General features: G+C 35.7%; 3 protein-coding genes across 4 annotated transcripts; 1 reads left to right on the top strand and 2 right to left on the bottom strand.

The window, feature by feature from the left end:
- Window positions 1-29,652: 29,652 nt before the first annotated feature.
- LOC116176168 (protein tincar-like) lies at window positions 29,653-122,441 on the bottom strand. The gene is made up of 5 exons (XM_031494646.1): window positions 122,311-122,441; window positions 48,582-48,817; window positions 43,418-43,539; window positions 43,147-43,366; window positions 29,653-29,906 (listed from the first exon to the last, which is right to left on the bottom strand). The coding sequence occupies exons 2-5, from the start codon at window positions 48,769-48,771 to the stop codon at window positions 29,653-29,655; spliced, it is 786 nt and encodes a 261-aa protein (XP_031350506.1). The 5' UTR covers window positions 48,772-48,817; window positions 122,311-122,441.
- Window positions 76,074-77,504, top strand: LOC116176167. The gene is made up of 4 exons (XM_031494645.1): window positions 76,074-76,211; window positions 76,343-76,459; window positions 76,555-76,668; window positions 76,882-77,504. Exons 2-4 carry the CDS (start codon window positions 76,348-76,350, stop codon window positions 77,502-77,504), a joined length of 849 nt encoding a protein of 282 aa, XP_031350505.1. The 5' UTR covers window positions 76,074-76,211; window positions 76,343-76,347.
- On the bottom strand, window positions 77,655-78,694 carry LOC116176872 (protein ANTAGONIST OF LIKE HETEROCHROMATIN PROTEIN 1-like). 2 transcript variants are annotated; one of them, XM_031495682.1, is made up of 4 exons: window positions 78,576-78,694; window positions 78,349-78,524; window positions 78,175-78,299; window positions 77,655-78,123 (listed from the first exon to the last, which is right to left on the bottom strand). In XM_031495682.1, exons 1-4 carry the CDS (start codon window positions 78,685-78,687, stop codon window positions 77,814-77,816), a joined length of 723 nt encoding a protein of 240 aa, XP_031351542.1. In that variant the 5' UTR covers window positions 78,688-78,694; the 3' UTR covers window positions 77,655-77,813. The 2 variants fall into 2 exon arrangements, with proteins under 2 accessions (XP_031351542.1, XP_031351541.1); XM_031495681.1 differs by having other exon boundaries at window positions 78,349-78,691.
- Window positions 122,442-126,285: the final 3,844 nt, after the last annotated feature.

Here is a 126,285-nt window from a genome sequence, read left to right as displayed (position 1 = left end):
TGTTTGGTCGGTTAGGAGAAGTTAGTCCAGTTTCCCATTTTTTTTTGTTAAGTTGAATAATAAAGAACGGAACTCTTCCAACTGAGCCGCGTATGTGCATTACAAATTTTCAATTGTTGTGTAAAGAGGAAATCGATATTCCGTTTCCGTGTTCGAATTTTGTCATTTAAATTAGCCGTCGGTTAACAGTGATTTGAAAATGACACATTACTGGCGAGGAAATATTGAAGTACGAGGCTCCTTTGGGGCCGATTTTCGAGTAAAGTTTTTTTTTATTAAATTTTGCCCGAAATTGTATTTTAATATAAAATTTCAATTTTTGTGTAGAGCAATTTCAGAAGTTCCGCACGCTTCGCCAAACAAATAATCAAATGAGCAAATGCTTTAAACTCTAAATATACATTAAAATCATGTCCGTTTTTCATTTCAAAATTAGTTTAGCCCCAGTAGTACATTCTTTCGTTAGGTCAGAACATTCAATAAAAGTGTTTCTTGGAATTATTAATGATATCCTCAATGCATTCTTCTGGGAAAGTAGAATTCTTGTTACGATTACAATCAAATGTTGAATATATTAAAGGATTAATCCTCAGGGTCTCTTTAGTCCTGGGCAGCCTAGGCACACTTGGTAATCACCTGGTAATCCACTCATGTCCGTCTGGTGGCCGTCTCACGTACAAAATTATGAATACTTGTGGCCCCTCGTGTGACCCTCACTGTTACCTCAAACATATACCGCCACGTGTCATGAAGTTAGGACTTACGAGTCTGCGTAGGAGCACAGTCAGTAAATATTTTCCTTGTGTTTTTGTATTCTGTATCTCACGCACTTTACAAAAGCTTTTTTTAACAAACCAACCGGAGAGTACATAAACCAATTCGATGAGCACCTGGAGACCAATTGCGGTATCAAACGTTTGCATCGACCAGTTTCGCAAATCATCCTGGAACGTAATTGAATAAGTACGTACATGTCACTGGATGTACAGAGAAATTTTAATATCTGCACAATGATCTGATGAAAAAGTGATTGTGTAACTTCAAACTTTCGGCATTGCACATCTCTACAATTATTAAAAAAGTTATAAGCGATAAAAGCAAAGTTTCATGAAATACCTTCCACTTTAAAACTTCATGAACGAATTTAAAGGTGAAGTAAATTAACTTTAAATTATTCATACGCAAATATGAGAGATTAAACTTATACTCCGGCCTTTTCGAAGCGTCCCCGAGTCTTTCTATTGATTTGTGTAAAAGATGACTGTTTCGTATACGTAGGGCATTAATTTTAGATCAACTTTCGTTTTGATTTATTCCGAGGGGGTGCATTTTCAAATAACCAACAGTAGCGTACATATTTTGATGTCTGCGTTTTTTGACATCTAAATTTAGAACCGACTGATTGGGAAATGACTTATGAATTTTATTTTGTTGTGTGACTTTGGAAAAGTTTTATTTATGAATGCCGCGGTGTAGGAACAAAGTCGAAGACTCGTTTTTACCAAAATCCTCTTTCCTTTAATATTTATAAATCTAAAAACTTAAACATTGTTTTATAGAACGCTTCGGTGACTACGCGGTTGCAGTGTTCTTTATTGAAATCCACGGGTCCGTAATAATTAATTCGATTTTCTATAAATTCCGAGAAATAATGCCATTCCATTTCATTAAACCGTGCAAGTTTGTTATCTTGGTTCGAAGTTGCTAGCGACGAGAATTTTAGCAATTCAAATAATGTTAAAGGTGTGCCCTTTATAATACATAATTTGAATTTCATTTTTGATGGAAACAAGTACGTATAATTTTAATGGACGTTTTATTCTCCATTTACAAGAAACAAGCGTACTCACTGCGGCCCATTTTCTAAAAGTTAGAGATAAAATGCAAATATCCTCTCGTTTCTCCCCTTTCGGCGAACATCTGGCGAAGACCGTAGCAGTTGCACCGTCGAGACGTGGATTAAAGTCGGCAAGTCTAATTATCCGAGATTTGTGGGGAAAATGAAAACTACTCGACCACGCTTTAAAAATACCCATTTGAAGAACATTGACCCCCCTCTCTGTCTCAGAGGAAATGCAGACGTCTTCCAATAAATACTGCATCGGTAATATTGCACTTTGAATGCAAATATGAATATCTTCCAGACTTTCAAATCCATACACGCTGAACATTTACAGCTGTGATAGAGAAACGGCACGAAAACAAATTTCAAACTTATCCTTTTTGTTACTGAAACTAAACTCAAATTTCGCAGACGTATGAACCTGCTACATACAACAGTTGTTGCCTCATTTTAAAACTTGCTCATTATGCTAGAAATGTCTACGGACTACCTACACTTCATGCAGTCATTTAAAAGGATCAATATCAGTTTTTATTAAGTCAATTTGTAGCCTTCTTGCCTATATAGTACTTCACAGGCTATGATGCTAAAAACAAGGTTTGGGAAGGGCTGAAAGCTTAGCACCTCTAATCGTCTCATTGCCGATCCGCGTTAGTTGGTGGGGTCCAAATAACGAGCAAACAGCTGCAGTTTACTTTTCCTCCCCAAATTTAAAATGGATGTAGAAATATCTACATTTAAGTAAAACAAAATATACTTTTTCTGTAACTTAGGACCTAAAACAGTAATTTGAACAAGCAAAATGCTGTCGAACAACATTAATAGTTGACTACGACGTAGATGAATGATTCCATTAGTTTTTCTTCTGGAAGTCACTTTTTTAAGTAATAAAAACTTTTAATGCTTTTATATAAAAAAGACCCTTAAAGGTAAACAATTTTCAATTTTGGCTGAACTACCCCAGAAATCTTTTTTCTCTTTTCCGGCATTTTAAATCGCACTGTAGCTAACAGATGGCGCCATTACTAATAAATAAAAATAAATGTTTGTATCAATGTATGTATGTATGTCTCTTATGCCAAACCGTTCATCTGATTACCATGAAACTTTAGAGAAGGTTTCTGACAGTAAAATACTTCCTTAAATGCCAACGGGAACGGGAAAAAATGGATTTATCGGGAACGGGGTACGTGAAGTTCGCCGGGACTGCTAGTTTTTTTATTTCTCATATCTTAGTATAGTAGTTTTCCACTAAAAATGTTAAGTATTTCGACTCACCGATTGTGTGAAACTAAAATGAGTTACATTAACGAAAAATGCACCCCGAAACTCTTTATTACTTTCTGAGATACTTATACAATAACCGCGTGCCATACTTATTTGAGCGCCCGGTACAAAGTTCATCCAGCAGAAAGCTATCTGAGCGTTCAATTACGTAGTTTTAAAGTGACCATTTGCCACGTTCGTCTTATTTTGGAGGTAGTCATTGGTCTTACACGGAACGTTTCCTGAACATCCAACAAAAGTTATACGTCTCTATTTTGTAATTCGGTAATCCTCCCCTAGAATACTTCTATTTAAACCCAGGTTGTATACAGTTCATGGAAATACAGGAAGTTAACTGTTGACTTTGATGTAGTACAGGCATTAACAGCACTAACGTCCGTCCATTTTCCATTATTAGTGCCTCTCAATTCGTAATTGTAGCAGCAAGACTAGCCCTTTCCGAGACCTTCCTCTTGAATCGCTTTGTAATTTGTGTAAGAACTAATTGACCCCACCGTCTGCAGTGCCGTATTAACATGATTTACATAGAGCACTAATTACCCAAACAATGCCCCTACTTAGAACTTTGTTAGTGCTTCTAGTGTTTTATAATCCATATCAGTTTCCAAGAATACGTACAATACTTTAGTGCTTCTTCAAAATTTACTAGTAGCAGGAAGACATAGGCAGAGTTTAACGCTACGTATATCTCTGAGGGGGAGGGATTCGTGTCTACCGTATGTTTGGAGAAATTCGCACGAAAATGTCCCATTTCATCGTTTTATCGTTTTCAATGGTAATTCACTACCGATTTGAGATCAATGGTAATAGATCGACCGTTTTATCATCTAAAACATACTTTTCAACACCCATGGATCTCTGTATGCTTTGTACACATTCAATACTGTTCATCTACTAAACAACCTTAATACCGTAATAGCAAGCATGTACCATTTCTAAGTACCCTTGGAACTAGAACCGGTTGACGGATTTTATTTGGTTCGAATTTTTTTGAATTATGTGAGGCAAAACATCGAGAGTAGTATCATTATAGGGACGTTTCTGCAAAGTATTATATTTTTGGGCGAATGGATTCTGAGTACACGAGTAAAATGCCTGTGAAAACTTAATGCGCCGGAAAGTCGTAGGACGGAACGAAATTAACCAGAATTACCTGAGAAGAGGTTAGCTGATTGGCGCACTTTCTATTGATCGATTGGTGTAGATTAAAAAAAATAATGTAGTGGGGTCGGGTGGCACAATTCAGAATAAGCCGCGAGACAGCTCACGTGGTAATCCATGAGCCAAATATAGGTCGCAAAATCAGAAAGGTTAGGTCACTGTGATATGGTTTTTAATTCTCTGCAAAATTCGCGTTGTTCTTGTTGTTATTCTTGCTGTTTTATTTTATTGTTCAAATTAGGAGCGTTTGCCTTAAAGATGTTGAAAAGTTATAAGTGTAGAGTATCGATCAGTTAGCGCTTATGCGAAACCTTTCTTTAAGGTCTTTAAGCATCAATTAAACGCAATGTTTCCACTATCAAAGAGCCAATATTACATATGAAATTACAACAAACACAATGTCGTCTAAATCGGAGTTTAGGTATTGGTTTTTCTGTTTATTAGGTGTAGATTAATTAAGATTTCTTTAATTCGATGGGTCGTTGCGTGGTATTTGTACTGACTGCAGTAAAAAAAACAAAAAAAATTCGTTCCAAAAATTTGAACGCCTTTATACGTTTTCAATCCCTTGTTGAAGCTTTTTGCCGAATCTCTCATAGAATACAACATAAACAAACAAGAGAAGTAGCGCGGCACAAAATATTGCGAAATAGCAATTCTAACGCCTGACACTCGGCAATAGTATACTAAAACGGTAATTAATACTCACTAATCAATAAATCAAATGACTTTACAATAGCAAAAGCAAAATTTTGATCGACCATGGGTTATCCTTACAACATCATCTAGAAAAGCAACATTTCTATTCATCTAATCAATTCAAAATGTAAATAAAATAGCATTAACAAATTCTTTGGAGTTAAACAAATAACGTAAGTAAAAATTTATTGTAGATCGGTAACTTAGAAACTGAATTTAAAAAGCAACGGTAGCTACACTCAAATAACACAGCTAATATGAAGGATAGAATGTAATCAAACTAACAAAAATGAATTCTCGGAGCAACAAAATCCGTCAACAAAATCGGGTGTCGATATCGATAAAGTCAAACCTTCGGTAACCATAAAAACAGAGTACGTAGCATCAGGAACGATTTACAAGACGATAATCTCCAAAGGGGTTTCGTTAATACTTCTACTTACAACAGAAACAAATCGAATACATGTCCAAGTACAAACTTGAAGTCGGTAGTAGAAACTGTTGGTAGGATGAAGTAGATTCGCATGGTTAATTCAGGCAGAATTACATGCCGGAAATGTAGAAACTTATCTATCGCCTCGTTCGCCACTGGCAATCTTCCTAAAATGGCGGATCCAGGTAAAAATGTATTGTCATTCACGTACTGCGTAAGTAATATAGGTAATATCATACCGTAAAAGAATTCAGAAACCTTGAGGGAAGGTAAACTTGAGAGTCGAGTAAAGATAAAGCCCTAAAAAAACATACGTATGCTGCATAATTATTTAACATAACCTCGTATTGTTCATATGCAAATACAAATCCGTAAAAACGTTTTAATGGAGCGAAATAAATCCTTTAAAGGTAGACAAAAGCTAACAAAAGTACTGGCGTACCGAAGAAAAATTTTCATGTAAGCAATGCGAAAACAGAAACTTCACTGAGTGGAAAATACAACTCGTAGGCAATACAGAATTAAGGTAAGAGATCGCAACGACCTCCGTCGGCGAAACAAAGAACTAAGTTTTAAAAAACCTTTAACGCGAAAATAAACCACTATCGTAGTAAGGAATCTATCACTTCGAACAAATGTACTACAGGAACAACCTATATCTAAAGTAGTAAAATAACGTTACGTCCCTATACTAACAGAATAGTGCATAACAGTGGTTATTAAAACATTTATGCAGTTTCCTAGACTGAAAACAAAATTTCAGCGCATTACCTTAAAGGATTCGGAAACAATTTATTTAATTGTAAGCAACTGGAAGGAGTTCGTACAAAGTGTGCACAAAATCGGTGCAGGCATAACGAATTGATAGTTCCGGAGGAATAGACAGTACTCTAAAGCTCTCGCTCTTAATCATACCCTTGAGTAAAGGGTACTATTGGAGGGTAACACAATTGTGGGCGAATTAGCACGACATTCCTGAAAATTTCAAACCGCTTTCGTGAATTATTATTCATTGGTTCGATACACTGCAATTTAATTTTAATTTCCTGATCTGTTCAATAAATAAACCAATGGTCGCATACAAAGTGTTGTTCGCATTAATTCAAGTTTGTAAGTCATAAATCAGTTTTCCTATTACCATACCTGGTGCTTTTAAATGGCATATGCACTTCTTGGTCGTAAAAATTATTCATTGTTGCTCACGTTTATAGCCAATCTCGGTGCAATATTTTACAAGCGGATTCGCCCTAGAGAGTATTATACTGCTGGTGAAATATTCAGTCAGAATGCTCTATTTATACGCCAGTTTTGTTTTTATGTGGAAAACACTCTACTTCTTCCACTTACAATCACACATCAATTATATGTAACAATTAGACCGTACTTGACCCAACGATACGATGATAATTTATAATAATTAGTCTCAAAATCAAAACATTAGGTATTACATGGAGATCTTTAACAAAAAATCGTATACCTTTCATTCAAGAACTCTGCGTGAAAGGGATATATATTATTTCGTGGCAGCCGCAAGCAAAACGCACACGAATTTTTTGCTTTCTCATTAGAAAACCAGACACGCGCGTGCTTTTTGCTTTCTACACATTAGAACAGATTCGGGCCTTATCTCAAAGCAACCCCAAAAAGTTCGAAAATAAATTCAAACACTGTTAAAGGTAAATGTTCGTGAACCGCTATTTAAATCAAAGTTATCCGGATTAACGTCTGAATCAAAAATGTACCTAATTTTTTATTGCATTGGTGCTCCAATAGTTTTTGTAGTTCAAACACACCATGTGCACGCGCGATCCAATGAATCGGATTTTCTGGAAAAAGAATGGCTTTTGCTTAAATAAATCTGCCTCCCAAATTTTGACAGGTTGTCTTTGGATCCCATTACCCTAATGATCGTCTATTCTCTGAGACGCCCCAGAGACCGCTTACCAACTGCACTGTCAAGATGTGAGAGAGTGACGTAATTTAAGCTCGTTTCATATTTACTGCGCGAGTAAAAAGGGCAATCTAATTTCATTTTATTTATATTACAATGGGTTACTATACATATAGACTTTGCTTTGTTTTCTGCCAGTGCTTCGTTCAAAAACATCAAATATTACTTTATAACACATCCCGCCGAGTTTAAATATAACCGTATAAAAAAAAATAAAAGGCCTTTTTACATCAAAGATGAGCATTATAAATAAAGTAGGTCTGTAAGACATTCATTTATGTTACCATGAACATTCAGATACTGAATTACTTCTTTTCTCCATACGTATATTATTAAACACGAAAACAGCAAAAAGATTCAATATCAATATTCTGCGGTGGAGGGTAGCAGAATTGAAATTAAATCACCGCTTGCAGTTGAGATTAAGTAGTAGTCAATGTAAACGATTACAAATTTCCAGCCTTTCTAATTGGTAAATGAAAAAACCAGGATATCCTGCAACCGCCCCGAATTCCTGAATACCTCAGGTTGAAATTGATTTTTATGTTTGCGGAGGAGTCCCATTCTGTCTACGTTCATTTCGTCGTAGGGTAAATATGGCAAATTTTATTTTCAGTTTCTAATTAAAGAGGCTTGTCAATATCTAGATTAAATTATTGCGCTGTTTTCGTTATTTGCGTTGGGTAAACACGATTTTCCTTTCGATTTTTCCGAGCGTTGAGGATAAGACAAGTTCTTTCTCGTGTATATTTTTTCAGTTTATTTGCGCAAGTAATTCCGGTGTTCGTGACAGAAGTGTATCAATTTCCGTGTAGTAATTTCCTGTTTTCGTTTTTAATCCACAATAGCCTCCATTTTAATAAATAAACATCCATTACTTGTAAAAGCGATTAGTGCATTTCTCGTTGATGGAAAGCTCAAGTCATTCTGATGATGATGACTCTTTTCTTTTCCATTAGGTTTTCTTTGTTCATCTGCTGAGCTTCTGTCTTTTCGTTTCTGTTTTCCTAATTTATTAGCTTTCTTATTATTAATTTTTGTCATATTCAAGATCGAACAAGTTCCTCCACAAATATCTCATAAAAGTTAAAGAGCACAAATTTCGCCACGTTGAGCGCCAAATAAATAATGTTGTGGTCCCACGTTAGACGCCAAAAAATTTAATGCTGCGTGAAATTTATTTCTTTATTATTTATTTATTTATTACCTCTCTCTTGTTCTGGGCTCTCAACAGGCTTGTCCCCAATTACAGAGTGACCCGTGTAATGCTTTTTGGAGGTGCCTCTGCAGAAGGTCTTAAGTTGTTCTATACTACTCCGGTATTTACCTTACGAATTAGGAAAACTGCATTAAATCCTAATTCGGAGTAGCCGGCAGAATGCTCGAAACTGGTCCAAGGTAATTTCCATTTCTGTCACAGATGAAAAATTCAATCGTAATGGTATGCGATGACTATACTACTCAACAGACACCTAACTAGCTCAAATTACACATTTTAGTTATTTTTTTTTAATATGCTTAGGGCACGAATGGGTCCCAAGCTCAACATAAAACTCATGCACTTGAAAGAGTAGATGGCCTGAATCAATCTCTGCAAATTCAAATTTTAAATTGAAATTAACACTCAGATTACAAGAAATTTAAGGGATCTCAAAAGGTACTCACAGCCCTGTTAATAATAATCTAAATAAACTGACCAGGATAAAAATATGCGATGTACGGGAAAACACTCACTTTCCACGAATCTCACAGATTCTTCTCAAACTTCACTCTTAAAACGTCAAAACTGGGACGAAGACAAAAAACACTTAAATTTATGACTGCTCGGTTCTTGTATTACACCAATTACTTATTCATTATTGATAGGGAATTTTTAAACTCGAAATTCAGTGACTTGTTGCCACATTACTTTATTAACATGAAGACAACTACGTTTTTGTTAGCTAGACTACCGTACAAATTAGCCTCACAGATTTTACGCTCTCTTTCCAAATCACTATATTTAAGAGAAAAAACTACTTCCACTAATAAATTTAGCATTTTTATTCCCGACGATACTCGAAATTCCATCAACGTCACCCGAACTGATAACCGCTTGCGGTGCTTATCTCGCACGTGGCATTGTTTATCGTAAGACTAACTACTTTTGTCATATAATAACTTTTCGCCAGCACTTGACCAACTATTAAATATTCCCTTATTTGTGCACTTTATATTTTCATACAAACTATATACAGGATGTTCCAACTGGTTTTTCCAATATTTCGACCGAAATTAGGTTAACAACACGTATTTTTGCTCTACTATGGGGCTCGCTCTCATCTTCGGCATGTAGTTTACACAACAGTATGCGTTGATAATCCGAGGATCTGGAATGTTTCGTCGGGGAGGTACCCTCACAGAAATCAGAGAAACCCTGAAGTTTGTATTTCTTTTTAAGGGACGCTATAAATTGATACATCTACTAGAAATACAAGGTTAAGCTACAGGTATCTGATTACTGTTTTAGCCCTGAAGTTTTGAAAATTTAAAAAAAATGCCTACAAGACGCCACAAAAATTATCTTCTCAACCTATTTGGAGTGTTAGATCATGAAAGAACGAAACCAAATCTAAGTTTTAAAATTTAAAATATATTCCAAGCTGAATCCTTTATAGTGCAGCGGAGAGAGCCACGAAATCGTTCAAAAAATTTTTTCGGAGTAGAAAGAATTGGGACCCACACCATTTTGTTCAGAAATGTTTGAACCTTCAGAATCTCGCTTTGCGACATTTTCCCGTGGTCCTGACAAAAGTTATAGGCCGCTAAAGTTGAAATTTACTCATTTTCGCGCGCGCGACTAGACCACCGAAAGTATTTATTTTCTCAGCAACTAAGCGATATACATCAATAATTCCTTTTGTAAAATGAAAGTACATTTATAGCAGAATCTAAAGCATTCAATTTACCTACCTTGTTATGCACAGTTTTTAGAAAAATGACCGTCAACTTCCAAAATTCGTGTAGCAGATGAAAAGTGCGCACTTTGAACTCTCATAACTTTTTATTTCACGATATCGATTTCCAATATTTATAGCTCATTCGATGCTCCAAAGCATTGTGATTATTTTATTTTCTATAACATTACCGTGAATTTTTCATAATAAAAAAGTTACGGTCATTTAAGTAAAAACCTACCGACCTCGCCGAGTCGGAGTCGCGAGTGAGACGGAGAGGGAAGGATAGTCAGCAGCGTTCGCTAAACAAGGAGCGATGCGTAAGAGGATTTCTACTTTACTAAGAAATTTCTCTCCGAATACCAAAACTAGCTATTTAGGCCGTTTAGTTTACAAATGCATTCCGCCGAGTTGCATTGTAAAATCTCAAACAATTCATTAACTCCATGTATCTCAGTTCTTTGGTGAAATATATAGGTACAAATAGGTACCTTTCCCTGTAAATTTTGGGGGTTACTCCACATTAGGTATCTCTTGTGCTGTGCTGTATATTGCAAGATCAGCAGTAACAACGGTATGATTTTGTCCCAAAGATTCAGGCTTGTTTTTTGATTTCACTAGACGATGGTTAGGATGGTATTGTAGCTCGCTGGTGGAGAATTCAAAAACGGCATAGGTATATTATATTGAATGGTAGATACCGGAACTTACTTAGGAGGATTATCAGTAGGTACTTAGGCTGTTAAAGTCAGTTATCTGGTCGTTATCTAGTGATAGGTAAACGAGGAATTTGGATTTCTTCTGCCGATGTTGCCGCTTTTGAAAAAGGACTGTGCGTTGAATTTTTTTCGTCTGTTTCCACAGAATATGGCCTACTTATTCTTATTCTGTGACTGTTTCCTCATTGATGTCGAAGTTGCTCGCTGTGATAAAATTATCATTTTTTATTTGACAAATTTTTGTGAAATGTAGGTAGACACCCTTAGCAGAACATGTAATATTGACGTTTACTGTACTTGTTATGCCACTGTCGGAGAACATTTTCTGACCCGAAAGACCAATTTGCAAATGAGTGTAACTTTTGTTTGAAAAATGACCTTAAGGCTCCTCTGTAGTCAATTTGTATTTCAATGTTATTGCAATGGGTTAGACCACCAACAATACACATCTTTAGACGATGTACCTACTCCTTGAGTGAGACCAGCGATGTTTCTCTATCCTTTCCAGTTTTACATATTCTCTTCATTTATTGTTAAACACAATAGACCCTGTATAATGGTCAAGGACTAATATTATGTAAACAAGTTTAGCGAAAAGCTGTACAATATTTGAACGGAGATGCACAAATGCCTATTTCTTTTACTATTGAGTAAATTACTTATTCAGTGCATTTACTGCATTTTTCTATAATGACACCTTCTGTACATTACCTGGTTCTTAGGTCATTAGTGGACTAGATTAGCATTGTTTGTTAACATTTTTAATTACCCCTTTATTTCCTGTGAGTTTTTCTAATCAATTTTACTGATTTATAGATTTTTATAGTTATTAGATAGACATGTGCATGGATGAATTCACTTAGGACTTAGGTATGGTAGAACCTAATAAACCGGCACTTCGAACACCTAAAATAAATCTCTTTATTTTCTTATACAATAAGGGTGAACAACCTGGTGAACAACAACAAAAAATGTATTTTTTTTTATAAAAATGGTAGCTAACATTTAAAATTCTGTTACAATGATAAAAAGTATAACATATACCGATTTTTAAATAAATTCTTATCTTTTCAAAAAATAATAATTGTACATTTAGCGTTATACTTATATATATTTATGCACAACCCATGTAGAATTTTTCCGAACATCTTATGTGCAGCAAAATGACTTCGCTTTTTTGTCCTAAATTGAGAATTCAGTTGTAAAATTTGTTGATTCCGCGGTTGATCCTCTATTATGTGAGAGGCAAAATCCGAGATGATATCAGTTTATATTCGCTAAGTTGATGTGAAGTTTGCGGGATTCCATCATATTCTCAAACGGAAAAAATAAATAGTTGAAATTTTTTAAAAGTGGGAGAATTTTTTTACCCACCACTAATTACCGGGAAAACCCAAAATGTCACCCATGTTTTGATACAAATATTCATTTTCGTGATGTCTCACTACCTTGACTTGACATGAGCAAAACAATGACACTTTTTTTAAATAAATTTGTCAGTGTCGCCTATTAGTTATCGTATCCCGCTTAGAAATTTAGCTAAAAAGGGGAATTGGAACATTTTTTGTAACAGTTAAAATGAACAAGTGCAATCGAATTTCTTTGAAATGGCAGGCTCAGAATGTGAAAACTATTGGGCGCGTTCCTTTATTTTTTCGATAAACGGATATTCCTGATCTGATCTGATCATATTGAAAAAATAAGTAGCACTCTCTAAGTCTCGACTCAGTAGTAGTGTTTGCGAATTGTGATACTGTACTACCCGCTTGTGTGGTGGTCATGCGTTAGTCCAAAAGATCAAAACGGTGCCACATTTCTACACAAGAACAAATTTGCGGCAAAAATGCTTCTAATTACTGGTACAGTCGTATTCCGCCTAGGGGTTTAGCTAAAAATTGGGCAGGATAATGCCAGGTAGTTTCTTTTGTTTTCCCTTTCAAGTAATGAGTTGTCGCCTCAGGAGTTATAGTGCAATTTGAGTTGCCTATCCTTACGTTAGCGTTTTGATTTTTTCTAAAGATCGCGATACATATTTTTTAAAATATATGCATTATCATTTAAGGTGGAAATAATATCTTTAAGTACCGCCGTAGGAAATACTGTCGGATTTCCAAATTGGTGCTGTAGATTTTTCTACTCCCATTACAACGGCTGTTATTTACGAAAAACGATTTTTCTATTCATCGATCTTCCTAAAAAACTAAGACCGCTATTTCAACTTTTTTTAAGTACCGCCGTTCTTTTCATCATTGCAAAGAATATCCACTATCGAGAATTTGTTAGACTTCAACTACAAAAGCAGCATTTCATAAGAAAGTTTAGCTATTTTTCCAATATGGCGGATTGACTACAGAGGAGCCTTAAGAAAAACTGTTCAATAATTTTGTTCCGTAAGTATGTACCTAGACAACAAACTTCATGGAATTTTGTCAATTTTCGTTGTCCGGCCAAGAATTGCAGTGGAATTATTTTTTTCGAATTTTCAAAAACTAATTTCAGATTCAAAAACCACCAGATACCAAATTTCGTCGAAATCAACATTTTTTCGCACCCCTATTGAGGGGTGTGTCCTTTTGCGGTAGGAATTTTGAAAAATTATTTGCAAAACCGGAAAGGGCATACAGCAAAACCTATTCAAAGACTTATCACCAGTCTCTGTAACTGTTGCTGAGAAAAAAAGAAACTTTACCACTTTTTTGAGGGTGGCTCCTAAACGAATACATGGATTTTTTTTTTGGGGTTTGGATCCATCGTTCCTCGAAATGGGGGTTGAAATATATTGTGTGATCAAAACTCTCTAAACCTTCCCCATATAGTTTTTATTCGTTGAAGTTTTTAAAAATAAAAGCGACTATAGCTTCGGCGTACTGCCATCATCAGGCGATGTGAAATTTAACAGGAAAACGGTAAGTTACAAACGTTGAAGACGAATAAGACGAACATGTTGTTTTTTAATTATTACTGGCCGAAGCCAAGTGAAAAAACCTGAAGGGTGGTTAAACCGGAAAGGTTGTCCTAAGTTTCAAAACGAATTATTATCAAGCCTTGTTAAGACAACCAACCGGAGGGTTGAATTATTACATTAAAAGTTGAAAGTTGAATTTAACACATTTCAAAAGAACCGGGGGGAAAAAATAAACTTATAAAAGTTTTGAAACTATTGAGATGACTACATATTTAAATTATTTAAGTTAAGTTTAAATTCGAGATCATGCAGACGGCATGTCTAGAAATGATTGACCACCAGGTTTACCTATCACTAGATAACGACCAGATAACTGACTTTAACAGCCTAAGTACCTGCTGATAATCCTCCTAAGTAAGTTCCGGTATCTACCATTCAATATAATATACCTATGCCGTTTTTGAATTCTCCACCAGCGAGCTACAATACCATCCTAACCATCGTCTAGTGAAATCAAAAAACAAGCCTGAATCTTTGAGACAAAATCATACCGTTGTTACTGCTGATCTTGCAATATACAGCACAGCACAAGAGATACCTAATGTGGAGTAACCCCCAAAATTTACAGGGAAAGGTACCTATTTGTACCTATATATTTCACCAAAGAACTGAGATACATGGAGTTAATGAATTGTTTGAGATTTTACAATGCAACTCGGCGGAATGCATTTGTAAACTAAACGGCCTAAATAGCTAGTTTTGGTATTCGGAGAGAAATTTCTTAGTAAAGTAAAATCTCTTACGCATCGCTCCTTGTTTACCGAACGCTGCTGACTATCCTTCCCTCTCCGTCTCACTCGCGATTACCGACTCGGCGAGGTCGGTAGGTTTTTACTTAAATGACCGTAACTTTTTTATTATGAAAAATTCACGGTAATGTTATAGAAAATAAAATAATCACAATGCTTTGGAGCATCGAATGAGCTATAAATATTGGAAATCGATATCGTGAAATAAAAAGTTATGAGAGTTCAAAGTGCGCACTTTTCATCTGCTACACGAATTTTGGAAGTTGACGGTCATTTTTCTAAAAACTGTGCATAACAAGGTAGGTAAATTGAATGCTTTAGATTCTGCTATAAATGTACTTTCATTTTACAAAAGGAATTATTGATGTATATCGCTTAGTTGCTGAGAAAATAAATACTTTCGGTGGTCTAGTCGCGCGCGCGAAAATGAGTAAATTTCAACTTTAGCGGCCTATAACTTTTGTCAGGACCACGGGAAAATGTCGTAAAGCGAGATTCTGAAGGTTCAAACATTTCTGAACAAAATGGTGTGGGTCTCAATTCTTTCTACTCCGAAAAAAAAAACTACCTCAAATAAGCGAGTTAGCGCCGGCTCTCCGCTGCACTATTATTCAAACGTAGGTGCTTATTAATCCATTCATTATGTTACTTTTATTGTATGAAAATAGGGCAAAAATGGCGAGGGGACAAGCTATTGTGGAATTGTGGTGTAAACCTCTTGGAATTCATGGAACTCTCTTAAACTTCGATCGACCATTTTGCAAATGTGGTTAAAAAGGCACTGTTAGTTTCAAATGTTTCTTACAGGATTCTTTGTATTTTATTTTCTTTTTATGATGTGTTTTAGAATACATTCTTGTGCGAGAAGTACGACGATTTGAATTTTTCAGGGCGAGAAAATTGCTGAAAAAATTTCGTGCTACTGAGCTATCCGACAGCAATATTTTTTGCAAGAAAGTATCAATATTTTAAAATCAAAATTATTACGAGCGGGAAATTTATTCCTGATATTGTAACTTCGCTTGTACATGGTACCCCGTACGCAGACGGTCAATAATTAAAAATATGAAAATCTTAAAATTACTTACAGTTCTTTCTCTCTCTTTTCAAAATTGGGATAAACTGGCGCACTTAAGTTACCACAAACGCAGACCCCTACCGAACGTCACTTTTCTTCAACACAAAGCTGGATGATAAGTGAACTTGTTTGTTGAAGACGATGACAAAAATTATGGATGGCTGTGTGGACGGTTTAAACTTTTAAACTTGATAAAAAGAGAACCTCGGTGACCTCACGGTTCACTGAATTGATTGTCTTTTTAACTTGAACTTGACTAACTTTTTCTGTGAAACGAAATACACTTTAAACTTCCCACAGTAATATATATGGAAGTCACGAAGTGAATCTTCAATCAGTCAAATCGAGCGAGCAGTCCGAATAACTAACGTAAAGAGACACTCGTACACTTTTTCCCAACCATCGCGAACCAGCCCCGTTCTTTCGCTATCTACATTATTTAACGAAATACCATCTCCACCAAACAAACAACTCCTTCTTCCAGTAGAAATAATGCGCCAATTACAAGTCTTCATAACATCAGCTTCTAGGAACAACCAAATATAAACCTTTTATGATTCACGCAAACTTGACCAGATGTTCTCATATTTTAACACGCAAATCACGTTTTATAATAAAATAAACAGACCCAAATAAACTTTTTCTATTTCGATGTGGAAACAATACCGAAACCTTACTTGATTGGCCCAGTTTGCGTGCGTTTCTAGACAGAAATGATGCCGAAAGAAATAGAAACGCATTATTTTTTTTATTTTGTTGGATTGGTACCCCTCGCTTTTTTGCTGTCAACGGTATCCGTCAAATCAAAACTAAACATAACCTGTAAAGTGTAAATAAAGTACGAGGAACTTGAACGATTGTATTAATTCCGATTAATTTTGAATATATACTCCAAAGGGTAGAACTTTTTTTATTTTTACTTAGCGTAGTAAAATATGCCAGCAGTACATTCTTGCTTACTTTTTGAACTCCCCTTCTCGGCCAGCCAGTTTTCAAAAATTTTGTACTCCTCGTACTTTGCTTTCGATTTTACAGGCAGTAAATTTAACGTCGCTTCATTGGCAATCTCTTGGATCTCTGGTGGGGTACAAGAGACGTGTTTGTCATCCGTATTTATCATAACTGCCTCAAAATGGAATTATGACCAAATAATTAAAAGTTTGAAGTTTGAAAATACAGGAATCAGGTTAGCCAACGTGAAAATCAATGAATTGTGTCTATTACCAACATACACTGAATGATAGTTTAAAATTACCTAACAACGCCTAAAGGCAATATTTATAATTTGTATAATTTATTATTTAAAATAAAAGTCGAAATAGAAAAAATAGTATAAAGCACACGTGTCATTTGTCTTATGCTTATGCGGCAAACTACCTCGTGCGACAATCTTCGTCAAATGACACTTGTACTTTAATATACTATTACGTAGTTCCAAAATTCTAAAACGAAAAGTATAACTACAAAATACAAACTCAAATGAAATAAACCAATTCTGTGCTTATTCGTAAATAATCACCCCGATTTACTTTAATAGATTGAAATGTTTCTCATATACACAGTGTCCCGTCATTATTTTCAGTGTTTAGACCGTCGACACACCAACACAAACGTGTTAACTTAAGGGGTTTAAAAACATACAGTATAAAACATGCATAAAGTATTGAACAGGACATGGCGTAACGCCTGAATGGATAAAACCGTACTCTTGATCCTTTAAGAATGTGAAATATCATTTGCATTGACAAATATAAAATGATGTTGACTACAGAAATTTAATACAGTCTCATACGCCGAAAAATTGAATTTTTGCGGATAACAAACATTTCCTCCCTCTCGTGAAAATATCACATAATCTAATATGCGAACTGCGTGCGTCTGCAGGTAAATGGATTCCCCGTAACATTTTTAACGTAAATGTAACATAATAATATACTACCGCGGTAAGCCGTAAATGGTGACACCGACCGCCCACCTTATCGATTTTGAAAAGTGGAAAAGTAATTTACACATATATTAAACATTTTACAGTGTTGCATGTATTGGATTTCAGCCGAGACGCTTTTTGATCCAGTAGAATACCACAATAATAATAATAAAACATACGACGAGACTGTGTGTTTTAAGACACTGTAAACACAGACGGGTACAAAAAGATACACGTAACGCGATACATTTGAAAGAAACATATTGTGTCGTCGAGAATACAATTTCTGCTGTATACGGTATATGTTTTCTATAGAATAGATAAGCGCAAAAGTGATGCTCGAAGAGTGGAAAAAGCATCCGGATATTTTGAATACAGAATAAAAGCATTGAGTGAGCTCTTACGTTTCTCCGCGATGCTTTTCGTATCCCAAGATCATTCGCGATAACGTGACTTGCAACTTAATGTAATGGTAAACGAGCCGAGTGTGACAAGAAAATCGTTCGAACTCGAATTAACACATTTGACTCATTTTCATAAAACTGAGCTTGGATTTCGAATAAGGACACCGTACGCAAACCAATTGGTGGGGCTGGGAACCACAATCTTTGATTTGATGATACATGCATTTTTTAAGTGCTTTTGGGGTTGAAAGTTGGATGTAATTTCAGATTAGACACAAGATTTGATTATATTTGTTGAATTCGAAGGCATTGTTAGTTTTGTATCAGCATTATTTAATATTGGCAATTTTGTTTCAATGTTCGGCTTTGTTTATTTTGTTTTGGTAATTATAAATTCGGTTTGGGTGCTTGTTATAAGACAAGATTTATTCAGTTAGCGGTTATTTGCGTAGTATTTGTAACAGTTTCTCACATGTTTTTCTCCGGTCGTGGATAAGAAGTTTTCGTATCGCTGCATAGCTAATTAGTTTCAAGACGTGCTTTAATGGATTTGCTGTTTAATTAATTTCATTGCCTTGTATCGGATCGTAATATATACAATAAGGATAAAATTGTGGACTTTCCCGGGCCTTTTCCAATAGGTTTTCGCCTGTAGTATCCAAAAAAAGTCAAGCACAACAAAAATTATGGACAATAAACGATTCTAAAGGCAAAGGTTAAAAAATAAATGTAGGAAGATGGTGAGTGAAATGCGATTGGTGAAAGGTACCTATCCTTACTGTACCACTATTAATAATTACCTCAAGTTATGGGAACAATACAGGTAGCAAGTAGGATAAAACTTTTGAATTTTATTTGTGGAAACCCGGTGAAATTATAGGATTCCAGCTCCATTAATATTCCCTATCTATTCAGTCACGTAAAACTTCTTCTGCTTGTAAATAAATTATAACTATAAAAGACACACAAACCAATTACTTCCATCGATAGAAATTTATTAACAATAATTCATTATAACTTCAGGAGCATACTGTTTTAAATGCGCTATTTGTTACTACAATAAATAACGTTTGAGTAACTCCGGTCGCCATTTTTCACCCCGAAACGCTATGTATCGTAAACTGAGAATACTTTAAATCCAGGGGTTATTTTAGTGAGCACGTTGATAAATGATATTAGGGTGTATAAACGTAATTTATGTCCACGGGTGTCCCTTTTTTAATTTACTTACCTCGTCGTAAGATTGAAATCGATTTCAGTCCAGTTTTCGGTTTCACGTCAAATTAGTTTTGGGAACGCTTTCTTTCTCAATTAAACTTCGCTATTATTATACTAATCTTATCACGACGGCGACGGTCGGCGTCGCCCACATTACAGCAGGTATACCCTACACGCCATGAAACGGCTTTTTCACATTTCGTTCCCTTTTTCAACGCGTGGGCTTATATGGAAATTTATTCTTTTGTTGACGTGGCTCTGATGTCAACGTATCTGAGAGTAAGCGCAGCATTCAGTTATTTGAGTAGCTCTACTGATGCAAAATGGGCAGGGAGTCAGTTACGCGGATACAAACTAACGCAATGCATCTTAATCGTTTACTTCAATGTTAATACAGAACCGCAAACTTACAGAAGCGGTTCTCCTTTAGTTTCTAATTTAGGAAATTTCTGTCTATAGAAGGTTCACATAAAAAAAATAAATACAGCGCGTGGGAAGTAGTAAAGATTGTAAAGTGCGTCGAAGATACAAGGTTGCGCATCGCAAAAAATTAATCAAACGAATTGCTGGAAATAGTGCATCAAAATTTACAATTGAGTTTCACCATAAACGGAAATTTTCCATTCATTAATGGTCACCAAAGGAATGCAAGATATTGTTTTGAATGAGGCTTTGGGTCATTTGAACGAATATTCGATGGTTTGTTTATTTTTGGAGGATTGTACATCCCATATTCCATGGCCACTACGCGCCGCAGTTGGTTTTAGAAGAGATCAGAAGTACGAACCACATCTACCCTATAATATAATAATTTAGAATTACTCGTTACATTGTTTACTAATAGCTATTTATTTCATAAGGATATTACCATGGCCATAATTAACGAGGATGTTGCGTAGCAACATCCGAGTTTATTATGGCGGGTAATATCCAAATGAAATACATAGCTTTATCGAAACATACTAGATAAATTGTATCCCTCGTTACAACAAAACAAATTCCGCTATTACTTTCTCCTTGGTTACGACCATAGAACAACAAACTTAGAATGGAAACTGTAATGTAATGTCATAGATATATAAATACCTAGATACAGCCATCCTTAACAAACGTACCTCGGTTTTTAAAAAACATATCAAAGAAATTTGTACATCTCTCCATTACTTTCTAACCAAGAAGAAACATGTTCTATCTCTTTTTATTGCATTAACTTCTATGTCGTACGCGAATCGGACGCTTAAAACAAACTTAGCGCGTCCCATAAGTCATGTGACAGTTGACACATTTCACGATCGCGCGAAATCAAATCTAACTAAATGGCCGGTTTATTCACTAAATATTATGTAATTATTGCGTTATCAATGGAATACGAATAACATTAGTGCTTGCCATAATGATAGACGCGTCCATAATTGTTATTCCTGAAATAGTTTTATTAGATAGAGCTACGCCATTCAAATTTGGGACTATGTTTACCTTGTTTGGCATGATGTGCTGCAGTGAATTCATTGCTGGCTTACAGAATACCAAAAAAACCGTAAGTAAAGTTTATGTTCAACATTTTAATTTTAATTGCATGGTTTTAGGCGTATTGGTAACGGAGATTAAGTTGCGACAGGAAGTGAATTCGTTTCCAATTATCATTTTGGCCTATATGATGTTGATGCAGTGCGTTTGTATCATGATCACAAAGAAGGATCCGTGCAATATTCTTAGGAAAACGAGATTTATAGACTGTGTGTGCGTGCAATATCAAATTTTGGTCGCTACGCGTCTTGCCTCCCTTTCGGCATATGTTGTACAATCGGTGGGGTTTCTTTTTGAAATTATAGTGCTAATTGTAGTAAGTAAGCTACACGCCGTGTACATTTATTTAAAATAAATACAACATCTTAACAATGATATCCAATTGGTGATAATAATCATTTAGTCAACATTCATTACGTTTGTAAAAGTTCACAATCCGAATCATCATCAGATGAAATTGACAAATCCGAATCATCACTGTCAACTTCAGAAACATCAACCAATATAACTTCTCTTTTAAATTAATCACTTTCCACATGTTCACACACTTTCTTCCAGTTGTCAGCTGTAATTTTTTCAAATTCTTCATTTGCCAGCTTTCTAAATAACATCTTCCATTTTAAATGTAACATTTCTTTGCTGCTATGCAATTTAAATAAATAAAAAGGCGGTTTATTTATGTTGTAAAGTCTCAAATTTGATAATTTTCTGTGTGATTTGTGCTAACAATTTGATTGACAGTTATAATAAATAATGCGAATCTTGCCTTCCATGCTCAGGGTACCTCTATAAAGGATAGCGCTATACGTAATTAATGTGCCGAAAGTGATGGTAATAGATGGTACGTCCTTTTGAACTATGTTGGGGTATGGCTGTATCTATGTATTTATATATCTATGTGTAATGTAAAAATGACGCGCCATCTCGTGTATGTTCTCAGCAGCTTTTGCGTGAATGGCGCCAAATTTAAATATTAAAATGTAAGCTACGTCCGCATGATACTGAATTTCTCCGGATCTGTAACAATATTGGATTTGACTAGCTGAAACCTAAAAGGTAAATGAATCCAGCCAGTGAAATCCAATTTTGTTTGTTAGAGATCCAAATAAATTCAGTTTAATGCGGATGCACCTCACCAGCCAGGGCCTTCAAAGAGTACAGAGCACTTGTTTTATAAGTAACAACTCCAATTAATCCAATCAAGGAGTTATATTTAATTTAATATGATTATACAAGATACAAGATCAACTTCATGGAACTCTACTGTATGATGCCCTCGAGATCGTTCTAAAAACAAAATATGTAGCAATTTATTACAATTCAATTAGTGCTACCTGCTAAATATAATGTGCGAACTGCCACACGCTTTAAATCTCTTCGTGTTCCAGGTTCTAAAGCGCAGCCAGAAAAAGGACGTTCACAAACCAAAAAGTTTTGTGTAAATTTCTTCCACATTATATTCTAAACCAATTCTTAAAAACTTCGGGCTCCATTTTTGGGAAACGTCTTCACAATTTGTCACACAACATTTACGTTCTCGACTTGTATATGCATAATTCATTGTAATAATGAATAGTAATTATACTTAAAGCACAATAAGCCGTCAATCATAATTCAAAATTCAACTGTCATAATGGCGACCACGCACAAAAGTCACTAGATTTAGTAACTTTAACACGCCCGCTAACTATGCGCCATCTATTGAATGTTCTCCAAACTAACTATATTTGCACTCAGTTGTTCCCGTTTACGTTTCCCTTCTAAGTTTTTTGTTCTGGGTTACGACAAAACAAATCTTAAATTTTTCTCATGATGGATAACGTCGAAATCGTTCCCCAAGATATTTTATTAGAAGCGGAAGAGGTTTCTTTAAATCTATTGCCAATTCAATACCGAGAATTATACGAAAAAGAGTACCGTGAGTTCTGTACCTGGCGTGAGGCGCGTGGAGCAAAAGGAGCTTCAGAACCTATTTTGCTTGCGTACTTTAAGACCAAGGTGAGTACTTAATTTGGAAAATTGGAACTTTCCTTCATAACGCAGTTAACTTTAATTTTAGCAACTGTGAGGTAACCATAAATGTAAATAAAGTAACAAATTAAGAATACAGTATTAATTGGTTTTCACTTACTGTTCAGCGTTTCAAATACAGATAGAAGTGTCCAGTGGCCAATCTGTAGATATAAATGGTCATGCTAATAAATAAAAACGCGCTTTTAACTCTCAATATACAAGTTGATAAGTACCTGAACCCAATAGCTTAGCCGCTTTCTTCCATACAGGTTACGTTAATATTAGAACTCTTGTATTATGGTAACTATGATATTATGAAGGGTAACTATGCTATTATGAGAATTTGTTATTTTGGGGTACTTTTCACGCAAGTTCACTAATAAATTAAGTACGCAATAAATGTCATGTTTCGATAAAATAGGTTTAATTATCGAGACAGCAGGGATATTATTTTTGAGTTTAATTAGGAGTTAGCAGGTTTGTCTTTTTAGAAGATTTTAAGAATATGTTTTGATTTCAGAAATCAACCAACCCATTATAGAGTGTTGCAGGGAGTAGAAACAATTCTTGGAGGATACCGGTAGTCTAATTAGCGACTGGAGGATCAGTTAGTTATATAAGACCAGAAAAAGAAGAAATCCAAGGAGATGAAGAAATAACAAGTGAAAATCGAAGAAGTCATGGAGACTACCTACAAAAGGAGAAAGTACCTACCAACCAATGGTATTAGAAAAAGTGGAGGGGGTTACTCGGCAATTTTTAGTACATACGTAGAGGAAGAAATATACAATAAAGTAGAAGAAAGCAGAAGAAAGAAGAGGAGCACAGAGTACACAGAGGAAATTTAAGCTTCCTGTACAATTTGAATCAAATAGAAAAAGGGGGCGGCTTATAAAAAGTCAACTTAAACGTTGCAAGAAGGGAAAAAAGTAAATTATTTTAAATTACTTAAAATGGAGGCGCTGTGAAGTCTGATTGGGGAAATTCAAATATTAGATGATAGGGTTAGAGAGAGGCTATGAGCAGTGTTAGAGATAAATTTTATGTTAGTGGATAATTAAGTATCAACCAGAAAAAGAATGAAAGATGTTAATGAAGAAGAAGAATTGGAGAAATTTGGAAAAATGTTAAGAAAGAACAAATTAAAAAATAAATTGGAAAGAAAGGAAGAAAAAAGATACATACTATCAGAACCACTCAATTAATATAGTTATATGAAACTCATCCGCTACTGACGTAGAAAGCTGAAATTTGCCCAGGATGTTCCTTGGGGACTGTAAGGGAGCACTAAAAGAGGGGGAAGTTTCTTTTACGGTCAAAATTGCGGCAGACAGAGACTTGGCATTTAGATCGTAGCTTTCTTTGAAAAACTGGAGTAAGACAGAGGGCAATGTCTCTGTCGTACCTAATCAAATATAATACCTTTAGGTTTTTTTTTTGGAATTTGTAATGGTTAATTGTACAACTAGTTTTGAAAGTGATACTTTTTTTCATGAATTTGCAGTTTGATTAATGAGGGCGAAGCTCGAGTTAATGAAGCAAATTCATGGAAAAAAGACACTTTCAACACGTGCTGTACACGAAATTTTTTGCATAATGATCCATAACAACCCACAATTGAATAATTTTATTGATATTCGCGATTTACTGTCACTCAAAAATGGATGCTATTGTTAATAGACAGGAAACGCATAGTAAAAAACGTGAAAAAAAAGTACCACTTTCCATACGATTTTTCGTAAAAAAAAGTCCGATAATTTCATCACTATGTAAACAATTTTATTTTCAGTAGTTTTTGTAAACAATTTTGAAAATGTTAATTTTTTGTAATGTATTTTATAAACACTAGGTATACTGTTTTCGACCCATACTCATCAGATGGCTCAAAACCAGGAGGGGGTACTGTAACGGGCTGCTTTTTAAATATAAAATTACCTTGCCCTAATTTATAAGAAATTTGTGTATATATAAAAAGTTGTTATTTTATCTTTACCGTGCAAAGTTATTTTTATCATAAGAGTACGTTGTGTCAAAGTACGCAAAGTTTGCGGAGGTGTTAAGGCGGTCAGAGCAATTGCTGCGCCGAAAACTTTATGCTGGATCTACTAGATGGCGCAGTCTTGAATTTACAAAGAAATTACATTACGCCAATTTTCCAATCCCCAGAGCTTAAAATAGGTTGTAAACTGCCTTACTTCTTGTATGTCTTTATTCGTACAATTAGGGGATGTTTCCCTGTCACAAGAAGATACGCACAGTGACAGTGAAGGATTTTGTAATAAACAGAAACAAAATTGTGCGTGAGAAGTAGTCCTCCTTATTCTATAAATTCAAATAAAAGAATTGTAAAGTGCGTAGAAGAAACAAGGTCGCGTATCGGAATAATAAACTGAACGAATTGCTGGACAAAGTGCGTCAATATAAACAATTGAATTTGGTATTCGTTAATGGTCACTAAAAGAATGCAGTGTATTGTTAAAATTTGCAGCTTGTTGTTTATACAAAAAACTTGAGGTTTGTTATTGGGTCATTTGGACGAAAATTCAATTATTGGGCAATACATCCCATATTCCGTGACGTCGGTTTTGTGCGAATTATGGGTGATTAAACTTCTGAACGTTTTGTTAGATAATTTCGAATAACTCTTTACATTATTTACTAAAATAGGTTTAATTATCGGGACAGCATGTACATTTATAATTAGGAACTCCTTTTTATCTTAGCTTAGGAAGTAGATCCAAACGTACTAAACACGAAGAGAGAGACGACGAAGTTTACAGGAAGAATTTATTACATCGAACTACACCACGAACCGGAGAAAAAAAGTAGGGCAACCATTATAATCGGTGCAATTGCCAGTGTAGGAATCGTTTGATAACAGTTTAAGATCAATGCAATACGTTACAATTAAAGAACAGTTTACCACAGGTAGAGAGCCCTACGATTAAAACAATGCAATCTAAGACGTCCTATAAAATTGCATAAGCGTATAATATCACATGTTATATATCATTTGACACGACTCAACCACAAAAAGCAATTTATGTGTAATATAACGAAATGAGATTCTCTACAATGTTTACCAAATTAGCTTTACCATGTTTTATATTTAAAAATTTAAACATGTACAAGCAAACGTCTTTGCTAATTTAATGCTACTCGAGAGCTTAAGACATTTATTTTTATACCCCATCAGTGATGTGAATGTAGGACAAAGAACTTGGATGCAGTGAATGTTTGCCATTCCCCGCACCGTCAGTCTAAATAGCACGGAGATGTAACCCTGCGAAGCGTAATTGATCCGCTATCTGCAGACAATGAAGTGCTACCTTAGTCTACGATTAACCCAATTAATTAATACGAGACTAATTACAGCAGCGCAATAGACGAACGAGGCTTTGTTCTAATTTCCATGGAACATAATGAGGACATTGTTCCATTTTAGAACAATCGCCTGAAAAATAGTAATCAAAATCCCGGCAGTGACCCACATTTTGCATACTTACTTATTTTGAGAAGTGCATTTATGACCATTTTATAAGAAAGGATTTCCATTGTACTGCAGCAACGCATAAAAAAGGAAGTTTGCAGACATTATTGCGATTCTGTGCGCGACATGTATCTCGCGAGGAATGCTTTTAATGTTCGATTTCTTTAAATAGGCTTCATGCCTGTTGCTTTAGTCAACATGAAGGGGATAATATGTATTTATAGTCCAGTGCGAGTAGAATAAGTGTACACGGTGATACAGGGCAACATCGGCCATTAATCTCTGACAGCTTTATGAAACCCTTGCGAGGGTGGTATGATGGACGGTCAAACTGGTGTCACATAAATCACAAAATTTTATTGATTAGTGTCGTCCTTTACAAGTGGAAGATATCACCTTTGGGATTTTTGAACGAAAATATGGCAACACTGATTCTTCTTACTTCAAATGCAGCAAAATGGTGGTTTCTAAGCACAACAAAAATCGCGATGCGCATAAAGAACTGACTACAACCTTATGGCATGGTATACAATAATTGTATTGAATTAATAAAGACTGTACAAATAATTCAAATCGCTAAGGTTTATGAAACAAAAAGTTTCAGAAGTGGTGTCGTGGAATAGGAACGGAAAATTACACTGAAAACGTGTTCTTGTGTTCTTTTTTAAAAAATCCAATATGAGTAACACTCCTACCAAAAGAAATTTAGAGTAAACATCCAAAATTACTGTCGCCTCTAAAAAAATGAATGTTATTAACCCAAGAAATCGAAAATTTGTACAGTATATTGTATTGTATGCTTTTGCAAGATCCCACCAATAGGTCTGATTTTAAAACTTTCTCTTATATTTGGAGCTTGCAAAAGAATCAAATTGTTCAATTTACTTACAATCGGTGTACAAACTTCGCTATTACTTACTATTAGAAACACGATAAGCTGTAATGCTGTACAAGACGTTCTATAACGAGAGCATTTAGGTTAGGATTTGAATTTTTGAATTTTCTAGCAAAAATAAGTAAAGTAGCTGTCAAAAATGTTAAAGATCTGAAGTGTCCTCGCACACAAACTTTGGTCGGGTTGGTGTACCTAAAGAATTTCTCTGGATAATTGCGTTCAACGAAATATGTGTCATTACTACCTACTCATTTTCAATAGATTTTTTGTTCCTTAATTACTTGGGAAGATGGTGGGAGTGTAGCTAGAATTACATCATTTTTCGTAGAGCGATATGATTACAATTCTTAGTAAGCGTGAGATAGTTCACTAGGGAAAAAAATTGCAGGATCAGCAGATTTGACAAACGTGGAGGACAATGGAGAATGTGGCCTGTAGAATCCATAATTTCAAACACAGTTCCAAGATCGGACTACTAGATCAAAAGCTACAGCCCTTTGAATTTTTTGTCGAAATTGGTTTTTTGCCCATAACTTTTGATTGAAACGTCTAATCCAAAAAGTACGAATCGTTTTGGATTCTACGCACCCAAATTAATAAGAATAATAAGAAAAAGTTTTTTTCCGAGAAATTTTGGTACAGTCGATTTTTGGTAGAAAAGAAAGGTTATATACTGCCTTCTTTTTGCCCCGAAAAAAAATTGTCTCAGATGGACCGGAAAAAACATATGTTATTATAGAATGTGACCTGAGAATCCATAATTTCAAACAGTTCCAAGCTCGGACTACTAGATCAAAAGTTACAGCCCTTTGAATTTTTTGTCGAAATTGGTTTTTTGCCCATAACTTTTGATTGAGACGTCTAATCGAAAAAGTACGAATCGTTTTGGATTCTACGCACCCAAATTAATAAGAAAAAGTTTTTTTCCGAGAAATTTTGGTGCAGTCGATTTTTGGTAAAAAAGGAAGGTTTAACTGCCTTTTTTTTCGAAAAAAAAATTGTCTCAGATCGACCGGAAAAAAATATTTTCTTATAGAATGTGGGCTGTAGAATCCATAATTTCAAACAGTTCTAAGATCGGACTACTAGATCAGAAGTTACAGTCCTTAGAATTTTTTGTCGAAATTGGTTTTTTGCCCATAACTTTTGATTGAGACGTCTAATCGAAAAAGTACGAATCGTTTTGGATTCTACGCACCCAAATTAATAAGAAAAAGTGTTTTCCCGAAAATTTTGGTGCAGTCGAACTTTGGTAAAAAAGGAAGGTAATACACTGCCTTTTTTTTGCCCCGAAAAATAAATTGTCTCAGATCGACCGGAAAAAACAGATTTTCTTATAGAATGCGGCCTGAGAATCCATAATTTCAAACAGTTCCAAGCTCGGACTACTAGATCAAAAGTTACAGCCCTTTGAATTTTTGTCGAAATTGGTTTTTTGCCCATAACTTTTGTATACAACCTTAATTCACAGACGTGTTGAACAAATACGCGGGAAGTGGTCACCTTACAGTAACAACGTCACCCTTGACGAAGTCCAGACTTTCCTTTCAATACATGATATTCAAATTGAAAAGTAAGGTAATGTCGTAAAGTGACAAAAATGAAAGGTCTAAGTATAATACATTCATTAACCCCCATGATATGCTACAGAATATTTTGAGCTTCTTATCATTAAATTCTCCACACGCTTCTCCCGTAGTTTTTTAATTACGGAGAAAGTAAGGGTTGGGTTCGTTCCTTTAGCGTCCTTCTGAATCTTTTACATAATCGTTAAACTTTTATTAACGCAAATTTACATTTATGTAAATTAAAGTGAATTACTTTTTTTTACATTTACCCGATTTAAAATGCAAAATGTACAAATATTTTTAAACAGCGCTCGGAAAATCATTATCCTCTTCGCAAATTATGATAATTAACTTGTAGGGAGAATTAAATATCTTTTTGGATATACTCGCGCATTAATCAAGTACCAGAAGTTCGCGTTTTTTTTTCATAGAAACGCTAATAGGATTAAATCGAAAATTTAATTTATTCGGCGTGACGGCACAGAAATGTTAAAACGCGAGACTTCCGTTCGCTGCTTCTTGATTCGGTTTATAAATCAAATTTCTTACCGGAAGTAATCAGGAAACTGTACTATATTTATTCGTGTCGTTACATTTAAATGGGCAGAATGTGATATTATTATTTCAGTAAAATTCTCACGTTTCGAGCGCTCGTGCATCTTTTTTTGACCTAAACGTCGTTATCTTTTAGACGCCGCGGATGATATCAACGTAATTTAATGAGATGTGCGGTCGGTTCAATAAAATTCGCACCCTTTTCCTTCTTTTTACGAACAAAAGGGCTTGATTTTAAGGAACTACTCCTAGAATAGCCGCCGTAAATTGAAATGGAAATGCGACTCCTGTTATTTCTACCCCATTAACTTTTGTGGCATTTCGTTCTTTGCTCCAACTGCACGTATGCGATTGTGCCGTAATGCAATATTGAATTTGTGCCGGTTTTATTTCGAGGCTTACGTTTTCCACGGTTATTGGTACATATTTCCACATCGCCGGGCCGGTGTAATTATTTCGCTTGAAGTTGAAGAACTCAATCTTACTACCTACAATAAACAATTGATATTGTGGACCGCAACCTGAAAGTCACGCTACACGTGGTCGATTAGATAAGTAGTTTCAAGACTCCTTAATTCGTTTTACGTGTACCCCAAAGCCGTTAAAGCCACGTTTGTTGTGCGGCTTCCCTTCGGAGCGATCTTTCACGCTGTAAAGGGTTTAATAGAAGTTACTTAAATTATAATTTTCTACGAAACACCACGCTACACCTACAATAATTAGTGGAAACTAGCAATCTGCTTATGTGTGCGTAAATAACCTTCGGGTGAAAGTCCCGCATATAGACCCTTTTCGGTAAGTTTCTGTTTGTCCAATTTTGGTTAGTTTATTACACGCCTCCGTTACTTTGGTCAACATACGGGTCGAATGACTCCCATCGCCACTAATTAGGTTTGCTAATTATTATTTTGAAGGGCAGCGTATTTGAGTTTTTGGGAAACACGAACCCATTTCCGTAACGTAGGGATGTCGACTATTATACACAGTAATAATATCCACTTTAGGGTTCCTTAATTTGTTCGTTTTCAAAATTCCTTTATACGGATTCTAGTTGGTATATTTAATTGCTGGAATGCATCACTCAAAAAGTGTCATCAAGTTATAGGCCCAATGTGCCAATTTAATGTTAACGGACTGGATTTCTTAAGGCACCCCAAAGTATCACAATAAAAAAATCATAAAACCAAAATCTTTCAAAGATAAGTATTATAGTTGAGGAAGATAAGATCAGAGCGTCGTAACGGATTAACTTTTATCAATACCCGATGTTTGGTTGGGCAGACACTTGGAGGGCACTTTAAAAGAAATTAGTTACGCCACTGGTAATAGATTACTCATAAAAACAATAAAACTCAATGACCCTATAGTTAGCTTAACATTTTACGACTTATATTCCTCCCTTTGGATTTGAAAATCTATTCCACTTTCCTTTGGGGTCATAGTCCTCCTGAAATATTGTATTGTGTATTAATTTCGGCGTAAGAGGGGACACCGCAAACGCTCCCTATTGGCGTTATTTTTAAAATTGAGAGAGACAGATTATGATGATTTAGTGTAAGTGGTGTTTGGATAAATAGGAAAAATAAGGAAGTAACTGGGCTGCTCAAGAGACAACGTGTTAAAGAGCTTCTGTAACTTTATAAAGAGATTGGTATTTCTGTTTGCTTGGAAACATAGTTTCGTGCAGATGCAATTAAGGTAAGTCTTGTGAGAAGTTAATGCGGTCTGTCCGTTAAAGGAAGAAGTTGCGTCGGTTTGAAAAAGCAATTTATAGTGCACAATCAGGCCTTGTGAGAAGGTAGCTTGCTCAATAAAAGTCAAAACGTTACCCGTTTTGAATAGCCACCGGTTTGAAAATTAGTAGTTGCGTTAATTAAGCCTGTTTCAATGGAGTAGAAATGTGGTGAAGTTTTTTGAAACCGCCAGCGAGTGTTTTGTATCAGTGCTAAGTGAGTCGGAACATCGCACGACCGTTTGTTACGACCAGATTAGTGTTTGAAAAACTGTAAGTAACTTTAACATTTTCTTTGTTTATTTGTGTCGACCACCTGCGCGTGGGGTGAATGTAATGGGCTTGTTTTTCTTGATCATTTATTCCGTTTGAGTTTCGAAATAAATTCTTTTTTGTCATTGTCAAACAATTAATTGGGTCTTTGTTGATGAAGGACTCCATTGTGTTTGAGTAAATGTTTAATAGAAAAAAGAAGTAAAATTGAGTCGCAATTTTACTTCTTTTTTCAATTAATTGGGTGTTTATTTGAATCCAATTTACAATCCAAATTCTCATGTTAAAATTATATTATACCCAAGATTTATCTCAGGTGTACAATTTGTCTAATTTCCTTGGAATTTAAGGAACCTGGTTAAGGCTACTGAGTCTGCTAAATTATTGCATGTGAGTCATTATTAGGGCTTTGTTTTGTAGCAAATGCCGGAGGTACGAGGAGAGAGCGTTTCAATTTAATTACAAGCAATGCTTACAGATAAATTCCCGAGTACATCAAACTATGATTGCACATTGCACACTGCCTTAAATAATAAAAAAATAAGCTCCTAAAGGTAACCAAATTAACCCCATCTAAATAAATAGCGCAAGAGAAGGAATGAAATAGAAAGCAATTGAAAGGGAGGAAGAGGGACTAATATTGGGAGAAGATTTAAATTCCAAAGCAGAATATAAAGGAAAATTGATAGAGATGGGAAGAGGAACACAAGATAGAAAGTCAAGATATAAAGAAAGCAACAAAGGGGGGCAATTAACAGGATGTAGAATATTAATCGGAAATATGGAGGGAGATAGAGAGGGAAAATGCACATACATGAGAGGAAGAAGGAGGTCATAATTAATTACATACTTTAAGTAAACTAAAAAATACTAGTAGAAATAAAAGGATAGGAGTTCACTAGCCGATGGAATTAGGTCTAAAAGGCAAAACAAAAGATCGCGAAATGGAAAATCAGTTCCTAAAGAACTAAAAAAAAATAACTTTATTTTATAGCATATGTTAAAATGACATTTTAATAGGTTTGAATCAATAGTCTAAGTCGTTCTTAAACCGTGAGGATAGATAAAGTGATCACTCTAACCGCTAGGGTAAATAAAGTGAAACGAATGATTGTGCATGCTAATGACATATGTCATTCTCATTTGAAATGTCACGCGGAGCCAGATACAAACGTGAGATTCAGAACATATAACAATGTTGTTTCGCAACCGCAGAACCGAAGCTTGCTATTTTTGACGTCTAAATTAAATTCAGAATTGTCAGAAGCTTTACAATGTTTTCTATGTATGGCTTCCGCTATAAAATAAAGTTTTGTATTATACGCGACGATAATTGCAAACTAACCATCTCGTCAAAGTCTTCCACTCAATGCTTAAAATATCCCTTTATCGTCTTATATAATAAATAACTATTTTTGGCTCGATTTTTGGTAAATACATTGCTGTGTAAACAACGCCTTTAGATGTCATTTCGGTTCAAACACCAAAAATAATGACAATTTTATTAGGTAAATCTGTGGGGTTATTTACGAATAAACACAAAGTTGGTTTATTTGACTGAATTTGTATTTCCGTATTTGTTTTTCCTTTTAGACACTTTATCGCTTTTAAATAGTTCAATTTAGATAAGATGCTTTAACTAAGACGCATCTGATCAAGTTTTCTCACTTTGTAAAAGCCTTTTATTTATTCATTTGGCATAAGTGTTCATCAAGCAAAAGTTAATTAGTTTGTATCTTTTGTTTAGGAATGGGGACGCGTTTAATGCGTTCGTTTGTCAAAACTATCGGTGATTGGTGAGGTTTCTGAAATTTTAAAGCGAGAGTGCTGGTTTCACAACGGTTGTAGAGCGTGTATTTTTGTTCTCGGGCGTTCAGTCCTATTTGTTTAATTGAAAACACAGTTCGTCATTTTTATAACAAATTTGTGCAGATTCAAGTCAACCAAAGTTACCAGCGCCAGTCTGACGGACGGTCATACGATATTAATGGGTCTTACGTGACCAGAACAGCTAAATCAAGATGACGGATGACTGATACTTTCGTTGAGTTGCAGTTTTCGAAACGACCGTGGGTTTGATTCATGGCTCTTGAGCGAGCGTAACTCGTTACTTATCTACCATATCTACTACTATGCAGGTACTGATCCATAGTCTTCCCTCCATTATATCTCAGAGTTATTGTTAAAGTGACCACTCAGCTAAGTTGTCTGTAGAAGCTCATAACACTTTTGCAATCTTTGACAGACGATCATCTGAATATAATGAAAAGAGAACATCAATATTACCACCATTTTATTGATGTTTTATTTGCTCTTCAAATCCTTTGAATGAATATTTCCCAAACTCTATCAGAAACATTTCGAAAGTGGAAGAGCTAAATCTATTGCGAAACAGGTAAAAAGATCAATAGGCGTTAAAATCGCCCTACCCCAAGCTCCCTTTATTTTACACCGCTCGAAATTGTTTTATTGGAATTTTTATCGGTCAAATAACATTTCATAGGGACTAACACATCCGGAATGCACAATAAATACCGTAATAAAGGAGCGCCACTCTAAAATATTAAAATGACCGTAGATATAAATTTTATATTTCAGCGTTTGCGTTAACTCCCATGTTAAAGCATCTTTATATAGTCGCGTAACAACCAAAATTATATGATCCCAAAAACCGCTCGCATCATAAACTGATCTCCCGAATCATCTTAGCAGAAAGCGGATGGAACGTAAAACGCATGCTAAATTCGCCATTAAGAAAATATGGTTCATTGAGATAAGTAAATCGTTTATCAATACTGTAATTTATTCAAAATTCCATCATTGGGATACATCGGGAACTGTATTTAATTTACATGCAAAATGAGAGGTGAATTAAATAGTCCAAACGAGTATAATAACTTAGATAGTAGATTAGAGTACACAATGAAGGTGAAAGGGTTATCTGGGTAAGTGTAATGAATTTTTTTTATTACATGTAATGGACTACGTAAATGAGGAATGTGTCCCTGCACGGTATACGAGTTAATACAACCTTTTGTTTGCGTTTTTAATCCAAAGGAATTTGGGTTTTACATTTTATACCGAGCTTAATACTGTTTAGATACTTTGGGAAGCAGCAAACGATAACGTTCCATTGTTAAAAATATAGATAATAGGGGGATACGTTATCCACGCACAGCATTCGCCCCGACTAAACAATATCTTCAAATTATTCTGTTTCATTTCTAAAACTTTAGTCATTTGTTATGCGTACTTTATTTAAATAAAAAATGGCATCCTGTCCTTCCATTAAATCAATGTAAATTAGTGAAAAATTATTACTCTTAATCATATTACCAATGATCTAGAAGTTCGAATATGATAACTCGAAAGAGGCATGTAACAAGAACATTTATTGGCGTAAAATTTTTTGACGGAAGAAAAGTTCAAGTCTATTTTGTCCTACGGCGAGCTTTTAATATATTTCTCACACGTTCGTCAATGAATTATTTGTTCTAAAATTGTCTGGTTTTGATTTTGAATTACACGCTGGAAATAGGTCGTGTTAAGTTACTTGTTCAACGTTGCAAATTAAGCGTAGCTTGGCAAAAATAAGGTGACGTTACAAAATTCTGAAGCTCAGTATACAGCCTTGAAAGCCACTGAACCAATGAAAATAAATCGACGCCATTACTAATCCGCCATCGAACATGCTTTAAAAGAAAGGACATTATCTTTGCACGAAATTAAAGCATTCGAGGATTCGCGTTTAGAGAGTCAATGCGATGCAATGGTCGATTGCATCAGGTACTAGTTTTTGTGGTGTCGCCCTCTGACGCTTCGTGCGGACCGGGAAAGGGTTGTTACAAGGTGAACTTAGTTCAGGTGCTGCACGAAATTACAACAAAGAAAACTGTTTGTAAAATTCAATAATATTAAAGTTCATTATTGGTGCCGCTAACGCACAGGGCAGTTTGGTGAAAAACTTACGTAAGGGATTTACTCAAAATTAACTCAAACCATAATAAAAATCAAGTTAATTTGAGTGTGTATGCAAAATGCACTTATTTGGACCAAAACTCATTAACCATCAAGTCAATCCGCATCGAGAGCAAGCCAATCGATCTTCAAAGTCCAATCTACAGAGTAGTCGCCTAACGATGGTTTCAAGTCGACAGGTTTAAGTATGCAGCCCTTTAGAAATCATCTCAAGCTCAATTGACGAGTATAAAGGTTACCCGTAAAAATTCCAGATCTTCCACGTCGAAGAAAAAATTGTAAATAAAGGTTAGTCGTGTTTATGTATTTTTTAACATTTACACGAGATCCATTGTCAAAGATAAATATTGATCCGTTGCAATTTTACTAGTAAAATTTTAAACAAGAGATCTTAAAGGAGTTGAAAATAGTGAAAAATTTTGATCCCACGGCATTTGGTCAGTTCTAATTACATTTTTTTTCGGAATCAAAGATATTCCATAAATTTTACTATGAATGAAACCCAGTTCAAGGGTTATTTATTATGTAATTTGTGATAGTGACCATATATTGAGGTTTGGTTAAAGTGTAAACGTACTTATTCAAATTAGCCGCAATTCAATTTCAAAATATTAAGTTTTTACGAAATGAGATGAGATGAGATGGCCATTTCGAAATAGATTTTAATCGTCCCGTATCATGGCAGGTAGATCTTTTTGCTACTGCAGAGTAAAAAAGGAAGAAACCCATTTGTAGCAAACTTTCAGATCTCCTTCGTAAGCAAGGGGGGTTAAATAGATGTTAATAAAATAATAAGGGCTCGTCGACGACATTTTAGTAATTTTTTTTACAAAATGGCACCCAATAATAGTCTTTTTCAGGTATGAATTCCTGTATCCAACAATCTCATCTAAAATTTCATCTGTTCAATACATTTCTATCGTATACTGAGGCTATGAAAACAACGCAAACAGCTAGAAGTAAATCTTGATTATTTTGATATCTTTAATAGGAGCACCCTTTAAACCAAAAGGGCGAATCTTCATTTTAGTAAAAGTAAAGTAGGTTCCACGTTGATTAAATTTTTAATAGTTGCATGAAGCGACATTTTTTGTTCTTTGAGCCTTCTCGGTCCCTTTTAAACCATACATTTTAAACGGCTTAGTTTATGTCGGAGATTCTTATGTAAATTTAAATTGTAAATTCACTTTCACATCATTAAACCGAGCTTAAAAGTCCATAGTCTCGCGTCGTAAATACTAATGAAGTACTTTTGCTCGGCCAGCTCGGGGGGAGCCAGTTATCAGAACTAATAAACGCGAATTCCATCATCCACAACCCGTTCGTTCTAAATCTGGGTATAACCACAAAAAAATCCCGAATGCGTTTTACGTGCGTTTCGGGAAAATCCCTACACGAGATAAACTCCATTGGGCGCGAAAGGGGAATGACTCCGGCATTAGCGAAGAGTTCGCATAAGTAGGAATGTTTATGTCGGAGTTGTTAGGGAAAAGTTTATGATTGTAGCTAAAGGTCCGACACGCACCTATTGGGGTTTTTATATAACCAATCCATTTTGCTTGAACCACTTTTGACGTTTACTAGAATTTATAGAACGCCTTCGACAGCTGCTAAGCGAGTAGATATATTTTATCTACTAGTTTGTGGATGGAAGTCAAAATCGTAATCACTCAATTGAGGAATGACAATTTCGTGCATAACACGATCAAGTATTTGGCGCACGCGATTCCCACAATTTAAAAGTAACCCTCGGGGAAATTGCGTGATACAAGTAAACCCGAGCTTTCTTTGCTGTTGCCTAATCCTGGGATTAAATCAATTTATTGTAACCTACACGTCCAATTCTTAATTTATCTTTATTTACTATGACGAAACTATGAGCCGTTATCGTCAACATATTTGTTTGGCTTATGCTTACGATATTGACACGAGAAAGATTAGAGCTTTGGACGTTTTCAGACCATAAATAACTCCAGTGTAGCACGCCATCGTATTGATTTCTTCATTTTCATTTAGTAGGTAATTATTTTGTTTTTGCTTGTAGAGTTTCACGTTGATTTGGGTAGTAGGAACAAATGTCACGCGAAAACAATTCAATAAAGGCTTGGTAGATTACATGGGATCGAATATCGGTCTTGTTAATCCATGCTGTTAGTTTGATGTCACTACAAAATTCTCCGACTAATTATGGAATCGACATCAATACGCTAGTAACGGAAAGTGGAGATGTTTCCCTGAAGCCTAATTGACATTCGACTTTCTAAAATGTCTAAACAATGTACCATCCGGTATTTTAAGGATAATGATCCTATACGTCAAAAAATTATGGGTACAGAACGTATTTTCTTCTAACATTTCAGTAGCATTTTTTATTACGAATACAACGAACACACAAAAACACGAAAGTTGGCAACTCGGTGGGTTTCAGCAGGATGGTGCTTCTGCGCACAACGCCCCAATCATTCGAGAATACATGTCGAACAAATTTTATATTTTTCAGGAAATTTGTCCGATAGATATTTTCGCACGATTTTTTTTGCGTGGATGCACCATCCTGTTGAAACCAACAGTTTCCAATTTTTGTTTTTTTACGTGTGCCGTATATCATTAAATTCGCAATAAAAAATGTTACTCAATACAGTGTGTACTTTTTTGCGGGACATAAAAAAATAAAGTTGATGATTATTTCCCCGAAATGCAACGTTGTATTGAAAATCTCCCAACCGTTTTTCTAGAGCGGAAAAGTGCTAAAGAGGATGGGTTTTTTTTATTTTGTTGTATCTGTTAAAGCCGCTTTACATTAGGCAATTTTCGTGCAATGCAAGAGCAATGCAAGTTAGAGATACGTTACTGCGCATGTTCATACGCAATTCAGGTGCAAGAAAATAAATAGAGAAAGTTCTATTTCACTTGCAAGTTTGGCGCAAGTTCTAGTAACTTTTCTAGTAATTTTGTCAATACCACAATTTATTTGGTTTCGCGTGTGTTATTTTGTGTGTGTTTTTTTAATAGCAAGCGCCACCACATAACAAGCTGTAGCCAGCTTAATTTCCTTTTGTTTGCTCATACCTATAATGGTCAATTTTATTAAGTTTCATGAATAACCTTCTGTGTAAACAAACTGAAAAGTTTCAATTTTTGAAAAATATGTTGTCAGTACTGCAACACTTTTCTAAACTTGCACAAAAGTTGCAACACAATTGCATGAATGTAAAACCGTAAAAGCAATGCAAGGCAATTTTAGATTGCATAGCACAAGCCTTGCATTGCACTAAAATTGCCTAATGTAAAGCGGCTTTTACAAAATCAACGAAATTGGGAAATTTCGGAAGTAATCGGAATTTTCTGGTTTTCTTTAAAGCATGATAAACACAAATTGCGCAACTTTCCCCCAATTTGACCATCGTATTTTCTATGGTTTTGGACATCCCCATGATAGACATCCTTGGAGACAGTGGATAACGTTTTTCTTTGACAGACGGTTCCGCCGTTAGACCGCACCAAAGAAAGCATATTGGCATTTTAATATTATATTGTGTAATTTTAGTTATTTATTTAATATATGTAATATGTTTGTGACTAAATGTAATGTAATGTATTTGTACGTATTGACAAATCTTATATAGTCCATGACTATTACAGATAATAAAACTTTATTATTATATTATTATTATCGATTTCCCTTTTTCCTGATGTATACTATAGTAGCCACAACCTTAAAAGTGGACGAATAGAAGGGTCCCGATACTTTCTTTCGTTAACTTTCTAAATGAACATTTTTTTAATTATAAGTTTTGAATTGTGCATTGTATCCTCGATTGTATCGTTAGTAATGTATATTGTCTATATTCACAAATGACGTTTGCATTTTTCCTTTGTAGGAACATTTTCCAGTTGTAATATTAAGCTCTTACATCGCCAGATTTGTCTCTTCTAGACGATCTTTCCGCCCTTTGAGAGTACCCTCTTCCGATATTCGCTTCGACTTCACCAATAAATAGGTCTCGTCCAAACGATTAATTTTACCTTTGTGTGTATTTTCCTCCGACACACCGTTGTTCGCCCTTAAAGTGTTCTTCCAGACGTCCCAACCGCCCTTTGAGAGTGCCCTCCTCTTACGATCGGTTCTTGAGATATAAGGAATTATATCCGATGACGATAACGGGTCGAAGAAGAGGACACTGGCCATCTCAAGCACGTCTTTGCATTATCAAAATGGGGCCGCTAGATGGCGCTTTAGAATTGCGTACTATATTTTGGCATATCTCCAAAAATGTAGATGCAACGGTATATTTACTTTTGCTGAGAAGCTTAAGCAGGGCGTAGGATCTCAGAGGAAAACTGTGCTGTGTGGTTGCAGCAGTTGATAGTGGTAGTGCAGCTATTTTTGGCGAGGTCTTAAACTTCTTGTACCTCCTACGGTTTATCGACCGGTCAGTCCTCTTTGTGTAGCCATAAACGGTAATCAAGAAACTGCCCACTGCTGCCGCAATGCTTTCTGGGGTTACCTCATAGTTTTTCAACATACTTAAAACTGGTGAGACAAACGTCACTTGTGAATTGAAAATATTAGAATAATTTGTACTTGAGGGGGGGGGGGGATATAGTGCATTAAGTCTCACCTCAATCAAGACCTTTTGAGACCCCTTGCGGAGCTTTCTTTCTGTTAGCCAACATTTTCGATTCCTACCGAATCAGAGGGAATTATTCTTAGTCGCAACTAATAAAACCAACCCTGATGAAGTCAAGTTATAGGAAAATTACCCAAGGATCAAAGATTGTAACTTTTAAAGTATAATTGAAGCTAGTTATTATTAAATCCATAGCAAATAAACAAATTTCCCCAGAAGTACAACCCTTGCTCAACTGCTAGCTCATTTACAATTAATGCGTAATTTTAGACAAAGGCCCTACCAATTCAAATTTATACCTCAAACGCCTAATAAATCGACAGGAAATAAACAAAAGCAATTAATCAACACGCTATACTAATTACAAAGAAAAAAAATAGAGGGTCAATTTACCTACATTGAACGGATACATGGGAGCTCCCTATGGATTTAAATTCTTCGTTAATGTGGCTCAGTTTAAGGAAGTATACAGGGTGCCCCCGTTAGGGGGCTGTTTATTGCAAACTTTTTATTATTTTCAATTTTTTGAAGTCAATAAGATCTTAATAACATTATTGGAGATCTATGTTTTGTGGGTCGTTGGTCTCCGGATGCGTCTTGATTGGTTAATTTCCTGGGAAAGGTTATCGGCACCAAACTGACGTGTTTTACATGATGAAAACAGCTGAATCAGAATTAGTAAGTAACTGTGATCGCATGGAGCATCGAGTGAAGCGATGGTGGTGCTGATGGTTTTGATAGATAACCATTAACGCATTTGATTGGAGTAAGGGAACGAAGCCGATTGGTTAACGATTAAAGATAGCCGTCAAGTGCGTGATTCTAAATAATAGCTTTTTGGGCATTATGCGTCACACCGTTAGCGAGTAAATTGGTGGAGCTTAAGTAGACGATCCCACAATTAAAGTTAGTGCAAAAGCCGCCCGTCCATCAAAATCTTAGGAATGTAAATAATCAAGTTCGAACAAACCACGCATTTAGTACGGAGGTACAAGACGCGATTTGAAGCAGAGTTTAGAAGATACACCAATTTAAAGTTCTGTGTTTTTCGAAATTTTTGGAAACCATTTTTAGCGCATTTTTTAAGAATTAAAAGTAATGTGAAACAACTAATTTGTGTCAGATTTTGCATGTACATGCCTCTAGTGATGCCATGTAAAATTTTTGAAAATGGTGGGAGGGAGAGGGGGTAAATACATAAAAGATGGTTTATTTTCAAAAATTACTAGACGCACGAAACTTTAAATTAGTATATCTCCTAAACTATACATGTTAGGGGGTCAAATAAAATATCAAATTAAAGGTATTTTTATACACTACAATTTTGCATAAAACATGATTTATTTTCGTTATTTTAAAGAAATCGAAAACAGACAGAAATTTTTGCAGATTTTTGACCACAGAGATTTCTCCCGACGCCAGTCGCATTGGGAAATTTTTTTCTCTCTTTACCATTTAAACAAGTCGGAAAAATAAAATGTTCTACCGGACCTTTTGCAACCATAAAGTACAAATTGACTGAACTAAACCAGGGATTCCTGAAAACGCTAAATTATGGTAACGTAATCTTTTTGACTTGTATTCAAAATAGCCATCGGTTCTCTTTAATAATTAGCGTAAAATTTCATTCAAAGTAATCAAGAAAATTCTTAAATGAATCTATCTTTGTAAAATGGCTGAATCGAGTAAAATTTTTGGTATAAAATGATAATTCATTTCGAAGGAGTTTTGGATTTCCAAATCTCCGCATTTTTAAGCAAAATCTGTGGAGCTACAAAAAATTGGAAGACAAATAGGAAACGAGAGAGATATTTTGGTAAATGGAACTATATTCTTTTCCTGCTTTTTAAAGTAAGTAAAATTTATTATAGTTGCTTTAAACTTAGAAACTCGGGAGTCGAAACGTTTGCGAAATTAGATTTTTAATCATTTACAGTAATAAAGAAAAAGTACAGAACTAAAGCCGTCGATATTTTCTACTTAGCCCCTTTACAAATTACACCGCCGAGTTTTAAGAACTGTTAAAATTTTCCGAGCAAAGTTGGCATAAACGGATTTACAACGAAAAATGGAGAGTAAGCGACTTGATTTGTCGATGCAACTTTCGCGGAACGGGGAGTGTAAATAATTTACCCCGTGAAAAATCGCGTTGGTAGTGGTGGGCAAATTTAAATTCGTTTCGTTTAATCAAATTACGCGTAATGATCAACTTAATTTTAATTAGATTGTCTATAAGCATTTTATCAAAACAAAGTTGGGGTGAATAAATTATTTGCTCTCTCCGGTAAAATTTTAGCAGAATATAATTGGAGGGCCAAAAGATAACAGAAGACGAGTCGAAGCCCTCGTACTTCTCAAATATCTGACCCGAAAGTTTACGCTTGGTTTCGTTTGACGTGGTTTATATTTCACTACTGCACCTTTTGCAAATTCGAAAGGGCATTAAATTTGCTCAACACACGTGCTTCGTGATTGCATTCGATGTTTTCGTAAGATTGAAATTGCAAATTTTAATAAGATCGCCTATGAGTACCCGGCTTTTAACCCACTGGTGGACTTATCCCGTTGAACTTCTACACTTTTAACAAATCAGAAGTGGGATTCATCAGTCAATACGATTACATTTTATTTTCTCCAATTTTGTATCACCATTGAAATTGCTTGCATTTAGTTATTGATAAGTTTTGTTGGATACTGAGAGAAATATTTCAATTATTTGGTATATTGTGGTGTATATAACCAAATTGACTATTACGAGTGCGTAAATCGAGATTCCTATAGTTATTAAATTTCACCGTCAAGCGTACTTTAATTGCAGTAATAAACCCGCATGAGAGCGTTTAATAAACACAAATTTATCCTGTAGGAGGAAAAGACCTACTACATGCTTTTTTATTACGCTTCCTTTAGCACACGTTCAATTTCCCGCAATGCCACAATGTAGCATACGTTTAGGCAATCAAAGGGGGTTTATCCCTCGTCTTTCAAACGGTTCGTAAATTAAACAGACGTTTTGATGGTTTTCATGCAAAATAACCTTATAAAACAAGGGAGAACCGGAAAATAAGCACTTTCCGCGTACAATACCGCAGCAACCGCTAAAAATAGTCCTACCTTGTGGAAGCAACCCCGATGCTATAAGTTTCGTTTCCATAAGCAGTCTTGGTAGTAGTAATAAAAAAGCTATAAGAATGTGTATAAACGGCGCTGTTGGTCCTCCGTGTGTCCACCAATTCCAAGCACCCATAGTTCCTAACAGTTCAGAAGGTGGATCTTGACTACAGTTACTAAGTTGAAGTCCCAATTTAAAGCTGTCGTTTGCCAAATTACCAATCTGGAAATAGAAAGCGATAGACTTAGAGTGAAAAACTAGTAATGCGATTACCTTTAGTAATGAAGACAAAAGAAAGAAAATTAGAAAGAATACCGCCATTCCCAATAACGTTAAGCTAACGTTTAGCTCGACGTACGGAATTGAGGAATTCGGCCACGGTAGTAACTCATATCCTGAAAAGAAAGACGTTATAAATAAAAAATAAGATACCATTTCTTTTTGTTTATGTTCAAGTTATCATTTTTCGTGTAAACCAGCGAAGACAAGCCAGTGTAACGATGTATCTCCTTAAACGTTTATGCTATAGTAAAGAATTTGTCATAACGTTATTTGGCGCTCTAAAGTTCGTCCTACGATACACTTAGTATTCAAGTTACAAACTTTAAGTGTTCACAACAAGATAAATGACAACAGTTCCCCAAGTTATGCTATAACGAAATTTAGAATGCGCAAAGTACATCTAGACGTTTACGTAATACTCAACACGTAATTCATCTTGTAAATAAATTCGAAACGACGCTATTCAATTATAATAAAAGTGTAGATTTGAGAAACAAGTATTTGTAATTGAACAAAACCCTTGGAAAAACACCAATGTATGTTGAAATTGGGAAACAATTGTGTTTTTATAATAATGTATTAGTAGTTACCCACATTAACACCTTAGCTAGGTTAATTAAACTCGGGTAATTTCAATAACTCCCACCCATAAACTAAAACTGTAACAAAATTTTTATATAAGTTAATTATAACTTTTACAGGGCACGTCCTTCATCTGCCTCAACTAAAGTCTCTAAACAGTCTTAATTAAACCTTTTGGGACCATCAGTAGACTTGCCCACCTCTCCGAAATTCCAAATAATTTGAGAATTAAAAATTTTTATTTAGATACAGACAGAATAATTTCATGAAAATTATTGGATCGTAACTTGGGCTCGATAAAAACACACGGGTAATCATTTACACACGAGAAAAATCAATCAATAATGCTATGAGAAAGAAAGGCACTCATACAAAATACCACACACGTGCGATCGATTGAAACTAATTCAATATAAGGGAACTTCTAATTATCTTAAGCAGTTAATAATTCTAATATCTGCGATTTTTTTGAACGGGCGCCCAAAATCGTAAACGCCAACTCATGTTGCTTCGGAATCTTCATTTCTTTACGTTCAATTAATTCTTAATTTGAACAAACTAGCTTCGTTGGAATTTCAAATGTAATAGTGGTTTTTCAGTGGTAGATAACTTCACTTTATGGGGTAGTTAGAAATACCTGGAAATACCCCACTGATCGATAGACTCAGCACGTGACACAACGCTTGAACTTAACTCGAACTAGAACATTCACTTTTATAACGACAAATAAAAAACATCTAAACTTTCTTCTACAAGAACTTTACAACTACCAAGACTAACTGTCTCGCCCAAAAAAAGCTAATCAAAAAGCCCCGTTTAAAGTCAGCTTCTCCTGTTTATCATTCTTTTAACTTTTCGATCCCTTCCCTTGCTACACATTACTAGGTGAAGTGCACTAAAAAGAACGGCCAGCTCCCCCTCTCGTAAAGACCGAATTTAAGTGAGATAAACATATAAAAACAACGAAATTATCTGCAGATGTTCCTAATCTTTCTAAACGTAATCTAACTGAACAATACACCAATCAAAATACAAGGCGATTATTTAATGACCGCATTGGAGTTTAATCGAAATCAACCACCACAATTAGCCTTGAAATTTAACTCATACAGGATGACCGATGACAAATGCTGATACCAATAAAAATGAAGTAGTTCACTTTATTTTATAGCAGATGTTAAATTGACGTTTTAATAGGTGTAAGTCTCGCTTTATCAGTAAGAATGGTTAAAGTACTTTCTTTAACCGTAAGGGTAGATAAAGTGAAACAAATGATTGTTAATTATAATGACATATGTCCTTCTTATTAAAAATGGGACGCAGAGTATAAAATAAAATGAAGTTTATAACAGAAAACAAGACTATTGGAAGCTACGGAAGGGCCCAAACTTGACGTCTAAATTAAATTAGAAAAGAATAGATTATGTCAAATGAAGTGTTGTTAGAGTTGGATGGAAGTCGTACATAGTGCATAAGGACGGCTATTGTTTAACATGTTAGACACATTTATGCCATTGCACACAGTTCGAGGAATCGAAAAGATTAGAAAAATCACGAAACATCGGAAGTATTCGAAAGGTCCGAAGAAGGTGAAGAAATAAAGCGCCTGACCAATTTAAAGAGTCGGAAAATTTTGAAAAAGACGGAAAAATACAAAGAATTTATCTGGTACAACTGAAAAGCTTAGGGATCTGAAAAGTTGAAATAGAAGAATTTTACGAACCGGCAAAATAAAGGTAAGCTCTGAAGAATCGGTAGCAACAAAGGAATAAGAAGCGTCGAAAAAAACGTAGGAACATAATTCAAAGTACTCGACGAAACGAAAGAACCCTAAGAAATGGACAGCTCAAAAAAATGCAAGGAAACCGAAAAACCGACTTCAATAATGAATCCAGGTGTTCTATAGAATTAAAAAATGGATCCGAAAAATCATAAGGCTCCACATAATATGTAAGATCGGAATAGTAGGGGAGCCCAATAGGGGATTTTGGGATTTACTCGAGGGCATCAGTATAAAGTAAGGTGGGCTGACTACGTGTTGAAAAGTGTGCATTTCAATAATCTAACGATTTCAGCGAGTGGTAAAGTCACAAACTTGCAAAAAACGTTACCTAGACATTCTCGAGCGTGTTGTAATTGTTTTTTTATTTCGAAAGAAATTATTCAAGAATAAAAGAAGTAATATATTCTGCTAGTTTCCACATGCCAAAGTAGAACAAATCGTGTATTATTCGCGCCAGGAAAGAATGCCGGTCACAGAACACTTGATGCCGATCTACAATCGTATGGTTTACTATGAAAAACATACGACCGGTATCAGGTGATCTCTGACCGATATTCTCTCCTGACGAGCATTATGTAAAGTTCAGTGCGTTCAGCAGTTCAAGCGTATCATAAATTATACGTACAACGCACTAAATATCTGACGCGCTGGAATAGTTTACTCGTAATGCCAACTCGCAAAGAACTTTGAACGCACACAAAACAATTTCGTCGAATTGGCGGCACAGTTTCTTTTGTAATTCGGCAATTAATTTTAAATTTCACGTACGATTACGCGGCTGTTAAATTCCATATACCGTGATTACACGAATTCCTCAGTTGGAAATGTTACACGTTCAACTTACATAGATTCACTTTGAAGATTCAGCGAAGACTCCCATTCGTCCAATTTTTCCTATTATAGTCGCCGAGTTAAAAACCCGAAACGAACCCAACATAAACCAAACTTCGGCTTCATTTTTACCAACCGCTCGTCAGGGAGGTATTGCATTGAGGTAAAAAATGACCTCCACCCCCACTTTTTTTAACGGAAATACACGTTTTTAAGCAACAGGAATCCGAATCAAACAAAATCTCGATTATGTCCGTCGGTCTGTCTGCCTGTACTCACATTTCCGGTCAAACGGCTGAACCGATTAGTACCAAACTTGGTACACATAGAAGAAAGGCTAGCCACAGCAAATTTGTTATACATGCAAAGCCGTTCCTCATGTTCCGTGAGAACGGTCATTACAACCGGCAACACTGTAGCGTTTTGCATCTTATCTGCTTGTACACTCGCTGCTTATCTGAAAGCGCTTCATTCTCTCGCATTTTAGTTTTGCTATTTTTTACTATGGAGCGGTATATGTACAAAATTCTAAACCAAATCTTTCTAAGCCTAAAGCGACCACCTGTTATAAATGTATACATGTTTGGTGCTAATTTTAAGGGTCTTTTCACGACCCGCAAAATTGTAGTGAGGAGTTTTTGAGAAAATTGACACAATGACAATATAAAAAGTGACCCCTCGAAGTGGTAACCCTTCTGAAATTGTGCAAGATGTGGTTCTTGTATTCGTCTGGTAAATATAATCTAAAAATTTTACATTAAGATTACATTTCTATGCGCTTCACACATCTAGGAGATCCCAAATAACTCTTCCATGTTGGGCTGTAGTTTTTTACTTGAAATGAAATGACAAGGGACTGGAACACTCTGTCAATAGTCAAAATCCTATGGAAAGGACCCCTCAAAGGACCTAAAGTGATCTGGGAGGAAAATAAAAGGGCTCGAAGTACCCCTGACGTGTAGTTAGAAAGCTACAGAAAGGACCTAAAAGCTACGAAAATTATTTCAAAAACATAACATAACATTCAGCCCTGTGATGTTTCACTAACATTAATATTAACGTGAAGGTTATATGCGTCAATGTTTCTTGGTAAATCACCTGCACGTTAAATTCGACGTTTTTGATACATCACAGGGCTGATTATCAATACAATTTCACAGAGAAAGTTAAGTTGGGGTCTTTTTACCCCACCCGGTATTAGAAACGTTAATGGAGCAAAGCCTCTATTTCAATTTGCTAGTGGCAAGATGTCGATAAAGGACACAACCTATTCGGGACTAGCGTAATTAAAACGTAAAAACGATTTCTAAACGAATGGCGGCAAACGGTCATTAAGTTTGGAAGGAAACGAAACCCAATTATTCCTGAAACTTCCTTATAACCCGGAATGTCTTCGTAATTACCTGTTCGAGTTGGAAAACGCCTACGAAGAAGAAACACCTCCCTCTAAATTAGGAACATTGTGCCCTCTTCTAAGTGGCCCTTTTCAAATTTTTAACAATTGTAAAACTTTAGATACCTTCGCCATCCGTCTTGTTAACTTCGTTTTCTGTTTCACAGAGAGGCCCTTTTCTCAAAGGTACACGATGTTTCTGGATTATTAAATTTCAGTCAGGTAAAAAGTTTTTTAGCGTATTTTCAATGACACGGCACGTCGAATAATTGGAGTCTTCTAAATCAAAAATTTTATTGCGAAGGCGTGTCTACGAAAGAGTTGCGATCAATATAGGGGATTGGCTCCAAAGAAAGAGAAATAATTTAAATTACACCATCTACTATCTACTAATTAAAATTAGAATGGTGTATTAAATCCGAAGTTTGGTTAATACCAGATTACCTACTAACTACTTCAAATTTAATGAAAGTTTCAGCAAACTCTTTTCACTATTAATTAAACATCCCATAAGTTGTAGACGTGCACATTTAAAATTGATGGAACGAGAAAAGTTTTAAACTTACCATTAAGCTTCTTAATGCACTTCGTTGCAATGTAAAGTTGCAACAGCGTTCCGAATACCCCATACCATACGGACCACAAGCTATTAAGATGCAATTTCGAAAAGCAAGTGCTGTCTGGCGGCCTCGATGAAACGGCGCTGGATTCTTTCATTTTGTTTTCCTTCGGCATTATAACACCTCCTTTCGACATGGTTGCAGTTTCCGATTACTGGAATACCGCCTTTGGAGAGTGACATCTGAAACAATACGAGGCCTGTTATTCCAGAAGACATGTTCCTGACACTAATATTGTTCGCTATATCTATTGTTAACATTGCTTCGAGACGTATATCGTTGACGTTCATCTAAACGGGCATACTAAAGCATCCCTTCCCCGTTTGCAAAATTTAAAACGTGTCGAGCTTTTTCACATTTAATCTGTGCGTATTGTGCATGTTGCGCTGCTGAGATCTCCCGTGAGATTCTGATCAAACACAGCGTTTGCATGACAATGTATGGAAAATTCTAGAGAAAAACAGTTTGGCTTTAGTGCAAAAGCTTTCGGACGCTAACGAATCATTATCTAATACGTCGGAAGTGAAATAATGGAGTAATTATCTTAATCCAATTTATTTACTGTACATTGTGACACTTACATAGAACTTCTCAGACGCAAATTGGAATTAACGCTACAAAGCACACTGTAAGAAGGAAACTATTATAAGTTAATTTATATGTATTTACATAGTTCGCATGTCAAATGCAATTAAAGTACATAGAGTCGAGTAATTAAGTTTGGTTTTCGTTGTATTATTACTTTTTGGAACTAAAGTCAATTCATAATTCTAGTTTTGTCGATTTAACTCAAGCCTTTGACTGCGCATTCCATGATTTACTTATACGAAAATTGCAACTCTAAGTTTGACACCAACAGTTTTCCTACCTGAACCATAGACAAGTGGACAGATAAACGTCATGACGGTCTAGACATCGAAAATAATGACGAGACATCCTGTATAATAACATATTTCAATTTATGTAAGTCTGGGGGATTCTCTACAAATAAGCACAATATTGGTTTATTGTATTTGAATTAGTGTTTCAGTGTTGTTTTTCCTTTTAGAAGTTGGTTAAATTCTTGTTTAAATGTTGTCGCTATTGTAAATTGTTTATTTAAATTTGTGTATATAATTGTAAAACGGAATTTACAAAGGAATTTTTATCGACCGAAATTTAATTAACGCACATGTTCTTATCGCTGTTAGAAGAAATAAGATGTTTCAAAAATTTTCGCGTTCTATGGGATGCGGTCCTTCGAATCTGGCGTTATCAAGACTGTTTAAAATTGCGCGCGTAATCCATTTCTACAGTGACTTTATACGAGACAGTGGCGACAACTGAAGCTAAAAGAATCCCCTCGCCGCCAAGTTGCATCGAAAATTCCTTGTAGTGTAGGAAACACAAGACGCGTATGGCACACAATAACCATATACATGTAGCAGAAACCGATTCAACATGGCCGCCGATTTCAGCAGCCAATAAAAAATTAGACACTCTTGTCGCCACTGTCTAGTATAAAGTCATTGTATAAATTAAATAACGTTACACGGTGGCCCCAAAAAAAATTCAAATAATCTATACCTCTAAAACGACAAGCAAATACAGAATAATAATGAAATTATTATTTACTAGTAGGAAGTATACTGCAAAGGTAGTAAAACAATATTAAGCAAATGTTGGAAGGGTTGACGTATGAGCGTTTCCTGCATACTAACATAATTCACATATGATAAGGAGAGTAAATCTGTGATATAATTGAACAACACCTGAAATAATAAATCTTTGTCCCCAACATAAAAATCTGACATGACGCCTCTATCTGGGTCGGACAAAAGATTCGAAAAAACAGACAATTCATTGATTGACAATGACGAAAATTTATTCCGAAACACATGAGCCAATTAGAACAAAATCACTGAAAGAAATAAAGCTTAAGAAGCTTGTTTCAACATAATACCCCGCACGCAGATTGTCGATAAATAAAAATAAAAAATTTTTAAATTACAGTTTTTGGCGATGAGGGGATGCTTTTAGCTCCTATTGTCGCCACTGTCTCGTATAAAGTCACTGTATCCATTTCTACAGTAACTTTATAGAGACAGTGGCGACAATAGGAACGTATAGGCACCATGTAGTATCGACAATTAGAGGAAGGCAACACACAATACAAGTATGACATGAGTTGCGTACACTACAATACATATACACTATACAGTGCGTTCGTGATAAGAGGGTCACCGCAATATCTCTTTTATTTGGCGAGCTACACAAAATTTGTTAAACACAATTTTATATACGACCTATCGATCGCAAATGCAAACTTCCGGTGTCACTTTCGGTTTAACCGGAAATCGATGCAACTTTTGTTTTTCAAATGCAATTGTTATGTTTTTACGGTATTTGAGACGAGCAATCAATTTTCTGTACGACAACATAAAATATGCATATGACCGATATACACAAAAATGGGGAAATTAATTATTCAATATTTAGAAAATTGTAAAATCTAGCATTCCGTGTGCTGTCAGGATGCGCGGTGCTTGTTGAATTACACGGGGAGACCGTATTGCGCAAAAGTAAATCTTCAAAACGAAACATTGAAGTGATGGTAGGTATTTCTGTGCATTTGAAAAACAAAAGTTGCATCAACTTCCGGTTAAACCGGAAGCGATGCCGGAAATTTCAATATGTGATAGGATAGCCAAATGAAGAGATTTTTAAAAAAATTTTGTCTACGTCCATTTAATTTATCCCATCGAATCGTACAACTTTTATTTGAAACTTTTATCGATACGCAACTTAAGACACCCTGTATACCCCACTAAAACGGAATCATTGTCACTAACTTTAAAACACCACGACACAAAATCGGCCTAAGCGAAAGTAGCTCACGATATATATTTGACCAAACCCTTTCCGAATACTTTCACAAGAGTTTATAGAAACTTATTAAGGGATCTTCTAGGTATCTTCCTCTTTCTAAACAATTCATTCGAAACCGTTTTCAGAACTTCGTGTATATCTTTTAGAAGTCATGTGTGGGAATTTTGTTTGGAATTTTGCCAGAAACCTTCTTTGAAATATACATAAGAATCTTCTCAGAGGCTTTCAAAATTGTCCTAGAAATTGTCTTACTTTTAAAGACGCGAAAAGTTTTAGGAGTATAAAAAATCTCTTTCGAAACCTTGATAGAAGTCTGCTTAGAGAAATTTTCTTGAAAAGCTTTTGAAGGACCTATTTTAAAAAAAGGATATTGAAGAAACGTGAATCCTCTAAAAATGTTACTAGTGGACTTCTTAGCATTTCATTAAAAATCATCATAAACTCCCTCTGAGAAACATTATAGAAGTCTTCCTAGAAACACATTTTTAAAAACCTTTGAAAAGATCTTAACAACTCTTTATCTCCATTTTTCGCTAACAATTTTGTTTGGTTAATGCGTTTGTGACAGCTCCGATTTGATTTATTGGGCTCTTCGCTTATTTTAGAAAAAATTAAAGTAATTGTTTAGGTGGAATTTTAATCAGAAACAAAATGTTCTGTTTTCGTAGAAATGTGATAGTTAAGATAAGTAAAGAGTGAGGTACGTGCGAATTGACGCGACATGTGACAAGTTGTTGATTGGTTTACTTAGTTACCAAGGGTTTGTAATTGGTTATCTAATCGGGATAAATTAGAACAAGGGAAGATTGTTTAAATACCGCACGACTCCCTTAGTAGGGGCCGTTTGGCAGAGTTCGAGGCCGACTTGCTGTCGTTAGAAGTTGTTTTTCCATCAACTTTCGAGGCCCAGTTTGCGATCCGTTAAAGAAGTTTTTCTTGCCCTTATTTGAAGCCGGGGAGAGTTTCTGTTCTAAGACAAAGAAGTTTGTTTTATCAGGTTCAAAGCCCAGTAGTGGTCATTTTAGAGGGAAGTTTTTCACCAAGTTCGACCAAGTTCAAGGCCGAACCTGATTTTGCATGTGAAATTGAAGAAGACACGCGCGTGTACGTTTTAAGTTTTCGTCTACGTAACACGGACAGCCGTTTCAAGTTATTGGTGGCCTATTTTTGCGTCAGCCAGATACAACAATCAACGTCGCTATCTGTTTGGAGATATGAAGTGAGAAGATCAAGGTTTTTTGTGTCATATGTTGTTAGGTGTTTTGCTTCCGGAAATAGCTAGTGTTTTGTGCGTACTGGGATATTGTAACTCGAAAAATTCTTGGCAGTTGTTAATGTTTTGTAATTGAACGCAAATGCGAGATTTGTTTATTTGGACACTAGTACAATATTGATGTTAAATAGAATGTTATTGCTTAATTTCATGTATGATTGTAGAATAAATTTTATTTACGTAAAATTATGCAATTAGTGTGTTCATTCCATCCCTTTAACGACGCAGAGTGAAGTCTCATGCTCAATTACGGTTAATTTTATTGATTCGCGTCCAAAGTCAGTTTAAGTGTTTTTCCAAATGTGGTAACTGACCTTTGCAATTCAATCATTTTGATCTTGGTCAGTGTTTGCTTGGGATCAAGAATTTAACGTCAGAATTTAATTATTTTGTTGTGCCGGGGTGCGGAGTGTATCGAGAAAAAAAGCTAGCTAAGCTTCAGAAGTGTTGCAATTGAATCATTACACACAGCAATACTTTTTAAATAGAACTCATCTCTGCGAAAACTTTTTTGGAGAACATTAATTTTCTCAAATCATAGATAATTAGATAGCCTTCATACACATTTTAGTAGAAACCTTTCCGCAAAGCCGAATTTTCTGTGAAACTCTTTTCGAAAGCTTTTTTGAAATTTTAAGAATCTTCGATTCAGTAATTCATGTAAATGTCTTAGGGAAAATTTTCTTACAAATCTTGTTTCTAACCTGACGAGACCTTTCACAACTTTTTTCGAAATATTTTTCAAAACCTTAGAAAATTCCGTAAAAATTAGAGATTAGAGATTAGGTAACACCAGGGGTAACACCTAAGCGTGTTTTTTTTTGATTTTGCAAACTTCTGAATTGCTTCCTATTTTCGGAACTCCTACTGCTAAATTTAACCAAACAAGGTTATAATCCTTTCTCCTCCCTAGCATTTGAAGGATTGCTGCAGTCTAACTTCATTTACAAGCTTTACAAATTTAGAAACACAACAATGTTCCATAAATGTATCAAAAATTCGTTGCTGAATAATGTCGGAATTCGTAAGTCCCAGCGAATGTAACGCTTTGAGTGCAGTGAATAGTCCTCGTCGAATTTCAAAGGATCAAAGCTACACGACGAAATGCGATGGACTTGCATCCATTCCGTATACATTTCGTTCGGAAACCCGCGAACAAAGGTGAATTTAATCAAATATCTATTCTAAACCGCGCGCACATCTTTGACTATTACGTATTCGGATAGCTATTCAAGTGGGCGTAAAATCTCCTATTCTTCTTATCCGAACCGATCTTTACACCGGAATTCCCTAAACTCGTCGAGAGCTTTTTGTTAAGGGGGTGCAAATGCAATATCGTGAACTTAAACTGAGTATATGTGGCGTTTGTTGTGTACATTACAAGCCCGTTTGACACTGACAGTTTGCGAGGGACGGTCCCTATTTTATAGAGAGTGTAATCTGAAAATGACGGTGTTTGGTTAACAATGGATGATGGCGGCGACGTTGGAAATTTCACGGGAGCATATTTAGGGAGAAGATAGTTTACCTTGCTGTAGCTATGCACGACAGCTTTATAGGGCTATTTTCTTTTTAATTATTCCTTGCGTCGTTAAGTATTTATCTACTATAAAGTTTTATGGGTACTAAACACGAAAGGACGTGTATTGGAAACCTGCCTTTAGAACCTTATTTGAATATTTAACTAAGGGCAACTATTCAGCTAGTTGTAACAGACGAAGCTCTGTTTTTTCATTTGCTTACAATAAATAAGCGAAGCGAATGTGAAATCGCGTCCGCCTAATTTTCAAACAATTTTACATACTCGAGCGGTGGAGAAAATACACGTCCTCGTCGAGTATACGGGCGGCGGGTAGGAAATCAATTTTCCAAACTCACTAAACGTGAAGTGGTTAGAAGTGGAAAGCAAATTTTCGAAAATGAATTAAGCGTTAATCAAACAGTTCACTTCAAAATTCTAATAACGCTTAATCATTCATCAAACTTGCCCAAATTAAAGCGAGTGGGTTTAAAGTGAAGACGCTTTGTTTTAAATTGCAATTATCCGCGTACTGATTAATACTCCCGCGTTTCAATGTAAATTTCGATCTTATTCAATCGTACTGAAATTGTTTGCCAATAAAATTCATGTTCCGTATTGTTGGAAAAACAGAATGCTTGCCTGAATTCGTTATGGCGCTTTATTTATCCAAGTGCTAGGCTTCCTTTTTCATGGCGAGGGTAAAGGGATGATCTCAACCAACAATGTTCTCCATATCCTTTATATGATCATAAGCGCGAATTTAATTTGTGGGAAGAAGGATACGGACCTCCATTCGGGATAAGTTTTATAAATAGGATAATTAACGAGTAATATAGTGTGTATTCATATTGGTTCATAAAAGAAATACGAAAAGTGCAATATGACTGTCTCGTGATCACGTGTCAATGCTTAATTTAATCATATCTAAAATTCATCTTTACCACCTCTGAATGGTAAACAAAATTTTAATCCAACAAAAGGAGTGGTATCACCGAAATGCATATTTCCAAATCATTGAAACAAAATAACCAAATACGCCCCTTGTCAATAAATATACTACAAAATCTGCTTCGTGCAAATAATTCTCATAAGTCGATTCTTTTAGGAATATTAAAATTACTTCAAACAAATTCAATAATATGCAAACACCTAAAAATAAAAATAAATTAAAATTAGTTACAGTAACTGACTTTTTTGCACTGCCCCGGTAACGTTATTTTCGTGATGCATGCAAAGTTTGGCGGAAGAAAAGTTCGTATGAATCGTGAATCCAAGAAAACCGGTTTCAATTTTTGCATAAGTAATACGCGAAATCGTGATTATGCACAAGAATAAAATGCCAATGCTACGCTGTGTTGGGTGTTGCTATTATTTTAGCCGAATTAATTAAATAAGTTTTGTTGCGGATAAGTGCACCAATTTATTATCTTTAAGTTCCCTGCCGTAGACCGTTGTATACAAAATTTTATTTATCGCACAATGCGCTATCCAGTGATGTTACTGAACTTTAAGGAACTTGCTATTAACCAGCCGTTACTGTTAGGAATCCGAAAAAAAACTTTTTTGTTTAAGGAATGAGTTAATGCCATTTTATTTCATGCCGTTTTTTTATTCGAGAAACGTTCTCCGATTCGAAAATGTTATATTTTACCACTCCTAAGTAAAAGGTCTTGCTACGAATCTCTTCGTCCCTGAATTTAGTCAAATTCGTTTCTTCGCACCCACATAAAATTCCAGGTAAGTCTCAATTTGTCACAAATCCGACTATGTGTAAATGTTTCTCCACCACGTACCCGAAATTTAGGAATTCGCGTTAATTAATATGTTTTTTGCCCGAAATTAAACTACTATTCGGATAGATTTCACTAACTAATCGCAACGTCGCTGAATATGTCGACCGCGAATCAATTTTTTGACACCCGATGTTTGTACGTGATCGCTCGCGACAATCAGCTTAGAATTTTCGATCTCCCACCTCTCTCGCTATTTAAATCTCGCCCGTTAGAAGTAGTGAACGGGGCTTATTTTCTGAACGCCAGGACCTCGACTAGCGTACCTTTTTAAACGAATAATAAACCAGCAAGAGTGTCACGAGCTCGGCTTTAAACAAAATGATACGAAACTCTTCGAAGAGATCGTGCCAACCGTGCTCGCTTCCCCAATACGTTTCTTGTTATCGCTTGTTATAGCCAGACATACTTTTGCTCATGTTTGCTATGAAGCGGTATATGTGTACTATTTCCTATGTTTAACAAAATAAAATAACCAAATTTTTGAAACGGCAAACCGACCACCTGTTGCAACATTCTATATTTATTTGTTTCATCCATTTATTTATTCATTTATTGAGCACTGCGTTGTAAAATGCGCTAAAACCGGATAGTTACTGCTAGAGTCCAAAAGATAGTGATGAATGATCAATACTACACTAACAATTTTACCATATCTTTAAAAAGGGAAAATCGGAATGTCAAATTATTTACAAAAGGAATAGTGTTTTTATTTTATGCGCTACTCGTATTTAGTATTTTGAGGTCAAGTATTATAGTAGGGTAAAGTGAATGAAGTAAGTGGTCAGATACTTAGACCTGGAGAAACCTGAAAACATCGAAGGCATCTAAAACGCTCGCACTCGAAAAATTTGATCAAATTGGAAAGATCTATTGGATTTGACGACTCTGAAGTATCCGAAGAACCCAAAGAGAAAGTAAGAAAATTAGAAAAAAAAACGAAACAATTCAAAGAGTGGATGATAGGAAAAATGCGAATTTAGGAAATACAACATACTATCTATTGGGTTAAATGCATTTTTTTTTTAAATATTACATCATGTCTATAACCACAGACGTCAGACGGCTGTTTGCCTACAAAAAATTTCAAGAAGCCGAAGCCCTTATAGGTGTAACGGTTTATTTTCTCCATTACAAGCATGCTTATTGTGCACGGTATATTTACTTGTTGAAAGACCTTCGTAACTTTTGAATAGATGGTTCCATCTATTGTTGGAATTTTAACCACGTAATTATACCACTCAGTGATTGTCGACCTACAAACTCCAATAGTGAGGATTTTAATTGCGTTTTTTCTCTGTTATCTTAAGAAGAGGGCTGGTTACCTTTGATTTCTTTTAGGGTTTTTAGTTTTAGTCTTAATTCTCAGTACCCATTTAAATTCCGGATACGATAAGTTACGTTTCATATGATTACTGATTCGACGTACAAGTGTGTAACATTGGGTTAAATTCACCGATACCTACGGGGGCCGACCCCCTTGGCATATTTTCCACCTACGGATAACGCCCTTTTGCTGTAAAATGGGTCCACGGGTCATGAACTAGATATCAGGGATCGATCCTCAACAAAGAGATAACTTCCGTAACTCTTTAGCTTTATGGCTGAGTTGTAGAGCATTTGGGCTATACATCCAGAAGTCGGGTGTTCGAACCTGGGTTGAGGTGAATTTTTCATCTATGGCAGAGGTGGAAATTACCTTAGACCAGTTTCGAGCATTCTGCCGACTACTCCGAATTAGGTTTTCCTGCAGTTTTCCTAATTCGTAAGGTAAATACCAGAGTAGTATAGAACACCTCTAAAAAGCATTATGCGGGTCACTCTGTAATTGGGCGAAAGTCTGTTGAGGGCCCAGAACAAGAGAGGGATAAAAAGTTAAAGTTAAGTTAATAAATTCATAACTATTTTGCACCTTCTGAGAAGTGAGGTGTGCCTTGTATGTTTTGCTTGTACTTGGCCCTATACGTGCCCATTTTTGTCCGAGGTATCAGTTGATTTGTGGAAAGCTGTTATATGATTCAGTAATTAGTTTGTTCATCGATCATTCTTCATTGGGGGTTTGTTAAACTGGGGAATTTCAATTGTATTGTGAGTAAGTAACGTAACATAATTTTGAGTGCCTGTTTAGGAGTATTTTGTATTTTGTGTGATAGGCGGAGACAATTATTATTTTGATATTGATCTTTAACAATAAACCAATATTTCTTGTGGTACTTAAATTGAGTTAAGTGGGAAATTGAGTGGCGCTCAACCATTGGTAGGTGCGACGAAGGATGAAGGTCAAATGCCCAAGAAATCAGTTAATTTCATGCTCCTATGTGTTATTGTTGTTAATAAAAAATGAGTAATGTATGTAATTACTGTCACAGAAAAAAAAACGGAACCAAAACCGTTGTCCAGGTCCCTGCTACTGATACGCTTGAAGTGTGTCATATCCAAGGAGAATGCATTATTCTACACACAGGCTAGTACAGGTAAAAGAATAACTACTTCATCTTTGGTACAATCTATCGGTAATGAAAAAGCGTTGAAACGTAGCCAATTTCGTACACATTAATGACCATAAATGCTGAGTAGAGGCTACTGTTTGCGACCTCTAATTTATCTTCCTAACGCTTAATGAACAAAACGCTATAATTTACGTAAAAGTTTAAATTTATGGGATAATGAAATGCTCCCCAACTCACCTTACGCAAATACAGTATATCTAATGCCTCGTTACTGCAACTTCTGTCTACATCTAAAATATATTCCACCGATAACAAGTACGGATTAATTCACCAAAAAAGATTAATGACCGTAAAATGAATGCCCTGATATTCTAATTCACAATTAATAGCCAGTAATGTATCAGCGATCGCTTTCGATAATTAATAATAGTTAAACATCGAAATGGCTGTGGACTTCGTATAGAAAATGGTGCTGCTTTCACTAAAAGCTTTTTACTTGCAAACGAGATGTGATGAGTGTTTGTCAGATATAAACGGAAGACTCTTGATTTATTCGATTACCTAGGCACAGAAGTTACTATCATGGAAATTATACTTGTCTTCCTAGTTACAGTCCAGTAGGTAAATGGGGCTGCTTTTCTTGCTGCACCTTTGGGTATTTGAAAGAATTGTTTAAAGGCCTGCAGTGATCATTCAAGCCGTTGATTTTACAACCAAAGTTAAGGTTTCGTCTACTCCGTCTGGTTTCCATCTTGCTATACACGAGGACGGACACTTCTGCCTAGGGAATGCAATACCGGGATCGCGGGATCCCGAAATTCCGGGATCCCGCGCATTTTTGCGAGATTAATCCCTATATACGGAAACCTGCGGGATTTGCGGGGTTGCGGAATTTATCGACCAAGCCTAGGTACCACGGGCACGACGTTGTTTAAAACTTATTAATAAAACGCGTACCTACAGGTCGTCCGTAAACAGTAAGGACATTGGCTTTCCGTTTTTCCATACATTCGTAACTCCCTGTATTTCTCACTTTTTAGCGTATTTTCCAAAAGGCAAATGAATGCTATTGTCCACACTTTGTCCGTCTGTACCACTACCAGTCCTCCAGTTTAAGAACGTAGGTACCGTTATTCTTATATACAATTGTCGAACTCGTCTATTATTTATACATCTTAGACCTGTCAAATCCTAGCAAATGTTGTAGTGGTATACATCCAAGTATTAGTACATATGCTTTAGTTTCGACAGGTCGAAGATCGCGCTGCTCAAAAAGGTGAGGTACGCATGCGCAAACGACCGTACTAATCCAACACCTACCAAAACGGACCTTAGAATTTCCCATAAGTAAAAAAAAAAAAGTAAAGTGGCTGTATGAAAATATTAAACGGATGTGACGCATTCTTTCCGGGAAATACGATGCGCTTTGTTCGAGAATGTTCGGTAAACCGCACGAAATTGCTTATTTCCTAATACATTTAAAATTTTGCAGGATTCCGTAAATACCGGGATCCCGCGGTATTAACATCTAACTATCCCGCAAATACCGGGATCGAAATGTTGCTGCGGGATTGCATTCCCTACTTCTGCCATTTAGTGCGCTGGTCTTCGAGCATTTGGTTTTGAGGGATTTGAGGAACACGCCGATTTAAAAATCCGCGGACCAAGTTTTACAAACTTTTTAAGTTTAATGAACGTGGATTGCGTAAACACGATACTCTCGCATCGTTAAAAGCCGTTAATGGAAAAAAGTTTTATGGAATTGCCGCATTGATTCACAGTAAACATGTATCACTGTATGCTAGAATTGGAATTGACGCAAGTAACATGAAAAGCAACTTCTGTTGACATTTCCTTTTATTTCGGTTGTCGCGTATGTACATATTTAAATTCGAGAAAAGAAAGAGCTCCATAAAGGAAATAAATCACATGATATTCCGGCCTGTCAAAATTCTATTGCCGTACGTGTTTTACACATTTGACTGTTTTATTGCAAGGCATCAGACTGAATTTTAGTCAAACAATAACTCTTCATCACGGCTGTTTATTAATTTAAAATGACGACAGACAAAAATTGTGCATCGTACGTAATCACCCCCTAAACAGCTCAATGTTGGCATATTAAATTATTCAGGACAAAGGGGATATAGTGTGGAAAGGTCGTACGTCGTCCATTTTAATATGCCATTACATTCATCCGCGCTAAGAATTATTGCATCGTTACATTACGGCTGAAAGGACATTCGGCTATAATGCAACATTACATAAAATGAACAAATTAGTTTTCCGCGGCGCTATTTAATGGGAAAAGAGGAAAACAATGTGATATTTTCTGGGGGCATTAGAGAAAATGCCTTTGGAAATTATTTGTGCACCATTTAATTCCAGCTGCTTTTATGGAACGCGATGAAATTGAAAAGAAGGTGAAAATGTAATGTTTTTCATTGTTTGTAGCTACATTGGGTTGTTTATTGCTCCAAGTGCACCCTGGTGCAGGTGCGTTCGAATGTTGTATAAAAGGGTTGTGAAAGTATACGCTTAGACCAATTATAAACCTCGAATTTTGCTGAAACGTTGTTTTCTACAATAACATTGTAGATAAAACACAAAATATTCTACAATTAAGCAACAAGTGGTTAAATTAAGTATTTATGATTTTAGTGTAGCAACATGGAAACAACGGCATGAACCTGCTTCGTGAAGTATACGTATATATCAAGATCCATCATTAATTTCATACGACAGCAAAGTTAACAACGAAAGACTCCCACAAAGACAACCATGTAATTATTACAGAAAGAGAATACATATATCAAATCCATGTTTCAAAATACGCTCCTGACTCAAAATTTTGCTAGAAGTGAATTTCAGGCAATGTCCAACGGACTCCCATGTCGCTAAATAAATAAAAGACTGCAAGCATAGCTACTTGCAATAAATACACCAAATTGCGACAACCATTAGTGGATGTTGGAATGGTAATTTGCCGTATTTATTGATTCAACCTTTTCGATTGCTGGAAATTTTACAGGATATTTTGGGAGTACGAGCAGAATCTAAAATTGATACCTAAAGTGAACTTGTGAAAGGGTTAGAAGTAATTTGGAAAATGCTTATGAGAAAATTGAAAATAAAATGAGGGAAATGTGGAAATTTTACGAAATTAGACGGAAGATACACTTAAAGATGTGTAATGAACGTTGGAGGAACCTGAGCTAAATTTAATGAGTCCTTGAAGGAAGCTTATGAGGGACTTGAAAGAAATTTGAAGTTGGCGTGTAAACAATTTTGGAAGTGCGTAGAAAATTGGAGAAGTTGGAAGTAAAAATGTAATGTGAATAGTAAGTAGTAATAATCTTCACAAAGAAACCCGAGCCGTACAATTTTAAAATTATAATAGATTTAATATTGTAAATTCAATTACGTGATTTATTTATATAAAATTAATTTTCAAGGGAACTAGTACTAATAATAAGCAACTGAATTAAAACTGTCGATAATGATTGAACTATGGCGATTTCGCTGGTGACTTCCGTATTGATGTTACTGTCTTCAATCTGCTTATATAGCAAACAGAAACCTCAGAAAGCATGAGTCATATCCGCTTTCATACCTTATCACCGGTGACTAATCCTTTATCGACTTGATGGCGCCTTGATATCGCTCTAGAAAATTCGGTCATTACGAGTATAAACTTCTCCTATTTTTCACTGCATACTGCATTGGTTAACAAAAAAAAAAGAAAATTTTGTATTTTCAGAACTGAGAACTTAGTCGTGCATTCGTGACCACACCGTATTTAGACAATTCACCAAAATAATGAGTATGTCGCGCTTGCATAGCATAGTGAAAGATGTATTTTTTTAAATAATTCAAGTATTGCGAAAACCGCTCGGGTTTTGTAACTAACATCAAATTTACTTAAAATAAACGGTAACTAAAAAAATTAGAACATCCAATTTAAAATAACGAAGTGTAGAGCATAGATGTTCAATCTCAGTATGAGAGTGAGTGAATTTGGGGTAGAATGTAAGGCGGTAAACCGTCACTTCTACTAAATTGAAGACCAGATTACTCTGTGATTGAACATTCTGCACGCCGCGATGTTCATGTTCAACTGAGTATAAAAATCCCCTTAAATCTAGTCACTACACTACGACGCTGGTTCAATTTTATAACGAGATAAACAACAACAATTGATAACACGACGGAAAGCTGCAATACTACAACGCGATAGAACAAGTGATTCTCTCTCAACTGTACTTTGCACGAACCGAATATAGAATCCTCGGTGATGCTACCACACTCGATCTGACGCTGCTTTCGTCCCTACCACAGAGAGAGCGACACCAGACCCTCCAAAATTACCACAACAAACCCTATTTAACTCGGGGCCTACACACAATTTCATCCGAGAGGACCTCGCCGGCATAATCTAATATCGCATCTACATCACCGCTGCATGAACATTATTGGATCCTCCACCATCAGGTACTCTTTCGGCAAACAGACTGAAGAAGACGTTTTATGGTAACAACCAGGAAATTAAGAAAGGCCTCCGAGTTCAGGAAAAGGATCCAAAAACGTGGGACATGCTACCGATCATCTTGTACGCGTTACAAAGGTCTTCAAGAAACAACTGATTAATGTTTGCTTAGAATTGTTTATTAAATTAAAATAGTTTATACTTAACAAACTTGACACTTGAGTCTTAATGTTGTTTCTACGGACTAATTACGTTGTTTCATTAATGGAAATGTGATTAAACAATGGGGCTCATGTTTACAAATGATCTATGATCAATGATGTTAAACAAAGTCTGTCAGGTTTTAAATGTATAATTGTGTATTAATGAGTAAAATTAGGGATCGACACATTAAACTCCGTGGTATACCATTTTCCATTTAAAGCCCCAAGTCAGAATGACTACATATTTATACCGAGAAAAGACTTAATTGAGTAGAGTTTATACGAAAACAATTAGTTTCGCCAGCTTCCCGCAATTACCCATTCAAAGTATAATGGCGGATGGGGATCGGGCGGTTTTCGCAAAATTGCCAAAACTTCAAGGGAAATTAAGAGTGGCCGCCATAATTAATGCGGCAGGAATGTAAATTTACACACAACTTGTTTGGATTGAACCTCAAACATGCCCGCCGTGTGTACGTACTTAATGTGATTTCTCTATTAGCGTTCTGTGTACCTACCTACATGTCAGTATTTACAAAGCACAAAAGAAGTGGCGTGATCGATACCTACGTTTTCTTATGCAAATGTAGGGGGGGGTGCCTTATGGAACTACAAATGAATATTGATGTTGTATACCTACAGTGAAAAGCGCCTTTATTCCAAATTTGATTAATTGCTTTCCTTTTATCACAAAAAAAGTAGAACTTTTAATTTTGAAATTCAGATGTGTGCAACGAGCAGATTCAATTTTCAACATTGAAATTTGCATACCGCAAAACACTAAGATCAAAATCGGCCGTAATTTACATCGGTTCTATTAAAAATGACATCAAGTCACGGAACGTGTTTTACATTTTACGCGCCTAACGAATCAAAGGCAGTACAAAATTCCGCAAAATACTCTTTGAATTTAAATAACAAATTCTGTGTAATTATCAGGAGACTGCTACCAGCACAGGAAATTGTTACACAATATGGTAAAGTAGCGTAACTGCCTGCATAATTTTCGGCAGTTTGCGTACATTCGGACGGACGCCGCCGGCTGTCCAAGATTTTTAGGCCAACATCCTCTTTTCACATCTTCGCTATGCAATTTCCATATTATTTCCGTTTAGTAGATTGCATTTAAACATAAAAGAGAAGTTGTTTATTGATTTGGCATTAGTCGCTGGCTTTGTCTTTCAGTTGTATAATGCATGAAATATTAGCTTTAGGCATTCGTAAAATAAAATCTACGTCCATGAATATCATTTTCACTTAAATGATTATACACGAATACATAAGGGTGAATACCAGTACTACCACATTTACTTGCAAATTGCTAGATTTCCATTACGTTTTAATGGAATACAAGGTTAGTTCAAGACAAGGAATAAACTTTTTAAGGTCACATCAGGACAACTTTCAACTCAAGAAATCTACGGAAACATCGCATTGTTTTCTAGTTAGTTTATTATTTAATCCGTCGGTAACTAGTCATCATGCAACAATGAATTGGCAATTTAAATTTTCTATACGTTGTGTAGACATACCTACCTACATATATGTCTAACCCTAACCATGACCCCAAGCCTGACACCCTCTCCTCTTACAAATTTAATCGCATGCGGCATGTTACAACAAAATCGAAATGCCCATACGTATTTGAAACTCCAACAAACCAGCTCTAATTTCGCGAAAATATTGGAATAAAAAGCTAATATTCCGCTGTGTTGATATTTCCCACTTAATCAAGCGAGTACACGCATCAATTAATGGTCTTTAGATTTCCTGACGAATGACGTCGTGTACAGATCACAAATCGCACAAATGTTTTACACAACCTTGTAAAAAATCTACCAGTTCAAGTTCAGTACCTTGAATTCCGTTTTTATATGAAGAGCGCGTCTGCCATTCGAAAATGTTCCCTCGCGTAAATTCTAGCACTCGTAAAATGAACGACCTTGCCACAATTTAGGTTAACTTCCAAATTTTAATGTAAAAATTAACCTGTAGGTAACTCGCACTTCGCCACCAATTTCTTCACAAACACATCATTGGTAAAAATAAATAGGAGAAACGTTTCTGGTTGGAAATTTCCACTCACAATAAAAAGCAGTAACACTTGACTGCGACTTGTCAGATTTTTTCCATCCAAAAATTAGCGCGCCTAACATAATAAGTAAATGCTCGCGAAATTAGCCACGAATGCTAACCTCGTCTCTCTGCTTATAATCCCCACACACACACTTTCCCTCTTCCTCACTTATCTCGAAAAATAAAAACCCAAACACCATACTACATAATGTGGTTGCAACTTCCCAGACGTAATTTCGTTCTTGTTTGCTATAAAGCGGCACATATGTCTAAATTTCCCTATGTTGACTAAAAAATGAATTCGAAACAATGCGTCTTTTTAAGTATAAAGCGACCAACCCGTTATACACTATGAGACTAACATTTCGGTCAAAAATTCATATAGCGTTTTAAGCTTACCAATTCCGAGATTCATATGTGCATCATTCAAAAAACGTTCGTGATTTTCTTCTACTATTCTTTCAGATTTTGAGACGTGTAAAGAAAACTCTACAATTCAAACAAAATTACCAATAAATTCTAACAAAATTGTAATTTTTTTGTAAGTCTCGCCAGGAAAGAATGTCAATTACAGCCCACCTGATGCTGGTCTACAATCGTATGGCTTACTATGAAAAACATACGATGTGTTCTGTGACTGGCATTCTTTCCTGGCAAGTCCAATATATTTCAAGCGTTATGGAATTCACAAATTTCAACTTCCAAGTGGGTCAAGTTGGAAAGATCCAGGAATGTTAAATTATATAATTGCACAAATCTCAAATGATTTAAAATTTAAAAGTAAATGTAGAACTTTATTGCGAACAGCGAACGGGCAGAAAAACTTGAAGATACTGTAACGGGAGCCCGCTAGGCTATATTAACTTTTTTGTTATACGAGTTTCTAAAGGCCATTTGGAAATAAAAACAAAACGAAAACATTTTGAATACTAAACCTATTTTCAGATTCTACATACTTTTATCTATTTTTTTCGACTCCAATAAAGCTCGGGTCTGAACTGCAGTTACTCCATTGCCATGCAAGACCAAAATTTCGTCTGTGAGCATGCCGCGCCCTTTGTATTGAATCGCGCTACGTAGCTTTCGCAGAGGTTGGTCGTGATATCTTGATTAAGGGAACAGGAGGAGAATTTGTAAATTTTAAAACTTGGTTGTAGGGTGTGATAACCAACTAATTTGGCAACAATATGTATGTATAATTTAAAAATACACTTAATTTTTGAAAATTCTATCCGGGTCGTACAATGGATTCGAATAAACACACAGTTAATTGATTGACATTTGACAATGACAAAAATGTATTCCGATAAATATAAGAAAAAACAAAACAAACCCTGAAATAAACAAAAGCTTACGAAGCTTGTTTGGACAATCTGGTCGTACAAGGTTTAAGATATTCTCAGGCGCACTTAACTCACACACCAACGCTTCTGAATTTCACTTTGCTTTATAACACAGAATTAGGTGAAAAATCTGGGTTGTTGAATTTGAAGATACATTTTCAGTACCTGTTCGGACGAGAGAACCTTTACAAAAAAGGTGTAGCTGTGCACTACAACTAAATTGCTTTTTCAACTGATTAATCTGTTTCTCCACAAATTGATTATAAAGAAATCAGAAACTGTGACTGCATCAAAACAAATAGGGCTGACTGCCCGTAACTTAACTTAAAAGAACACGCGCTTTAACCGGCGCGAAACTCAGCAGCCTCATTTTCATGTTTGGTCTCCAATATTTAACGAAACGCCAACTCCATCACAATAGAATGTCTTGCTTTAAGAATTTTGAAATAAAAATCACAAACGAACGTCCCCGCTTCTTTAATATGTCAGAGCACTTTATCTCTATCTCTTTTATAATACTCATCGCAAACGAATCAATGAAAACCTTTTGCAATGTACGCAAACTTGACCAAATGTGTCTTACTTCTAACACCTTATCTAAATTGAATAAATTATAAAAGCGATCAAATTTAAACAAAAAGAATTATTACGCATCTAACAAATTCTAAGAGGAAAAACAAACACCGAGATACAAATTCAAACGAAACGAACTAACTATGTCTATTTCGTAAATAATCCTCCAGATTTACTAATAAATTTAAGTATTCTCACATACAGGATGCCCCGTCATTATTTTGGTGTTTAGACTGAAATAACGTGTACATGTCGTTGTATGTACCGCTTGCGGAAGCTATCGAAACCCTGCCGGAGGATTCGAACCATCCTCTTACGGCGATTTCCTTTCGCTTTTCCTGTTCGGCAATAAAGAAGCGAATTTAAACTATGTAAGAGAGAGATGCGCATCATAACGTGTAGGTCGTCGGCTAAGATTGCGGTTAGCTTGCGGAAGAAGCGCGGCTAGCATCACGCGCTTTGGAACAGGCAAGAATTAGTGGAATCAAGGGTTCTGTTTGTTTCTAAAACGTTTTCATAAAGTTAATCGCCAACGCGCAGTTCCAACCTCAAGGAGGTTCGGGTGTTACGGTATTAATAAAAAACAGAATTTCAAGAGGGCGGTATAAATATTGTGTATGTTAGAATGAGGACGTGGTCCATAAACAACAAAAAATGAAGAAGTAAACTAAAGTTCATGTCGTAAGAGCATTGTATCGGGTGATCAAAAAGAACTGCAGACAGTTTAAATTGGGCGCTTTAAGTTTTTAATGTTTTTTACTTAAGGCATTGGCAAACATGTTTAGAAGGTAGTTTATTTATGCATTAGTGATTAAATTGATCCACCACTGCTTTTACATAAATGACATTTGGTATGTGACCAACTTTATAAATGTTTAGTTCTACGGGAAATTCAATCTTTCCGCACTACTTTTCGATCACCCGGTATAAATTCGCATTAAGAAGTACGTGACATTGTATTCGAGTCGGTGTATTTTCGAGTATAACGCATGCATCCGAGCGCGCCGCAGTTCATGAACTTTTTTATCTGTGAAGTAATTAATCCGTTATTCAACAAAGGCGCACCATAACCTAAGGAAAGCTGAATCTGTAGAAATCCATAGAAAATCTATTCAGTCTGGGCGGAACGTAAGACAAATTCATCTACATAATTTGGACAATTGTTCATCATTTTCAATTAGCCAACAAAGATTCTATTTTATTGTATATTTTAATTAAACTTAACTGGGAAGGTGTAAATACATACACATAATAACAAAATGTTTAAAACCAGGTGGCGGTGCAGCAGCTTAATGTTTATTTAGAAAGAAAGGTTCGAACACCCGACCTCCGGATTTATAGCCCAATGCTCTACCACTAAGCTATAAGCCTGTTATGTTGGAGCAGTATATCCTTAATTTTTACCTTGAATTCTTTTATGTCGCAGTTGGCGAGATATTCGGGTAGAATGTTATAGAGTTTTGTCGCGTTTGTAAAAGGGAGATTTTTTGTAGAATGAATGAGTGTGTTTGTGAGTGTCTGCTTCCTATCCTGTTAAAGTTATTAATTAATTAATTCCGATTACTTCCGACGACTTTACTTTATTTTTTTCTGATTTTAAGAGATACAAAAAATTAAAAACCACTTTCTCATTCCCACTTTATGATCTCTTCAAAACACCGTTGAGAGATTTTCAATACAACGTATTTTTATTTTTTGTATGGCCCCTAACAGAAATACACACTGTATTGAGTAGAATTTTTTATTACGAATACAACGATATACGGCACACAAAAAAAAACAAAAGTTGGAAATTGTTGGTTTAAACAGGATGGTGCGTGCGTTTAAATCAATAAATTTGCATCAGTAATATACATTTTCAATTTTGCACAATTTTTGATCTCCTCCACATAAAAACATCATTTTAACACGTTTTGAAAAAGTCTTAACAGGCGAAACGTCAACAATCAAAAGGATGTATTAAAAACTCGTTACTTGCTCCTTTTTTTCTTTGGGTGAATTATCTTCAACCGATCACCATTTAAATATTGTAACTATTCGTTAAAATACCCGAGAAGCATGGATAGTTCATTTCGAACAATTTTCGGAAGTTTCACCAAAGCATTTGGAAGCGACCACGAAGAACTAGATTCTTCTTTTGGGGTCTTGAAGATCTGAAGATCCGCTACTGCCTCTATAGGCGTGGATGCAGATTAAGATTATGGAATTGTGATCTTTTCTACTTGATTTTTGAAATACAAAAGCAATGGTGTACCTTTTTCGTGAGGTAGTGTGATTTGAGGTGAAATAAGAAGACAATCTAGATGGCGTTTCTATAAGCTTAATTTCTATGGTAAAGCTTTTCATTTCCTTGTACTCATGAGCATTAACTTCTAATTAGATTTTAATAATGGGTTAGTCCTATTAGAGAGTTCAGAGTGGTTATTCGTTTAGGATTTCATTTGTAACGTTTAAGGGGGGTAAGATAGGAACGATTTAGGGAAGGGGTAATTTTCACGCTCGTTAGCTACTAAGAAATCAGCTGTGATGATTTTCCATTTTTTATAAAATAAAAGCACTTCCTACTTTTTGCTGAGCTAGCGTAGGATATTAGCTTAACGATCTGCACCAGTAGCGTGATACAGAATTCAGATTAATTAACTGGCATTTATTTTGTGTTATTTGATTGGACGTGGAGTTTCTGGTCATCGTAACTTGAACTGTTACAATGTGTGTATCCCATTATAATAAATTTTCGTATTACATACGTTTGCTGTTCTGTATTGATTCTTACAACCAAATAAACCCTTAAACAAAGAGTAATCTACCGAACACACACAGTATTGGTGCAGATTTTTATGCTTTTAAGTAAGTAATACTTTAAAGCTTAGAAATGTACACCAAATACCCTGTTAGATTATTGCTATTTTGGTTTGAAAATTGCAAAGGACTATATTGAGTTATGATATATTTCAGTAATTTACGGGGTAACACAGTCACGTAAACAACGTTTTACTCAATTTCCGTATAATCATTTAACATTGCGCTCACGTACAGCTTATTATGCAGTGGTGCATTGTCTAAAATCCAAAGTCAACAGGAAAGATGAAATCCCATATTAATCAATGGCAGGCAACACAACGGAAACTGACATTTCGATTATAATTTTATAGTGTTTCATGCGTCAATTAATAGCAGATTCTCCTCTATTTCCAATATAATTATATCCCATAGAATTACAGATTTCGTTCCAAATTTACAATTTTCGTCCGTATCTACATCAAGCAAGTATTACGATTTAAATCAAAACACGTCAAATATGCAAATCTAATAAATCTCGTCGCTTTTATGTTCGCGAGAGAGGCAGATGTGGCTTGTTTATTGATTGTTTACCGAATGCAATTGAAATGGATTTTCGAGGGAAAATATCGTTTTAATTTTGTGATCCAAAGCACGCGTTCATAAATTTCGTTATGCAGTGTCGAAATTGTGTTTTCAAATAAAATTATTCGGCGCTAGTTTAACGAAGAGCTCGTATTAAAAAATTAATCATTTGCGTATGTATCACATCTTTTAAGAAAATTGGAATAGTGGGAGGTGAACCACCACCCGTCAAGAATTTTGGATGAAACGTACGAAATTGGGGTGCCAGATCAAGTTACTTTACTACTAGAAGTTTCAAAATTGACCAATGTGTCTACCAGATTAGTTTACAGCAGTCTGTAAAAGAGGCACAGTGCCGCTCGAATTTTACGAATCGAAAACTCTATAAACTTTTCCTTTTTCAAATGCTGCTCTTGACAAGGAGGAAGGATTGAATTGTGCGAATCTACTGGACGAGTATACATTTCGCACGGATCTTTAACTTTCCCTTTGGCCGTTCCCACCCTTCGCCCTCGAGATATTCGAACTTAAAGTTGTGATTCCACCGACACATACGTCTCGTCTACAGTAAAACAACTAGACAAGTTTGAATTAAATCTTCCCGTCGAAATCAAGATTTTTAATTTCAGTTTTAAAGTAGCTTACAGTAAAAAGTCGCTAGAAAAATGTAGGGGTTGTTTAATTTCGCCTAATAACGAGTACATATGATACTTTTTTGGATCTAACGCAGCATTTATGGAATACAATTTTATTTGCGGAAATAGGAACGTGTAACGGTTTAATTTCGTCATTACAAAGCAGTCAATATTTACTTGTTGAATGATCCTCGTAATAGTCGTAACCTTGGAAGTTTAAACACGCAATTTTTAGCGCGAAATTTTTCAACATTCATTTTCCTCTTTCGATTGCGAGCGACCGAGTGCAGTTATTAATTTTTTGGCGATTAAATTCATTTAATTTTGGGGATTCAGAAATATTGCTTGGAAGGATTTTTCCCGATTAACTCCAATAGTAAGGAGGATGTAATTGCGTTTTTTCGGACTTATCGTAAGTACGCCATTTGCATTTACATCATCTACTTGAAGTGTATTTTTCTTTAGGTTGGCTGATATTTGCTATACAATTCTCCGTCGACCATTGTTCCACATTCATCTATAATTAACCCTCTTATTTAAAGAGGTATGTACATTTTAAGGTTATCAACGAAAAGGGTTACCTGTGATTGTCTTTTAGGGTTTTTAATTTTAATAATTCGAGGCCTTCAGTTTTAAGAACCATTCCTGATACATTCTACATACGCAGGTGGGTAACCTTGAAGTAAATTCACCATCTGTGCACGAGTGCCAACAACCCCTTTTGACAGAAATTTCCATCTACTAAGGGGCTGCTGATTCGCTTTACAACCAAAAAACAACTTCTGTATCTTTTTGCGTATTAATTAATAACTATTTTGCCCCCTCCGGGATTATATGCGATCACTTGTAAGTAATTTTGTTAAAGTCAGTATCTATATTTATTATCTTCCGATCTCTAAGAATTGATGACCGAATTAGACCCGGGTATGCTATTGGCAACCCTCCACTTCCTTACTCGAGGCCCTTCACGCATTAATCAGTTCATTGCACTCCGAGCTCTGCAGCTTGGGAGTTTTCTTTTGTTTACGGATTTATGGATCCGGGAACTGAGCTCACTCCTCTGGATAACATCTTATTAAATTAAGGTAAGCGTCGCCTTACATGTTTTACTTATATTTGGCACTACACGTGTAACGTAAATTATCATTTTGATATTTGAATATTTGGGTACGCTATCCCATTCGGGAGTTTATTTAATATCTGTTGTTAATCTACATTTCTCTTACAGTTTCCGAAATCCCCATGGTGGCCCTCGAATTTGAATCAGCCTGGTATAGGAATTAAAAAATTGCTGTAATTATATCCCACTGCTCTTTCAATAAATATCAGCTTAATTCTAAAATTAAATACTAAAAAAACTGTTCATTCGTCTAATATGTGAAAATCTAAAAGATAAATTTACGCAATATGAGCACAAGGGACTCTCACTTCCAGCACTATGAGTGAAAAGTAATTATCTACTCTTCACAACTAAAAAAACTGCAAACTTTTGAGTTAATTACTACGCTTCTGCCTATAATATTGCTCAATAATGGTTGCTTCGTCGGAAAAGGTTTGATAGAATTTTCAGCACAAACGGAACAACTCATTAATTAAAGCGGTGCGCTGAAGTTGGAAATGTTTGCATTGTATTGTTTGAACAAGTCAGCTTATTGTACGGAATTACAAACGATCTGCTGCTACAAAGCGTCGCTTGCTAAATGTGAAATTACCAGCCAATCAGAAATATTGTCGACAACAATCGAAAACTTCCGAATCTATTTTAAATTGAAGCCTTGACTGAATTCTTATTCGGTGATTGAAGAGGGAACGGGATCAAACAAAATTTAAATTGACGACAAGTCTCTTGCTAGGTTACCATTGTAGACACGATTTTAGATGAAATGTCTTTACGAAGTCAAGTTTAGGGGCGAATTTGCGAATTACTTGCTAATGCCTTGGCTTAATTTATTGGGCCATTTCTAGATATTAATATTCTTTGTGCAAAAATGCTTAGAAAGTCAAATATTTATTACCTGGGTTACTCAAGAAATTTAAAAAAAAACCATATTGTATTTACAAACTAATTTAATTACATACGAGCCAATATTGCCTAGGCAATACTACAATCATATTGTATATTCTTCACGGGCAGCAGGTACTGTCCTTTTACCTTTTTGTATGGACTTTCGTACGGTATTTTACATATGTTGCTGTGTAACCTGCAGGAAGGGTCTCGTTTCTATAGGTTGGAATAATGCTGAAATTGAGAGCGAACCACCCTGTAGTTGCAAATTTACGTGCTGTAAACCATAAAAGGGTTAGCTTTGGAAGTTTTACGCAAGACATCCTGTACAATATGTTTGGACCACGACGGCTCAACATACCCCAATCCACGGCATGATTAACATTATTTGATAGCCCTGAATGCAGGCCTATACTTCCCTTCCCCACGGTTGATCTTGAGAGCAATGACATCACTCACTCACTCTCCGCCCCGTCCCTCCAAGAATTCGTTATGACCTTTATTCGGTTTCCAATGCCGTAGGGTCGTTAATCTTTAGACCTATATTTAGTTTTTTAGGTCACCCTCAAATGGCATTGACACTAGAAAATCGCCTTAAATGCGATTTTGCATAGAGTTGGGTAAGGGCGCCTTGAAAATAAAATAAAACAACACATAATGGGGTCTTAAACGACGACCAACCTTTGAACTTTAAATGGCGACCAACGTCTGGATTTTGAACGGTGAGCAAACTTTGAACTTTCAACGCGACCAACCTTTACACTTTGAACGTCGAGCAACGTTTGGACTTGGAACGGTGAGCAACCTTTAACCTCTTCGTCAGGAAGAGCGCAAGATAACTTTGACGGCACCCGAATTTAGGCTTATGGAATTATACGAGCCTAGACGCATAATAATTGGACCAAAACAAATAGACATTACCTTTTTGTTCATTTTATACCTATTGCATTTGATAAAAGTATTAAATATTGTTGATGAATATCAAAAAAGTGTAATCGTATTCCTTAAATGTATAATCTTTATATATAAAATTTTTTTATTATTTTATTTAATTACAGAGTAAATTTAATCCTTGAGCGCTGTACTAATTACAGTATTTGTGATAGTAAATGATACGTGGTGTGGTTAAAAAATTAAACCTTGGGGAATCCTAGAAGTTATTGATATAACAGAACTAGTGTAAGTAAGATGTTTATTTAATTAAAATGGAGTCACTACGAAAACAACAACGCATTAACAACCTTCCCTCAACAAAACACGCAATCTAAATATAAACGCCATCAACTAAAATCATACACATTACGAAAATGTTCCTAATTCCAACATTTGTTAAACGACGACATTAATCAAAAAGCGACTTTAACAATGAGCAATGAGCTTATGCCCTTGTATTGTAAAGAAATTTGTACTTAGTCAGTAGGTGTCTAAAAGAAATAACTTCTGGTAGAGAGAAGATTAAAAGCTGTTTGACTGTGACACTACAAACACATTAAAATTAAGGCAACGAGGAACAAATTGTAACGAAATGCGTGAAAAGACAGATGCTTCGCGCCCACCCCTCGCCTCTAAATCGAGATTTTAAATAATGCGGGGGATCTATTTCGAAAGCACAACTTTCGGCAAAGATAAAGAATTAACTGGTGAAGTGTTTTCGAAAATTACTTTGAAGTGGATAAACGATGCATAAAGGTTTCTAAATAATTTGCTATGGAAGTAATAGGAGACACGTGCCCGAATGAATAGTATAAGGGTTACATGTCGTAGAACTCCCTGTCCACCTGCATTTTCAGTTAAACTTTTACCATTGTGGAAAAATAGGTATAAAAGGCCTTGTTTTGAATGAAATTCGTGGGTACAGGGATGTATGTGCAACAAATATGAAGGGTGGGGATGGCACGTCTGTTTAAACTTTTGGGTATCCTCTTTTAAAAACTAGGGGCACTTCAACAAGGGTAATTTCAAAGAATTTCTTGGATGAATCTTTGTATATGGTTGTTTTTTAAAGGGGAGCTGAGGTTATTGATGACAATCAGGCATTGCGATCGATCCACCCTGCATCTATGGTTACTGTGTTCAAATAAGATAACGACGCGACATTTGCCTACACCCCACTATCTAAAATGCTTCATGTGCAAGAAGACACTTTGTAGGGATTTAAACTTCACGCTTCGCCCTTAATTAATCATCTTGATACCTCTCGTTTCATTAAACTGTTGTTGCAGGAAGAGCTAGACGGAGGGCTAGGTGTAGTACGTGCACGTGACCCACGTCTTCAGTAATAAAAGATGCGGTATCAGAGCACCTTTAATTAAACATGACAGAAATAGATTGAACGTAAACGGATATTTTATAGCAGTCGCGAAGCGGTTACCGACCTAAAAACCGTTTATTAATAAGTTAAGTTTTAATTAATAGTCTAATTTCCTGGCATTGTGTGATGTTGCGGTGAACTTTTTACGACCGAAAGGTATAGGTACGCAAAACTTGGAGTTTGCACTTTTAATTGTACATAATGGGTTTGGAACTTTACGCAATAATAGTTATTTGTTTCATTAGTACAAAAAATGTCAGTTTTCGGGACGAGGAAGATAGTTGCTGGACGACGCGTTAGCGGAGTCCAGCAACCTTCCGAGTGCCGAAAACGCATTTTTTGTACGAATAAAACATAAAATTTTTTCTCCAACCCCCTTTACTTCAAATTATATTCGAATTTAGATTCAGTCACAGTTTCACTACTATAGTATAAGAACTTCTGCTTTCTTGTCCTCACGTGTCATGCCACTCCAGTTTTTAGGTTAACTTATGACCTATTCGTTCTTACTTCTTCCTTCTCACCTCTCGCGACTTTAGGCGATTTCTGGCGAGAAAAGTAACCTTCAGTAAGACCGCTTTCAATTTCTGGCGAGTAACTAATGACGTCACGTCATACTGTAGTATGCTAGAGTAACCACTAACCAAGTAACATGCCCTTACCTACCTTCAACCTGGAGTAAGCAATAGTAAAGTTAACTTTCTAACCTCAATTTGTGAGGTTGGTTCTTTTATTTATGTTTACATGTGAGTAGTGAGTTTACATTAGTTCTTGGTTGATAGTTACTTTATATTCTAGATTACTTATAGGTATAATGGATAATAGTCTAGAAGATGATGATACTTTAGTGGAGGTGAAGTTCTTAATTAACAATGAAATTGTAACATTTTCGGATAGTGGGGTGGTTGCAACAGCACTAAAAACAGGTAGGTTAATTGCTTATATCAGTGAACCTCAAAAGGCATGTGTTCGTATAATACTAAAACCACACATAACAGAAATAAACACATTTTGTTTGTAGATGCCAATTTTGTGCTAGAGTACATATCAAGGGCAATAGAGGAAGGATTTTTAGAACAATTCGGTGTATGCAAAGGCACTTCAATTGCCGACATAGATATCTCTCGAATTTCTGGTATGTAGACGTTTATCCATTACGATAAGCATTATAATATACTTACAAAACTCCATATAAGGAGTGAACCGTTGTTACGATCAATCTAAAAGGATATGTCACTGTTTCTACAGATCAATCGTATCGTATATGGGACCCTTAAGGCAAAATAATTATAGTTTTTAGTATATTAAAGCTATCGGAATGAATTCAATTATACCATAATGTTTACAGATGAAACTCCTGAAACTATTGAAACCGCAGTCGCAGCTGCTGAAACCGACCAAGAAATCTGGAGCAGTAGAGGGAAACCGACCGACCTTGATAGGCGTGCTACAGAATACATGTTGGAACTAAGGAACTCTGCAAAATTTCAAACTTTATTTGCGGACAAAAAAACTGTAAAAATGTCTATATGGGGGAAAATTGCAGAGCTTCTAGGTAGTGCTGGATTTCCCCTAAATCCTAAAGAAGGAGGGAAAAAATGCTATCAAAAATTTCAGAATTTGACCAAAATGTACATAAATTTTATAAAACATGTAAAAACAACAGGAGGTGAAGCACGGGAACCACCACCTCATTATGACCTATTACATAACATTTTGGGTGATAAACACAAAATAACATTAGGGCATATTAAGGATTCACTGCAATTAGCAGATACTCAAGATGAATTAAATGTAATCCATCAACCACAGCCATGTGCAACAACTTCCCAGCAACCACTCACCCCCACGTCATCTTCCTCCCGATCACAGACACCCACATCATCTTCCCATCTACTCGAATCCTCTACCCCATTATCAAGATCCCATACCTACACCACACCTAGATTCTCATTTCCAAAATATACGTAAATCGGTAAAACCACCCAAAGCAGATGTCATACAAACATTATTGACGATGCATAAGGAAAACATTGATATGCAAACTTCCCAATTTAAGGTATTAGAAAACCTCATGACTACACAGAATAAATTGTTAGAGCAGCAAAATGCCCATAAAGCCACAATAGTTTCGTTATTTGAATCAATGGTTAAAAAAACTACAAGAAAAAGAAGAAGACATTCTAGTGATAGCGATGATGATGATTAAAAAATTGTTTATATTTTTATATGTATATCTATTCAAGCAAAATCAGTATTTATAATTTTTTTACAAAGGAATTAAAGAGTTTGTGATATCAAATCGCGTTTTCTAGTCCCTTCACGATCTCTACGGCCAATATAAGTATCACAACTATCATGTTCACTTGATGTGACATCTACTTCATATATATCACAAGTTAACAAGCAAAAATTATGCAGTATACAACATGCGGTTATAATATCAATAGCCTTTTCAATGGTATATACATTAACAAAATTTAAAATCCTCCAACGGCCTTTCAACATGCCGAAAGTATTTTCGATTACAACCCGTGTCACACTATGTGCGTAGTTGTGTTTCCGTTGCAGCGGCATAATTCCAGTGTTCCTAAACCACAACAATAAATACCTATGTGCAATTATTTGTATTTGTGTCTACCTATACGGAGTTATTAACCATGACCTTAATGGATATGCGGAATCTCCCACCAAGTGGTATCTACCGTAAAACAGATTGAAACAGTTAGTTTCACAGATTTTTCCCAAGTCCGATTCTCTAAGTATCTACAAAACTATTAACAGCATGATTGTAGGTTTGCATAAACTATCTTACTCGTGCATCATGCACAGATCCTGGATAACCAACAGAAATATTAGTAAATAATCTGGAGGAAATACACACTCCTTGAAGGGTAATGGAATGGCAAAACTTGCGATCCTGATAACTGTCATGCTGCTCCTTGGGTATTTTACAAGTTATGTGGCAACCGTCAATAGCACCAATCACATCTAGGAACAACATATTACGCTGATTGCTGTGCGGTTTAAAAATGTCCTTACCTGGATAATTACAACGCTGTTGAAAATCATTTGCAATTTGTTCGCAATCTTCCGCATTAGGCCACTTAATATAAATAGGCATAAGAGAGCAGATAACTTTAATAATTTTCATGGTAATATAGAAAAGATTGTAGGATGATTCGCCCCCGAAAATTCGCCCCGGTAAATTCGCCCCTGAAAATTCGCCCCCGGAATATTCGCCCCCAAGAAAACTCGCCCCCAAGTAAATTCGCCCCCGGACTATTCGCCTCCGTAAGATTCGCCCCAGAAAATTCGCCCCGGAAAACTCGCCCCCAATTAAATTCGCCCCCGGACTATTCGCCTCCGTAAGATTCGCCCCGGAAAATTCGCCCCCAAGAAAACTCGCCCCCAAGTAAATTCGCCCCCGGACTATTTGCCTCCGTAAGATTCGCCCCAGAAAATTCGCCCCCGGCAATTTCGCCCCCGACAAATTCGCTCCTGGAAGATTCGCCCCCGGCGATTCCGCTCCCGTAGGATTCGCCCCATAAGATTTATTAATCCTCGGAGGTAACAGGGCTAGCAGTTCATAAAATGAATTTTGCTTAATTTTAATTTTTTTTCTAATAACTGTGTATACCTACATAAAGGGGGTAGAATTATAGCACTCAAATACCTGTTAACTAAAATATGAATAGGTAATTAACATAAGGTTGAATAAAGTAAGGGTGATTTGCAAAGGATTTGACATCCAAAGGAAATAAATCCTATATTCACAATGATTTAATGACTTCTATAATTTCAGACATGACATATGGAAAATCCACCTTAACTCTTGTATTACAAAAGATGGTAGTATATAATCTAATTTAAATGACATTTTTGATTGACTGAGTTGTTAGCTTCATTTCTTCCTAACAGAACGTTTGATGGCTCGTTTGGTCATTGGTGGTGTAATTGTTTTGAAACTTTTTATGTTCCTACTTGTTATATTTTGGCGCGAATATGAACTTTGATTTTTGGTTAACGATTCTACGGCCTTTTTTTAACTTTCGGATCAATACTTGGCTTGAACACGAATTTTGAGTTTGGTGTAAACCCGTGTGAAAAAATAGTTTTGAGTATTGAAGAAGATCGGTTTCACGTGGTGCTGGTAAGTTTTGTATTATTTTTTAATTAGGTAGTTAGATTTACTTAAAAAAAAGAATTTTGTGCACGATTTTCTAAGATTATAAATATTACAATCCTAATAGACGAAGAGTTTGTTTTATTGTAAATCAAACACAATATTTCACCTTTCGTAAATACAAAAATCTGAAAATCAAACTGACAACAGCAAAAAAGGAACTCCTTATGGCATCAGTAATAAAAACGTGTCTGTATTGTCATTTTTATACATAATAGTAGAACACAAAGTATATAGTAAATTCATTGTCTTTTTAAGGTCTAAATTTTTGGTAAATGGTCAACGTTCAACATTTTTTGATCTCAAGTGGATACTTTGGACATTTTAAAACTTTTATGGCATTTGCACATTTTTTACAAAAATTCTCAAATTTAAGGCTGATCCGACGGGCTGAATTTGGAACGAGTACAAGAGTACCGTAGCAGACTAATTGCTACTTAACTAATAAATATATAAGCAAACTTTTTTTTATATTTTAAAGAAATGGGATGTTTCGAATTAGATTTTTTTAGATTATTTTAATTATGATTTGATACTTCAGCAAACTTCATCAATGTTGGTGTTTTTCAACACAAATTTACATCAAATCTGGACCAATTTTCAAATGTAAGTCTAAAGAAAGAATCATCCTTTGTTTGTACATTGATGCCAAAAACCTTTCAATGCATCCATAAATGGCTGAGTAATTAGACTCCTTTGTAAACGCAATTTGTTGTAAAATGTATTGTAAACATACGGTTGACGTTGAACCGTTGAATCAGCCTTTAACAGGTGAGAGACGATTGAATATGAACAATTTCGAGTTGTCAGTCTCGCCGTATTGAGTTCCAAATATCGTAATTTTTGCAAATATTTATTTAATTAATTTAAACCAACCTATTACTTCCGAGTGTTAATAAATGTTATGGGGCGAATGCTACGGGGGCGAATTTGTCGGGGCGAATATTCCGGGGGCGAATTTGTTGGGGGCGAATACTGCGGGGGCGAATTTACTTGGGGCGAATATTCCGGGGGCGAATGTACTTGAGGGCGAATATTCCGGGGGCGAATTTACTTGGGGGCGAATATTCCGGGGGCGAATTTTCGGGGGCGAATTTACCGGGGCGAGTCTTCCGGGGCGAATTTACCGCACACCATAGAAAGCTTTTGACACGCTAACATTAAATCTATCACTGATCGACACTAACGTTTCTCCTTTGGCAAGGTACCAGAGAGTGATTAGGATTTCTTTCTTTAGAGGTATTATTTCAAACCCTCCTCTGTATTTTTTTACTGTTAATTCTTTTCCAATTGCAGTGGTCAATTTGAAATATGTTGACTTTATCATTCGAAAATGAATAAAAAAATCGGTATCAAGATAGTTTGTTATCCATTCCTCATAACAAAGTGGCATACGAAAATGGCATTTCCTTTGCTTTTGCAATACAATAAATTTGGTCCACTCAGGAACGGCTTTTAATAGAAAATGCATTACTATGTGCACACTTGTGGTCAAAGTATCATCTATACAAAACTCTTCTAATAATGCATTCATCCACATACTATTATTACTTAATATCGACATAGCCTATGTCACATAGGTACAAGTAAAAATTACAACAAAAACACAGAAACAAAACAAGGTTATGTTATGCCTAACTTTCGATTTTCAGGTGATCTTACTTCCATACAACCAATTACGTCATTAACGGTGATGTAATAGGTAACTTCCAGCATACTGGTACATACTCAGGTACACGTAAGTTACCTCGCAAGAAATCACTTTTTGTAGGGAGCAAATCTTGAGGTAGCATGTTCTGCCGTTTCTATAATCTCTGGCGGAGTGCAATCCATGTCGCTATCAGTTTCAGTCATTTTATTGTATACACAATTAATATTGTTATATTTTGTATTGAAATAAAAAACTTATCATACAGTTTTTTAATTAAAATTAATTGCAATTAACTTTTTCAAATTTTGAATTCAAAATGACAGATAATAGTGCAATGGGTCTGAAGTAGATGGCGTTACGCGCGACGGCGGGTTGTATACGTATTAAAATTACGTTCACCGAATATGTAAATTACGTTACACATGGTTTAAATAAAAATAGCGAGCGTAAATCATTTTCAATACATGTACATACGTATAGGTAACATCATTATTTGCATTGAATATGCAAAAATATTTGATTTGTATGTATAGAAATATCTTACAACCTGCAATGTAAAACGATGTCAATGTGACATATCTCCGTGATTGTAATTTTTTAATTGGCCAACTTTCAAGGTCAATTTCTTTTTGGTACTAGGACCAAAAGTATCCACTTTTTGTACAGTTGCCATGGTGAAAGCGATTAATCCGCAAAACGTCAATTTTAGGTACCGAACACTGTCACAAAATAGCGTCTTATTCAGGTGGTTGGAGAAAAAAATAATTTGTCAAAACTGTAAATGAGACAACTTCCTACATTCGCTCAAATTATGTTTCCCCATAATTCCCCTAAACAAACGATCGTTTTACATTGGATATGCAGTCGCTTCTAATTTTGTCTAGTTAATTACTTGCGATTTCGATTTGTTGTGGTAGAAAGCTGCGCGTAACATCTTTGTTACATCGTTTATAGGCACTTTGTATGTGCATTTTTGGTCGGCTTATATCGGTGGAACTACTGAAAAAATTTCTGTTCCTTGTCGGATAATACGGTACTTGCTTGTACACACAGTATTTAATAAACTTTAAGGGTACTTACATATCCGAATTTTGGAGAACCTTTAAGATCCTTTATGAGCTTTATAAGTGCTGAAAAGCAATATGTTTTGATGAAGTTATATCAAAGTTATAAGAAAGCAAGCAGAATGAACATTGCTATGCGTGTATGAATATTATTTAAATGTCCTTCTTTTGAATCAAAGAAGAAATGAAAGAAAATATCTAATTAAAACTAGTAAAAATGCGTAAGCTAATTATTGATAAGCATGTGTGAGCGCATTTTTTTACTTACTTTTATGCATTACTAGGAAATTAACTATTTCATTTACTCACAACCCAAGTTGATTTTTTTTTCATTTAACCGTAAGAAAGCTAAGAGGGAATTAGAAGTGGTTAGAAATGCATTTTTATTTCAGATGTGAATAGAATAAATAGGTACTGCTGGATTTACCTATGTATATTTGGGATGAGAAAATGAAGCGGGTCATTGTAATTTAAATGAAAACGAGGAGAGTTGTTAAATACGTCTACTCGTGACCGATGTTAAATGACAAAAAGCTAGGACCAGCACGAGTTAAGTATTTAAACTGTTCCGTGTTGTAAGGGATTTGGTCAACAAGAGCAATACATATAAATATGAGTCAAAATAGTGGCCATAGACCATTCATCAGACGATCGCACGCGGTGTCGAGCCTACGCCAGTTGTTGTCGCAAGGCGTATCTGGCAAACCTTGAGCCAATCGATCCATTGAGCGGGCCTCGAAGAAAGAAGTCAAGAGCAAACAATCGCCTATATCAAACAAAGTTGAAAATGTTCACGGGGGAGCACCGTAACGAGAAGCCACCCCCACCAGTCTGTGTCTGTGCGTGCGTTTCGAACCATATTCAAGTCCCGAGGGCCGAACCAAACCAATCGACATTGAAGAATCCACGAAAACCCATCAGGTTACTAAAGGTATTTATGAACGTTGTAGTTAATCGCGTCGTAGTATACCACCTTTCGTAGATTTTGGCTCGTTTTAGAACATGTGATTTGGTATTTAACAAACTAAAGTGATCCGTCCTTAACAAACTAAAGTGGGTATCTAAATTTTAACATAATATAGCGATCTATCTAAATTAATATTTCTAAACGAGCGTTGCAAGACCTTTCCTAAATATTAATATGGCTCAACTTCGTAAACGGACGATATTTATTTGACACAGTTTAGATGCAATAAATTTTCGTAACTTGTGACCTATTGTATAAACAAAAAAATGCTTGGGCCCGATCCATTATATATCTAGGAGGAAATTAATAAAATGGACTTCTAACTTGTAAAGAAAGCGTTCGGGAGGTCGGTAAAGAAAAACTCTTTGGTAGAGTAACTTACGAAGCAAAAAAGGTGTAATGCGCGCCTAGGCTAAGCATTAAAATTGCGCCCCTTCGTAAATTACCTGAATATAAAACCAGATACGAGGAATCGCATGCGATTTTCAGTAAACGAATTTTTTGAGCACCGATCCAACCCAATTAAATCAGTTCGCATTCGAAAGCACGACTTTTAATCCGGCTCATATTGAACAGTACTGATCCTTGAACTCGTACAAATCGATTGGCGACGGTTTGATATCGCTGTCTTTTTTCATTCTCGAGTTGGACAAGGAACAGACGGACAAGACCATCGTATAAGGGAATTTTTTTTCTTTCGAAAAATTCTCCTAAAAAGCAGATTGTAGGACTAAGTAAAATTTCAGAGGCATAAGTTTTTCCGAACACCCCCCGGGGCTGGCGAGTTGAGAAACTTGGATTCACCATTTCATATCACTCCTTCACATAGAAAAAATAAAATCCGACAATTAATGCAAGGTGCAACCTCACAAAACTGGTCTATTACGATTTCTAGTTCTCAACCCACGCAGATGAATATACAGGACACAGGACAAACCCTTTCGATCATACTAAGGTAATTAAAAATGTTGAAATAAAACTAAGATAGAACGAATGAATTATTGAAGAGTGAAACAATATCTCCAAAATTTTAGAAAAAAAAAAGTAATTTAGGTTAAATTAGGAAAAAACCCTGCAATAAAAAAACAATAGTGCGGTGCAAAAAAAACAAAGAAATGGACATGAATTCCTAAAACTAATGCACCTAAACCGCCTCTACATAACGTATAGGCGGATTTAGAAAAGGAGAAAAGTTTAAATGCAATCATTAGACAAATTTTAACTAGTATAACGAAGCACCCATTTTCGGCTGTGAGATCTACCAGCTTTAATGACCACCTGGTACATGAACGCACAGTATCGAAACGAAAGAAATTTGGGGTACTCCGTTACGAGAAGCTGTAGCTTCTGGACCTATGTAGTTCTTTACTAGGAGAAGGTAAATGTAATTGCTTTGATTTCTAGCGTCGTATTTTAGCCGCCGATAAGGAAACCAGCTGCCGAACATAATTGTTAAGTTTCTGCCGTAGATATTGGTAAATCTTGTAGCATCCGACAGCCCTCGACATGGGTAAGAATTAATATTTTAGGATTTCAGCTCCTTTACTTAATTATTAACCCATTTTAGTTTACCAATGTTAAGTAAAAACGAGCATTAAAGCTGCAAGAGCGTGCAGTTTATTTAGACCTTTTGCGATTGGCCCGAAATTCAAACATGTGTTGCAGCAAACCTCGTCTGATTCGATTGAGTCTCATTTCAAATGAAGCGCGCTTAATTGACATGAATTTCAAGATTATTCCTCGATTTTTAGGATATCACGTCAGGAACCTTGTAATTAAATTTAACGCCAAGATCGTTGCATCACCGCCGACGTTTGATCAGAAGAAAGTTTGTAAATATTCTCGTAGCGTCTGAAGAATTTGTATCTCTCAAATGGAAAATAAAGCCAGTGTTCTTGGAGGAACGGTGTGAAACTACCTGCAGCACCTAAACTTTGTATGCAGTCGTTATGATTTTAAAAAAATTCAACAATTTGGCATTGAAAATCACATGGTAGTTCATATGGAGTCCTTTTTAAGGAAAGGTGCAACAATCCATCGACTAAGATTCTCTGATAACTAGCACCATTGGGAAATATTTTATTAGCCAATATGTATTTTTCTAAATAACTTGTTCTACAAGTACAAAATGGTGTATTCGCAGGGGCAGATTGCAATTACTTCAATACTCGCATAATAGGTTGCTATGCGCAATGACGAAAATAGACAAGGTGTATTAAAATACTAACAAGACCGGAACTTAAAATAGAATTCGAGTGAGTAATGAGCTTCACTAAAAATAGTTTGTTTCACAAACCTCACCCTCAATGAATCAAAGCATTTGTTATCGCTATTTAACTTCGTCAATTGACGAGTGCCAATTTAGGACCACACTTACATTAAGGCAGTGCATGATCCTCCCCTTTTCAGTACTCGTAGTTGAGATATATTTAGTGCTTACGTTGATAAATAGGTAGTGCTATTTTGCTTTGACGGGAGCCTTATATCTTCTCATTTATTTCCTTCCCACTTTTACAACTCCATGGAGAGATCAGAACCCTTCTTCACAAGATGTTCCGTCAGTATCCAAACCTTCACTTGAAGGTATCTCGAACAGTTGTATTTTCCTCAAATCCTTTTCAAGTTTCACTGTGTGCTACCCCGTAATTTCCTTCAAAGTATCTTTCAAATTCGTTTCCCAATTGGTTCTCAAACCCCTCGTTCTCCTCTATAGTTTTTGGAAGTTCATTTCCATCAAATTCCTCTCAAGGTTCAAGTGCTCCTCAGATTATCTTCACGTTTACTGTCTTAGTTAAAATTTCCAATTTTTTCTTAAACTAGGCTCATCCAGAGTTCCTCTAATTCCCTTCAAGTACCCATGCAATTTTTCTTAATCCCTCTCAAGCTTCTTTCAAGTTTCTATGAAATTCATTTCAGGCTGTTTACAAGTTCTTAGTATGTTTCCTTTACCTTTGCCTCAAGTTGTGCTCAAGTTACACTCGAATTTCTCTTATGCGTCCCTCATCAGAGTTTTTCTCAATTTACTCTGCAGTTCATTTCAAGATCTGCTCCATTTCCTTGCAAGTTTACTCAAATTCCTACACTACTTTTTCATGATTTCAAAATTCAAGATTCCCCCACGTTCAGTTGAAGTAACTGTTAAGTTCTCATTTAGAAGGACTACAGCCCTCCTCTAGCAGAATAAATGCGAATAATCCGGAAACTGTGAATTTTCCGTACATACTTCCCCAACAAGGACAGAAAAGTTCCGCTAATGTTTTAAGTAAAAATCTGGTGGGAGAGAAGATCCTTATTAGAACATTAGAACAGAACCTATGCAACTAAATAAACCCCTATGGGCCCTAGGCCAGGCACTATTGTGTCCAATGTATAAACCGCCACTAGTCTCATATCAGTCGATTTGATTTTGTAAACTCAACAAAGTATTAGTTGTGATTTTGTAAATAGAATAGAAGCTCTCATATGATACGTACTAGTAAAGACTTAATTAAAACCTAAGTTCCCTTTTCAAGTTGATCATATGAAATATCCATAAAAGCTCAAAAATTACCGAATGTGTATGTTAAAACGTTCAAAAGGTTGAAAATATACTATGGAAGGATTTTTAATGTTTCAACTCAGTTTAATTGAGTTCCAATTATCCTAATTATTAGGGTCCAAAATGTCAATTGGTCGTGACTTAACTTCCAACTTGTGCACGTTGACATAAATCGAATTCCAATTTCAAAAGCAAAACTCTACACTCATTTTAAATCGCACGACTCTTTAAATTGCACCGTTATGTGCCAAATTAAGTTCGCTTATACACGTCATTAAAATGTACGCGCGACTTTTCATGAAATGCGTAGCATTCTTTTTGTTATACATACTCGTCGTGCAATTAAAACGTAATGATACACACGTCTGCTGCCTTTGGGGGTAGATCAAACGTTAGATCGTCAAATTTTTGTGCTACATTTTAGTGCTCACGCAACCTGCTGTAAACGCATGCCAGAATCTAGTTATTAAACTTTAAACGTAATTAACTCAGGTAGCAATTAATACCAATTTAGGTTTAGTTTTACCTATAAGCTTTGTGCTGCCAAATGAGACCTCGCTTTAATGGAAATGCGGCATGCCTTCTAACAATTTGGGAAAATATAATTAATAGATGCGATAAAGACATCTACCCGGATTCGAACCAGGGATCATTAGTACTGCAGTCCACGCAACTACGCCCCACAGGTCGGTAAAAAACTGTTAAGTTTTACCTTGTAACGAAACACTCATTTTCAGATGTGATATCTACCAGCATTGATGATCACCCGGTACATGACTGCACGGTATCGAGACGTGATATAAATTTGATATCATTACGAGAAAGACTAGCTTCTGGACCTATGTATTTCTTTACTGGAATAACGTAGAAGTAATTGCTTTGAGTCAGATGCTGTAACTAATTTGCCGTTTGTAACCGTTCCCGTAGGGATAATTATCCTTGCAGCATCTTATGCATCTTATACGCAGAGTTGGTGACAGAGTTCGTCCCAAAGGAGTCGAAAAATCCATCAAGCATTTCCATATCCAAATATCTTCGTGTTCGTGTATAATTTTAATTATTGTACTTCCAGATACTCCAGGTTCTTTTGCATGCACTTGGATCAGATAGCAGTAAATCTTCAACAAGTTTTATGATTTTCTCAGTTCTTGCTTCAATCGCGCTTTGTGATCTTGGGTCGTCCTGAATCGAATCTCGATCCATCGAAATTCTTTTGACCTACACTTTATTTGAAAATAAGATTAGATGGGTTGCGCCTGGGTTATTACACTAGCAGAAATTATTTGACGCTTTTAAGTACCTAGATAATGCATTTTGATATTTTTCCTGCATACTAATAGTAAAGGGATTATTTGACCAATTCGATTTTGTATATCTACGAAGTTCTCCAAGTGGCCAACTGCAGAAACAGACTTTAAAAAATCTTTCTCCGCTCTCGAGTTATCGTGTTAACGGGCGGGCAGACATAAAGCTTGATTTCATAAAGCTTTCCAAGCTTCCGCTTATTAATAAAAGCACGTTGTAAGTCAAAATGAAACTAACCATATTGCAAGTAGGTTAAGTTGCGAAACACTTTCAACCCGTTGGCCCATACGGCTTTTAGATTACCATCATCTGCTAAGATCACGTAATTTATCTCGATATTGATTGGAAAAGTTTCCTCTTCCCAATTTGTCTTAAACCGGGAAGTTTTAAAACGGCTAATCTATCACCAGGAGCCTTCAATGATCGATTTAAACAAATCGTACCATTCCCATAAATGCCAGCGACATTACCAAGAGACGGAGTCGCTTTCTTATGCTAATCGGGTTTGCTTCCATTGTATTGCATCGCTACAATTGCTTTATTGTACCGAGCTTTGTATGCGAACAGCATACATTACAGCAAAATAAAGCCGACGCCACCGCCTTCATTATTTTGTTAAAAAAGGAAGCGAACTTTTTTCATAGTATCCATTCTCGCGCATTATTCCGGAAAGTTTCAACGGCGCGAACCCCTTCGTCGAAACCGCGGAATTCTCGTTCTTTGCGGTTTTACACCGACGAGCCAGCCCTCTAATGAAATTGGAAAGTTTAGAAAACGTAAGAATTCGAAAGCCGTTTAAATTTTAATACGGAGCATATGTCAAAAACAGATTCTAATGTTTCAGTGGCGTAATATGCTAAGTTTGCAATAAATTCTAATAACGGCTTTTCCCTGCAGCTTTAAAGTTGACTTCGTCTCGCGTTCGATATAAATTTATGATACTTTTTTGTGATAGCTCAGCTATTTACCATTTGCAAGAAAAACGGGGAATGATAGATGATTTACATTTACGTGTTTCAGCAGTGAAATTGATGATCATAATTATGTAAAAATTTCCAAAAATATATCATCAAAACGTAATTATGAAATTCAGAGCACGTATCAAAGAAGAAAATTTACGGGGAGAAGATTAGACACTGCAATCATTTCATTAATTTACTACCCCCAGAAACCTTTACGTTTTAGAAACCATTCAAAAGTACTTAAAAAATTAAATAGAAAATCGTATTTCGTTTGATCACTTGAAAGGTACTGTAGCACTGTTTGACATGCGAGACTCATTAGTTGAAAAGAGGGTGATCAAGGTTTGTGATTCCGCTTTCACTTTGCGATTTAGTTTTCAAAAAGTACTATCAATTCGAACAAAAATGTGTACCCACCTAAACTCTGGTAAACTAAATGTTTTGACAGAAATTTAACGTCTGATTTTTATAACGAGGGGGGGGGGCAATTTTTAGGCAAAAATAATCTTTGCAACTATACCCCTGCGCTAAGTGTTGCAACTCCCCACATCTTTGTAACGGGACGAGGCGTCAAATACTAATTTAGAAATAGTTTTCATTATTTACACAGCCGTTTGTATTTTTGTAAAAAAAAGCCGAAGCTTACAGGATGTATCATGGAGCATTTTTAATGAGTGATAGGGTTGGGAAACGCTAATTTAAAGTAGGTATAGCGCTTTCGGCTGAAGTCAAGCGATGTACTCGGTCTACCTATTTCTTACTTACTTAAAAGAAACAAAAAAAATGTTTTTAAGAACTAAACATAATTAGAAATACGGTATGAGTGGTAATTTGTAAGTAGATTGAAAGTAATCAACTTGACTAGTCTCCCTAAAAATTCGCATTTTATTTGCCGGTGGCAAATATCTTCCTTATTTCATCATGAACATGTACTCTTCGGTGCATATTTAGATTTGTCACGAAATTTCGCTTCTAATGAAGCCCATCTCATTTAAGTCTTGATACAAAAACCTTCGCTAGCTTAGAAAAACCAAGTCTGTCCATAAGAGCCCATGTTAAAATGCTATATTTTACTGTAAAATATCTCAGAAACGGCACATAGAAACTCTTTTTTTCTTTTGACCATTGGAAAGTGCGTCTCTCAGAGAATATGTGACCAAATTTTCATCAACTTCTCTAACTACTTTAAATAAAGTACGAATTAATCGTATCCGGTCGTTGGTAAAAGGCTGCGCAGCTTGGAAAAACATGCCAATTTTGCTAATGTGTCTGGGGTACTAGTTGGTTGTAAGAGAGAAAAAATTAATTAACTTAACTTAATTATCGCTTTGGGCCGTCATAGAGCTCAGGTATGTACCAGAAAGGTAAATTATTGCAATTTTAAGTATAAGTTAGATTTATCGACGTGTGGAAGCGGCTTTAGTTTAGTTTGTAACTTCAATACCAGGCGACGGAGGCAGAAATAATGTAAATGGATTGTGTGTGCGCATTTCCAACTAAGAGACTGTTGGTTTCGGTGAGAAACAATTTTGAATTGTTGTAGCACGACGCCTGGTTTTAGGTATGGGTTAGTAGTTTTATTAATGGTATCTGGTTTTACTGGGATTTATTTAATAAACGATTTTTAAATTCGTACGTTTGCATCATCACCCACGCTCGAGTACCTGTGCAGGTAGGAGCCATAGACGTTTTGAGGCAGGTCAATTCAAGAAAACTCAGTGCTGAAGTGTTGTCCCAGTTCAAATATATATTTTATTTTTGATAGTTTGTTTTCAAACTATAAATCGTTTGATTGTGATGATAATGTTTATCGCTTCTAAAAATTTCAATAAATACATTTCACTGTTTCCCAGTGTTGCATTTTTTTATGAAAGTCGGTATACAGGGTGGAAATTTCTTATGAAACACTGAATGTATCTTCATAACCACCCTAAATACTCTTGCATCCTCCATTCTCCAGAGATTTTCCAGAGTCCATGTCCATGGAAAAGATTTAAAAGGTTATTCTGATCTTTTAAAAGCCATGGGGCGAAGTTGTTGAACCCATTGAGTTAGCCATACACATATAAAAAATCGATACATATCAATAAAATTAATTGAACCCTGATACGAAATTGACATTTTGACATTGACATAAAAGCAAAATAAGAATGCCAATAAACCACCATAATATATATCATTGTGGTTTATGAGTATTTTTATTTTACTTTTTAACTTCAACAGCCACAGTAGTTCTAGTGTTTCCAGTAATATAAGCAACGTTCAGTTTTTTTACAACGAAGGGTCCGTTACATGCGTTATTTGTGATCCATATACATCAAAACGTACTAGAACTTTCATTTAAATTGATCCATGTGTGTCTGTAAGTTATATTCTCTTCAGGAGAGGTTCGCCTACCCGAGTGCATTTCTACTGTCTTCAAACTTTGACATATGCCTGGCGTCGCCGCCTCTCCCAGGATTTAGTCAACTGTCGTGAGGATGCGCCCCTGGTAGACACTATCAGGGACGTTTCTCCACTGCCATCGCGCTGGGCCGCGACATATGCGCGATTAAAATTTAAATCATTCGCATGTAGCATCATAGGTAGAGGGCGCTAAAGAAAAGCAGTCAAAAATTTTAAAAATCTTGGCTGGGTAGATTTTCATGTAGATTCCGAAAATATAATAAAATATAGGGTGTTGTATTTAAAATAAGAAAGTTGTAAAACCGGAAATGAAACGATCATGATAATATTTTCTTTAGATAGATCATGAATAACTATGGTGGGATGCAAATTTTCAAATTTCAATTATTAATGAGGGGTCTGAATACTTTTGGGTTTGCGTGAAACAACCTGTATACATGTAATCAACCATTATACGTGAATGGAGAATTGAACAATTCTCAATCCACCCACCATATGCAAATTGCTTCGGGAGTACCAAGCAACAATTTTTTTATAGGACACTCGGCCACAATGGTTAATAGATTTTTTAAAAATGAAGGCAAACGACGCATAGCCATAAGCCATTGTACGTCTATTAAACAGTGTTTGTTGTGGAATTTGAAATTTGTTGTTTCTTATATGCCGAAATTTTGATTTATAACCCAATTTCGTTGGGTAAACGACAAAACACTGTTTCTACAAAAATTGAATAAATGAATATTATTTTTAAAAAACAAAAGTAATAATTGTAACATTTCAAAAGATCTTTTTGGCACAAGTTTTTTGGTTTTAGAGTCTACACCTCGACGTGGACTAATCTGAACGTACAAGATATTGTTACTATCAAATCACTTTGCCCGACCATCCCCAAATTTTAAATTGCAATGTAGCACTTGTGACGCATCACTGGCAAACATCTAAAACGGTTATTAACGAAAACATCCGCAGAAGATTTTAGAGCTGCCAATAGTGACGCCTGTATGATCAGTTCAAAGGATATTCACAACACGCCGATGTCTCAGAATATTTGATACCTCGTGATAATTTATCGGGTTTATTGTGTCCGGGTATGGTATCAATCAAAAACACTTTTTAGGCGTTTCCTAAAAAAAGTGCCAGAAAAGGGAATTGTGATCGTAAATGATGTTACGCTCACTTTAAGCCAACACAACACAACCCGGTAAGCTCAGGCCAAGTGGTACAATTCTATTGTATCGAAACGTTATATAAAAGAAACGTCGAAAATAAAAAAAAATACTCCTCTGGTTGTAACGGCCTCTTGAGCTCAGAAGGGCGCTTTTCTGTCACGGCTAACAACACAAACACACAAGAGGGATAGCGGCACATAAATATTGCGGTAGCACTGTAACGTCTAATACTAGGGTAAATCATATACTAAAACCCCAATTAATACTCAATAAGAATCAATAATCTTCACATACCTCACACTAATTACATGCAAATATTCAGGTAGACAATAAGTCAAGTGAAAGTAGTGGCGTAATGAACGGACAACTGTACGCAAAACCAAATTGAAGAAGGGATAGAATTGGTAGCGTCACGGAAAACATCTGCACGACCTCTGGCGGCGAAACAAAGAACTATTGCTATAACAAACCATCGAAATAACTTACATATAAACTAAGCAGGATTATAATAGTATATTAAGATACAAGTGTATAATCAAGTCTTTAAACCACGCGCAACGAGTTTAAGGGCACGACGCAAAGCGGAGTGCCTTTAACGTTGCAAGTGCTTTAAAGACCAATTATACACGTGTATCTTATAGTATTTTTTTATTATACCTGCAGTGTAATTTAAAAATAGGAAATACAATGAAATCATATTGACGTTATACTCGAATACATGTCTAATTAAGTGGGCTGGGTTTTCGTAATTTCACGATTGCCATGGAAATGTCACTTGACGTTTGCTTATAAAAATCATCGTCTTTGGAATAAAACGATTTGCGTTGAAAAAGATAGTACACCGCCCATTAAATCGCTTGTTGTAAAATCTAAACAAACGTTGGTAGGTGTAAAATCCCAATCCAGTAAAGCCTATTATAAAGAATATGAAAAGTTGTTTCCATGGATGAATAGGAAGTTACTTACGAATAAAGTCTTAAATGCATCGATAATGCTGGCATATATGAAGGAAATGTCAAAGGTATTTAAATCTTCTATCTTTTGGTGCATTCATTCAAAACTTCAAACATTGCTGCGACTAAAAACTGGAACAGGTTTGGAAGCATACCCTATAAATTACGCGCGTTTGTGAAAGCTTCAACCAAAGGATAGGTACAAGCCAAAGCAATGTTCTGCATTTACAGAAAGCGGCCTAAGAGGATTTTTTATTTCAACCCCAGATGACAGTTTCAAAAGTCATACTTGAAGTATCATTACCTAGCAACTTTAAAGCACGTGTGTTTTAAAGGCCTTTTTTCGCACGCATTTGAGTGTTTTAAACGGAGATTGTGATTCAGATATAATAAAAAAGGAATACCTAGACGGCGGCGTGAGAATAGGTACTAAATATAATTTTGAACTTTAAATTAAGGTCTACCTAACCGTATCAATTTATTTATTTATTAATATTTCTTATTTCTATAAGAACCACTTAGTGAATTTTGCATCAAAGGGTGTGTGAAAATTTGAGCAATGTCCCTATTCGCATCCAAGTTTACATTTTCCCACCAAAGCTTTATCAGGTTTAATTTCCAAAGCTACTTGCCCCGCCATGATCTTGTAAACGGGACACTCCTCCCTCCTGACGTTATGTTCGTGAAATTTCCCATTCGCTTTAAAATTTAAGCAATAGATGACCTTTGATTAGCCGTCGCTAAAGGTATGTCCCTTTTCGGGCATTTTCTGGATGCTGGAAGCCTTATATGTAATTTTGAATCTCACCTATTCCAAAAAATATATAAATGTATACTTTTGCCCTTGCGCACCTAATAGTTTATTTTCGAAGACTGCCATAGCACTCTTTTGCCAATATTGGGGTCCGTTCTGTAAAAAAGCGAATTCGTAAAAATGCGCAAACTGTTAGCGAAGAAAATGAAAGACAAGAATTATATAACATTTTGAATTTTCATTTTCATTTATAATCGTGAAAATTTTGAAATTGTTTCTTTTTTCAATTACTCCTACAAGCTTTAAAATGGCAATTACTTATTTTAGCGTCGATCCACACTCACAAGACGTAAACGGTCTTTTTCAAATTTTGTATCCACCAAAAAACATTTTATTCTGTAATGTAATTGTTTGCATCAGCCTCTTTATTTGACTTTAATTTGCATTTTTCAGTGGTTGGGTGTCTTCCCCTTGTTTGTCTTCATTGTTAGAGGGTTTAGTTAGTTGCGCACTGAATGTTTTTCAAAGTTTCAATATTGTGGTTTTTCTAAAAGATGGAAACATATCCCAACTTAGAAATGATTGTACCAGAGAACAATCAGACAACTATTATGTTCGTAGTTAAAAGATTGCTCATATTAGTTATAATGGTTCATGTTGTTTTCTTTGTTATCAATTTACTACCCCGTGTGTCAGTATATCTAAAGCACGTCTTTAAGAAAATAGACACCAGTCCGGCGTATCTAAGTCAAAAACCAACAACACAAAGGTATCCTTGTAAACGTTTGATTCCCCAAAATGTATTCATCATATTTTATGGGCATTTTCAACTCATCCTTCGTCGATGGAGTATTCCCTATATGCATTATGCAACAACATAAATTCTCTTAAGTTTCTGGTCTCTAGATTTCAATATTCATGAAGTGCATTGCAGCAGCAAATAGTAATTTTACGTCTACGTGTTCTTGAAAGCATGTAGCGCATAGACAAGAGTTTCCCCTGAAAACATCCGGAGATTAGGAATGTAAAATAAATGGGGTATCACTCCAAATAAAAATGACTGTCAAGCAACCCCATCGAAAGAGGGTCCCTTTTTTAAGTTAGGGCTACTAATTTTCTATGTATCCATGCCGACAATCTCATTTTTTGTTTACAGCGCATCTAGCGTCGAAACCTAAAATATTAATGAAAGATTACCATATTGCATGTCGAAGAAAAAGTTTCTCAACTCCATCACTGACAGGGTCAACAAGAGTTTGCAAACACTCAACCGGCACAAAAAGCACTCATGAAGTACACTTGTAAATCCAACCACCTGTACAAGGCGCACAAATAATCCCTTTTGCTTCTGCACTTAACGAAGAACGGATGTTTAATAAAGTTCGATGAACGTCTTCGTTAATGATCCTGTACGGAGGCGTACCGGCTACTGATCTTAATAGACGCCAGGCGGTCTACGACGCGTTTCATTCAGCGTCGCACGCGTCTTCGGTACACAGTTTTGATAGTTTCAGTAGTAATGGCCTGCGCGTTTGAAGGGATCGATTATTGTCGGCATTCTTAAACGCTTCGGACCGATTCAAACATAATTTTTTTTGTGTAGAATAATTACCCGACGACATTGTTCGATACGGGCGAAGATGATGTACTGTTCAAAAAACGCCCACTTTCAGTAATTAGAAAATCAGGGATGTTTTTTCCAATTGTAATTAGCGGAGTGGAAGAACCTCCCTTGCCCACCAAGTTGTTAATTAATTCAACCAAATAACCGATAATCAACTCGCTAATGGTATTAGCTTACATAACATTAAAGATGTAACTCGATACGCACGCGAAATTTGGGGAACGCTCTCACGCTGCACAACTACAAAGCGAATTATCGTTATTTGATCAGAAGTATGAAGGTTGCAAGTTGTTCGGAGGTTCGCCTAATAACCCAAAAATACGATCTCGAATAGCGTTTCGGGTTTACTTACCAGTTACCTACAGCAGTAAGTAGGTATTTTATTTCATCATGTCGTTTTCTTGTGTCTTAAGGGTTTTTCTGCAGTTCCAATAATATTTTTATTCAATGGATCATGGATCACTTCAATAAATAAACATACAAAAGGGTTCTAAGCACCGAAAAGTGGTAAAAACTTAAGGATATTTTAAAAAAACTAATCCATAAATTAATGCCAATATTTTTGGTAATACTACAAATTAATTCGCATTATGGCATTTTTGAAACCTTTTTAATGCGAGTGTTGTACTTCAAGGGCAGATTTCACTTCCTCAGACGTTCACTAAGTACTAGAGGTGAATCACAATCCTCTGGAAGGAATTAAAATTATAAACCTTATTTTGCTGGCCGCACCAACCCCTTTGGGTAACCGTTGCTGAATACCAATGTTGTTTGTGATAGTTATAATAAGCGCAAACACGTGTTCCTTTTTCAGTTTTAAGTATGCAATTTTTTCTTTCTTTTCCTCATGCTCTTAGAATTTTTCATCTGTGACAGGGATGGGAATTTCCTTAAACCAATTTTGGGCATTCTATCGGCTACTCCGAATTAGGTTTTCCTGCAGTTTTCCTAATTCATAAGGTAAATACCGGTCGATCCCATATTTGAAATGGAAACTAGTTTTTCTAAGGAAAACAATATCTGCGTTAACGTTTTCGAATAGTTCATGATTGAATACACAGAATTTGGTTATGCGCTAACTAACAGAAATAGAAACTTACGTTCGAGAGAATAGTAGAAAGAAATGGTGAGTTTTGAACTTGTAAAGGAAGCGTTCGGGTGGATAGTCAAAGATATCCGTTGACAGAGTAAATATGGAGGAATGTGTAACTTACTTAGTAATTTGGTCGAATAATGCATGGAGCATTACTAAAAATATACACAAAGTGCGAACTCACTTTCGGAATACCTGATTCACTCCAAGGTAAATTCTCTTCAATTAACGTTAATTAATTGAATTAGAGATATTATATTGGCATATAGCCTTTATAATCATAATATAAATGTTCGCGATGGGGCCTGATTCAGGGACAGATATAATTAACTGTAGACGTTGCAATATCACGTTGCACTTTATTGGGATTAATTAAAATTTAGCCGTTCGCAATTATGCACCCAGGATCATTGAATGTAAGTAGCCAAACATGAAAACTGCTAATGTATTTTATATTAAATTTAACCATTTTTCTTGATTCTCTTGTAACTAACTTTATTTGAATTTTATTGTTTATTGATTGACAGTGATAGTGACGCCAGAAAAGATCATCGACTTTGGTTCTCTGAATCACGAAACATTTTACTGCAACTGTTTGTGTGGGCAAAAATGAGCCTACAAATGCAGGACGGTACCTCCCACAATACCAGTCCCCATTCCCGTAGACTTTCGGTTTTGGCAACACTAGACCTTAATCACTAGACGTAATTACATTTTGAAACTTGTTGGGTGGTTGATAATTATTTTGGTACTTCCGGAACGAATTTGACTCCCTTAAACGACCACTAAGTGAATGTCATTTTAATCGTAATTTTATAGAAAGAAATAAGATTCAAAACATTACCTATTCAGCTGAAAAATGAATGTTTTGTACTTCAAAGGGCAAATTTCACTCCCTCAGACGATTATTAAGTGAACTTTAACCATTTTTGTAACACTAAAGCTTAATCCCAATGTTCTAGAAGGAATTAAAGTTTGAAATATTTTTTGAACAGGTGGTAAAAGAATTTTTGTACTTCAAGGGTGGATTTCCCCCCTTAAACAATCCCAAAGTATCAAATTTTTCAGGTAATACCGGAGCATTACAATTTGAAACATTTTTGGCTAGTAGAGATGTATCTTGATTCTACTGCAAACAATTTCTTTTTTCAAATTTGGACTTTTAACATTGAAATAATTTTAAGATTCTCTTATTTAATTTGGCGAACGCCTGCGGGCGAGGTAATTTGTTCAAACAAGCTTTGCAAGGTTCTCTTTCTTCTCTTTTGATTAGTTTTGATTGTGTCATTGGCAATCAATTAGGTAATGTGTTTATCCGAACCCATTCTGCGACCAGCATACAGTTTTTATATCCGATTTTTCTTCTAGTGTCTAAACATTGTGCCAGGTGATAATGAAAACGATCGAAGCTTAATGAGGCTCCCAAACTGTTAATTTGAAAACTCAATATTGTGATTTTTCTTTGTTGCAGATGCATGATGGGTACGAGGAGAAATTACAAAATCCTTAGTTTAAAGATTATTTCAAGGAGGATCTTACTTTCTTGAACGATTGCTAAGTGATGCCAAGCTTAATCGCAACCTTTTAGAAGAGACTGAAATTTTAAACCTTTTCTGTACTTTCAGGGTGGAATTCGCTCACTTAGCTAATGACTCAGTGATTTGCCAATTTTTGTAACATTAGAGTTCAACCACAATCTTTTAGAAGGAAATTAGAACTTGCATCTTTTGTGCAGGTGGTAAACGAAATTTGTATCTAATCTAAATCTTAAATAAATTAGAATTTTAAACATTGTTTGTGCGGATGTGTACGAATTTTATAGAAATTGAAGTTTTATGGAGGTTCAAGGATTAGAGCAGGTCAGACATTACATATCATAAAAAAACTACAGAGTGTCGAAATGTAGAGAGTCGATTTCTTAACAAATTATGTGGCTAGTGGAATTTCAAGAGTAAAATTTCAATTTGGTGGAATTGAGTCTTTTCTGCGGCTTTTAATTTCAATAGAGCTTTGCGCTCCTAATAGGTTCCGGATGTCTGGAGGTGGGATGCTGCTGTATGACTAGAACTAAAGCGGATATCTTAATTGACCTACTCCAAACCGCTTAATCAACGTGAGGTCACATCTTAGTGAGAGAAATGCGGAATTGACATGTTTGAGAACTACGTGGAAATTGAAAAAAAAACCCAGTGGCGATTACGGATATTTTGATTTTTATTGGAACAACACCAGTCCCATTAGTTACAAAAGAGAAAAAGCTTTGCAGCGAATTAATTATAGAGTTTCAGTTTCCTCCACGCAAAAAAGTCACGAAATTAAGAGGAAGTAATAAACAATTAACGTGATCGTTATATAATCGCATTTCAGTCGCATAAAGAAGAGGTGTAGCCGCGATCATAGACAAACTAATTAAGCGCGCTAGTATAACGTTCTTTGCCATAAAATTTTGATTTTACATTCTTAAAGAGATCAACCTGTAGGAATTTAAAGCCTTTTAAGAATTGCATGTATTTTACCATTTAGAAACCTACTAGAATTGGATTTGTTATATAACAGAATAAATCAGTTTTTCATTTAAGGTTCACGTGAACATGCGTGTGAAAAATTGTGCCCATAGTTAGATTAAATATTAAGTTCAGGTTAGTTAAAAAAATCGTGGTCACAAAAATTAACTTAGTTAATTCGAAATTAATAGAGAGAATCATAAATGGTACAGACTGTAAAGGGAAATGTAACATGCAATTCTTTCAGGTAGAGGAAATGTGGCAGCATTGTTATTCCAAGACACACATCTAAATAAGGTGAGAAAAAACTCTAACCTCAACAAAACTTAGTATCTAGATACAACAATTGATCTTTTTAACGGAAGTACCGCACTGTAAGTTATAGTGAGCGTTATGAATTAAAAATTGAAACAAATAAACAAATTGACATCTCAAAACGAATACCAATCGAAGGTTAGTACACTCACTAAGCTAGAGCAGTTGTAGAGTTGCAGAAACTATTCGATGGATCAATAAGTCAACAATCCAATGGGGTGCATTTGGAAAACTGCATTCGTTCAGTGTATCTCAATTATTGCATTTATTTTCTGAACATTTCTTTTGCCCTTGTTCGGTCGGGGGGTTAATTGACAAACGATGTTTCCATCGAATACTTGCGATGCAACCTTTAAATCCGAATTAGCGCAACGACGCGTTAGACGTACATGTCAATTATTCACCCCCAAAGCTAAAGGTGAAAGAAGAATCCTACTCTAACATGCACGTGCGCTTGTAATTATTAATGCGTGAGGCGAGAGTTATAGGCTCGAAAAATTCGCTCGCAGTTTTATGGCAAGGAAACGCGGAAAGCTTTAAGGAAACCGCACCTCCAGAGTGCGAAACCTTCCTTATCAGAAAACGTTTCCCTGTCTTTAAAAGAGGGTCTTAGGTAAACATAATAAAAGAAAAACGTATTTAGTAGAAAAGCAGGTCTGAATCACATTACAACGGAATGGGATTATTTTTTTTCTTTGGCATCGCGGAATGAGGTTAGAGGAATAAGACTAAATTAATTTGCGAGGGTGGAAGGCAATTCAACGAATATTAACGGTACTACAAAGGAACTTTAATCTTTTCCACGCAGTCTTTTCTTAGTCTAGTTAAAACCGATCATACTTTTTCCTCGGCCAGTTACTGGCCTTTAATCTATTTTAAACACCGTGTATACAAGGTTTCCCAATGAAAACTTCTAGAACTACGACCAAGAACTATCGCCGCAGAATAACTTCTGAGGTATTAACAAAAGTAAGTTTAAAATTATTTAAAATTTGCGGAGGGTTAAAATTGCAAGAATTATTTTTGCATAAAACGTTACCCCTTGCTATAAAAATGGGGCACTTGATCTCTCGATATTTGCGTTTTCTCAAAATCGTTATTATATGGAAACTGTTCCAATTTGGGAAGGTTTTCCGGGATGGTTTTGGAAATTTTGAATCATATCATAGTTATTCTAAAATATTGTAACGGGAACCCGTTTAGGAGGTTAGTACTGCAATTTTCTAGTAACGCCTCGTCCCAACAGTAGTGCCGAAAATTGGTTTACGACATTAACATAATAATATTGAAAATTAAAGTGAATTTGAGTAGGGAATACTTTTCACAAAACCCCAATTTTAGGTTTTACCAATCCACAAAAGTTACAGATATATGTATGACTGTAACGATATATCGCAATATCTAAATCTTTGATTTGTCCATTTGTCCGGAAAATTACAAATGACCTAACGTATTCTGACCATGAAACAATTCGTGAAAGACATACAAACTACCCTCATCGTATGTAATGAAAACCGCACATAGAATAAGAGTTTTGTTTGTCCATTTGTAGGATTCTGAATTATTCTCCGACATTTCTCGGACGCGCCGCGTAAATCTTACAAAGCGAAATTACCGTACACGAAATATTCCTCAATTCCTCTGATAAAACGCGCTAGCGCTAAGAAACTCTAGAAATACGAACTTTCATGTTTCCGTATTCGTAGAGAGTAATGAAGTAGATGATGCGAAATAATGACACTATATTAGATTTCCTTCAGAAATACGATCCGAGCGAATGTTCTATCTTCGTCGTAAGGGATGTTTACTCGGATGGTTTACTCCCAATCTTTATAGGATTTACGGTAAAAATAACAACCAAAAGAGCTGCGTATTTTTTGCGTTAAAATTACCACAGTGTCGGTGGGATCAATCCCAGCAGCTCTCAGAAATTATTATAAATGGAAATTGACATCTCAAATACCACCTATTTGAATTCAGGGTGGTTTATTTACTTAATTCTCTAAATGAGAGAAAGGATTTTTTTTCCGAAAATATAAATTTGGTACTCATATACTGTTGTTCCATCGATATTATCATCGATTTCAAAAAAACTTTAATTTCATTCGCGCGGAGTTCACTAAAAACCTTCCACAAAATAGTATTTAATTTTTGGGGTACTTCTCATACCCCGAGTTTCTATTAGCGGCACGAGAAAGATAGACCGTGATTCGATCTCTAAAAAAACTTTTGGACACCCAAAGTCGACTATCACTCGAAGACGCGTACCTTAGTTGTTAAATTCCCCTCTAGAAAAAAACAAAATTCCGTCACGAGAAGTTGTGCGCATCTTTACGACGCCAATTTGAAAACAATCGGACCAAAGCTGTAAATGAAAGTAGGAAAAATTGAAAAATCACCACGTTAAAGTGACACGCTTAGGAATGGCGCCCAGATGTCGCTCTAAAGTTGTTAATAAATATCTAATAACTTATTACCCATTTCCCACGGGAACGAGTGAAACGGGCAGCGATGTACGGGAAAAAACGGGATTTCCCAACTGCTAGTAAAAAATAAAACAAAGCTCTCCCAGGATTCTTAGAATTAAAGAAATCAAATTGAATTGTATGGTTCCCGCTTTTATGCACTTCATTAAAGGAGAAAAAAACGCATGCTACGCTATTGAAAATATTTTATAGGGGCATCCCGGCTTCATTTTTTATTTCTGATCTACAACGTACATTAAAATAAAAGAAACGTGTGTCCTCAATTTTTATTTACGAGTGAAATAAAACCAAAATAAATTATTGATAAGCCGCGTTTTTAGTCCGAATTTAAAACGCTTCAGTCTAAATACGTCACAAACCTACAACCAATCACGTAGAAGCCTACGTAGAAGTGAACCGGCAACCTTGTGCGAGGCTCTGACGTTTGTCGAATGTGACGTTTTAAGACGCATCTTACGCGAAAGTGAACAACAAGTGACAAGTGCCTGTGATAGGTGACGCAGGTTACAAATGACATTGTACTGCAATATTACCAAGTCGTGAGTCATCTGAATAGTTATAGCAGCTGATTGGTCGGGCTTATTACGTCACAGAGCCCGCCACAATCATCTAGTTTTGAATAAACCCTTAATACCACACATGTTCATTATTTTTTTTCTAATCAGCCACTATTTTTAAATAAACTTTTGCTGCCCAAACAATTGTTTTATGGTTTCAGGTATACGCTTATTAAATTAGAACTACGGCTAATGGTCGCGCGTTTTGGCTTTCCTCAAGCGAGAAATGGAAGGTTGGGTAAGTTTTTAGCTGAGGCGGCAGAACGTAGATCGCTTTGGGTGTGCGTTTGTTTTAAGAAGACAGGTAAATCTTTTTTTAATTGTACCATTAAACAAGTAGGATTGCTTTTGTTTAATTGCTGTTGATTTAATAGATGTTTCTTATCATAAATTTGAATTGGCAGAGCCTAGATCTTCACTACAGGGTGGATTTTATTATTTGTTAAGGGAAGGTTGAAAATTGGTACAAGTTAGAGCATATTGTAGTTGTTGTCGATGCTTAGTAGAATCGAATTTTCTACAGTGGCTTTCATATGAGATTAATACACAGGGTGTTTAGATAATTTAGGGTATCTTGAAGATTTTGTCCGTAATTAGATATATGCGTAGGTAGATGGCGTGGATTTTTCCACAGGTGTATGATTTTATATTTTGTAACTACCAAGAAGTCGACTTTAAATTCAATTACGATATTTGTTGTCGGCTTGTGCGATGAGTCGGGGTGTTGTTTTTTATGTGGGGACGTAAAATATTTATAGTTTGTTCTTGTATTGCCATAATTTTTTATTAATTAGAACGTGATTATTTATTTGTTTAAAATAGCATAATTTCCAGCCAAAATAAGCAGGGTAAACTTCTGACATCCTAGGTATGGTTTGCACAAAAGGTTTGTTGATATTTTTTACCACATATAACCTATACCCTATTCATTTTAAGAAGGTAGTGGTAGAAAGCATAGAAACCCTTTGATCTTCACTGTGATTGGTTAAAACACGAGTCAGTATTACGCTGAAAAATAAAACGTGTAACGAATTTTGTAAGCTGTTAATTTCTGTAGCCAACTAAACTGTCAAAACTGTCATTAGCTGTTAACGTCAAATATCCAAACGTGAAATCGTTTGATCTATTTCTGTTTGCAGTGCTGGATATTTCTACTTTACAACAATTTAGTGCCGTTTTATATTTTTCCTGTGTAGGCTTATCTTCAAACACAGCGCCATCTACTACTTTCTTATAATGAATGTAGTATAGGAAAGACCGCCGGCGTACTATTGCAGGACCCTGTATAGGGTTAATACCTAGCAGTCCATGTATTTTACTGTATTGTCTAAGGAGACAACGCCGTCTTGATTTCCTTGACATCACGCCGGCGCCGTGTTGATTCTTTTGCTAATTGTGGTGTGATGCGTATCAACTACCATACGTACCACTACAATAAGATTGACTGTTTGAAGGGCAGTAGATGAAGGTCGAAATTGATTGGTTTTAAAAGTTCAACATATGTCGGATACTTTGTTATTGTGTTGTTTATTTACCATACAATAAACGCACAGCAATTTTAATAATTTAATAATCATTACAATAGTCGAAACTATCCAAGTTTCGCTCTTCGGACTTTCTTATATTCGCAGAAGTTTATATTTTTTTGTCCAGCACTTAGGAATATTCGCAAAAAATTCTTGTTAAAGTGCAGTTTGAAAATCTCGTTTTAAAATCACATTGGGGCGGGTCCCCAGTATACTACGGGCCCCGTATCGGCGGCCCTGAAGAGCTTTTTTATTCCCGTTTGTTTGTCCGGAATATGATGTACTGCCTCCGAAACAGGACGGGCTCAATTGGTCGCATATTATTAGTGATCATGGAGATAGGATGCGGATCTTGGTTAAATGCAAACTGCCGAAATAGAATTTTCAATTTGGATAATGAAATTTTTTGGTGCAATTATGTATACGCGCATAGAAATGACTAATTTGGCAGTCATTGTGCTGAAAAATATTTGAAACTTATTACATATTTCTGAAGGCTGATGTCGTAAACTTATACGTCGCATTCTACAATAAAAAAGTAATTTCACGCACTCGCATTTAGAAAAGGGCGCCCGAGTGTTTCGGATATCTTCCCCAATCAAAATATTCACCTTCACCCCAGAAAATGTGTGAGTCACTCTAGACGGCGTCGAGGCGAATGCATTCCCTTGCACAGTTCCTTCTAAACGCCCTCGGGAATTATAAGAAATAGGGCAACTATCCTGCTTCTAGATTAGTTTCGGGGGTAGGGCGTCTGGAAATTCCGATGAAGGGAACAACTGTTATTCATTTGTGATGAATATCGCCCACGTCGCGTCGTATTCTATGAAAATATTGCTACTCGTACATATTCACTTCATGCCAGAATAAATCTTGTAAATACGGGAATGAATCCATCCTAAAACAGGAATAACCTGAATCTGATGGATTTCAACTGCAGCCAGCTCCATACAGAATAGATTCGTATTGTAATTCAATTTGGATTCATTTCTTGTAGTAAAAAGTTAATTGTGGTGTAGTTATTGTGTATAGATTAAAACACGAATGATGGACGTAAATAATCTCTAGAGTACTTTATAGAACTGAAAAACCTCCCGAGCACGAAAATACACAAGTTGAGGGCTCGAACGTGAGTGGTACTACAAGTGCAGTAGCAAAAGTTTAACAACCCGAACGACTTCTAGTGCCACTTGAAACTGCAATAAATTTACAAAAAAAGTTACTACCGTCTTAAATTCGGTAACGAATGTTCGGGTTTAACCTACATTCGATTGTAATCGAAAACAATAGAACATAATGGAAGATTTAATGAAGTTGAATAATTGAGAAAATTGCGCAAAAAGCTGCCTTTTGTGATTCCGCCCGCCTTGAAGCTTTTGTTCTTTCAAACACGTTTATTGGCATTCTTATGAATGCAGAAAATTAATTTTAATTGCTTTTTAGGCGATGACATTTCTTTTGGGAACAAAATGAAAATACTTTTTGTGTTACAAGAGAGTTCAATTTAATTGGGATTACAGGAATCCGTTTTGATGTTGGGAGATTTGCGTGCGGAAACCGATTTAATTATACCTTTATTACTGCTCCATCGCATTTCATCGTACACGTACGAAACGGCCGAGAGGTTGGCACATTCCTTTTGATCCGACGTTACGAGATTGGCAGAATTTTCCTGTGATGATCCACTTTTCTTAAAATGTTTGTAAACTCAGATGGAGCTCAAGAAATTATTTGCGATGTGACACTACCCTAGCTCCGTAAGCACAAACTTAGACTTCCACGTCCACCTTCGTATTTTTAGTGAAAAGTACGATGCTCTTATTACAAGATTATCCCTAGGGAGAGGGGTGAGTTACGTTATCTACACGGTTGCTGAAAGTAATTACAATTAAAGATTGAAACATATGATTACTTTAGTCAAAAGCTACAAAGATGAGTGTAGGTAATTTATCCTGCAATTACCTACTTTACATTTTTTTCTATGTACTTTAGCCACTGTATCTCTTTATTTTCATTACGGCATCGTTTAATATTCTAATAGGAAGTCCGTTAGTTTTGAAAAACTGAATTAGCGCCATCGATCCATTTTTTTAAAAGACGATCTCCACTTGCGCAGATTTCCAACAGATCGATACGCATTGTGCAAAGTTGGTTTCCTAGTATCCGTACCCTACCACACTACGGTTGCATTGTGTTAGGAACAGGAGTGGGTAATTTATGGGGAATTTATGAGAAATGTGCACTCAAAAGTCATTCTAACGTTCCTGAAGAGATTTTAATTTTCAGATCATAAGTGGAGATAATGAAACAATCTTCCGCAAGGTAAGGGTCATCGATTATTAATTCCTTACTGAGCTAGCCGTGGTATTAATTATTTCATTGCAAAAGATTGTTACCTACAGTAAAATTTTGACCAGCACAGTAAAGAATAAAATTTATTGTAATTAATGAGAGCCCAGCCATCACCACCCCTCTTTTTTATTACGTTACGCTGCTGTTTGTGATTGGCTGCGCCATTTTGTCCGGGACATTCGAATTTTTGAAATTGCCGGATATCTTCCATTTTGTGGCGGTAAATTAGAATTTATGTGGAGTGATTGGCACCACCAAGTGGGGATTTGTTGATGTTACAAGGAACGGAAATATAGTTTTCTGTAATAGTAAAATTTAAATATACATGGTGTAATGATATTATGTATACTTAGGGCATTTGTGATCGATGTTTTTGTGCGGGTGCCAATAGGTCGTTAACTGGACATTCTGAAATTCAAAATTAGATCTTCCGACACAAATTCATACTTAAATTTACCGTAACAAAAAGTGACAGACATTCGAAAATTCAAAAATTCAAGTGACAATTTACCGCCTCAAAATGACGCAGCCAATCTCAGTGCAACACTGTGATGTCAGAAAAAAGAAGAGTGGGGATGGCTGGGCTCTCACTACTCCTCTAATAATGTAACTACCCGTTACAAGTGACGCAGGAACGCGAGGTTCCAATGAACTCCCTGTAAGGGTCTCGTGTCTCTAAATAAAAGAAATATGGTTTGCGTATTCGAGTTTTAATTTACGAAATCACAATATAGGTTCATTGACCGGAATAAATTTTGTATTGAGCAAATTTATTTAAATATACTTCTGTGTAAAAATGTCGGTTTGGACGTTGAGGTTTAGGTCTAGGTATTTGAAGTGGATGTGGGTCGTGTATTTATTAATTAAGCGCTCAATACAACTCATGTTAATAAATTCCGTGGGATTATTTATTTACGAATAAACACAAAACGATTTTACGTATCTGTTTTGTTTATTTATTTCATTGTAAAAGAAAGGGTATTTCTTAGAATTAAGGCTAGCAAAATGTTTTTTTTTTCATTTCTGTTAATCAATTATGTTTTATTAATGCATTTGTGACAGTTCCAACTTGATTTATTAGGAATTTCGTTTATTTGGTAAAATATTGCCTTTTTAATCGTAAAAAAACTGTTCGTGTTCGTTTAAATACTGGAATCGTAGAAGAAAGTTTTTCAAGTTCGAAGCCGAGTTGCGGTCCTTTGAAGAAGTCATCTGCCAATTGCAAGGGCTGTTTTTGTTGTTTTTAAGTTTGAGAAGACACGTTTAGGTTGGTGGCAGAGTCAGTTGCTTTGTTTCGTTGTTAAACAAATTCGTCAAAGAGAAGCTAGTACGTGCTGGGAATAGCAGTTTCGTTGAAAGTATCGTCGGACAACCGTTCGAGTCATCAGTGACATATTTTTGCCCGGATTTTATTAGGATTTTGTAACTCGAAAACTGTAAGCAATCTTAAGATTTTTTTATGTTTATTTAATTTGTAATAGAACGCATATGGGGGGTTTGTTTATTCGGATGCTGTAGATTGCACACGTTATAATTGAAATTGTCACTACCAGTGGCGGAGTAAATATTTTTTTCTTAGATTTTCTTAGGTCTGGAAGTGTTGATGTTTCTGAAGAATTTTTCTTAATATAGGGAGATACCAAGGTAAGTTTTCTGTCAATTGTATACGGAAGTACAGTTAAGTTTCAAGAAGCCTTTAAGAAAATTAATTCAAGAAAAAGAAAACACAACACAATTTACAGAAGTTCAAACTGACAACATGCATTCGCAAGGAAACCAATGCATAATTGGAAACTTGGAAAAGGCTAAAGAAGATGAATTGAAGATTAAAGAAGAGAAAATTATAGATGTTCAAAATAAGATAGAATTATCTAAGAAGAAGTTACGAAATTGAAAGGAAGAAGAAATATCTCACTTGTGCAGGTGCAAGTGAAGAAGTGAATAATTTATTATTTGAGTGAAGTTTATTTAAGATGATATAGGAAGTGGTGAAGTGTATATGTAATTTTTGTGCTTTTGAATAGGTTAAGGGTTTTTAGGTTAGATAGGTTAGTTGTTGGGATTATTTTTTTTAGTCTGATTAGATTTTTTGTTAATCAGGTTATTCAACTCACACCAAATCTCTCGTTGATTTTTGGCGTTTTTCAAAGCTCGTCAAGTTTTCTGCGTTTACGAAACAAAAGGGGTACTGTAACAGGTGGTCGCTTTAATCTTAAAGATTTAAGTTACTTTTAAAAAACACTCAACGCAATTACTTCGTGATGTCCCTCATCTTTCTTAAGGTAATCTAACTGAACAAAAAATAAATATTAAGCATCCATTAATTCTATGGCGAATCCACATTAACCTCAAATACAGATAATATGATCGAAATTGTGTCCAATACAAATTAACAACCACATTTAACCTTAAAAAATTAAAATTTAACTTATAGAGGATGGTCCATCATTACTGCTGATACCAATAAAAACGTCCGCATGACGTAGTTTACATAACAATATACTATATTTCAAATAGAGTAATTGACAAGGTCACAGAAAGCTATCGACAAGAGTTTGATTTGGTTTTTGAAGAAATTTTCTGGAAATCAAATTTAAATTTAGAAAAATTTGATTTAGAAAATAAGTCTGGAGGAAGCATTTTGAGATGCCCGCTTTATTTCAGTATAAAATGCGTCTATTTTTCATCCCTCCTTTTAACACTTAGGGAAGGAGGAGTTTAGGAATTATATGTATTATTCGGTGGTTATTATGCTACTCCCGCAAGCAATTATAGGATGAATCACTTCAGGAAGCAACACAATATGGCCTAATCGTTAATGGGGATTTTACACGGAATAACTTAACACTGCTGGATCACAGATGTGGAAATATGAAATCCGCAATAAACGCGATATAAATGGAAAATAATTACGCACTTGCCATTTCAAAACGTTTTACAGAAATTGCGTGCCCCAATTCATTCGGCAAAGTAATTAAAATTCACCTGAACAAATCTGCGTGAGTTCGCTTATATCTGGACAAAAAATAAAACAACAAAGGACTAACGAAGAAGTTGAGGGTTCAAAGGATTCTGCTTGCAAAGTGGTCGTAAAACAGATTAAGGCACGAAATATAATAATAAACCCTTTTTCTCTCGTTTATGCGTTGAAGATATTCCAACGTCGGAATCCACTTTACTACCACCCTTTTTTTTCGGTCAAATAAAAAAGCGGTAATTTACTTTCGTCCTTAATGTTCGCGAGCACTTTCGGATTGGATAAGAATAGACTTGGCAATTACATCAGAAATTCGCGGTGGTAATTCTTAAGTTGAACTTTTAATTGAACGCGTAAATTATGCGCTAAAATATTGTTGTACGTACGTGCGCTACGACGAAATTTAATTTTAAAAAATCCACGGATGTAATTCAAATTTAATATGGCGCACGTCGGGTTCGCAATAAAAATTGTTAAAACGGCTCGCTTTTATTTCTCTCCCAATTTCGTTTTATTTCCTAACTTTCTCCCTTACAATCAAGTTAGGTGCAAAAGAATGTTAAGGGTAGTTTAACTTACTGACATGCTATATTGGCCTTTTTGATTCCTGCGTATTGCGAGAGTGTTTAGCCGATTTTCGCATGGAGTTCTTATGTAATTAGCAAAGAGCTTGTGTATCGGTATTTTCATAGAAGTTCCTTTTCCTAGCGAGGTACTTATCTAACTTTGTAAGTAATTCAACAGACGCCTGAAATAATCCAACCGTTTCTGTAAACCCCTTTAAACTAGCAACAGCTTTATAATTCCACGTGTTTTACTTCTCATGTTTAGAATAACTAAGAAGCCAAGTGTTGAAGTTCATACTTGAGAATAATTTATCAACTTTACCACATCCCCTGTAGGTAAATAAACACAGACTTTACGCTTGTGTTAAGCGTCTTTTTGTTATTTTATGACGATTTCGTTAATGCTACAGCATGAGTAATTTGTTGGTAGCGAAAGATGGTCTCATAAAATTGCGTGTGGCAACACAAACGTTTTTCAAATAACTATAAATAATTCATTTTGCTTCTATCACCTGCTCCATCTCCTTGACTACCTCTTGAAGTTTTTCATCCGTGAAATTGGTTCGTTTTATCCGAGGTACAAATTTTATGGCAGCTGTATAAGATGTTCATTGGCGTATTATAATTTTTATTGCGATCTTAATTTTGTAATCGCACAAGATACCATCTAACGCCGCTATACCAATAAAGGAAAATATGTCAGCTACTTCTTAAGCTTCATTAACAATTATAGTCATCACATCATAAAATGTGAACCGACATGCAAATTAGTGATACTTTTTGTGAGGTTTTCCACCAGCTGTACTATGGTATTTTGATTAGCTGTTGATATGCGTTAATATAAAAGCCAAGTTGTGTAAATGTCCCGATTAAAAACACTAAAATCTCGTGTTTCAGAATCATCGCATCACTCGTCACTACCCAAAGAAGAAATAACATGGTCCCAAAGATAACCAAAACTACAACATTCATTGAGGAGGAAACTATGCGGATTTAGTCTCACTGTCTTGCAATAACTTGCATTATGTAACGGTAGCTCTTAATTTGGATTTAATTTTTTTAATATTTTAAAAAGTAGTAATGTCGGAGGTTATTTCTAGGAGTCCGCATTGTTGCAGGTAGCAGATAGTGAGCGGCTTGGTAATTTTAAAATTTGAGGTGGCAATCATATTTTGTTCTGCGTATTTCAATTCTATAGGTACACTGTTGTGCTCATAATGAGTTCAGGAAGTCTGGCGACAGAATATCGGGGTAACAGGGGTTAAAGTGGTTATCTTAGTTGGTGTTATTTGCTTCAAACCGCAAGATCACCTTAACATTCGTTTAATTCGTAGCACAGGAACTAGAGAAACAAATGGCCGTTTTAGTTAATAAGAAGCCATTTTGCAGGCGTTAATTAACTATAGAATAGGTAGCGATCACTAGATAGTTTGGCACTATTTCGTTTTTTTTTTTATTATTATTATTTATTATTTTTTCGAGATTCATTCAGGTCATGTTACGAACTATGTATGTGTACTAAGGAGAATAGTTACGGCATAAATATTCTTATAAGAAATTTAGTATTGGGCAATTTGCACATGCGCATACCTGATTTTTACAGCAAGAGATATGCTTGTCTTTACTTATATCTGATTTCTACAATATACCATGTGCTTATCTTTACTAGAAGCATTTGTTGGTAAAACTTCAAAAAATGTCTCAATAAATCAGAAAGTCGATTTTGCACCTTAATGCGATTAACTTTCGTGCATTTTCCATGAACTGATTAGTCCTTCCGGAAAAGTCATATAAATGTAACGGACTATTTATGTGCACAAAGGAAAATAAGTTAATGGCATAAATATTAATTATAAGAAACTTTAGCAAACGCACACCTGATACCTACATAATGTGATACGTTTGCCTTTACTAAAAGAATCTATGGTTAAAATTTCAAAAAAGATCTCCATAAATAATAAAGTTCACATTGCGCAGCGTGCGCATGCGCACATCTGATTTTAACAGTGTTTGTCTTTACTAGAAGAACCTTTGGTTAAAATTTCAAAGAAATATCGCCATAAATAAGAAAATGCACATTGCGCAGCGTGTGATTTTTACAATACGCGATATGCTTGTCTTTGGTTAAAACTTCAAAAAAATATCTCTACAGATAAGAAAGCGCACATTAATCGTCAAAATTTTTCTCGGTTGAGATGCCAAAGCTATCTTGAAAACTGTGGGAGTAGTTAAAGCCTCAAGCGGACGAACGGGAAAGTGGCAATAATAGTGCCTTCCAACATGAGTTGGAAAATGCGCTAAAAAAGGAAGAAGAATTCGGTTCTGGAATGCTCGCGCATCCCCTGTGTCGTTCAGATTAATATGTTTTGCTTTACGGTTCGAGCAATGAAAAAAAGTCGTTCGGGCATCAGGAAACCTGATACGTAAATTTAAAACTCGCATTTCGTGCGTTTCAGTTAAATAAACAATCATCCATTAATTCTAACGTATCAGTTTTTATCCACGGTAAGGAAAGGGTTATTCTGTAAAGAAAAGACGATGAAGTACTTGAGCGGTTAGGTAGGCGAACTACCGTCGCGTATTCAGTCGAGGGTAAATAAATTAAACGTGCCGGGTTGCATTTCTTTGCTACATGGGACTATTATTTACAGTTATTCCGGCGCATATGCAACAATGAAAAAAAGAGTTGATCCTTTCTAGTTAGAATTCGTAATAAACATAAACTGACATGCATTGGAAAAAACGTTATACAAGGAAACTATATTGCGTGGTGGAAATGTCACCTTTTACGGTAATACAAAAAACGTTTAGAACCTTTAATGAACTGGTTACGGGTAATAAAAAGCTGGCTTGCGATCCATAAAGGGATTATCCGTTCGAAAAACGTTGTGCAGAAGACAAGAATTTACCAAATAGTCTATCTAAGGAGGTTAGCGACGGAACATTCCAACATGCAGCTTGAATTTGTTTAATTTTTCCGAATTATTGCTGAATTATTGTTAAGGAGAGCCGTTTCAAGCCTATTTTTTATGGACATTTTTTATATGAGGTACCGTTATTTCATTTATGTAAAAATTGAGGGTTGCATAGAAAAATTATAATTGCTTTAAGTTTAAAAATTTATTAAGTAAAATTTGGATTGTATGGTTTTAAAGATAGCAGTAGTCAATTTAAAGCCGTTTGTATTGAATGTATTTTTATATTGGAATTGTTAGAAAAAAATTAGTTTTAATTAAAGTTGCTTTCATTGTAATTAAGGAGTACTCCCAATGAATGAGTTCAACACAATGAAGGAATATTTTAGATACAAACATTTTATTGTGCGCTGTTTTTATATTCAATATTAGGTACGTTAGGTTTAAATTCCTAGCTAAAGCTGTAAATAGGAAAACCTGTTAAGGAAAATGTAAATTGGAACATTTCATCATTTGATTTTTTCATCAATATATTCAAAACTTTACGATCAAAAAGGAGAAATTTTTATAAGTATTTCACCGTAAAATGTATGTTAAGGGGTAGCCATGGACCAGATTAAGAGTTGGTTGCTAAAAAAATTCAAGTTGGTTTTAAAAGGTATGTATTTTAATCCAACGAAGGGGGTCAACCCCCTTAATATACAGACCCGTTCAGCGATCACTACGCGCAACCGTGGGGCTTAAAAGGAAGGTGTCGTTGCAATTAAAGACATTCTAAAATGTTGACATTAAGATTATTATCCCGTGCAAAGAGTGGCCCTCTGAATTTTTGCCCCCAAAGAAAATGCGCCCTTTCCCGGAATACGCTAGGAAGTTTATCCACGGAAAATCAACGTACAGAAACGGTGAACAACATAAAACTAACCCACCAGAAATTTTTCGAGTAACTACTGTTTAGTCAATTTCAAGGTTCTCTGCGATTTTGTTAACAAAATTCGGCCCTGTGAGCTGAGGTAAAAAATTAACTCTTAAGAGAACTTGCCTCCAGGTATTACATAGGTATGTACGACCTCGCAAGATTCGTAGCTCCAACGTTCGTCTCCAGAGTAGCTCTCGCCACTCACTAGGAACTTGATCCAAGACTCCAGGATGAACTGCTTTTAAGAAAACTTGTCCTTGGAGGAATTGCTAACCACACAAAACTCGTGCTGCGGAATATCCCCCTAGAATATTTGCCCCTAAAATCCGCTAGAATAATCACTTTACCAAGAACTTGCCCAACGGAATTTTCAGATTGGTTCCATTCGTCTATTACTGTGCCAGAGTTCACTCTCAAAAACTCGACACTAGGTAAATTTTCGCTACAAAGATCCATCTCTGGAGGGCCCACCCTAAGAATGTTCGACCCCAGAATACTTAATCTAGGAAGATTACTCTTCCGAAGCTCGTTCCAAAGGTTTGCTCTCGTCATGTCTTTTTGTTGTTTTACTTAGTTTTTACTTTTTTCGAACGTATTCTGCAGCGTTATCTCACAAGTACAATATTTGCATCGCTTGACGTGACAGATGCTAAATTTTGCCGTGCTGGTCATACTGTCTTATTTGTATGAATACCACCAATAAATATTATTTATTTATTTATTTATTTTTGTTCCTGTTTATCTATAGACAGATTTTGGCAGACAGCACCCTTTCTGAGCTCGGAAACGGCTGCGACCACGACTCAAAGGTGATATATAAATTTCGTCGATGCTTCGTGAGCTAACGTTTGTTCGTAAAAGGTTTTCAATGCAGCAGAATTGTAATTAATATCTAAATTGTAAATCATTCAGATTTAACACTAACCAAACGGATAGAAAAATAAATTATTTGTAGGTCAATAATTTTTATAGATACACAGTTATTTTGGGGAATAATCTGATGGCCTTCCCGTTCCTTAAGCCCCAACTAGAAAAATACCGGCCATACGTGCTACTGCATTTTAGTTACGGTCCTGTCCAAGCCGTTTTCAATAACAATTGTCGCTCATACCAAAAATCCGAGTTGGTTTCGCGCTCTGCGTTTAATTAAATTAGAATTTTTATTTGCGGTTGAGATCTAACGCTTTGGATGGAAATGATATTCCTAACTTCACGACCGTCTATTATATGATCGGCAAAGGTTATTATATACAACACTCAAGTCATTTTTGATCTCTTAAATGCTCTAATCATAGCCGATATTAACTTTGATGTTATATGTGACATATAAAAAATAACTCTTTTGCCACTCACACGAGTGCCACGACTTTATCAGTAGTGTACTTGTTTGGTTAATTTGTTAAATACAAAAATATTTCATCCAGCCTAATAAAGTGCATTAAAAATACTACTATTTAAAGCAAACCAATGACGTATCACACGGTTGGTTTATTTTACTTTAAGAAACTTTTGGTGGCGAAAGTACCCCTCGAAGACGCGCGTCGTCAAAAGGTGGTTTATTTCGCCCCCAGGAAAGAAAACAAAATTCCGTCAGGTAAGAGTTGTGCGCGTTTACAAGATCTTTCTGACGACACCAATTTGAAAACAATCGGACCAAAACTGTAGAAGAAGATAGCAAAAAACTGAAAAATCACCACGTTAGTATAACACGCTCGGGGATGGCGCCCACATGTCACTGACCTCACATCATGGAGTCCCGTCCCCAAAGTTGTTAATTGTTAATTACACTCCTCGTCTTTCTAGAAGCGATCTTCTATTGGCCCGCAATTGCCTCCAGTCCGCCAAATTGAGATTACCTTTTTACAAATAAATCTGTAATAATGCACTAAAAAGGGCGAATTGATAATTTTGCTACAAAAATTTAAAAAAATTGGACGTCGAACAGCCGACTCCATCACGAGAACTTTAATTTCCGGAACTTCCTCATGATGTTATTCATTTGTCAGTGGAGGTAATGGAAGTGAAAAAGGATAGCATCTTTTCCAAGTGGTTCTTCAGGAGGAATTGGTTTGATGCCCCAATATTGACCTCGGATCTTACCGCACTTTCTAATGAAAATGCAGGAATAAAACTTCTGATTTGAGTTTAAGCAATTTGAAAACTTACCACCCCCCATGTCTTAGTAAATAAACGAGATATTTTAAAAATCAAAATCCGTTTCGGTAATTCGGAGGGGGAATCACAATGACATAGTTGGCGACGCACCCCCTGCGCCCCAGCCACCCCAACTTTTAAATCTTAAATAGTAACCCCCATGTGTGATACGTCGTTGGAGAGCTCTGAAAAAAATGCTTTCCAACCATACCAAATAGGATTACATTTAGGTTAGTAATTTTTTTTAGGTGGTAAGTTTTCAAATTGCCACTCTGTATTTAATATTCAACTCGATAGACGATACTAGGCAATAGTCTTCCGATCAATTTTGGAGGCGTTGGAATACATAGAGTCCAAGATATTACCAACTCTTTGATATTGCTTTGCCAGCCTTTATCTCTTCAGCAGTCGATAGGAAAAATTCTCAATCGAAAAAGTTCGAATTTGTTATTTAGATGATGCTATGCAACTATGTTCAGTCAATTTGTACTTTATGGTTACAAAAGGTCTGGAAGAAGATTTTATTTTTCTGACTTGTTTAAATGGTAAAAAGACAGAAAAATCCAAGTTTGCCAATGCGACTGGCGTCGGGAGAAACTTCTGTGGTCAAAAATCTGCAAAAATATCTAACTTTTTTCGGTTTTTCTAAAATAACTCTCAAACTGCAATACTTGGGTGAAATCATGTTCTAATCAAAATTGTAGCGTCTAAAGTACCTTTAATTTAATAGTTTATTTGGCCCCCTAACATGTGTAGTTTAGGAGATACACTAATTTATAGTTTCGAGTTTTCAGTAATTTTTGAAAATAAACCATCTTTTACGTTGTTGGACTTAAAACAAATTTACATAAATAGATTAGGTAGGAATAAACATACATATAAATACCTAAATTTATTTATTTGATCTTTAAATTTTTCAGTCTATTTTAAAAAATTAAATAATAACTCGAAACTGGATATATTGACTTGTCTAACCGATTTGATAAATACGAGTAGCTAGGGGCATATAAAATATCAAATTAGAGGTGAGTACTTTTATACTCTACAATTTTGAATAAAATATGATTTTACCCAAGTTGGTGAGTTATTTTAGAAAAACCGAAAAAGGTGAGACATTTTTGCAGATTTTTGACCGCAGAAATTTCTCCCGACGTCAGTCGCATTGGCAAACTTGTTTTTTTTTCTTTCTCTTGACTATTTAAACAAGTCGGAAAAATAAAATCTTCCACCGGACCTTTTGTAACCATTTAGCATTTTTACGTCTAATTTGACAAATTATGAAATTCGCCCTGCTATCCCACAATTTCCACGAAGTTGGGACAAAATTAATATTCGAAGCAAGATTGATGTTGACCTTAATTTTCATAATCCCTCCGATTCTGCTCGGTTCCTTGCTCTACAGGCTACCTAATCTGGATCATGGCTCAAAACTCTACCCATCTCCTAACATTGCTACGTTCCTGGAGAACCATGAGATCCCCGTATTGCAGTTGCGCTTCGATTAGGGAGCAAAATTTGTAGCCCCTATATATGCAAATGTAATGCAGAAGTAGATGAAACAGGAAGACACGGATTAAGCTGTTCAAAATCAGCAGGAAGATTTCCTCGGCATTCTGAGCATTAGTCACAGGTGATTCATACCCTCGACCTTAGAACCACTGTTGGTTTGTTTCGGAGTGACGGGACAAGACCCGAAGGAATGAGTATGATTCCTTGGTCAAAGGGTAAATGCTTAGTCTGGGATGCTAGCATCATATGTTCAAACCACATCAACAATGCCTGGAGCTGCTGCCTCTGCTGCGAGTTAGTAAATAGGAACATTTGTTACCAATTAATTTTTTTGTGCCTTTTGCTGTTGAGACTTTAGGACCATTTTCAATTGAAGCTAAAAACCTAACCGATTTGATTGGAAACCAACTAGTTCAACACACAGGGGATACACGCTCTAAACAATAACTATCTCTAGCAGTTCAGAGAGGAAACGTAATCAGCATTATGGGAACGTTACCTCCTTCCATCCCCATTGAAGAAATATTTTACTTATGAATATTGTATTATATGAATTCAGTAGATACATTTACTTATTAAAATTAATCAAATGTATTATTAGCTAAACTTATCCCATAGATAAATTCCTATATGAATGCATTTGTTTCCATGGAAATTATCTGTACGATAGGCTCTAGTGAAAAAGAGATGTGAAAAACGAAGGGTGCGTTAATCGAGTACGTCCACCATACCATAATAGCATTAACGAAAGAAAATACAACAGAAACAAATTTGATCGATACAATTAACATTGCAATCTCTGGATGTCACAGCTGCAGAAAGCGGGATGATGGTGGCTGAATCATATTAGAAAGCAAATATTTCATGGGCTAACATCGAAATGGACAGGAGGGGACGTCAGTTTAATAAATTGTTTGTCTGGAACGTTACTTACGAATTTTCGCAGCCCTACATAAGTACACATTTACTTAATGAAACATTTGTCTTTAATATCACGCTATAGGTTTTTGTGTCGCCGTGGACAGTGCCAGAACGTCAGGCTAGATAAATTTCAACGCATTATATTTGACTGTGCTCTGTAAAAAAACACGCATCTATTAGACTATGACAAGCGGAAAAAAAACTGTTTTTGGTACGCTCTACAAGTTTTGTGAATGAAATCTTTGGGGCTAAATCGTTATTCAAAAAAAAGGGAAAACTTCTTATTGTTTGAGGTCTTTCATCTTATAGCAAATCGTGCGCATGCATACACAGTAGAGCCCATTGTTTTATTTTGGGTTTGTTCGGCGCCCTTTCATTTTCTTAACGACCGAGTATAAAGAATGAAAGACACTCTTCACATACAGCATTATACTTTCGCTTCCCACGCGGGTCATCAAATTCCATATAAAAACACACTAAACTGATTCTTTTGAACATCTGTCCGAAATTTTTAAATGCCCAATCAGAAGAGCAGCCGGTTGCTTTATTGAAAGTGGTTTTAGCGATAACTTCAATATCTTAGCACAATTAAGAGTTTTTTTTAATTCTTTGTAAGTATAAGTGTTAAATTCTACATTCCAAACACGTTTATTAAAGGTGGTCAACTAGAGATTGAATAAACAAAACAAGGACAGTCGAAGCCGTAAGCAAACTAGTGCATAGCAGAACGCCAGGTGAACATCAAGCGAAATGGAAGAATCTGATACAACGGCAGCTGCAGCACCATGTGCGTCCAATCACTGCTACTTTAGAGTTACACCTGTTGTTCCAGACAAGAAATACTTCCCTGACCTGTCTTGACTAAATTTACCTTCGAATAGTAATCAGATTTTTATGTTTCTATACGATTGTTACATAACACACTTCCGTCTTCAGATACTATATGCGAGGGGGTAACCACTTCCCGAAATCGTGTCACAAATCCCCTCGCAATCCCCGAAATCGCTAAGAAATCTTTTCTCAATCGCAGCAATCCCTCGAAATCGTCGAAATCCTTTCGAAATCGTCAAAATCCTTTCGAAATCACCGAAATCTTTTAAAACTCGTCAAAATATATCATCTGGCGAACACGTGATTATTCTAAATCGGCAACTTGTCGGTTTCTCGGTCGTGTCGTTTCCGGTAAAGTCGCGATTAACTATTAACCTCGCTATTAACGTAAGGCGTCAACGGCCACACGACACGACAACACGTTTTTTTGTTTTATTCCAGATCTTATTTTACAGTGTGTTTTAATAATTACGTTGTTATTGTTGTTATTAGATAACTAACTTACAGTGGAGTGGAACATTTACGAGTGATTTGTTTTGCAAAGAACGGTAAGTTTAATAACACATATTTACAATTGAGGAGTATTTAGCAAAAACAGCATAAGTCCAAATTTACGGAAAATGAGTTTATCGCGCTACGGTGAGCTGGAAAGTGATTGTCATCGATACATGTAATGAAATCCCACAAAAACATCATAGCTGCCAAGATATAGCCATTTAAAATATGGTTGATTCTTGCAAAAATGACATACTTTTTTTCCCCCAAAAACCGCATATATCCATGGATTTTTCTTTTTTCTTTCAAAAAGTTGGCCAAAATTTCAGCTGATATCACAAAAAATATGTTTGTCTGCACAAACTACGCCAACTTGTAAAATTAGCTTTTTAAAACATCCGCTCTATAATCACTTAGGCTGTTTTTTTAATCTCCTGATTTTTTTTTATTTTTGGACAAACGCTGTTTTTGCTAAACACTCCTCAATTTATTAGTTCGTTTAAATAATTAAAAATAATTTCAATATTAACTAAATTAATTTTTAATTATAATATATAAAATAAATTCATAACATTGCACGCACCTATACAACAATTGATAATAACTTAAATTATTGCTTATTTCCTTTTTTAGAAAATGCAACGAGTAGACGAAAATAAACTCAAGTTATGAAACGCTAAGCTTACTTGTAGAAAACGATATTACAAAATTAGAAGAATTTGCGCGACAAATTTTACCAAGATTATTATTAAATGAAGAAAAAGTTGAAGATAGAGATGATATTGATGAAGAAAGAGGTATCTTTGAGGAACCTGAAGATCTTGGTGATCTAAATATTCAAGATTTCAGTGCCAAATACAATAAAAGCAATCAAACATTGCCTCGTAATATGCTCAAGATTAAAGTAAATGGAAAGGAGGTGGTAGTAAAGAAGTCAACACTTTGCTGGTTATTTTCAATCAAGACAAACCGTCTTTCTAGCGATCGTTTGCTTCGATTTCGTGGAAGCACTGCATCTAGCAGTTTAAATAAAAAAAAACAAACAAAGAGTACTTCAACAAAACGAAAGAAAAAGAGAATCGCTATTAGCGAAGCAGAGACTGACGAGGAAAGCGATAGATATTCAGAAAAGAGTGAGTTAGAAAATGAAAGCTTTGGCGAGGAAGATGCCACCGACGATACAACGCCAATAAACACAAAAATTGATATAAGCGCAGAAAACTATTACGCCGTGTGTTATCTTAGATCATGGTATATTGGCAGAGTACTAGAAATATTTAACGATGATACATGTCAAATTAAATTTTTAAAATGTGTTTTAGATTCATATGTTTGGCCGAAAGACAAAGATGAAGATATACAAATTGTCGAAAATAAATTTATTTTTTATGGCCCCATATCATTATTGGGCAATGAACCTTTTATTTTACAACGGCACCAAAAAATACAGATTGAGAAGGAATTTAAAATCTCTCAAAAACTATTAAAAGACTTTCTGTAAATTGTAAGCGTGATGTATTGTTAACTTGTTCTTTTCAAATAAAAAAGAAAATAATCTCTTCAAAACTGTGTTGCTATTAACGATAATGTTTTTGTTTAATTTTTAATCTTACATAAATCAAAACATTATTTTTGACATGTATACATGTTCAGAAATCGCAAAAATGTGGTATAGAAATCTCAAGAAATCGCTACAAAGCTCTTGAAATCGCCGCAATCTCTCCGCAATCGCCGCAATCGCATGAAACTTTCCGCAATCTATCGAAATCCCTTATTTTCGCAATCGTGTCACAAATTTTCCGTAAGTGGTTACCCCCTCGACTATATGTATCAATTTTGTACTCAATTTTTAAGAACAGAAGAGAAAATTGATCTGTAACTTCTTCCCTCTTAAAATTGAAGAAAAAAATTTATCCGAATAATTTAAAACTTGGAAATATCAAATTCGTCAAATTTCCCGGCATAATCAAATAGTTTTTCATTGCGCAGTTCGCGCGGCGTTTAATTGCCAAAGGCGCGTAATTTAAATGCGGGTTTAATTATAATGCTCGCGCATAAAATGCAAATTGCATCCATACCTGGTACAATACGAGTTAAGTTGAGGTACAGGTTTGGCAAACACTGTAATAATCCATTTAACGTATGTGCACATATGAAACACGAAGCACTCGAAGAGTTCGACCCCGCCGCACAGTGCACTTCCGTTCGGTGGCACGTTTCGGGTTGCACTAATCAAAGAAGGTGAAGGTATCGACAAAATACGATATCTTAGAGGGGGCCACCAAAATATTATCATACTTTTATGTTTTATACCGTTTCAGCTGACGGTCCAAGTACCTACTGTTCACTTCTTTGGAATTTTGTACCCATTTTCGTCCAACTCAATTTGCAAATATTAATCATTAACATCTGATTTACCTTGCACCTTTACATCTGTGACACTAAGACTTAAAAAATGCTCAGTTCGCATAATAATTTGAATCGAATAGTGTACCGGGTGACCCAATAAGACTGTTCCTTGGCCATTTCTCGAGAACCGTTCATCATATGACAGGGGTAAAAAAATTATTGGGTAAATCGGTCATGAAGAACCGCTGGAAAATATTTTCAAGTTCTAAATATGACCAACAGAGAGCGTAACGCCATCTTAAATTTTAAAGTTGCATTTTCTTTAAATTTCGCATAATAAACTAAAAAAAATTTTTTTCACATTTTTAAGGAGAACCAGTTTATCTTTCATTTTCGTAAAAACAAAGAATCAGTTATTTCAAAAACAAAGATGATGTGTTGTTTTTGAAATGCCCCGTTCAATTGTTTTTGCAATAACCTGCTTTAACTTCTTAACCATTTGACCGATTTTAACAAATTTGGTATGGTCAAACCCCCCACACCATCTTTGTTTTTGAAATAACTGAGTTTTTGTCTCTACGAAAATGATATGTAAACTGGTTCTCTTTAAAAATGTGAAAAAAGAATGTTTAGTTTATTATGCGAAATTTATAGAAATGCAATTTTAAAATTTAAGATGGTAGTTACGCCCTGTTTTTAGAACTTGAAAATATTTTCCAGTGATTCTTCATAACCGATTTACCCCATAATTTTTTTTACCCCTAAGTCATACGACGAACGTTTCCCGAGATATGGCCGAGGAACAGTCTTATTGGGTCACCAGGTACATTAAAAAGAATCAAGCGAAGCGTCGAACCCTGTGGTATATCTGTAATAGAGAACTAAGATGCATCACAGATATCAATAGATCGCTATAGGAATATATTGTCATTCTACATCAACGATCAGCATTAATCTGGCAACATCTAGAAATGCTAAATAGAAATGAGCTCTACTTTTCTCCGCGAAAGAATTTTGCATTTATTAAAAATTACTACCGATAACCGATCGGTGCACAAATAAAAGAGTTACTTCTGCACATACGCGCACGTAGCTCTTCATATGTTTAATATAATCGATCGATTTGCTTTTATAAAAGGGCTACTGTTAAAATTCCATTAAGAGCAGTCCACAAAGATGGTTTGCGCAAGCAATTTTTTGCATGTTTAACAATATAATCAAGCGATTTGCCATTATTAAAATGTGTTACTGTTAAAATTTCAGTAAGATCGGTCTAAAGATAAGAAATTACTTCTGCACATGCGCGAACGTAGCTTTTCACAAGTTTAATTCATATAATTAAACGATTTCCCTTTATTGAAAGAAGAAACAAGGGAGTTATTTCCGCACATGCGCGCACGTTGGATTTCATATGTTTAATAATAATAATACATGCGATTTGGCTTTATTGAAAGGTGCTACTGTTAAAATTTCATCATGATCGGTCCATAAATATAAAATTTCAAAAAAAGTGTGTATCGGCCGAGAACCGAACTCGGGCCACTCGCGTCGCAGCCGCAACGATTAGACGAACGACGGCGACTACAGCGAGCATCTTTGCAATATGAAGTGATTTATCTTTTAAAAATGGAAAAGAAAGACAGCTAACCTTTAATGAATCCCATATATAGAAGAGGCGAGTGCTGTACTTCGTCGACCCGGCCGGCAGGAGCAGATGACACGCAGTTGAAACTTGCTCCAGTGTCCACGTCAGGAACTTTCAAGGCGACAATGTACAGACCATTGACTTTATTTCTTGCATCTGTTTCGGGTAAATCTGCGTGCGTAGAAATGAACGCTTTATTTAATAATTTTTATTTGGTTATTTGGAATTACTCGTTACATTGTTTACTAAAATATATTTAATTATTTGGCCGGAAGGGATATTTTTTATTTTAGCTAGGAGTTGGGTTTTTATCCTTTTACAGGATCGTAAGCATTGGTTTGATTTCGCTACTTAATCATAATAAATGTATTGAATTTAAAATAACTTGTTGTAGCTTTCATGACACTTATGGCGCCTAAGAAAGGTAGTAAACATGTTTATTTTAAAAGCACCCTAGCACTGAGTTGCGTAAACTCTGAAAACATACTCGAGTATATAATTTTCTGAATATTTTGCTAATGAATTTTTAGGAAAGGTATTGTCCAAACGTACTACAACGGAGACGAAGATAAGTGCAAGAAGATACAGCCACGAACCCGAAGTTCTTTATCTACAATTGTAACTACTGTTACAGAATTTAACCCCGACATTATTTGTATCAATAATTACAATTCAATACTCATAATTAAGATATTTTTTTTATATTTCAGTTAGATAGTAGTACAAATTTCACTAAAAAAAACTAAATGTGTACTGACGCTTATCCCGGCAAGGTTACTGAATAAGTAACGATTTTGCTCAAATTTGGCGTAATTTCAAACAATTTTCTTTCTACCTTGATTAGTGGCGGCTCTTCTATGAAATGAGGCATTAGAGAAAACTTTCTAGAATCTTCTCCTGCCGAGATCTCGACCCCAGACTCAAGCGGAAGTACTTTTTATAATTCTAATCAGTATTAGATCAACGTAACACGTAACCATCTGGCAGAGTCCCCCCCTTTAAATTCAAAAAATAAATTCATGGCGAAAAACTTTTTCGTTCACTTTGCGGTCCCTGAATTGGAGTCGAACACTATAAACCCAAACTCAATATTCAGTGCAATGGTCTAGCGGGTGCGTTCGATGCAAGGGATAATCATAATTAAATAATTAAATTAATTAAATCTCAAAGTGTCCCATCACATCCTCGAAAAACGCATTCCGCAACCATTCTTACCCGCCACGAATTAAATTTCATTTTAGTCATTTATTATTATTATTATCAATTATTATTTAAGATATCGAGAGGGTGTTTTGAAATACTACAGCAGTACAGCTTCACTAGAGTCATCTATAGTTAAAATTTCAAAAAAAATCTCCATAAATAAGAAAGCTCACGTTGCGTAAGTCGCGCATGCGCACATTTAATTTACACTATATACGATAAGTTTATTGTTACTAGAAGCGTTGATGGTTAAAATCTTAAAGGGAAATCTTCATAAGTAAAAAAGTGACGTGTGAGGTAGATAATCATTTGGTAAATGTACAAATGGCTATTTTTCAAGCAGCTTCAACAGCTAAATATTTACAGCCATAATTTGGGCGAGTGAAAATTTATCGCTGTCGGTGGTTTCATATAAAAAAATTCTGGACATAAAATTCACAAGATAATTTCTGTGGTTCAGTGAAACGTTTTATAACTTTTTGGATTGGAAAACGAGTAGGCAACAGTTTCCTCCACAATACGTGAGCAGTCGTATGGACGTATGTAATTCTACCAATTTTAAACCTATTTTTAATTTTAATAAATGTTCAGGTGCACATATAAAATAGAAAATTTTCCATTTCTGCTCAAGCCTACGATCAAAACGAATGCTTACCTCAAAATTTCCAAAAAATGTTTCCGCGTTTTCCTTGGGTTGAATATGGGACTAAATCACGACCATGCACACCTACCAAAAACAATAAGTGGACAGTTTAATGCACTGCAATTAATTAACATCGCGAAAATTAGTCAAACGGTACGATATCGACACAAACACCTCGAACCCCGGTCACCGCCTAACTGATAGCAATAAATT

This window comes from Photinus pyralis, unplaced genomic scaffold (genome assembly GCF_008802855.1).
Source record: "Photinus pyralis isolate 1611_PpyrPB1 unplaced genomic scaffold, Ppyr1.3 Ppyr1.4_LG7, whole genome shotgun sequence".
NCBI lineage: Eukaryota > Metazoa > Arthropoda > Insecta > Coleoptera > Lampyridae > Photinus > Photinus pyralis.
Note: the sequence above shows the minus strand (reverse complement) of the source record. Positions and strands in the feature narration are given on the sequence as shown.

Bases quoted from the DNA above. Each gene is read 5' to 3' on its own strand.
- LOC116176168 (XM_031494646.1), bottom strand. From the start codon at position 48,771: ATGTCGAAAGGAGGTGTTATAATGCCGAAGGAAAACAAAATGAAAGAA. The intron at 43,540-48,581 runs GTAAGTTTAAAA...CTTTCTTTTCAG, and splicing joins GTGCATTAAGAAGCTTAATG to GATATGAGTTACTACCGTGG. The intron at 43,367-43,417 runs GTAATCGCATTA...TTCTATTTCCAG, and splicing joins TTTTGTCTTCATTACTAAAG to ATTGGTAATTTGGCAAACGA.
- LOC116176167 (XM_031494645.1), top strand. From the start codon at position 76,348: ATGGATAATAGTCTAGAAGATGATGATACTTTAGTGGAGGTGAAGTTC. The intron at 76,460-76,554 runs GTAGGTTAATTG...TTTTGTTTGTAG, and splicing joins TGCAACAGCACTAAAAACAG to ATGCCAATTTTGTGCTAGAG. The intron at 76,669-76,881 runs GTATGTAGACGT...TAATGTTTACAG, and splicing joins AGATATCTCTCGAATTTCTG to ATGAAACTCCTGAAACTATT.
- LOC116176872 (XM_031495681.1), bottom strand. From the start codon at position 78,687: ATGAAAATTATTAAAGTTATCTGCTCTCTTATGCCTATTTATATTAAG. The intron at 78,300-78,348 runs GTAAGATAGTTT...ATAGTTTTGTAG, and splicing joins GATCTGTGCATGATGCACGA to ATACTTAGAGAATCGGACTT. The intron at 78,124-78,174 runs GTAGACACAAAT...GTTGTGGTTTAG, and splicing joins TGGTTAATAACTCCGTATAG to GAACACTGGAATTATGCCGC.